A 108,519-nucleotide genomic window follows, 5' to 3' on the forward strand; every position below is an offset into this window, starting at 1 on the left:
CCACCACATCACCACAACAACTACATCACCACAACATCGCCACTACATCATCACCACATCATCACCACATCACCACCACCACATCACCACCACCACATCACCACCACCACATCATCACCACCACATCATCACCACCACATCATCACCACCACATCATCACCACCACATCATCACCACAACAACCACATCACCGCTACATCACCACAACATCGCCACTACATCATCACCACCACATCATCACCACCACATCATCACCACCACATCATCACCACATCATCACCACTACATCATCACCACCACATCATCACCACCACATCATCACCACCACATCATCACCACCACATCATCACCACAACAACCACATCACCGCTACATCACCACAACATCGCCACTACATCATCACCACCACATCATCACTACATCATCACCACCACATCACCACCACATCATCACCACCACATCATCACCACCACATCATCACCACCACATCATCACCACAACAACCACATCATCACCACAACAACCACATCACCGCTACATCACCACAACATCGCCACTACATCATCACCACCACATCATCACTACATCATCACCACCACATCACCACCACATCACCACCACATCATCACCACCACATCATCACCACAACAACCACATCATCACCACAACAACCACATCATCACCACAACAACCACATCACCGCTACATCACCACAACATCGCCACTACATCATCACCACCACATCATCACTACATCATCACCACCACATCACCACCACATCATCACCACCACATCACCACCACATCACCACCACATCACCACCACTACATAAGACAAGACCATTACATTACTATTCTTAAAGCACTGCAGTTGTTCGTATTGATCCAGTTACTTTCTCTGATGTCTGAAGAGTCTAAGCTTGCAGAATTGACCTCACACACACACACACACACACACACACACGTACACACACACGTACACACACACGTACACACACACGTACACACACACGTACACACACACGTACACACACACGTACACACACACGTACACACACGTACGTACACACACGTACGTACACACACACACGTACACTTACCTATAGATGCTTATATGGGGAGACATAGGTCTGTTGAGTCGAGTATTTTTGGCCCAGAATTTGTTCATTTCCTCTTGCGCTGAAGTTCCCATGGGAACAGCACTGTGTGCACACACACACACACACACACACACAAAACAAACACACACACAAAACAAACACACACACACAAAACAAACACACACACACAAAACAAACACACACACACGAGTTAAAAGGGCAAATATAGCACAATATAGATATATCTTATAGATAAAACTGTAATACAGAAAAGAAACAAACACAAAACCTGAAGCATTTTAACTCCTTCTTTACTGCAAACATTAAAAGGAAATAAAATTTGATAAAAGTACAAAATTAGACATAAAACTAACTATTGCCCGTGCTAAACTTTAGACAGGGAGGGAATATTTACACCCACTTCCTGTCTAGAACTGTCTTCTGGATTTATTTTTTTTTTGTCAGCAGCATGTTAAAGTCTGCCTACACGCAGTCTGACGGGGCTTCGGCTCTGTTAGACTAGAAATTCAACAGTCTGAGGAAAAGACTCTCCATCTTCATCAACATCAATTGTCTAAAAAAGTTCAAACCATTTACGTGTTTAATAAAACAGCTTCTGAAGTGGAGGCACAGCAACCAATAAAAACAGGGACGGGGGGAGGCACCAGGCCTGTCATGATAACTGTTTTTGTTTGGATGAGATATTGTCCCAAATAAAATTGCGATGAACAATCTTATTAAGACTTTATTTTAAGACCATGCATTGTCACTTAAACTATTATATAACAGCATAAAATAGCAATGACATCCAGCTGAAATGCAATTCATTTTAGTTTACCGTATTTTTGGCACTATAACACGCACTTGAAATCCTTTAATTTTCCCAAAAATTGGCAGTGTGTCTTATAATCCGGTGCTCCTTATGTATGAATTCTATCAGTCAGGCATTAAAGAGCAGAGTTTCAGTTTAGTTCTCTAGCACTGAGACTGGAGCAGCATTAGCATTAGCTGCTAACCCTGCTAAGCATTAGCTATTTTGTCGTTCAGAGGTGCGTATAACAGACTGTAGTGTGTGTTTACTGTGTTAAAGCAAGCTACGTGGGACAAACCACCAGCTGATAGCACCCTGGCTTACTGGAACACTCAGCTGTTATTGGGATTAGCCGCAAATGCTAACGCTAATGATCCAGCCTTAGTGCTGGAGAAATTTGGGAATCTAAATTTACTGTAAATAAACAGGTTTCAGGAGAGAAATCTGTGTAGATTAACATCTTGTGCTTGTTTAACTTTAAAGAAAAAAAAAAAAAAAGAATTACAGTTTTGTTTACTTAGTTTAGCTTAACTTAACTTAGTTAACTGAACTGAATTTGGATTTGACCTTAAGTTTTAGTTATCATTTTGTGGACAATAGTTGTGATAGTTTTTCGGACATCCTTATAACATATTATGGCATAGCATAGATTTTGGTTGTCCTGGTTCTGCACTGACTTCCACAGTTCCCCTTAATAATCCCCTTAAATTCTGAGATGGAAGCACGTTATCTTTTTGCAGAGCACCAATCTTTTCATGGTAAAAGTTAAGACTTCATGCATGACATGACGCACTTAATCACAGAATGAGGATTCACACACTTAATATTTACACTTCCTCAGTCTCTAATGTGTTTGTTTGATTGTTTACCACTCTTTCAGGTAACAGTCAGGCTTAGCTTAGTTATGTCATGTAGCTAACTAAGTTATCCTGCTACCAGCAACAGGGTCCAGCAGTTTAAACTCAAAAACACACAGCAATCTACAATACAAAGATTCAGAGAATACTTACTGCCTGTAGAACACGCTGAACTGCGTCCGTGAGGAACACAGCCCCTGCCGGGCCAGTGACCTGGTGTAAAAAAAGAGAGAGAGAACAAATACTTTACTGCTTTTATTCAGTGAACCAGCCATCAAACAGATTGGTGCTGTACAGCGCCGGTCCCAGCAGACTGTTCAGAGATAGCTTTAATCTGCTATCTGAGAGAAATGTCCTTGTACCTCTTGTCTTACTGGACAGTACTGAACTTTGATTTACTACAGAGCTCCCGAGAAAACGTCATGTACTACCAACCACAGAGGAGAAAGCCGTGTACAGTGTAGTATCGTTCATGCTCTATTACTGCTGCTAAATTCTGCTGAATCAGAGAAATAATGAGCAGTTAAACCCAGAGCTGTCCTGCACTGTGCTCCTCCAAACGGTGTTAGGTTCAATGGAGCTTTTAAAACCATTCCTGTGCTGTACTTTACTGTAAAGACCAAGTAACACTTTTTCAGACAGAAAATACACAATAATGCCATTTTAGTTTAGTTTAGACCTTCTCTCATCATTTCCACTCTTTGTTTTTCTCTGCTCCCTGTCCACATCCTGCTCTCTTCTGTGTTCTGTTTGATCTGTAACCATAACAACTAAGCTCTAATTGACCAAAAATATGCAGAAACAAAACAAATCTCAAGCCTTAATAAAAAAAAACATCTGCCATCTGGGGTACAGTTGGGTTATTAGTGTACTGCGTGGTCTAATAAGGAAATAATGTTTGTCATCTCAGTTTAAATAAGATAAGAGTGATTAAAAGTGAGAAATCTGATGTAACATTTGTTTTCAGTCATTTAACATAAACAGAATAGTACAACGGGAAAAGACTAGGCCTCATTTCTCAAACCCCAAGTCAGAGCAGGGGGTCAACAACATAGTATAATCAAATCTAGCTAGGCCATATTTTAACACTGAATATCGTAGAATTGTTTTACGTTATATATCTATACGTGGCGTAAAATACCAATACATTTATTGAAAAGACTTTCTAAAAGTACTGCTTTATTACTCTACAAGGTGGCGCTACTTAAATCATTCGGAAATTAAGTCACGATAGGTCGACTGCCCGGAGAACTATCTGTACTGTGTGGAGTTTAATAATCTATCTGTGCACTTCTCACTGAACTTCTCAGTGCCTTGTTTTAAATGTTAGAACCCTCAGAATTCTACAAAGTCTATTCACACTGAATTTCTTCTTTACATTCTGTGAAACTCAAACCTATGAATTCATAATTCCTGGTATTTATGAGTATTTTATCTTCTTCAGTAACACAGATGGTGTGAAATATTGTACAGAAGATTGTGTTTTGTACTGTGTTTAATATTAATCTAATGGCTTTAATGGAGTAACGCACCTGGAAAGTGTAGCTGTAGCACACTTGCTATTAGCAACTCACAAATGACTTAGCCTTTAGCCTCCCTGAGAAGTTTAGCTCTGACTGGAAACAGAGAGAGCGCAGAAACCCAGTTCATTCATTCACTTGTACTGTCTTTCGCTCTCTCTCTCTCTCTCTCACACCCGCCTTCTGTTATGTTATTTATTTATTTTTAATATCGCCCCAGTAAAAGGGATATCGCTCGACACAATTCACAAGATTCCACAGATGCACTTAAAGATGCCCTGATTTTTGCTGTCTCCACCCTCAGCTCAAAAAAAGGCAAAAAGGAGAGCACTGTGTGATGTATGGGTTTAGAGACAGGGCAGGAGAGTGAGCTGATTGGCTGAACTGCAGTGAGACCCAGATGGTTGGACATCAGCGGGGTCTGTATATTGTGCTGTGTCTGTCGTACCAAAGTACATAGAAACACCATGCTCACCTTTAGCACAGTTGAACCTGAGAGGGCGCTGCAGAGGCAGAAATTACCACAATATTTTTTCTTTTTTTTAATTGTTAGGAAATGTTTATAAATATTTTAAGCAGGACGGGAATGTTCCATTACTTAAAAAGAAACATTTTGAGCCATTAATAAAAAAATATATATAGTTTAGAGATTAGTGCCTCTTTAAGGTTGTAGCTATCTATACAGGAAAGTTCTGTGAACCAACAAACTAACTAAAACAAGACTGCCCAATTTTGTGAGAGTATATCAGAGAGAATAGTGAGTGGATTAAATCTACAGGACTGAGAGTCTGGTTGGAATAAAGGAACCAAGGAGCTTCTAAACAGAAACAGAGCGGAGCTGAAAGTTCAGAGACTGTCAATGTCAAACTGAGGAACCAAAACTAGAGTTCAGACTGAATTATCTCTAAAAAATAATATATAAAGTTCTCTACAGGTCTCTATATGATGAAGGACAGACTGTAGATTAGGGTTCAGACCTGGAACAAGCTTTTATTTTGATTATTAACCTTTAGTAAGACAGAGCGAACAATCAGAGCTAACTTTAGACCACAGAGTTAGTTTTCTGAGGTAAAACTGAATCTTTATCTAATTGTTGTGATATTTCTCCAGCAGCAGAGGTTATCTAACACACAGCAGAGTTAATATAAGCCACAGAATCAGCTCCTCTAACCGTCAGTATTAGTGTTAATCAGCACTGTTTATATCAGTTACATAACTAATAGCGCAGACTGCCGGCCCAGCTAGCGGCTAGCGGCTAACGGCTAACAGCAGCTCCCAGTCTAACAGCGGACAGCGGATATAAGCGCCTCTCCCGCTTTAAGAGCCCGGTATCCGCGGATATCAGCGCCTCAGACCCCCTCCCTGACCCGCAGCAGGAGCTCCGCTGAGATAATAACACAGAGACACACAGAAAAACACAGAGAAACACAGGGTACAGGAGTCACTCAGCACTGACCTTAAAACCAACGCCATGTTTCCACTGAGGACAGGAAGTGACGCAGCGGATCCAGTAGACCATGGAGCGCTGATCTACAAACCATCCGGACCGGAAACACGTGAGGTGATCAGAGTCTCAGATTAACTCTAACAGTGTTTGTAAATCAAATAAATCATTATTATGTACAGACCGCTATATCACATGTATTCACCACCACACACCTGAACTCTTATAATGCATTTAATTAAAGATCTCCTGAATGATAAATAGTAAAACACTCACATCAATTAATCAATCAACCTTTATTTAAACTCAGAGTACACTTAGGGTGGCCCTCATTTACAGTGTAGCCAAGCCAATACACAGAGAAGGGATTGTCAAAGAAAAAGAATAAATAAATAAAAAGACATAAGATATTTAAAAATAAGAAATACAACAAATAAGATAAAAAAATAAGAATTTAGTAGGACAAAGCTAATAAAAACTACAGATGAATAAATAAAACTATGAACATACTAAAACAATAAAAAAAAAGAAAAAAAAAAAAGAAACTATTGCAGGAAGGTTAAAAGACAGCTAAAACAAACCAACATGTTAAAAAGTTAACTAAAAATAAATAAGACAAAAAGAAACTCAAAAACATACCAAAAATCCTTAAAACATTTAAATGAATAAATAAATGAATACATAAATAAAATGAACTATAACAATGGCAGACTGTCTATTTTTTTTTTTATTATTCTGTGGCACCAGTGAACTGAGCTTTAGAGTTTCCTGTAGTGAAGTCTGTCTGCTTCTTATGTCTGTGTTATTCTCAGGTCTGTGTTTCATTCCCAGTGTTTTTCCACTCACCTGTGTTCATTCGTAGCTCCGCCCCTTCGTCCCAGGTGTTTCCTGTTCCCTGTGTGTGTGCACCTCTATTTAAGGTCCGTGTTCCATTTCCCCGGTGTCGATCCTTGTACGTTTATCGTCTGTCAGTGCTCCATGTTTTCCCCAGTTTCCTCAGTCCAGTTTTCAGTAAATCCCTGTGTATTTTGTATTTGTTTTCGTTAATAAATCCCTTTTTGTTTGCATTTGCGTCCGCCTCCGCGTCCTCCCTGCACCCGCACCTGACATTCAGTAAAAACTCTCGGTCCCTAAAGGGTGATCCAGTCACTGGAGTAAGTCTGATATGAGTCTAAAACATTTGGAAAATATTTGTGTATATGTGCTGTCAATCCAAGTTTCCCACCACTTTCCTGCTATTTTAAAAATGTTTATAAATCTATGGCCTGATAATCACAATATAGCAAATTAACAAATCACACTGTGTAGTGATTCAGCCCCTTTTCTCTGAGTGCAACCAATTACACTCAGAAGTTGCCTGATGACTGCTAATGACTAAAAAGACTCCACCTGTGTGTTTAATCTAATCTCAGCACAAATACAGCTGCTCTGTGATGGCCTCAGAGGCTGGTTTAGAGAATATTGGGGAGTAAACAGCACCATGAAGTCCAAAGAACTCACCAAAAAGGTCAGAAATAAGGTTGTGGAGAAGTTGAGAAGTTTAAAGCATCTCACAGAGCACTGTTTAATCCATTAATCGAAATGGGAAAGAGTATGGCACAACTGAGACTAAATGTTCAGGCCGAACAAAGAGAGAACTGATCAGAGATGCAGCCAAGAGGACCATGGTGACTCTGGATGAAATGCAGAGATCCACAGCTCAGGTGGGGAAATCTGCCCACAGGACAACTATTAGTGGTGCACTGCACAAATGTGGTGTTTATGGAAGAGTGGCAAGAAGAAAACCATTGCTAAAAAAAACATAAAAAGTCCCATTTGCAGTTTACTAGAAACTATGTTGGGACACAGCTAACTTGTGAAAGAAGCTGCTGTGGTCAGATGAGACCAAAATCGAACTTTTTGGCCAAAATGCAAAACGCTATGTGTGGGGGAGAATTGACATATAGTTGACATTTAACATAATGGTGGCAGCATCATGCTGTGGGGCTGTTTCCCTCCTTCGGCAGGGATAGGGAAGCTGGTCAGAGTTCATGGGAAGATGGATGGAGATAAAAACAGTGCAATATTGAGACTGAGAAGGAGATTCACCTTCCAGCAAGACAATGACCCTAAACATAAAGCCAGAGCTACAGGGGAATGATTTAAAACAAAACATATTCATGTGTGAAAATGGCCCAGTCAAATTCTAGACCTAAACCCAATCCAGAATCTGTGGCAAGACCTGAAAATTGCTGAAAATTTACTAACGCTCTCCATCTAATCTGACTGAGCTTGAGCTGTTTTGCAAAGAAGAATGGGCATAAACTTCAGTCACTAGATGTGCAAAGCTGGTGGAGACATACCCCAAAAGAGTACTGACTTTTTACTTTTCAGTTTTTGTAAAAATGTCTTGTGTCATGCATAATTTTGTTTTCACTTCACAAATGTATACCACTTTATGTTGCTCTTTCACGTTAAATTCCAATGAAATCTATTTATTTTTGTGGTTGTAATGTAACAAAATTTGGAAAAGTTCCAAGGGGAATGAATACCTTTGCAGGCCACTGTAGCTTAATTGGGGTGAAAAGCAGGATAAATCTAAGAAAAATAATATGTTTAAAAAAAGAATTCTGCATTTTCCAGAATATTACAGCGCCGGTTGGCCTGTGTTTTTTTTGCTTGGACAGTCCGTGCCAACTCCAGCACAAATCAACCTCCATTAAATTCTGGAAGGATACCGAAAGTGCCAGTCTGCTCCAGTCTGTAGGCTCCTGGCAGCGGCGTTCAGCGAGGATTAGACCACCAAATAAGTGGAGGTGGAATTGCTCCAGCGTCCTGTCAGGTGTTAAACCTACAAGTTCTCACGCTCTATTAGCTCTCGGTCACAGAAACGATGGTGGAGGAATGCGGAGAGGACGGCCTCCAGCTGGAATTAATTCAAACATCCACTTTGCCAGCTCCTAAAGGCTTCTGTTCTCGTGGAAAAAGGGACAGTGGCCTCTGGCTCCGCATTAGCTTCAATGGACTTGATGAGATCATCAATAAATACTGGTACACCCTGTCTTCTGTACCACACTGGAGTGTGCTCTGAATACTGAGGCCTCAGTGTTCCTGACTCAGAGTCCCTTTGTTCACTTTGCTCTTTGTTTCTTGTGGTAACTTACAGCTGTCCAACATGTGTCATTTGGATCATGCACACCTGTGTACGTTGTTAGGTGATCTTTTGCGAGTCAAGGCCAGAGATGAAATCAACCATTATTTAGACAAAACCTGAGAAATTACCCACAATTCCCACAGTCCACAGCATTTATTAACTTGATGGCCAAAAATAGAGGCTTTTGAACACGGTGCAAGAGCAGGCAGAAACACAACTGAAACACAAGTGAGCTGGATGGAATATGCTAACGGTTCACTGCTAGCTGTTCCCACTTTAAAATAAGACTACCTTTATAAAGGGTTTATAAATGGTTAACAATTAGTTTATTATTGGTCACTAATTAGGTTGTAAATGCCTTACAAATCATTAATAACACAGTTATAACACATACGTAGAAAGAGCAAAAATGACCTGTTGTTTGTCAAATAGTGAACTATATCACACAGCCGTCTATATTGTTAACCTTTCTACGTATGTGTTATAACTGATTATTAATGATTCTTAAGGCATTTGCAACCTAATTATTAAGCATTAATAAACTAATTGTAAACCATTTATAAACCCTTTATAAAGGTAGTCTTATTTTAAAGTGGTACCAAACCCCTTAACAGGCCAGGATGTTTGTCTGCCTGATATTACACCACTAAATCTTGAGGATTTCTATTCAAGCATTACATACATAAAAAGCTTCCATGTTTAATAAGGAACTTTACTGAAAAGTATAATTGTATTTCTAATGGAAAATATTTTAAAAATATTTAAGTAAATCTGCTAATGTCAACATTTTATGAATAAAATCATAAAATTGTCTCTTTCCTGAACTTCATTTTAAAATAAATATCTTAAATCTTGAATATAAATCAAACAGTTAATGTCCTCCAAACCTTTACTTTCGTTATGGTTGTGTAGTCTATGTCTATTTTCAAACCTGCAGAATGTGGGTTGATTCTTGTTACAGTAAAAAGTGAACAGGCAGCTTCTCCAAATGACCTGTAGGAGATTTCAGAATGTAAATAAGTTATTTTACTGTTTTAATCACCTACACCTGTAGCCCGTACATGGTCCAAGGCATGTTAAGGGATTATTATATTCATTTAAAATGTCATGAACAATCCTTTATTGAGTTGATGAGCTGACGGGTCTTTTAAAGCAGGAGACACTCAGGCCAATAAGGAGGCCAGGGCTTTAACGATGCTGAGCTAAAACTAAAGCATTAGTAGCTAACTGCAGTTATCTAGTACTTTAGCTAAGGTTCTAGTGTTTGGTTAGCATCTTTCAGTGAAATAACTGAGACTTTTAAGAGTTTAGAGTTTTAAACATTGAATTGATCAAACATTAATTGTTCAATTCATATTGATTCATACATTGGGCCCTATCATACACCCTGCTCATCATACAAGGTGCGTCATGATGCTCGTTGCTATCTTACACCCCATCAACAGTCTATTTTCATGCCTTGTCTTCATGCTGGTAAAATAGTGTCAGAGTTGAGAAATAAATCTACACTGATGGGTGTGGTGGTCTGGAAGTGAGGTGTGATTATGTACACTTTTGGTGTACATTTCATGTGCTCCACTATAGGTGGCGCCCATGCTCATTACACACACACACACACACATTTCATGTTAGGCCCAAAACACACCCATGATTCATTTAAATAATTAATACATGCCTTATGCTGATTCTTCACTGCAGACAAGGTTTATAATAGAATATAATAAAGATGTGCAGGGTCACTGGTTATTGCAGGGCAAGACTTTATTACAGACTTTATAACAGTGAGGTTTGACAGAATTTGCATTATTACAGATGCTGAAGAAAATGAATATGACTAAAGCACACTGCGAGATATCATGTACATATCATGCATAAGCATTATTATTTAAAAGATTCAAATTACAGCACAAAAACAAGTGAAAACAGACATTTATCACATCAAGACATTGAGGATAATGCATTTCCAAGGGCATTGGAAAATATTCTGGGGAAGAAACAGGTTTGAACCTGTTTAACATCAGGATTTTAAGGGGTGTAAAGGGTTAAGGCACTTTCACTCTGATTGAGTGTTTTGAATCCTTGATCATGTTGCTTTTCCATCAGCAGCCGGAGTCTGAGAGAGAGCACAGTCGGCCATGCTCTGTTGGTCAGCACGGGCATCTGTTAGCTGTTGTATCAAAGCTGGGTTGCTGCGCTTTCCTCCGAGCACATTGCTGTTAGCTACCCAGTGATGCTACATCAATGACAGTTGGAAAAAAGGCGGAGTCTGACTCTCTCACGTGTATGGGAGGAGTTATGTGCTAGTGATCTTCACTCTCCTAGTGTTGGGGTATTATTAGTGATGAGCAGGAAGTTCATATGAATAGGGATTGGATAATTAGTCTTTCAAATTGGGTAGAAAATAGGGAAAATAGTTAAAATTCACACCACTGACCTTCAGGTGATTTGTGAGGCAGGCTTAACTCAGCACAGGGAGACTAAATGCAACCGAGGAATGTTAAATTTCACTTTTCTGCTAAACTACACGTTCAAATGTATTTTATTTATATACGTTTATTCATTAGATATAGTTTTAAAAAATATTTTTAAAAAAGTTAATCCTGTTTTAATTGGAGCTACTGTCTAAACTGTACAGAAAAAGCTTTCTACTAGATTTTGAAGCATTGCTGTGAGGATTTGATTGCATCGGAGCCTGGTTGCCGTTTCTGTTAGCATCATGGCTCAAGTTGTGCTGAGGCCGGCGTTTAGCATCATGCTAATCCATTCTAGCCTGGATGCTGTGTCTATTAGCATTGTGTCTCCAACTGTGCAAAGGCAAGCTGCTAGCATCATGCTAACCCATTCTAGCCTGGGTACTGTGTCTGTTAGCATCATGGCTCAAGTTGTGCTGAGGCCGGCTGTTAGCATAATGTTAACCCATTCTAGACTGGGAGCTATGTCTGTTAGCATTGTGGCTCCAACTGTGCCAAGGCAGGCTGTTAGCATAATGCTAACCCATTCTAGACTTGGAGCTATGTCTGTTAGAACTGTGGTTTCAACTATGCAAACTCAGGCTGTCAGTGTCATGATAACCCGCTCCAGCCTTAATGCTGTGTCTGTTAGCATTGTGTCTCTAACTGTGCAAAGGCAAGCTGTTAGCATCATGCCAACCCATTCTAGACTGGGAGCTATGTCTGTAAGCACTGTGGTTACAACTATGGCAATTCAGGCTGTTAGTATTATGATAACCCGCTTCAGCCTGGATGCTGTGTCTGTTAGCATTGTGGCTACAACTGTGCCAAGGCAAGCTGTTAGCATCATGCTAACCCATTCTAGACTGGGAGCTATGTCTGTTAGCACTGTGGTTACAACTATATCAATTCAGGCTGTTAGGAAAAACCCTAAAAAGTGCAGGGCATTGGGTCTCCAGGACCAGAGCTGAGAAATACTGCTCTTCCCAATATGTCTGAAGTCTGAAAACCACTCTGGATGATAAATGCATTAAAAAAATCAGTTTCATATTACCAGTAATCAGATCAGTGAGGTAAGTAGCAATATGCCGTAGTAACTGATCATCTGTCAGCCCTGCTAATGAGGTTTACAAACAGTTATAATCATCCTGCCCTTCAAAAACCAATGAGCTTAAAAGAGCATCTCTAAAGTAACGATGCATCAATAATCCAAATTCATATTGACACTTTTTCTTCTAATTGCTGCAGCCCAATAAATAATTCGCTGAATTAGCTCAGTATAGCAAAAATAGCTGAAGCAATGCTTTGGTATCACTGGATTTAAAAACCTGATACATCAAAAATTCTGTCCCATACCCAAAGAGGCAGTTTCCCAGACAGGGATTGGAAGTAGTCTAGAACTACACAGCATTTTACATGAATATTATTCATAGAAATGGCTTTATTCCTATTCCTTTCCAGGAAACTGACCCAAAAATTGTATCTGAGTTTTTGAGTATGGTACCGTATTTTTCGCACTATAAGGTGCAAAACTAGTGAGGAACAGTGGTGTCGCCATGGTTTCCTTCTAATTCACTGAGTGACAAGACATGTTAAGCTAAACTAAGTTAAGTAAACCTCTTTTAAAGTTAAATATGTGCTGGATGTTAATCTGCACAGATTTCTCTCTTAAAAAATGTTTATTTGGGTGAGTAAAGCGCTTCTGTTTATTTACAGTAAGCTTAGATTTCCAGTTTTCTACTAAGCTAGTGCTTAGTATTGTTAGCAGGCAATGCTAATGCTGCTCCAGCAGTGCTAGCCGGGGTTAGCAGCAGGCTACAGGCTGATAATACTCACCTCTAAACGGTGAAAGAGCTAGCACTTAGTGCGATTAGCGGCTAATGCTAATACTGCTCCAGCTGGAGAACTCGGAGTGGCTTTACTGCTTCTTTATACCTGACTGATAAAAATGTATACATAATGCGCACCGGATAATAAGGCACACTGACGATTTTTGGAAAATAAAGGATTTTAAGGGCGCCTTATAGTGCGAAAAATATGGACTATGAATAAATATGAATGTATAGTAAACAGTGCCCTGAGTCATTAATCCAATTCATCTAAATTCCTAAATTTGTGCACATTTTAAACACTGAATATTATTATTTCACCAGAGAAACACAACAGCTTATCCACCTGATGCTAAAATGTGATCGGCTAATGTTAGCCTTTAGCTGTTAGCCTTGCTCACTTCCCCCTGCTCACATCTTTAGCTATCTTACTCCCTGAGGTTGTGTTACCCTCCTGAGGATGCCGGCACAGACAAATATTCAATCATAAGGTCAGATTTTGGGGGAGTATAATATATAATCGAGACTGTGATGTAACAGTTTTGGGCTTTTGGAATTGGCTTGTTTTGTGTCCAGCCCAGAGATTAGTGTTTTAAGTTTAATGGTTTGCATCTATGTGCTCAGATTTTTGAAATGTTCCCATTTAAACATCGATTTCCAATAAAGAACACTTTAAATCTCCATGAGGTGGAACTAAAACTCAAAAAATGTCTTTTTAAAAATGCAGTTTATGCCCAAAAGGCTACAAACATCACTGAACCAAAACTACAATCTACAAGGACGAGTGGGTTAGGTTGCAGTTATTGTTGCTAAGGGGGTGCAACCAGTTATTATAAGGAAAGGGGGTAATTACTTTACCACAAGGGGGAAAAGGTTGTTGAATGTCTTTCCTTAATAAATAAATAAATAAATAAAATATCCATCACACTGCTCTGTTTTTTTTTGTTCCTGCAGAGTCCATTTTACGCATGATTAGGTTTTGCATTACTAGGTTTACAATAGTGAGGTGTGATGACATTCATTGTTTAAAATGTGCATAAATTATACACCTCAGACAGGAAGTAAACACTGCTTTACCACACTAGATATGCTGCTATCACACACTGCATAATGTGCACAAATACAGGCTTACACACACATTCTAAAGCACCGTTAATATCTAGCATTCATCATATGTTGGGCACTGAGGATGATTATCTTTCTAAATGCAATTTAAAATGTAATTTATACAATTCTACACACACAAACACACACATAGAACCACACACACATTCAGTACTAGTGTAGATTTAATGCAGATCAATAGTACGTCTCCTGTTCCACCCAACCTGCGAATAAAACAGAGGAGAAAAACAATAACATTATTACACATCCACATTATTCCACTACAGCAGGGGTGTCGACAACTTTTAGACTCTTTGGCCCGTTTTTTGCGCACTCTCTCCGCTTTTAGACTCTTTGGCCCGTTTTTCTGCGATAGAAATGGGCACTCTCTCCGCTTTTAGACTCTTTGCCCCGTTTTTCTGCACTAGAAATGCGCACTCTCTCCGCTTTTAGACTCTTTGCCCCGTTTTTCTGCGCTAGAAATGCGCACTCTCTCCACTTTTAGACTCTTTGGCCCGATTTTATGGCTAGAAATGCACACCCTCTCCGCTTTTAGACTCTTTGCCCCGTTTTTCTGCACTAGAAATGCGCACTCTCTCCGCTTTTAGACTCTTTGCTCCGTTTTTCTGTGCTAGAAATGCGCACTCTCTCCGCTTTTAGACTCTTTGCCCCGTTTTTCTGCACTCGAAATGCGCACTCTCTCCGCTTTTAGACTCTTTGCTCCGTTTTTCTGCACTCGAAATGCGCACTCTCTCCGCTTTTAGACTCTTTGCCCCGTTTTTCTGTGCTAGAAATGCGCACTCTCTCCGCTTTTAGACTCTTTGCTCCGTTTTTCTGACCTAGAAATGCGCACTCTCTCCGCTTTTAGACTCTTTGGCCCGTTTTTCTGTGCTAGAAATGCGCACTCTCTCCGCTTTTAGACTCTTTGCCCCGTTTTTCTGTGCTAGAAATGCGCACTCTCTCCGCTTTTAGACTCTTTGCTCCGTTTTTCTGACCTAGAAATGCGCACTCTCTCCGCTTTTAGACTCTTTGGCCCGTTTTTCTGTGCTAGAAATGCGCACTCTCTCCGCTTTTAGACTCTTTGCTCCGTTTTTATGACCTACAAATGCGCACTCTCTCCGCTTTTAGACTCTTTGGCCTGTTTTTCTGTGCTAGAAATGCGCACCCTCTCCACTTTTAGACTCTTTGGCCCGTTTTTCTGTGCTAGAAATGCGCACCCTCTCCGCTTTTAGACTCTTTGGCCCGTTTTTCTGTGCTAGAAATGCGCACCCTCTCCGCTTTTAGACTCTTTGCTCCGTTTTTCTGCGCTAGAAATGCGCACTCTCTCCGCTTTTAGACTCTTTGGTCTAAATTGAATTGGCCCCAAATGGCCCGCGGGCCGTAGTTTGGACACCCCTGCTCTACATTGTTTGTTTTTTCTGCATGCATGCATGTTAAGATTTCATTGAATTTTAGAATAGAGTTCATATTAAATGGTTCCCGCTTGTATCGTATTTTTAAAGTAAATGCAGTATAAAGTAGCTAGCTATGCTAAACCCAGCATTCACACAAACAATTTACACACAACAAACAAAGATCACAATGGGAGTTGATGGGAGTTCCATATAACATATACCCACTGCCTTCCAAAGAAGAGGAGCTGCGTCTGTGGTTGAAGTAGCTAAATGTAAACAATCCACCCAAATGTCCGCACATCCACTCTTAAGGGGTTCAAACATATTCATGTTCATATTCATATAAATGAAGGGACCAGGGAAAAACTGTAGTCCAAACACCTAAAAACATGGATGGGCGAACTAACTACATTTAGTTCCTACTGTCTGTCCTGACATGGTCAGCCTGCCTGCTCTAGACTCTGAACTTGTCACTCAAAGGTCCAGTTCCCAGTATTGATCCTCTGATCAAGTGACACTACAGCGTTCCCGCTCTCCGAGCTACTGATTGTTTCCACCTGTTCTCGCCTGTATAAATACCCCACAGTTTGTCATGACCTTTGCTGAGTACTGAATCTAGTTTCCTAGCTCTTCTATGAGGCGTTTTCTTTGTATTGGCCTTTTTGTTGCTGACCTGTTTTTTTGGATTACTGATTTTCGTATTTTGCCTTTACCAGTTTATTGATTCCCTGCCGACCTGTTTTTGTATATTTGACTCCACTCTTCCCTTTACCCCCTTGTCTTGTTGAATATCTCGTGCATGACCCAGGTTTGCCTGACTAATCTCTCGGGTAGGTTGTTTATTAGCTGTATTTGGTTACTGACCCTGCCTGTCCCTCACTATTCTTGTAAGCCTAGTCCCTCTGTTATTAAACGTTGCGATTCGTATCTGAAAGTGTGTGTCCTGTGATTGGCCTGTGTGACGCATTCAGCCACAGGTGCAGTTCCTCTTCACTCAAAAGTGGTGGATATAATTTGAATAGAGCCCCACAACACTCTGATCTCTTTAAATAAAAAAAAAAACAACTCACCTCCTGGTCTTCTCCTCAGAATGAACTTACGGACTTCATCATAGATGAAGATGAGGATGCTGTACGGCAGAGCACAGAACCACCAGTACACCCTGCAGAGAGAAAGAGAGAGAAAGAGAAAGAGAGATACAATGTCAAAAAGGAGCGAAGGAGGGAAAGAGAACGAAGAAGAGTCAGTGAGAGCAAGCGAAGGATGAGAGAGAGTAAGTGAGAGAGAGAAAGAAGAAAAGTGACAAGGAGGATGAGGATGAGGGTAAGAGATGGGAAAGAGTGTGAGAGGAGGACAGCAGAGGAGGAGAGTATGAGTGACAGGATGAGTGTAAAAGAAGAAAGCAAAAGAGAAGCACAAAAAGGAGAAAAAGGGGATGAGAAGGCAGAGGAAGAGAGTGAAAGACACAATAAAGTGAGAAATATAGAGAAAGAAATAGGGAGAAAAGGAGAAGTGAGAAAAGAAGAAAGGAGTGAGATGAAGGAAAGCAAAAGAGGGACAAGAAGAAGAGAAGAGAAGAGGAGAGAGAGACAAGATGGAGTAAGAGAGTCAGAGAAGAAGGGAAAGAATGAGGGAGGAAGCAGAAAGACAAAGATCAAAAAGAAAGGACAAAAAGAGAGCGAGGGAAAAGACATGTGTGAGAGGAAAAGAGAGAATATAACACATATAACACTATAAAACACTGTTTTCTATTTTAATCATATTAACATTTTATTTTAGATGCCTGAGAGCCAGTTTTAGCAAAAGGTTCCTTGTTGGAAAAGGGCTGTGTCCCAAACCACACACTTCCCTACAATGCTTACTTTAAGATAGAGCATGACACAGGTTATTGTGGTCAAAAGATTCAGTATCAGTATACCAGTATGGTTGGTGTGGTGCAGTGGATAACACCACTACCTGCTAGTGAGCTATCATATCATGTGGGGGACTGGGGTTCAATTCCCAGTCTGGGTAACTGAATGTTGTGCTATACCTATAAGAGTCCTTGGGCTAGACTCCTAACACTACACTGACCCAGCTCTGTAATAGGAACAACCTTGTTAGTCACTTTGGATAAGAAATGTCAGCTAAATGCTGTAAATGTGTTGCAGATCTTTTCTGAAAGAAATGGACTCTAAGCTCTGGAACAAATAAGAAAGGACCATCCAGACTGTTATCAGCAACAAGTCTACAAGCGAAGGTCCGTCATGGTCTGGGGGCGTGTCAGAACACTTCTGTGATGCAGCATTAATACAGAAATATACTGTACATTAAGGTCGAACAGCAACACACGCTGCCTTTCCATACTTTCCAAACTTGTTCTGATTTGGGATTGTACATTTATGACTTTAAAACTATATTATCGTACATTGCCATAATTAATTAGCAAATTAATAAAACAAATGTTTAGGTTTAGTTTCTAAAATAATGGAATTCTAAGAAAACATCTCTTTGTCCTTCACCTTAAACAGTAATTAAAATGAAAGATTATTTTAATAGAACTCATGGTAACACTTTCTTTGAATGCCATCTCTATAAGACTCTATGAACATACTCATAACACATTATAATATAATGCATTCATAAGGCATTATGAACATGGCTATACATATGTATAAAAATGTATAATTCATTATAGCCATGTTTATTATGCATCATGAACTGTGATTATAATACAGCATTAATAGCTGCGTTTATAACATGTTTAATAACACATCAATACCAAGAAACTCAGTCCCAGCTTGCAGACTTTATCATGACTAAGAAAGCCTCCAACCTATAAACACACCCTCAGTAATCCTATAAATATATATTTAACCACTTATAAATTATTCTTGTCTTGAATATAATATTAGTTATAGTCAATTATAATGTATTATAACAGGTCTTTGTGCGCTCTAAGTAAAGTGCCAGACTTTCATTGTAGGACTAGATTAATAATGATAGAGACTATATACTATTTTAATATATATATATATATTATAAGCACAGCATATAATGTATTGTGATCACAGGTCATAATGCTTAACAAGCATGGCTATAATGGGTTATGCATTTTTATAAATATTTATAGCCATGCTTATAATGCCTTATGAATGCATTATAAAATGTTATGAATGTGGTTATAGCGTCTAATAAAGATGGCATTCATAGAAAGTGTTATGTTTAAATAGTAGCACCTGTCTGTTTTTGCAAAGGAAGGCTAAATATTTCCCAAAATTTATAATTTTATTATTGTTTTTTTTTTTTTTTTTTTTTTTTAAGCCCGGATTAGTACACTAGAAGAATCTCAACTGTAAAAACAATAAAAAATTAATACCTTTATTATTAATATTATTTTTTAAATTATTATTATCCTTTTTTTTCCTGTATTAACAGCTTTGCTGTTCAGCAGCAGGATCATTTTAAACCGGCTCTATAAGGTCACATGAGGTTATTATTTTTTACTACTTCTTAACGATGATCACCATCGTTTCAGTGACGATAATCGTGTGTCTGAATTTACATGATCTCCCAAGTCTACTATTTAGTGTAGTAGTGTGTGATTTGGGACACAGCCCCTGTTTTTTTAGTAGGTACTGCTATCTTTGTAACATATCAGCCAGCATCTGGTTTAAATCCCTCCCAGACGACTCGAGGCTGTTACTCTATCAGAAACAGATTTCTTATTAATACCCTTCATTTCAGGTGACCTGTAGGATGAGCAGGTGTCTTTGAACATGTGTCTCTTATTTAACAGTGCTCTTACTTTAGAGCAGCTGATCTCAGATCTGCACTTATACCCTGAGACGCTTTAGAAATGCAGCAGGCCCATATGTCCAAACACCTGCTCATCCAGCATCTCCTCTTCTGAAGAGAATGTGTGCTTCTGAATGAATATATATATATATACATATATGTGTGTATGTGTGTGTGTGTGTGTGTGTGTAGGTCTCACTTGAGTGGGTACATGCGCAGGGCGATATCCATGCCGGGGCAGTAGGACAGGAAGGCAGCGAGAGCCGTCTCAGCAAACAGACCGAAGATCAGGATCTTGTTCCTGCAGGACAGAGCAGAGATAATAATAGGTGTGTGTGTGAGCAGGGAGTGTGTTTACATGCAGCTAAAATCCCTTTATAATCGGATTACTGCAGATATCAGATTATTCAAGTGCTCGTGTAAACAGCATACTTTGATTTCCCACAGTAATGCCTAAAACTCAGATAATCAGAAATATGATAAAGAGAGCTGGACTGTAGCTCAGAGAAAAGATACAGTTACCCAGCTAACAAATTAGTGCCAGTTCCACCAGTATAAAACGTGCTGCTACCTGCCTACTCTCCCTGTTTTTGTGTGTATTTATCTTGTGTATATATCCCCGTTTTTCTGCGCTAGAAATGCGCACCCTCTCCGCTTTTAGACTCTTTGCCCCGTTTTTCTGCGCTAGAAATGCGCACTCTCTCTGCTTTTAGACTCTTTGACCCGTTTTTCTGCGCTAGAAATGCGCACTCTCTCCGCTTTTAGACTCTTTGGCCCGTTTTTCTGTGCTAGAAATGCGCACTCTCTCCGCTTTTAGACTCTTTGCCCCGTTTTTCTGCGCTAGAAATGCGCACTCTCTCCGCTTTTAGACTCTTTGCCCCGTTTTTCTGTGCTAGAAATGCGCACTCTCTCCGCTTTTAGACTCTTTGCCCCGTTTTTCTGCGCTAGAAATGCGCACTCTCTCCGCTTTTAGACTCTTTGACCCGTTTTTCTGCGCTAGAAATGGGCACCCTCTCCGCTTTTAGACTCTTTGGCCCGTTTTTCTGTGCTAGAAATGCGCAGCCTCTCCGCTTTTAGACCCTTTGCCCTGTTTTTCTGTGCTAGAAATGCGCACTCTCTCTGCTTTTAGACTCTTTGACCCGTTTTTCTGTGCTAGAAATGCACAGCCTCTCCGCTTTTAGACTCTTTGCCCTGTTTTTCTGTGCTAGAAATGCACACTCTCTCTGCTTTTAGACTCTTTGGCCCGTTTCTGACACCTAGCGTCCAAACTTTGAATCTCACATTATAAAAACCTGCTTAACAGCGGGTCAACTTTCATTCTATTTCTAAAATACCTCGCGGGACGCTCCAAAAAAGGAAACGGGCCGCAAATGTCCCGCGGGCCGTAGTTTGGACACCCCTGGTCTACACCATTTAAAATCTGCATTTATCTCAAGCTTTCTGTCTCTTATATACTCTCTTATACACAGGGGCGGATTTGGAAGTCTTGGGGCCCCAAGCAATGTTTTTCTTACTGGGGCCCTAATCGAATGGATTCTTTTGTATAACAAAATGCAATATTGACTCTGACAACCTCGCTGTCTCAGGTACCTCATCCTCGTCAGATGTTCCATTTCTTGATGCTGCGTAAAACTAGGGTTTTATAGACAGACTGGTTTCTCTCACACATTAATTTGATAAGAAATAGAAATAAGAATAAAAAATAAAAATAAAACTTTTCTAGGTCTTATATACTTATATAGTGCAAACAATAAGTGCAAACCACCCCAAATTTTCCACTTCTCGCTGCTATCGCCACTGTGTTGCCAGATCCCTCTTAAAAAGTCCACGCTAAACTGTGCCATGAGATCTCGTCACACCCCTGCTCTTCGGTGTCAAACAAAAAAGAAATAAGCCTTTTTTTTGCCAACCTTTTGGCCAGCAGGGGGCCCCCTGATCCCTGGGGCCCCAAGCAATTGCGTGGTTTGTGTGGTGGTAAAATCCGCCCCTGCTTATACACATATATATATACGTCTACACACACACTCACCTCATGCCCTGCTGGAAGAGGGAGTTTCTGCGTGTTTTGCAGATGATGAGGTCAGCCCACTGCACCACCACTATGCTGGCGAAGAAGGAGGTGTGGCAGGTGAACTCCACGATCTTCCTCTGCTCATACGTCTGATAAACACACACAGATACAGTAATAATTCACACTGGAGCTTTCGATTTGTGTATCTAATGTGTATTTCATGGGGGAAGTGTCACCTCAGGGAATGGCTTGGGAATGTCCACACCTGTAGAAGTTGGTCAGCATGCTCATGGCAAGGCAACGTGAATTATAGAAGTTGGAGTGAGGTCTAATAATGGGTGCAGATGGATGGGATACTCCATTTCTGAAGTTGTGCCATTGTGGCCATGGTCCCATAACTTTTGCCATGTGAAAACTAAATGTATAGAACAGTATTTAGTACAGTATTTTTTGGACTATAAGGGGCACCGTATTACAAGACGCATTCTGCGACACTAGTAAAGATGCCTACATCGAAGTGAGCAAGGGTGTCGCCATGTTTCCCTTCTAATGGGGAAGCTGGGGGAGGAGTCTAAGTAAGTAAAACTGTAATTCTTAAAAAAAAATAAAAACAAGCACTGGATTTCCAGTATTTTGCCTAATGCTAAGTTTCAGTGAAGTTTCTCCAGCACTAAGGCTGGGTGCAGCAGCATTAGCATTATCTGCTAACCACAGACTGAGTGTTCTCGTAAGCCAGGGTGCTATTGGCTATCGGTTTGTCGCACGTAGCTTGTTTTAACACGGTAAACACATAGACAGTCTACAGTCTGATATACTCACCACTAAACGATGAAAAAAGCTTGCGCTGTGGTTAGCGGCTAATGCTAATGCTGCTGCACCCAGCCATAGTGCTGGAGAAACTACTAAAAAAAACTCACCCTTATAATGCTGTACTTTAGCAGAGTAACTGCTTCTTAATACCTGACTGGTTGAATTCATACATAAGGAGCACTGGATTAGAAGGCGCACTACTGATTTTTGGGCAAATTAAGGGATTTTAAGTGCGCTTCATAGTCTAAAAAATATGGAAATTACATTGTCTAGCCAAAATCTCCAGATTACAACCACATCCATGCATTAAACCTCTGGATAATCTGGAGATAGAGTAGAATGTGTGATCATGTTCGATTGTTTGAGTTTATTGTTAAAGTTATATAGCAGTTTGAGTTCTAGGGTACTTTTTGGCATTGTAGAATTTCGAATGAATGTTGTAGGCCATAGAAACAAATTACCATTTTCTTTAATAATGAATAACCAATGGACATCTGGCCTTGGTCCACAAAAGTATACACTAATTATGAGTAATGGGGTGGTGGATTGGGGGGATGGGGACATGGCATGACCATTATGCAAATAAATGAAGCCAGGAGCCAATAGGATAGATGTAATACATAAAGGAGATAAGTGATTTAATTTATTAAGTACATTTAATGCAGTGGTGTCCAAACTACGGCCCGCGGGCTATTTGCGGCCCGTTTCCTTTTTTGGAGCGAGGTATTTTAGAGATAGAATGAAAGTTGGCCCGCTGTTAAGCAGGTTTTTATAATGTGAGATTCAGAGTTGTGGTGTCAAAAACAGGCCAAAGAGTCTAAAAGCGGAGAGAGTGCGCAGATTTAGAGCAGAAAAACAGGCCAAAGAGTCTAAAAGCGGAGAGGGTGCGCATTTCTAGCACAGAAAAACGAGCCAAAGAGTCTAAAAGCGGAGAGAGTGCGCATTTCTAGCACAGAAAAAGGGGCCAAAGAGTCTAAAAGCGGAGAGAGTGAGCATTTCTAGCACAGAAAAACGGGCCAAAGAGTCTAAAAGCGGAGAGAGTGCGCATTTCTAGCACAGAAAAACGGGCCAAAGAGTCTAAAAGCGAAGAGAGTGTGCATTTCTAGCACAGAAAAACGGGCCAAAGAGTCTAAAAGCGGAGAGAGTGCGCATTTCTAGCACAGAAAAACGAGCCAAAGAGTGTAAAAGCGAAGAGAGTGCGCATTTCTAGCGCAGAAAAACGGGCCAAAGAGTCTAAAAGCGGAGAGGGTGCGCATTTCTAGCGCAGAAAAACGGGGCCAAAGAGTCTAAAAGCGGAGAGAGTGCGCATTTCTAGTGTAGAAAAACGGGCCAAAGAGTCTAAAAGCGGAGAGAGTGCGCATTTCTAGCACAGAAAAACGGGCCAAAGAGTGTAAAAGCGGAGAGAGTGCGCATTTCTAGCACAGAAAAACGGGCCAAAGAGTCTAAAAGTTGCCGTAATTAAGGAGTTTAATATTTAGAGACATCATGAAATGAAACATCAATTTGAAAAATCTTAGTTTACACAACACTGTCAAAGATAAAGATAGTAAGTGAAGTAAAATGGTGAGTAAATGAAATAATCAGGAAAATGTATTATTTAAAGTGGTATATTTCATTATTTGTTTTATTACAGAGTCTGTGGCCCGTGACTTCAAATATATTTCTCCTTCTGGCCCCCAACAAAAAAAGTTTGGACACCCCTGGTTTAATGTGTTTCTTTACATCGCTTTTAGCCATGTAGCAATCTTGCATATTACAGATTAAAAACTTTATCAGCTACGTTCATTTCCATTTATTTGGTCCCATGACTTTTGGCATGTCAGTCTAATTAAAGACAATGTCTATATCTGAGAGTGTGTGTTCACCCATTGCTGTCCGTAGCTGTCCTCCAGATCGTTGTTTGAGCGGTCGTCCCACTGCAGGCGCAGTCCCAGCAGTGTGTACGGCAGGAAACCGTTCTCAGCCAGAATCACAAAGTAGGTGAAGAACCCGGCCAGGGCCTGGATCATACCTGTGCACGAATATATAACACTGCAATATAAACACAACAATATAGAATATGATTATAGATGCTTCCCACACATTTTCATTCAGGGATAGGGGCCAGCGATGAGGCTGGACATGGTATTTCAGAAAAGGAAGGGTCACGGGAGATGAGTGCTCCAGTGCTCTAAAGCGCTGCCACTATGATTGGGAGATCGCTAGTTTGAATCCTGGTCATGCAGCTTGCCATCAGCTGTCGGAGCCCTGAGAGAGCCTCTGGGTGGGTACAGTAGATGACACTCTTTCCCCTCATCACTACAAAGGGTGATGTGGATCAGCACAAGGCTGCGTCTGTGAGCTGATGTATCAGAACCGAGTCTCTGGGCTTTCCTCTGAGTGTTAGCGCTGTGATGCCGCTCGGTAATGCTGCATCAGCAGAGGTGGAAAAAGTGCTGAAAACTTGTAATTACGTAAAAGTACCTTTACTTTGCTAAAATTCTACTCAAGTAAAAGTATCCATCTAAAAAACTACTCGGGTAAAAGTAAAAAGTACTCAATTTAAAATTTACTTTGAGTAAAAGTTACATAGTTACTTTTAATGATTTGATGTAAAAAAGTACAAATCATAAATAAATTATTTTTAATGAACTATTATTCCAAATAATAATTAGGATCTTTCAGGCAGTATTTGTTTAGATCACCCCATAAAACATTTTCAAGAACAAGTGGTATAGGTTTCTATGATCCATTTTTGTCTTTACTGTTAAAAGGTTATGGTCATTATAGGACTATAAACTGTATTTGTATAGTTTTACAGTTCGTTATTATTTTTACTTGCCACTGCTATGCTTTAACTGCTATTTACATGTTTTTTTTTTACATTTAACCAGATTTCAATGAAAAACTTAAGGAATTATCATTAAAAACATGAAATCATACAAAAAAAACTGTTGGTGGGCGCATGCGCAGTGCCGTAAAGAAGCACATATTGATGGGTAGCATAACTCGACAGAACACCGGTTCCCCCGAGCACAGCTGATTCACACAGCGTCTCTCCCGCTAACCGTTAACCGTAATAATAAACACTGCTGGGAAAAGTTCAGCTGCGCTGCCATGGAGAACAAAACTCTTTTTTTTAAAGTCAGACAATTATTTTTTTCCCAGCATTTACTTATTTACTCAGTAACGGGGAGTTTTACAATGTAGTGAAGTAAATTACTTGTGTCAAAATGTACTTGAGTAAAAGTAAAATGACCTATTTTAAAAACTACTTAAAAATTACAAATTACTCATAATATCTACTCAATTACAGTAATTTGAATAAATGTAATTAATTACTTTCCACCTCTGTGCATCAGCAGCAGTTCAAAAAAGAGGCGGAGTCTGACGTCACATGTATCAGAGGAGGCGTGTGCTAGACTTCACCCTCCTGGTGTTGAGGCATCACTAGTGACAACTGGCCTAGAAATAAACTGACTGATTCCTTCTATTATTTGGACGATGAATGTATGATCTATAACTGTGTGCCTTTCGGACATCAAGTAATCTTTTAGCTACTTCACCAATTCCAATAAATTCCACATAAAGGAAGCAAAGCGCTGAGAGTTCACTGAGTTCATGGAAACTGGAGCTCAGTCGGAGCTGTTCTTTGTATAGAGCTCCTCAGATTACTCAAGGTCACTGGTCTTCTTCACTCATTCCAATTCAATCAAAATATTACATTTAAAGAGTTATCAAAAAATAATATAAGCTAGTATCAAACATGCCCTGTGGTTTTGTGTAGGAGGTTTGATTTCATACACTTTAAAAAAAAACAGGACCTACACAGACTTTACACATGCAGCGCCTTTAATAAAAAAATCTGTTTGTGTAGTTTTTTAAAACTAACATAATTTCTTTCTTGAGTTTCTTTGATTTTACCCAATTCAAAAAATCACTGGAATATAATCAAGAGGAAGATGGATGATCACAAGCGAATTTCTGCACCAGGAGTAAAGCAGCATAAAGTTATCCAAAAGCAGTGTGTAAGACTGGTGGAGGAGGAGAACACGATGCCAAGATGCATGAAAAAAAAACTGTGATTAAAAACCAACCAGGGTTATTCCACCAAATATTGATTATTTCTGAACTCTTAATACTTTATGAATATGAACTTGCTTTTTGATTTCTGATTCTAGGAAAAATATACACTATATGTTTAAACATGGCTTCAGCTACAATGTTGGATGATAAGACCTGGCTCTTATCTCACGGTCCAGCTCATCCCAATGGTGTTGAACTGGGTGGAGGTGAGATCTTTAAGGACAGGTGAAGGACAGTCAAGTTCCTCCACATTCAGCACAGCAAGCCATTTATCTGTGTAGCTCACTTTGTATGTGTGTGTGTGTGTCGGGGGGTTACTAGGGGGTTACTATCATATAGTACATCTGCTAGGCAGTCGGCAGGCGGTGTGGATGACCCCTCTCATAGACGCTTTATCTTCCTGTCTAAGAGCAAAAGGTACAGAAGCACCGTATCACCGGCAGCTTCATTCCTTCCTGATTACTGAACACACTGCTGCCCTCCAGCGTCTACCTGCACTAATCAACACCCTTTCCAACAGTTTAACACTTAACAAAAATATAAATCTATTCTACAGTTTACGACTGATAACATATGGCCAAACCAAGGACGATGTTTTTGTTGCGATATTTTTCGCACTATACGGCGCAATAATTTATAATATGCATTGTGTGACACTAGTAAGGAACAGGGGTGTTGCCATGCTTCCCTTCTAATTCAGCAGGTCTCGCCTCTGGGTGGTTGGGGGGTAACTTAAAGTTAAGTAAAGCTAAGTTAAGTCAACAAAATTGTAATTCTTGAAACAAAACAAGTCAAACGAGTGCTGGATGTTAATCTACACAGATCTCTCTCCTAAAAACGGTTTATTTGGGTGAGTAAAGCGCTTCAGTTTATTTACAGTAAGCTTAGATTTACAGATTTCCACTAAGGCTAAGTGCAGCAGCATTAGCATTAGCATCTATCCTCTAGCAGTTGCCATGGTTGGTGAGCCTGGGCGATATTATCAGTTTATCAGTTTAACTAACAGATAATGTTAAAAAAAGGTGACAAAACTCAGAGATGTGCGTTAGGACGAGACTAAAATTACCGGAGGACCAGAGGACATCTGAGAAAAACACGTACATGGTCGCATCAGACAGGAATAAAAACACAGAGGACCAGGCTATAAAAAACCTCTCCAGGCCATTATTCCTCCAGTGCCAATTTTTACAATTGGACTTGGTGCATTCAAGCAGGTTCTGCTCATATCTGCTACACTCACAATTGTCTTCCTGCCAATTCACCAGGCATTTCTGCTGCTCAAAATCCAATAGCAGCATGTTTTACACCTCTCCACCAAACATAGCTGTCAAGTCTCCCTTTTTGGCCGGGAAACTACCGTATTTTCCTGCTCATTCCCGTCCACCTCCTGTATTAGTTTTCCCGTAAATTTCCCGTTTTCTATTAACATAAAAAACAAAAACATTACGAGACAGGCGTGTGAATGGGAAATCTCTTAACCAGTCATGGAGCCGGATCAAGGCGAAAGTCCCGCCTTTCAGGAGAAACAGCCAATCAAGCTTGCTGGTTTTGCAGCGCGAGGAGGAGGGTCAGTGTGGGAATTGTCAGTTGTTAGAATTTGTTCAAATCTCGAGTATTGTGGTGTAATTTATTATTTAGAAGGGGTAGAAGAGATGGTTAAACTGGAGAGAGTTTTTACTGAAATTTACTGAACTGATCAGGACTGGACTGATCAAAGAAAGAAGTATTAATTTAAGATTAATTCTTATTTTTAAATTCAAAACTTGACAGGTATGCCACCAAAAAGGTATTATAAACAGTGTATACTGTCAGCAATGCATTCATTAGAAAGAGAGTTCAGACACTCACGTGAAAGACAGTGCAATCTTAACCATACATTTACCTTAGCAGTGCAATCCTAATCATAAATTCACCTCAGCAATGCTATTCTAATCATACGCTAACATCAGCGGTCCAATTCTGATCATAAATATACTTCAGCAGTGCTATGCTAATCATACAGTAACCTCAGCAGTGCTGTTCAAATCATAATTTTAACCCAACAGTGCTATTCAAATCATAGTTTTAACTTAGCAGTGCTATTCTAATCATACAGTAACCTCAGCAGTGCTGTTCCAATCATTAATTTACCTCAGTGGAGCTATTCTAAACACACATTTACCTCAGAAGTGTTGTTCAAATAATACATTTACCTCAGCAGTGCTATCCTAGTCGCATTTACCTCAGTGGTGCTATTCCAATCATACATTTATCTCAGCAGTGCTATTCTAATCATAGATTTACCTCAGAATTGCTATTTAAATCATAAATTTACCTCAGCAGTGCTATACCAATCATACATTTACCTCAGAATCCTCAGTAGTGCTGTTCTAGTCACATTTACCTCAGTGGTGCTATTCCAATCATACATTTATCTCAGCAGTGCTATTCTAATCATAGATTTACCTCCGAATACTATCCCAATCTTACATTTACCTCAGCAGTGCTATTCCAATCAAACATTTAGTTCAGCACTGTTATTATAATCATACATGTACCTCAGAATTGCTATGCAAATCATAAATTTACCTCAGCAGTGCTATTCCAATCATAGATTTACCTCAGAAATGCTATCACAATCTTACATTTACCTCAGCAGTGCTTTTCCAATAAAAAAATTTAGTTCAGCACTGTTATTATAATCATACATGTACCTCAGAAGTGTTATTCAAATAACACAGTTACCTCAGCAGTGCTATTAAAATCCTTGATTTAGTTCAGCACTTTAGCTCAGCAGTGGTATTGTGATTATAATTTTACCTCAGCAGTGCTATTCTAATCATACATTTACTTCGGCAGTGCTATTCTTCTCGTGAATTTACCTCAGCAGTGCTATTCCAGTCATATGTTTCTGAAAGCTTCTACACAATGAATGAAAAGATCAAAAGATGCAGCTTTTAAGAGTTCTATAATCAATTGACTTAATCAATTAATCAATTCACGCATGGTCAGACATATGCAGACATATAAATATAGAGAGCTGCTCCCCCTGATTCTGGTGTATCAGCCCCCATCTACTTTTAACAAGAAGAATATTCACTAGATGTTGGAACATGGCTGCAGAGATTTGCTTTCAATTTGCCAGAAAAAAGCATTAGAAGACTTTAGCTGTCCTGACCCTGTAAAACCTTTTCAGCTGGAGAACAGATTTGAGTTTAAAAATGAACTTAAACCTGCCGTTTATCGGCTGTTCCTGCCGGCTCTCAGGGATTGCAGGGGTGCAAGAAGGGCTGCTGTTGCTTAAAAACTAAACAAAAAAAAAAGATACTTAAAGAGGAAACACTGCAATGTGGCTTCGAATAAATTAGTTGTTGTTTTATATAATGATTCAATCAGGAAATAAACAAAAAAACACATTTGTGGCCACCAAATTTTAGTTGCCAAATATTCGGTGCATCCCTGCTTTACACCTTTAGTCAATATCACATACAGTACAGGCCAGCTGTACAGCACTGAGTCTGAGCAGGTTTAACAGTGTGTGTGTGTCTCTTACCAATCTGCCCATATGCCATACTGATGAGCCTCTCATTGACCAGTTTATCAGTTTTGGGGTTTCGGGGTTGACGCTTCATAATGTCACTCTCTGCAGACTCATAAGCCAGAGAGATTGCAGGAACCTGAGAAGAGAAAGAGAGACAAAGAGAGAGAGAGAGAGAAAATGAAAGAATGATAGTGTGAAAGTGCTATGGGGCAGCAGACTGGCAGCGGTGATAAATTAAGTGTTTGTGTGTGTGGATGGTTGGCGGGTGGGGGCGGGTGTGTGCAGAATGAGTAAGTGGGTTTTCTTGATGTCCAGATGTCAGGTAAGAAAATGACTACGGATCCTGATGGACTGAAAATGATGGAGAGAAAGAGAGAGGCAGAGAAAGGGGCAAATGGAGAGAGTGCAATGTCACTCATTAAACACACACACACACACGTATCTATACACTCTACCCTTTTATATACAGCAGCCCTTTTCAGAGCACATGTGTATATACTTTTGTAGATACAAATTATACTGCTGCTCAAAAGATAGCTATTTTATTTTCAGTGGAAGTCAATGTAAATATATTTTATTCCAGGTCCAGCAGTATTAGCATTAGCCTCTAACCGCGTTAAGTATTATTAGGCTGTAGCCTGCTGATTAACCCTGGTTAGCACTGCTGGAGCAGCATTAGCATTAGCCGCTAACTGTGCAAAGTACTAGCTTTTACGCCTTTTGGCTTACTGGAACACTCAGGGTTCTTTAGTGTAGCGCCTAATGCTAATGCTCCAGCCTTAGTGGAAATCTGCGAATCTAAGCTTAGTCTGTGCAGACTAACATCAGGCACTGATTTGACTTTAATCATTTTTTTTTTTTTACTTACAGCTTTGTTTACTTAACTTAGCTTAGCTTTCCAGGTTTTGCCAGAGCTTTATTGAGAGTAGCACCACAAAGAACTCCAGTATTGTGAAAGAAACAGCTGACGGCAAAATGAGAGAATCAGTACGATTTCAGATTTCGATCAGGTTCAAGTTCGGAGGCCTTGTGATGAGTGTCCTCATCACCCACTGATTGTGTGATGATCTGGGGAGCATCATATATACGACAGTCAGTTACTTCTAGTAATCACGCGAGGGACACTAACAGCTCAGGACATCTTGCGCCTTCCAAATGTAATCTTTCAGCAGGATGATGCTCGTCCACACGCAGCAAGGGTTGCCCAGGAATGCCTCGGCCAGACTGCAATGCATTTATGGGACTGACTGGGGGGCCAGCTTCAGCAACTTGTAGAGTGAGTGTAGAGCAGAATCTACAGGCCAAGCTGCAACACCTCTGGGTGAATGTTCTGTATGATGCTATACGGTACCTGTATACCTGCACATATTCTAGAGGCACCCAACCGGGTACTAAAGCTTGCGTTCAATTGTACAATTTATCGAATAAACACATACTTTCACTTTAATATTGTAATTACTTACTTATATCATCAATACATTCAAAATTAAAAAAAAACTTAAATATTAAAGATTCATTCCTTTCCAACTATCAGCTTCTTGGTCCGTTATTTTGTCAGTGAGTCTGTTATTGTGTGTATACTGATTAAGGTTTAGTAGTGTTGGACTTCTGATAACAATTCCCGCACATCGCTATCTCCACCTACTGAGGCAGAGATAGGTGTGTGTGTGTGTGTGTGTGTGTGTGTGTGACTCTCACCATATCAGTTCCCAGGTCAATGCACAGGATGGTGACCGTGCCGAGAGGTAGAGGGACGCTGGCGATGATGAAGAGCAGGAAGGGGGAGATCTCGGGGATGTTGCTGGTGAGAGTGTAAGCTATCGACTTCTTCAGGTTATCAAAAATCAGCCGACCTTCAGGGGAAACACACACACACACGACACGTCTGTTAATCCCTGCAGGAAACACACTGCGGGTGTTATTCTATAGCTTTATATAAGCTCCTTTCATGGAAAACACAATGTATTTCACAGTCTCTCCATCACTCTCTCTCTCTCTCTGACAATCTGTATTTCATTCTTCTTTATACTCCTACACAGTGTAATTAACCGCTGCGGCTTTTATTAAGGGCACCTACTGTATCTAATGCCTACATTTGTCGGCCTTTTGATCAGAAACACCAGCCTTATCCCTAATCACTGTGGTTTTAGTGGTTAAATCAGGGTTTTTAATGTGGTATTACCTCTGTGATCAATGTGTGTCCAGTAGTTTTTAATGGTTTCATGCTTCCGCTGTTATTTAATTGCTAGAGGAGATTTGTTTCAGCTTTTGAGCTTTGAAAGAGACATTATTATTACTAAGTAGACCAACCACTGGTTAAAATAAGAGTGTGGGTTCTATTTTAGCGCACCAGTGCTTTGATATTGTTGAGCTGTGGCTCAAAATGCGCAAAAGACATGAATGGATGAATGGATGAATGGTGCTGTGCTTTTTGAGGATATGCTGTGAAGATACACCGGCAGCTCATTTAAGGGAACAGTAATGCTATTTTATTCTTTATTCAAGTTTATTGTTGATGTAAAAGTTGTGTGTGTGTGCGTTAAATAAGCAGGAGTGTTCAGAGCTCTGGGAGCACCTATAGGAATAGACGATTCTGATGATTGACTGTTGTCAGGGTTTAAATAAGTCAGTGGCGCACCTGCGTTTTATGCCGCCAAAACATTTTGGACTTCCTGATCAAATAAAGGTTTAATAAAATATAATAAAGATGTTTTTGTTGCATGTTTAGCCATAAATAATGCTAATTTTGTTTAATATTGTCTCCAAGCTTAAGCTGTCCACCCTGTCATGAATAAATATTACATGAATAAAATCATTTTAGAATATCACCAATTCAACAGTTGCAACTGAAACTCTAGCTCAACTACTTTTTTTAACAAATGCCAGTTTTCAGTAAAATGCCACAGTCAAAAAAAAACTAAAGGCACTTTTTTTGGCCAAAAAGTCACATAAAAGCCACAGTTTTCTCATTACTCCATTAAAACCCGATTAAAATCTCACCCTCCTCAACTCCTGTTACTATAGAGGCAAAGTTGTCATCCAGCAGGATCATGTCTGCTGCCTGTTTGGAGACGTCAGATCCGGATATTCCCATGGCAACACCGATATCCGCCCTCTTCAGAGCGGGGGAATCGTTCACGCCGTCACCCGTCACCGCTACTATAGCACCCTGCCGACACAATCAGCCAGTAAATATTACAGCAACACACGACTGAAGCACACTCTATCTATTTTACATATATATTTATATATATATATATACATATATATAAATATATAACACACACACACACACTCTCCTACCTGTCTCTGGCAGCCCTCCACGATGATGAGCTTCTGCTGTGGTGAGGTTCGGGCAAAGACGATCTCAGTGTGATTCTTTAAGAGATCATCCAGATACTCAGAGCTCATCTCCTTCAGATCAGTACCGTGGACCACACACGCCTTAGCGTCTCTACCACACACACACACATAAAATACATATTACACACACAAAGGATCAAAATGACAGGACAGATTTATATACCCCTCTGTTTTGCGTGTGCATGCCGAGGGGTAGGGTAGGGGTCTTCCGATTCTCGTTAGGCTGGAGGGGTAGGTTAGGGGAAGGCTAAGGGCTTGTTAACTCTTCATACAGAGATTTTTCAGAGGCACACTTCAAACCGAGGGTTATAAGAATCGCTGGTAAGATGGCAGAACAAGCGACCAAAAAAACCCCTACAAATTTAAATATTTTCCTTGTCAAAAGGGAAGATTATCACTATATTACCAGAGTTTAATGTGTAGCTTCAATGTTTTATGGGCGAATTCTTCATAACAAGCCTAAAAACGATCGATAGTAGTCTCAGTTAACTTTCCCATTCCACCTTAAATGGTGCGACAGACGGCAGGGGCTGCATCATTTAAGGCAGAACGGAAAAATAAACTAAAATAAAAGCTAATCAAAGCTAATTTCAACTCCCCATCACAGAGGAATTGACAATAAGAATAATTAATGAATTAATTTTCACACGATTTCCCTCTCTTCTGAAGAGATAAGAGAAAGTCCTAAAGTTAACTAGTTAAACAGCAGCTAGGTTATTGAACTTTAGCGCTCTTTAGGGGGGGATTTCACTCTGTTGCACTGGTAAATAAGTGGTAGGGCCAAGGGGTGAAATGGGATTGGGCCTTAGTATATTGCTTACTTCTTTTGCTTCTTTTACAGTTTGTAAAAATTTTTTTGAGAATTTTGCTCTCTAAGCCACCACTAAAGACATGCTTTACACATGCATTTCTAGACAAGCTGAGAAATAAGCTTATCGCTTCACCAGAGTTACACAGTGCAGTTAGCAGAGTGGGGAGCACATGATACAGAAATACAGAAGCTATTCTCATTTTAGCAAAAATGCAACATAATGCTGCTCTAATTTAATTTAACTGTATTTAATACTGAAATTAATGGAATGCATATAAAAAAACACAAAAAAAAACAGTTCTTACAGTAAATACAGAATATACACACCTTGGGTTCACTTGGCTGAGAGGGATGTTGAGCCTCTCTGCGATGTCCTCCACCGTCTCGTTGCCCTCAGAGATGATGCCGACGCCCTTAGCAATAGCCTTAGCTGTGATTGGATGGTCTCCAGTCACCATGATCACCTTTGCGAACAAGTTACACTCATCAGTATGAGGAATATTTTGTGTGTGTTTCTTTTTAAAACACAGCAAAATGTTTTTTTTTTTTTTTTTTAAAACAGCAATTATCATTTTCAAAAAGAGTTACATAACATTATAGCTATAGCTGTGCGTCGAGGAATCCTTTAATTCATTTTAAAATTCAAAGCACGGAATTTAGCGCGGACTTTTAATGTGAAAAGCGCTTAGCGTTACGCCACCCGCGCACAGGAAGCAGGAAGTGGAGAAGATGGAGGTTTTTGGAGCGGAGAGAGAGAGCAGGTCAATTTCATAACAACTCATAACAAATAAATAAGATTACCATCAGTGTAGCTTCAGAACATAACGACAGCGCTGTGGAGGATTAAAAAATACTGTTTAATGTGTTTGTGTGATTCGTTTATTACAACGGAGACAAGTTCTCGATGTAAACACAGCGCTGTGGAGTTTATAAACAAATACATATTAAAGTAAAGCTGAGATAAAGTTACTCTGGCTGGAAAACACGGCCATGAACTTACTGTATTATTGTCATTTAGTCTTAGTTATGTCAAATAATTAGATCTGAGTAGTGTAAAACGTAAATAAACGGAAAAAAAAAAATACTTTATTTGTCACAGTTATTCCACAGGTCTTTTCTTCAGTGTTTCTGAAAACATCCCCTGTCCACTGACTTTGTGGGAAAAGAATTTAGCGAGCTTATCCAATCCATGTTTATGCCTCTATTATTAACTTATTCCCTATATTTAATACTTACAAGAAAGGCAAGCAAATATATATATTTATCCGATTACTCGATTAATCGAAACGATTTTTCAGTAGAGTAATCGATTACTAAAATAATCGATAGCTGCAGCCCTAATAAAACGGTAAAAACCACGCTTCAGTATCAATTTACAGTGCATTCCTCTGTCCCATGACTTTTGGCATATCAGCGTTCAGCCAGGCCCGGTGGTACCTTGATCCCAGCAGAGCGGCACTTGCCCACAGCGTCGGGGACGGCGGCTCTGGGAGGGTCGATCATGGACATGAGACCCAGGAAGCACATCTGGCTCGTGGGGAAATTGACCTCTTCAGGGTCAAACGCAAAGCCTCGTGGGAAATGGGAGGCGGACATGGACAGGTGGCAGAATCCTGCGGCACAGAGAAATTGTGATTTATAATAACTAACACAGTGCAGAGTGAAGAAATCAGATTAAAATGAGAGTACATGCTCCTAGCCTGAGAGGATAATCAAAGATTTACTTTGATACCAGTGAATAAAGTGATTTTAGATGTGATAAGACTCCATTTACTAAAGCAGTGATGTGCTGAACACATTCGACACTCTCATTGTTTGGCTGAATGAGTGAAAAATACGTATTTTAACTTAAACTGTGAATCAGAAAGCTGCTGTGTTCATTTATTGAGCTGTATTCTATGAACGAAAGGCGCTAAATAAATAAAATGAACATAATTTCATTTATTTCTTACCCAACACTCTCTCGCCCAGACCCCCCAGGTCGATGTAGGCTCCCTGGAAGGCATCTTTCCACTCGTCGTTCAGAGGAAGCTCCTCTCCATTGATCATTATCGTACTGCACCTGCACGATCAATCACCGGTGACAACTATATAGTTATCGCTTACCAATAATCATTATTACCACTGGCTGCTCAGTGCTGAACACTGATCATTAGCAATAATCAGAGTTAATCAGATCAGGTTACAGAAGTGCTGTAATCACTGTTATTGATCAATACAGAAAGTGTTTATTGATTTACATCAGGATAGAAGTATATCAGGATATGATTGAAAACTAAAATTTCCTATCTAGCTGATCTGTTGGTGAACTTTTCTCAGTCCAGGGGTGAAAATGTGGTGTTTAAAAAAACTCCAGCAACTTTTATAGAGATGCGAATTTCATTTTCCAGCAGGATTTGGCGCAATGCCCACGCTGCTAAAAAAAAAAAGTACCAATTGATCTCATTATATGATATTCTAATTTTCTGAGACACTGATTTTTGGGTTTTCTTTTATTGTCTGTAAGCTTCATAATAATCGTCAACAATAAAAGAAATAAACGCTTAAATTAGATTAGCACTCTGTGTTTAATACATCTATATATAATATATGAGTTTCACACTTTGAACTGAATTACTGAAATAAAGTAACTTTTCAATGATATTCTATTTTTTTTAAATGCACAAGTGTAGTCTTTGTCATGTGTCCTTAGAAAAGGTTTATTATGTATCACTTTATCACAATATGAGTACCGTATTTTTCGGACTATAAGGCGCACCGTATTATAAGACGCACTATCAAAGAACGCCTATTTTCTGCTATTTTTCCATACATAGGGCGCATCGCATTATAAGGCGCGTTAAGTGACACTAGAAAGGGTGCCTATATCAAAGTGAACAGGGGTGGCGCCATGTTTCCCTTCCCCCACCGGGGGTGGTCGCTTGCCGGTGGAGCGTCTCAGTATACAAATCTAGCTTTTTCAAAGTCAAACGAGTGCTGGATATTAATCTACACAGATTCCTCTCCTGAAAACTGTTTATTTGGGTGAGTAACGTGCTTCAGTTTATTTACAGTAAGCTTAGATTTCCAGATGTCCACTAAGGCTTGCTGCACCAGCGTTAGCATAGCTATCCGCTAGCACGCTAGCTAGTCACCTAAACTAGTAAAGTTAACCCAAACTTAAACGACAGCGTTACACTGAGTAATCCTGCGTGTTCTGGTAAGACAGTGAGATATTAGCTAGCGATTCGTCCCCCGTAGCTTGTTTTAACACGGTAAACAAGCAGATTACAGGCTGATAAAACTCACCTCTGAGAGAGTTAGCGCTTAGCATCTAGCTAATGCTAGCCAGGCAAAGCAGCACAGACTTACAGGCTGATAACTCACCTCTGAACGGTGAACGCTTAGCGATTAGCATCTAACTCTAATAATACTGCTCCAGCAGTATTAAAAGTGCTAAATTTAGATAATACTGATCTCAGTGAATAAGCTAGCTAGCTTAGCGGTTAGCATCTAGCTAATGCTATTGCTGCTCCAGCCTCGGAGCTGCACGGCTCTGGACTCTGTATAGCACTGAAACTCTCTATAACGCTGCACGGAGTGTGTGTTTACTGCTCCTTACAACCTGACGAGTAAAATCCATACAAAAGGCGCACCGTATTATAAGACGCACTGTCAATTTTTGTGAAAATTAAAAGTTTTTAAGTGCGCCTTATAGTCCGAAAAATACGGTACTGCTATTGTTTAATGAGTATAAATCTGGAGCTTCAATCGCACAGTGATTTTTTTCAATGAGTTATTTTTTCGCACAGAATATTTTCTTACACAAAACTAAAAAACACTGTGAATTAATATATTTTGAAGGTTCGTTTCTTTCTTGTTTGCAATCCAGGTGATGCTGATGGCTCGCATGGGGGTTGAATACTCAGCACTGTAGCTACCGATTGACCAGTTGACCAGAGAGTGAAGGAAAACAGATATCAGTCCTGATCAGCTGTATTGATTACCTGTCCAAAATCCTCTCTGGAGCTCCTTTCATGACCAGCAGATGACCTGTGGGACTGTCTTCCATTTCGTGGATGGACAGCTAGAGGAAGGGGGAAGAGGAAAAGCTTGTTGCTGGAATTTGCGTGAGGAGACTCATAACTAGAGAAAAAAAAGCCCCTTATAACACCATCCTATAATAACATAAAACAAATTATATCAAATGTTCATTTTGTAGTGATTTATAAAAGCATATTCATTAGTCAGAAGTCAGACTCCGCCTCTGTTTGAACCTTTTTGCCGAGTAGCATCACAGCGCTAACACTCGGAGGAAAGCGCAGCGACTCGGTTCTTATACATCAGCACACAGTTGCCTCGTGCTGATCAACATCACCCTAGGAGTGATGAGGGGAAAGAGCGCCATCTACTGTACTGTACCCACCCAGAGAGAGAGAGCAAGGCCAATCGTGCTCTCTCAGGGTTCTGGCAGCTGATGACAAGCTGCATGACTGGGATTCGAACCAGCAATCTCCCAATCATAGTGGTTGTGGCTTTAAACTGCTGGACCATTCGTCACCCACCTAACTAGATTTTTGTGGTATAATAATGAAAAAAAAAAATGAACACACTTTTCAGATGAAGATGCATATTTAAAAAAATAAAACGAACATACTTTTATTTACTGATGTTTTTAGGAAACACAACGGATGCTCTTAAAGTTACAATGCCCCCAAAACCGCAATATAACATATACTGTTGCTATGACTAATACTAAAAGTACTGGGTATAGTGTTTTATGCCAATAAACATGATACAAAAATGTTTAGAATAATTATATGCAGTTTATTATTAGGTTTGGTTCCAATAAGGAAGACATAGAGCCCTGTTTTACACCCCTTGTGATGCTTACTGCTATGTTTCACCCAGCAAACAGTCTATTTTCATGTTTTACTCCTACATTGTTTAAATAGCAGTAGTGCTATATAGTAGTGAATATATCTACACTGATGTGTGAGGCAATCTGGAAGTGAGGTGTGTTCAGGTACATTTCTGGCATATTGCTTTAAAACACAGGTGCACCACTGACTGATTTGAACCCTGACAACAGTTAACCGCCAGACGTAAATGACCAGCTGGCACACCGTCACAGTGTGAATGAGCAGGACAGTTTCTTCCGCTGAGAAATGCAAAAGCGATGCACTGTTAAAAAAACAATCTGCCAACGTCAGAACACATCTGGCTCTTAAGGGAAATGGTAAATAACACACCAATGGTTTAAATTCACTTTATGCCTAAAACACACTCATGATTAATTATGAGAATTAGTACATGCCTTTTGCATGTTTCGAGCAGTGCAACGAGTACTTTTCCTGTCGTTACGATAGCAAAGACACACTGACACACCCCCTAAATCAAGCTGCGCATTGTGTGGTTGATTGCACGCCTATAGATTGCTAAAATAAGGCCCCTGGAGTACATAAAACATATTTATATATATATGACCCCGAATAAAGAAAAGGTATATATTAGTAGTGTATTGCTGTACCTGGTACTTGTTGGTGGAGTTGAATGGGATCTCACACACTTTGGGGTTGTTGTCTCGGAGTGCACGCACAGACCCACAGGACAGCTCAATACACTTCAGCAGAGCAGACTCTGACGCATCGCCTGCTGTGTCCCTCTACACACACACACACACACACACACACACCAAATTCATAGTTAACACACTTTCATTTTCATTTAATTTTCCTTAGAATCCGATCCGTCAGATATTAAGGAGCAATACAGCCCCTTTACTGAAGTACAGAGTTATACAGGAGTTTCAGTTTAGTTCTCCAACACGGAAGCTGGAGCAGTATTAGCATTAGCCGCTAAGTGCTAGCCCTTTCACCGTTTAGAGGTAAGTATATTAGACTGTAGTCTGTGTGTTTACCGTATTAAAACAAACAATGTGGGACTAACCTCTAGCTAACATCACCGTGGCTTACCAGAACACTCAGGGTTCCTCAGGGAAGTGCTGTCAGGCTAGCGCTAGCAGTTAGCTGCTAATGTTAATGCTGCCAGACTTAGCCTTAGTGGAAATCTGGAAATCTAAGCTTACTGTAAATAAATGGAAGCGCTTTACTCACCCAAATAAACAGATTTCAGGGGAGAATCTGTGAAGATTAACATCCAGCAATCATTTTTTTTTTTTAAGAATAACAGTTTTATTTACTTAGCTTAGCTTAGCTTAGCTTAACTTAACCCCCACCCAGTGGTGAGACCTGCTGAATTAGAAGGGAAACATGGCGACATCCCTGTTCCCTTCTAGTGTTGCTTAATGCACCTTATAACCTGGTGCATTTTTTGTATAAAATAGACCGGAAAATAGATGTTTATTGATAGTGCGCAACATATGGTAGGTGTTTTACATGACATCAAGTTAAGAGTCAAGTAAAGAGGCTTTTATTGTCATTCCATCTGAGTACAAGTCCCAACATGCAACATTCCCCTGTAATCAACACAGTGCTACATAGAAATATAATACTACAATAAATATAATAAATACAGCAGACATAAGACAATAGACAGGGCAGTACAGTCTAAATGTGTGTGGTGAGAATAAGGTGCAGAGATATGGAACATACTGTAACATACAGATCATACATGATCGCAGCAGAAACTGAGATAGAGAAAATACAACAATTTACAACCATTCTTATCTTATATAATTGGCTAGCTAGCTAGTTAGCGCTAACGCCACCTGAAGCACAGGAGTAGAACCTCTTCTCAGTGATGAGCTTAGCATAGCTTAAATACACAGCTAATAAATCAGAGCCCATTCCACCAGCAGAAAGCTTATCCCAATTTCAGCTTTCAATTGCGTTTGGTTTTAATCCCAAACCCTCGGTGTTTTGGGGGGAAGTGTGTATTGCAGGATGCTCTGCTTGTTTGGCTGAAATCTCTAGACAGTTAGCTTAGTGTGTGACAAATTAGCACCAGTTCCACCAGTATAAAACTTTAATCCATATCGAATTCCAGCTTTGACCAAGATTACAGCGTTAAATCTCAAATCCCCTTGTGTTTTGGGGACTGTGTGTGTTTTGCAGCATGCTCTGATAAAAAGCGTAAACACTGTAGCTATGGCAAATAACAGACAGTATGACGATGATGTTTTAATAAAATGCTGATAGGCTGTCGGTAAGTTTGATTTGGAATTTCTCTACTGTTGGAATGGGTGCTAATGTGTTAGCTAGGTTTCTAGGTAGCGTATTTTTTGAACTATAAGACACACTTAAAATTATTATATTTTCCCAAAAATCAACAGATATAGATAGATAGATAGATAGATAGATAGATAGATAGATAGATAGATAGATAGATAGATAGATAGATAGATAGATAGATAATGGAGAATGGAGTGCGCCTTATAATCCGGTGCTCCTTATGTATGAATTCTACCAGTCAGGTATTAAAGAGGAGTAAAGCTACTCTGCTGAAGTACAGAGTTATACAGGAGTTTCAGGGAAGTTTTCTTAACCGAGACTGGAGCAATATTAGCATTAGCTGCTAACCACGCTAGCCCTTTCGCCGTTCAGAGGTGAGTATATTGGACTGTAGCCTGCTGCTAACGCTGGCTAGCACTGCTGGAGCAGCATTAGAATTATCTGTTAACCACGGTAAGCGCTACCTCTTTTGCTGTTCAGAGGTGAGTATTGTCAGACTAGTAGTCTAGCTAATATCACCCTGACTTACCAGAACACTGAGGGTTCCTCAGTGTAGCGCTGTCGGGCAGCATTTACTAGCGATTTACCAGCAGCATTTAGCTAGCAGTTAGCCGCTATGCCGCTTTAAGAATTGCACTTTTGTTTACTTAGCATAGCTTTACTTTACTTAGTTGCCCACCACCACCACCCAGCGGTGAGACTTAGAATCAGAAGAAAAACATGGCGACACCCCTGTTCCTTACTAGTGTCACATAATGCACCTTATAATTCAGTGTGCCTTATGTATGAAAATAGACCAGACGGTAGACGTAATTTTAGCCATCTTTTATGTGAGTGGAACTCTATAATAACTGCATATTGTGGAGGCGTAGAAAATAAGAGTGTATAATAATAATATTCAAGCATTACTGTGTGTGTGTGTCAGAATGTGTGTTCACCTTGAGAATAGGGATTTCCTCCTGTCCGGGTTTGAAGACAGCGCGGTTGCAGAGGCCTGCCACCCGTGACAGAGCGGTCCAGGTGGGAGAGTTCTTATCAAAGCTCCCGTAGCCTGTGAAAGAGATGAATAACACACACACACACACACACATACACACACACACACACACACATAAAAATCAGGTGTGAAAGCTGCCGTGAAACATAGTTCAGACCAAATTACCTAAATTTGCTGCTCTTGGTCTGGATCGGCTGGCTTTCGAAGTGGTTTGGAATTTACAGGAAGTTACAGGAAGTTGAGGCAAGCTAACGTCACCCATTAAACAATAGAAGAAGAAAAAGAACTGGTGTTGTTTCGAAATCAGACCCCTCTTTGGCGTACAGGAGTTTTACGAAGCTGTGTGGGTACAACAGATTACGCTGGTGATTCTGTATCTACTGTAACTGTAGATGAACTGCTCTCACCTGATTGGTCCTCAGTGGTGTCGGCCTCGTGGATCTGGTTGTCGAACCACATGTGGGCCACGGTCATGCGGTTCTGTGTGAGAGTGCCGGTTTTATCAGAGCAGATTGTGGACGTGGAGCCCAGAGTCTCTACCGCCTCCAGATTCTTCACCAGACAGTTCTTACGAGCCATGCGCTTCGCCGTCAGCGTCAGACACACCTGAGAGAGAAGAGAGGGCGAGGGCGCGAGAGGGCGAGAGAGCAGGGAAACGGGGAATAGAGAGGGAAGGGAAGAGGGGGAGGGTGATTGTTATTGATTAAATGACTGGCACACACATAAATAAACCATTAAAGGGATAGATTGCTATTGGCCAAAGGGAGTGGACATAATATGGTTTCGACATGACGATCATGATGAATTCAAAACGGTCTGCTTCTGCAGTTTAGCTTCCCTATATGAACCGTCTGCTCTCTCAGAAACGGAGGTGTGAAACAGCCTCCAGGGTGGTACACGCCGGGCTGCTCGTCACAGGGCTGGTAACCCTCAAGGCTGCGTCTTCGGTCCCTTTAGTTATGGAATGTATTTCCTCTGCAGTTACGCTGCCTCTGTGCACTCTGTCTCGACTCCAGGCTTATAAATCATGTTTGCAATGTAAATGAGAACGAATACTCAGCTTAACCCCAGAGGTGGCCAATGTGTTCCAGTTTTAGAGCTGTAAAAAACACAACTGGAACTTGAGAATGATGAATATTTGACGGTACGTTTACTTTGTTTGTAGTGTGAGGAACTAAAATGTACCTGTACAGTATATTTTTCCTAGTTAGTTTAAAGTAAACCAACACAATTACAGTCATCTGCAAATTTTGGACACACTGATTCAATACATACAGCTTCACCCCTGCTGCCATTTGCCATTCTTTTTATAGGTCACTTGATGTCACCCTGCGGTTGCTGACTGACATTCAAATTAGTTGACGGTCAATCTCCAGACCTTAACTCAATTGAAAAACCTCTGAATGTAACCATGTAAAATGTAAGTTGGTCCCAAGCCATCAAACAAAGCTGAACTGCTTACATTTTTGTGCCAGGAGTGAAATAAGGCCACCCAAAAGCAGTGTGAAAGACTTGTGGAGAGCATGCCAAGATGCATGAAAACTGTGTATAAAAATCACTCTTAAAACATTAGCATTGTTGTTTCTAAATGAATATCAACTTGTTTTTTTTTTTTTTGCTTTATTCAAGGTTTTCTGTACATTTTCTGCAAATAAATGCTCTAAATGACAATGTTTGCTTGGGAGAAATGTTGTCAGTGGTTTACAGAAAAAAACACAATGTTTATTTAACTCAAACACATACCTAAACATAGCAAAATCAGAGAAACTGATTATTTTGAAGTGGTCTCTTATTTTTTCCAGAGCTGTATATTTGTTGACTTTAAAAAAGGTTGCACTACAGCAGGGGTCTCAAACTATCGCCCTGCAGAGCACATCTGGCTTCATGTTAAAAAATGAGACTTAAATCCAGCCTGCGAGTCAGTTGTATTATTAGCTGAAGCTAAACCTGGTGAGCTAAAGCTAAAGCTTAACCTGGTGAGCTAAAGCTAAAGCTAAACCTGGAGAGATAAAGGGGAAACTAAAGCTGGAGAGCTAAATCTAAATTTAAAGCTGGAAAACTGAAGCTACATCTAAACCTGGCAAGCTTAAGTTAACACTTATGCTGTTGAACTAAATGACTGTGATTTTAATGCCAACATCTTGCAAATGTCACATTAACAAAAGTAACAAAAAATACTAACCTAGCGGTGAGAATATGTGACCAAAACCCAACATCTGCTAAACAACTATTTTAGTAAGGTATGGGGGCCAAAACCCAACATCTGCTACAATTAATATTAATGTTCGCTAACATAAAAGTTCCAACATTGTCAGACGGTAAAATATATTTGGTTTTAAGTTATGGTGTCCATATACTAAAATTCCAAATTTGTCTAATGTTGGCTTTTGATGGATATATGACTTTGTTCTCCAACCTAAAGGTAATCTTACTTAACGCCAAGGTCGACAAAACCCAACATCTGCTAAATGTTGACATGTTGTTGGTTTGTAGTGTTTTTAACGGTGTTTATTTAGCATCTGTTTTCATTAAAACTTCTTCTGATGACTCATATTTGTGTCATATTTGTGTTATATTTGTGCAAGCAGCAACCACTTAGCAATTTCATTGCAAACATCTAGAATACTATAGTAACCATTCAACACTGTTTTAGACACTCAGCAACCACCTGATAACCAAAAGCCAACGTCTGCTAAATGGTGATGTTGGTTGTTGTTGGTTTGCAGTGTTTTAAATGGTGTTTATTTAACATCTGTTTAAAATTGGTGAAAGCGTTCAACCCAATGATGGTTTCCATCCGGTACTGAATTTCAGCTTTGGGTTTTGACGTCAACCAGGTTTTCCTTTTCAACTAAAATTCAACGTCTGAACATCAGAAGTCCAGCATCTTTCTGACGTTACTCTGGCGTCAGACGGCTGCTGGCGTTTTCCAGCAAACTTCTTTTATTTAGAAGGAAAGGGGAGGAAAATGGCGTTTTCCGTGATTCACAGCCTTTAAAATGTATTAGCGACGCGGTAATGGAGTAACGCTATGCCAGCAGAGCTGTTTCCAACTGCAGTGTGGATTGAATTGGGAGAGGGCGAGTGTGTGCGAAAGAGCAGGAGATGTGAATTAAATTTGGAAGGGTGACAGGATCCAAATTGAAACTGGAATTGCACGAGGCGAAAGAGAGGAGAGCAGTGTTTTTCTTTCGTTCACTGAAGCTCCGCCCGCCTGCGGGACTGAGGGACAAGAGACAGAAGTGGACATGCTGTAGTCCTCCGAGTACAATTTACACACCAGAGAGAGAGAGAGAGAGAGAGAGAGAGAGAGAGAGAGAGAGAGAGAAATGACAGGAGGCTGAAGAGGAATACAAAGAAAATATGAAAAGAGATAGAAAGAGAGAGAGAGACAGATGGAAAAAGATAGTACGAAATAGAGAGAGAGATAGAGAGACAGACTGAAGGAGAAAGACAGAAAAAGAAAGCGAGAAAGAGAGAGGGAGAAACAGAAGGAGGGAGATAGACAGAGCGAGAAAGAGAGTGAGGGAGCAACAGTGGGAGAGAAACTAAACAATATCAATTATTATAACTAATTTCTAAAATAATGATTTATTGCTTATTATTACACATTTATTAATTCTCCACACACTTATTTTTCTTCTATTTGAATTATAATTAATAATAATTATAAGTTTTAATCCTGTAAATAATAATAAGTTATTGTGTTGTAATTGTATTTACGTAATCTTTCTTTAATTCATTATTATTATTAATTATTATTATTATTTTTATTTGTTTTCTGTTTTTGCTTTGGCTATAGTGTTGATTGTTACATTCATGCCAATAAAGCACGGTTGAACTGAACTGAACTGAAGAGAGAGAGAGAGAGAGAGAGAGAGAGAGAGAGAGAGAGAGAGAGAGAAAAGAGAGAGAGAGAGAGAAAGAGAGAGAGAGAGAGAGAGAGAGAGAGAGAGAGAGAAAAAAAAGAGAGAGAGAGAGAGAGAGAGAGAGAGAGAGAGAGAGAAAGAGATAGAAAGATATAGAGAGAGAGAGACAAAAGAACCAAAGAGAGAGAGAGAGAGAGAGAGAGAGAGAGAGAAAGAGATAGAAAGATATAGAGAGAGAGAGACAAAAGAACCAAAGAGAGAGAGAGAGCTAAAGTAAGAGAGGGCGAAACAGAAGGAGAGAGGTAGAAAAAGAGAAAGAGTGAGAAAGAGAGAGAATGAGAGAGAAAGGGAGAGGGAGACAGATGGCAAAAGATAGAAAGGAAAAGAGCGAGCTAGAGAGACAGAAAAAGAAAGCGAGAAAGAGAGAGAGAGAGAGAGAGAGAGAGAGCAAGAGAGGGAGAGACAGAGGGAAAGCGCAAGGAGACAGAAAGAGAAAGAGACAGAAGGAGAGATAGAAAGAAAGTTCAGTTTTGGACATATGTGATTGTTTTGGCAACATTGTTTTCAAAACAGTCATGCTAATAAAGACAATTGAATTGAATTGAAATGAATTGATAGATAGAGAGACAGACAGAAAGACAGAGCAAGAGAGAGGGAGCAAGAGAGGGAAAAAGAAAAGGAGAGAGATAGATGGACCGAAAGAGAGAGAGAGAGAGAGAGAAAACAGAGAGGTAGACGTTCCACAGCCTGTAGACATCAGGGAGAGAAAATGAAAGAGAATTTCAAAGACTGTTGTTCTTCATGGTGACAGTGGCCAGCAGCCAGTGTGTGTGTGTGTGTGTGTGTGTGTGTGTGTGTCATGAAGTTAAAGATGATATATTTGAGTTTTTGTAATAACTAATAGATTGTTTTGTACAGTTTTGGAGTGAAAGGAAAAGGAGCTGCATGCTAAACGTTTGGGCAAGCAGACATATTTAAAAATATTTCTAATAATAACTTTTAGCAAGAAATAAAAAAGGGAGAGAAAAAGAAAGTGGTTGCAACTTATAGGCGGTAAAAGTTGTTATTCATATGTTTGTTTTTATGGGGTGGTTATTTATGATAAGCTTTGTGATGTATCGCATGTGTTGCTTTGGTGTTGTCAGGTGGTTGCTGAGTGTCTACAACAGTGTTGAATGGTTACTGCGGTATTCTAGGTGGTTGCTCTGATATTGCTCAGTGGTTGCTGGTTGCACAAACATGACTTTAACAGGAGAGTCATCAGAAGAAATTTAATAAAAAGAACACCTCTCCAACTGTTAAGCATGGGGGTGGAGGTGGATCATGGTTTGGGCTTGTGTTGCAGCCAGTGGCACAAGAAACATTTCACTGATAGTTCTCCCTTTTGGTTTGGTTTCACACAAAAAAAAACCCCACAATGCCTCAAAAATTTGCTTAGATATTTCAACTGTGTTAAGGCAGGACAATTAGCAGAATTAGCATTAGCTGCTAACCGTGCTAAGCGCTAGCTCTTTCACTGTTCAGAGGTGAGTATTATTATTAACCCCAGCAAGCACTGCTGGAGCAGCATTAGCATTACCTGCTAAGCACTAGACATTTCGCCAGTCAGAGGTGCGTATTATTGGCCTGTAGTCTGCTGCTAACCCCAGCTAGCACTGCTCGAGCAGTATTAGCTTTAGCCGCTAACCACACTAAGCACTAGCTAGTTCCTCAGTGTAGCGCTGTTGGGCGGCATAAGCCGCTAACCAGAAGTCTAAGCAGGAGAGAAATCTGTGTAGATTAACATCCAGCGGAAATTTGACTTGGCAAGACCTGCTAAATTAAAAGAAAACCGCGGCGACACCCCTGTTCCTTACTAGTGTCGCGTACACCGGTGCACCTTATAGTGTGAAAAATCCGGTATTTCTGTTTAATAATAAAATAAATACGCAACACTCACCGTGACCGTAGCCAGCAGTCCTTCTGGCACGTTGGCGACGATGATGCCGATGAGGAAGACGACGGCCTCGAGCCAGGTGTATCCGAGGATGATAGAGAGGATGAAGAAGGACACGCCCAGGAAGACGGCCACGCCCGTGATGATGTGGATGAAGTGCTCGATCTCGATGTTAATGGGCGTCTGACCGACTTCCAGCCCCGAGGCCAGAGTCGCTATACGCCCCATTACTGTATGATCACCTGTCGCAATCACGATACCACGGGCTGTACCTGCACACATGTCATGGTACAGGAGCTAGTATCGTGTCCCGTGACTTTTGTCATGTCCAAAAGAAGCTAAAGTACATTGTACTGAGCTGAGCTGTGGGATATATAGACGGAGTGTCCTCAAATAAATGTGTTTAATTAGATGGTTTTTTTTTTATGGGGTGTGTTTTATGATATTTATGTTGTATCGCATGTGTTGCTTTGTTGCTTTGGTGTTGTCAGGTGGTTGCTGAGTGTCTACAACAGTGTTGAATGGTTACTACGGTATTCTAGGTGGTTGCTCTGATATTGCTCAGTGGTTGCTGGTTGCACAAACATGATTTTAACAGGAGAGTCATCAGAAGAAATTTAATAAAAAAGAACACCTCTCCAACTGTTAAGCATGGGGGTGGGTGGATCATGGTTTTGGGCATCATGTGTTGCAGCCAGTGGCACAAGGAACATTTCACTGATAGTTCTCCCTTTTGGTTTGGTTTCACACAAGGAAAACCACAAGTGCAACAAGTGAATGAATGAATGAATGATGAAATCTTACCCTCCACACAGTTGGTGGAGAAGAAGCAGATGTTCCTGGTCTCCAGAGGGTTTTCGTGGGTGAAGTCTGGAGAGCGGGTCTGGGGTTCGGATTCTCCGGTCAGTGAGGAGTTGTCCACCTGAAAGGAAAGAGGTGAGGCTCAGTTTCACAATTATATAAGTTGTTTTAACTTCCAGTCAAATTCAAATGAATCCAAATAAGAGTTTTAAGGCAACATTTTGTGTTTTTTCACCTTTAAAAAAAGGTACAATTTCTATTTCAAACTATTAAATAATTTTAAGCGAAATCAAAAGTTGATATCACTTAAATTCACAATTAAGAGCAGATGCTCTTATTTAATACTGTTATTTATCAATTAAGCTTGTCTGTTCTTTTTATTCATTTTATTACTTATTACTTATTATTATTTATTTTATTTACAATTAAATATTCACTATTTGTCACAAACATTGAGAGGGGTAAGAGGGTGGATGTAAATGCAGGTGTATTTTTATTATAACGAAAAAAGATTAATAAAGCAAAAAGCAGAACACTATCTAATTAACAAAGACGAGAACAAAGACTACTCAAAACTATACACTAATAATAATGGGATCAAAAACAAACCTGATACGCATACACAGCATGGTAGCACATAAAAGACTTAACAAGGAACATCAAAGAAAGGGGCTTATATACAGAGTGAGGGTGAGGAACACCTGGGGAAGGAAACAAGGGGGCGGGGTTACAAACAAGACAGGAGGGATTACAGAAGACAGAGCAGGGCTAAGGGAGAGACAAGTCGAAAAACAAAAACAGAGAGCGGAAGCAAAACAAAACAAGAGAACAAAGGCAGGAGCAGGAAGGACCAAAACACAAGATAGACACGGGCTAAGGTGCGACACTATTAAATGATTAAGTCTTAAAAATAAAAAAGTTTGATTATTGCAGTGGGTGCACCAGCCTTTTTCGTTTTTTTTTTTTTAATAATTTTTTTCAGTTTGTTCAATCGGGGTCTATCAGTTTATATTGCTTAAAAATTCAATAAAAACTTTAATTACAAAAAAAGTGTGATTAATCATGATTAATCACAGAATGCTGCTGATGCCATTCAGTGTGGTATTAAAAAGGATAGATATATAATAGATATAATTTAGATATAATCTGCCTCTGGCAGGGAAACTGAGAACAGTGCAAATGTTTCTTTTGTATTAAACAAGTTGTATGATGTATTTAGTTTGCCCTATGATATAACATTTCCCATCCATTTGGCACCAGTTATCCAGCCTCACTTCATATCTTTTGGCACGCTGTGTATTTTTTATTGGTATTTATAAAACCAAGCGTCGGTTTGTGGTATCCGAGTAAAAGGTCAAGAGCAGAATACTAATTATATTAAATCAATTCTTCCTCTCCTTCATCTCTAACAATCCACAAACTCCAAAATACATAAATCTGAACATAACAAGAACACAGTCCACGTTTCACATCACAGGCCCTGGATGAAAGAGTCGTGACTGCTCCTGACAGAAGCTATTACAGCACCCGCACGGCATTAACGCCAGCAAAGCGCACTGCCCTGAATTAAATAAGGGTCAGGAAAATGACTTTGATGAGTTATGCTAATACACCAGACTATAAATCTAATCTGGCCACCAAGAAAAGCTCAGAAAAACGGGGCAAAGAGTCTAAAAGCGGAGAGAGTGCGCATTTCTAGCGGAGAAAAATGGGCCAAAGAGTCTAAAAGCGGAGAGAGTGCTCAGTTGTAGCGCAGAAAAACAGGCCAAAGAGTCTAAAAGCAGAGAGAGTGCTCAGTTGTAGCGCAGAAAAACAGGCCAAAGAGTCTAAAAGCGGAGAGAGTGCGCATTTCTAGCACAGAAAATCGGGGCAAAGAGTCTAAAAGCAGAGAGAGTGCGCATTTCTAGTGCAGAAAAACGGGGTAAAAGAGTCTAAAAGTGGAGAGAGTGCGCATTTCTAGCGCAGAAAAACGGGGCAAAGAGTCTAAAAGCGGAGAGAGTGCGCATTTCTAGCGGAGAAAAATGGGCTAAAGAGTCTAAAAGTGGAGAGAGTGCTCAGTTGTAGCGCAGAAAAACAGGCCAAAGAGTCTAAAAGCGGAGAGAGTGCGCATTTCTAGCACAGAAAATCGGGGCAAAGAGTCTAAAAGCGGAGAGAGTGCGCGTTTCTAGCGGAGAAAAACGGGCCAAAGGGTCTAAAAGCGGAGAGAGTGCGCATTTCTAGCGCAAAAAATCAGGCCAAAGAGTCTAAAAGCAGAGAGAGCGCGCATTTCTAGCGCAGAAAAACGGGCCAAAGTGTCTAAAAGCGGAGAGAGTGCGCATTTCTAGCGGAGAAAAACGGGCCAAAGAGTCTAAAAGTTGCCGTAATTAAGGAGTTTAATATGAAGAGACATCATGAAATGAAACATCAGTTTGAAAAATCTTAGTTTACACAACACTGTCAAAGATAAAGATAGTAAGTGAAGTAAAATGGTGTGTACCTTGCAGCCACTGGAGGAGATGATACGCAGGTCAGCTGGGGTGCGGTCTCCTCCCTTTATCTCCACCAGATCTCCCACAACCACTCCCTCCGCATTAATCTGCCTCTTCTCACCCTCACGGATCACCAGGGCTTGCTGTCGAGTGTTGAGGAAAGATAGAAAGAGAGAAACAGAGAGAGGAAGAGATATGAGTTAATAATAAATATTAGAATGTTAGAATAAAAATGAAAAACAAGGAAAAAATGCATTTGTAAGACTATTGGGATCATTAGCAACTCTCCTTAGCCTTTGCTGTGTATGTGCGCGAACATTATCCTGCTGAAAAATGCAAATTTTTGCAAATCACTTTTTTTAAATGATTAATTGATTTACTAAATCTAGTCCTGTGTGAAAAATGTATTTGCCCCTAAAATCTAACATGGTCTTGCCACTCTTGGCGACAACAACTGCAATCAAGCTTTACTGATAACTGGTAACGAGTCTTTCACATCTCTGTGGAAGCATTTTGTTCCTCTTTTCTTTACAGGATTGTTTTAATTCAGGCATTTTAAATGTTAAATGTTTTGGATTCTTTTGGGACCTCCTGGATGAGTTGTCCATGCCCTTTTGGAGTAATTTCGGTCAGCCAGCCACTCCTGGGAAGGTTCACCAGTGTTCCATTAGTGTTTTTTCTATTAGTGAATAATAGTGAATCACTGTGGTTCTCTGGAGTCTCAAAGCTTTGTAGTGTAATGGGATGGAGTGCTACAGTAGACTAGTAGCTCTCCAGCCCAGAGGGTTGTTGAACCCAATTACAAAACAGTTGATCTCAAAGCAGGTAAACCCAAGAAGAAAAGGGAAAAAAAAGCAGTGGATTAAGTGTGTTTTTGAGCAGCACTTTGTACACGGCTAGTGAATTGGGACACGACCGGGAAAAACGCCCTTATAAGGAGATAGGGAGCCCAAGAATGGGCGGAAACTAAGGTATAGTATAGTTCAAACCACTTAATGGGCCAGGTGTTTTATGCTTACGGGCCACGTCTATCAGCCAACAGAAAATAATGCTTGCTCTATAGCCTATAACGTAAAGGCCAGTCCAGTTCATCTACATGCTCTACCTGTTTGTCAAACGTAGACTGAAACGAATAGCTACACACTGATAAAGACTGTCAGACACTGAGGGGCATAACCTATATAGCCAATATTTAACAAAAAAAGCAGTTAATGGCAACATACTAAACTTGATTCAGTTTGATTCAAATGATAAATCTCCGTTTGAGGCTGTCACACGGCAACTCGGAGCTTCAGATCCCTCCATAAGGTCTGGAGACTGGCTACATGACCCACTACATGACCTTTATGTGCTTCTTTTTGAGGCATTTCCTTGTTGCCTTGGCTATGGTTTGGTCGTTGGTCATTGTCGTGCTGGAAGGCCCAGATCAAATAATTATTTCCTTCCCTGTATATGTGGCCACAAATTAGTGTTTCCCCCTAATTCAAAGTAGCCGAGTAATGTTTGAAAATGCGAAAATTTTTCGTTTTTCAAGTTCAAACTAATTTTGGAGTTATTCAGCCTCCTGGTGTTGGGTTGGATGGTAAATAAGGGAAATGATCTTAATTTCAGGTTTTTCTTCCTGTTAGAAATTACCGTCTATTTGTGATAAACAATTAAGAACATGCACTTTTTATTTAAAACAACAACACTCACTGGAACCCATGACTGAAATGTGTATCTCGTAGTCCAGGTGAGCTGCGTGAGATTGATAGTTTTAATAATTGATAATGTTGCTCTGAACGCTCACTCTCCGACTGAGTCCTGGGTTTTTGCCTGTGGCAATCTGTTGCATTTGTTAATAAAACGAATAAACCAACATAAAAAAAAACAGTCAGCCATGTTTACATGCAGCCAAATAACAATTAGTCCAACATTTATTTGACTAATTAGAATATATCCATGTGTCCTCCACAATCAGAACAGATTCATCTGATTGAGAGCGGTCTGAAGTCACAGAAAATCATAAATATTCTGTTTTCTCCATAGTTTAAATGTTTTTAAACCAGACTGACCAATCAGAGCTCTGTAACCAAGTAGATCAACAAATGAGCATGAAGACGGCAGTAGAACAGCTGAACAGTTGATTTTGATTTGATTAGAACACTAAAAAAAACTGGTACCACTTTAAAATAAGACTACCTTTATAAAGGGTTTATAAATGGTTTACAATTAGCTTATTAATGGTTACTAATTAGGTTGTAAATGCCTTAAAAATCATTAATAATCAGTTATAACACATACACAGAAAGGTCAACAATGACCTGTTGTTTGCCAAATAGTGAACGTATGTGTTACGTAAAAGTTTACGTATGGCATTAACAACCGAATTAGTAACCATTAATAAACTAATTGTAAACCATTTATAAACCCTTTATAAAGGTAGTCTTATTTTAAAGTGGTACCAAAAAACTACACTCTGATTAACAGTACAGTAAACACACAACCAGTCAAAAGTTTAGACTCATGCAGTAACTTAAACATGTTCTGATGAGTGCCAGTTTCATCATAACGTTTTTTAAGGTCTTTGCGGTGACTGCACATGAGGACACTTTCAAGTTCTTGACATTTTGACAGTATTTTTTTATTTATTTATTTAGTTGAGTAGTTCTTGCTTGTCATAATCTGGATTAGAACATTTTTCAAATAGAGCTACTGTTCACTGTATACCTGTAACTCTACCTCTTCACTACTTTACTTTAACTGATGCTCTCAAACTTTACATTAAGAGACAAGAAATTCAAGTAATTAACTCTTGATGAGTTCAGCACAGCTGTTAACTGAAAGCTTAACTGAATTCCAGGAGACTCTACCTCATAAAACTGACCGAGAAAATCCAGCAGAGATGTTCAAAAACTGTTTAATCTAAGTAAGAGGTGCCACTTTTATCTGATTTTAAAGGTGTCCTTCTAAAATCCACTTTTACTTTGTTCTTTGTGAAATACTATAGGTCTATTCCTTAATCTCACCAATCTATTCCCTGTGGTGGATTTTTACTTTCTGGACCTGGACTCTACCCACCTCTGTGTGTGAGTATCTACAGGTTTAAATAGGATCTCCGGTGGATTTGGTGTTTTACAGAGACTCTAAGACTAGGTCAGTGTCTGAACTGCACTTAGCAGAACATTATTACACATGTTCTAAAGTAACATATCACATTGCAAAGACTGTTATTAGTGTAAAAATGTCTTTATTTTAAAACATTTCTAACTGTTGTCCGTCTCGCTGCCTCCTGGTGACTTGTTTGCATGTTTGTATGAATATTCATGAGCCGCAAACCACACTAAGCGCTAGTGAGTCTTTCGCCTGTCAGAGGTGAGCAAACCACTAGCTATTATCACCATGTCTTACTGGCTAATAATACTAGTGGTTAGCTGCTATTGCTAATGCTAATGCTGCTGCACCCAGCTTTAGTGGAAATCTGGAAATCTAAGCTTACTGTAAATAAACCAAAGCACTTTACTCACCCGAAAAGAGCAGAACTCCTATCATTACTAAAACCCCCCTCCTCCGTCGGTGGACTAAAGCACAGTTATACCGGATCACCGGAGTACTTTACCACTTCTGTATGATAAGAATGGAAAATGTTGTGAAACTGCTGCAGATAAATCCAAATTCTGCTTTAATTTCTATTCTCAGCATGTCACAGTGTGGAGTGTATACATTTGCCACTTTTCAATTACTCTCCACTGAGAGGAAATATACAGACAGTTCTATACGGGAAATAGCTGTTGTCAGACCAATTACTCCTACAGAGTCACGGTCCAGTTTGTTTTATGAATTCTCCTGCCGTGTACAAAGTGCTGCTCAAAAACACATTTAATCCACTGCTTTTTTTCCTCCTTCAGACGTTTGAATTTAATCCGACAAGCAATCACCTCACTTTTCAAACGCTTCTAATCCTATTACTCTTCTCTCTTCGCCTGTACCCACAGTATATATATATACACAAATTCACAACACATCTATTCCATTAGCAGACTGTGTTCCTGATCTGAGTTGTGTAATACGTTACTCACAGTCTATCTCCTCCAGCTATGGTGGTCACGTGTCCGTGACCCTCAACGACTGGCTTGCATTTATCACCAATCATTTTTACGAGTGTAGAGCTTTTAACAGCTCCGTCCGAAAGCAGGTCTGAACTCTTAGTTTTATAAACAAGCGTCCAAAAAAAAGAACTCCACCAAGCCAAACCAGTAACACTGAAGCGACACCATTTATCCAAACCCATCCAGACACCCACTGTGGGCGAGACTACACACTGATGGTGGCAAATACTGTAAATGATGCTAAGAGCCAATATAAAAAGGTATACTGTATTTTTTTGGCATCTTATGAATGGATTTTAGAAGGCAGGTATTAAGAAGCAGTAAATCCACTCTGCTGAAGTACACACTCTGCTGAGTTATACAGAAGTTTCGGTTTAGTTCTCCAGCACTGAGGCTGTAGCAGCATTAGCATTAGCCGCTAACCGTGCTAAGCGCTAAGCTCTTTCGCCATTCAGAGGTGAGGTATATTGGACTGTAGCCTTTTTTAGCTTGCTAACCCTGGCTAGCACTGCTGGAGCAGCATTAATCGCTAAATGTGCTAAGCGCTAGCTCTTTCGGCATTTGGAGGTGAGTATTATCGGCCATTGTAGTATTACGCCTGGTGCTGAAAGTGTTCTTATCTCTCCCACAATCAACTCTGCCTGCGATCTGCAGCCTCTGGACTACATTGTCCAGGATGCACCACACACTGTGATTACGCCCAACACACAGCACATGAAACTTCCAGGAAGTAGATCACCTGAGTTCTAGCCACATGGTTTAGCCCTGTATAAAAGGCACATTTGCTCTCATTCGGTGCTGAGTATTGACGGTTCTATCCTCGTACACCTACTCTGGTATGTTAGCTCCTTGTTGCTGCTGTTTACCGGTATTGACCCTGCTTTGTCTGACCACCCCTTTTGTCTTATACTTTATTTAATTAAGTGTTATGAGACCTGCTCAGTTATAACATGTAGTAATTTGTAAGAAACCAAAACAGGTTTAATCATCTTTTTTTCTATGCGTTTTTAAAGAATATTACTGAATATACAGTATCATTTAAATGGCATGTTTTGATGTGTCTGGGTTTAGCATCATAGCACTCATACAGTCGGCTGCAGCTGAGATGACCTTGACCTTCCTGAGGAGAGGTTCACAGTGTAATATTATACAGTGTGCACATTCAGTCCTGACACTCTGGAACAGAGATCACCAGTGGATAGATCACAGTCCAAGTCACAGTCCATTTACTAACAGTACCTACAAAAGAATGTCTCAACTATCTATTATTTGTCACTATTTAAGACATTATTAATCATTACACTGGTAACATTTTGAATCCTTAATTAATTAACATTATTTACAGTATAAAGCATTATTATTTTGTAAGGTTTCATAATGTTATCTGACCACAGCACCTTGACTTGTGGCTCCAAATGCAAACGGCATTTCTTACATCTTTGTTTTAACAGTGGCTTTCTTCTTGCCACTCTTCCATAAAGGATCTTTGTGTGGAGTACACAACTTCTAGTTGTCCTGTGGACAGATTCTCCCGCCTGAGCTGAGTGGATTTCTGCAGCTCCTCCAGAGTGACCATGGGCCTGTTGGCTCTTTGACCAGTACTCTCCTTTTTTGATCTGTCAGTTTGGGTTTGTAGAAATACTGTATGTGTAGAATATTTTTTTTTCCATTTTTGGATGATGGATTGTGGAACAGTGCTTCTTGGGATTCTCAAAGCTTGGGATGTGTTTTTTATAATCTAACCCTGCTTTAAACTTCTTAAATCTCCACAGCTTTATCTCTGGCCTGTCTAGTGAGTTCCTTGGTCTTTTCATGATGCTGTTTGTTCACTAGTAATCTCTAAAAAAAAACACTGAGCTCTTCACAGAACAGCTGTATTTATTTATACGGAGACTAAATTATTACACACGGCTATTAACTTATTAAAGTGACTTCTGAAGGCCATTGATTGCACTGGATTTTATTTAGGGGTTTCAGAGTAAAAGGGTGTTAAATACACTTAAAAATCTCAATAAAATTCATTTAAGTTTGTGTACTTTCGCCAGTCAGAAAGGCATCATGGCTGCCGCACTTACCTGAGGAACCATGTTCTTGAAGGAGTCCATGATTCGAGAGCTCTTGGCCTCTTGGTAATAGGAGAAGCAGCCGGTGATGATCACCACAGCGGCCAGAACCACTCCCAGATACAACTGCAGCCCAGACAGATGAAGAAAAAAATACGAGAAAAGAGAGAGACAGAGGTGGGTATTAATATTTCGATAGAGGCAGATTTACTCTGTAATAATTGGTTGGTTGTGATGGAGGTTTCTTGGATCAGATGAGGGTCTAAATTTTAGTGTATTGGACAATACTGTGAACTATTTGGCTGCATATCTGTAGTTGTACTCTAGAGGCACTAAAGGATTATGGGTAATGTAGTTTTTCTAGTTCCGTAAATAAACTAAATGTTCTTCTGTCTCTGTGTGAGTTCATATATGTTGTGGATGAAAATACTTTTAATAGACTAAAGTCTGACACCCTCTCACATCTAAAGACAAGTCACAGACTTTTTCAGTCTCCACCCTAGCCCCGCCCTAGCCCTGCCCTAGTCATCAGTGTTCTCACCTTGTGTCTCATTTGTAACTCCGCCCCCTCATTACCTCCAAAGTTGTCCCTAGTGTGTGCCTGTGTATAAATAATAAATACCCCATGTGCTCCTTTGTTCTCTGTCGTGCTTTTTGTTTGATCTCGTCCTGTTACTCTGTCCGGATCTTGTTTATCTGTTTTGTTAAGCCTTAGACCTGCTGTGTTCCATGTTTGCTTTATGGAGTTTGTTTCTTTATTTGTAATTTTTTCTTGTTTGTTTCAGTTTCCTTTTCTTTATATTATCTCAGTGTTTTGTTTTTTTGTTTAGTTTTGTTAAATAGAAAATAAAACTGACTTGTGTTTGCATCCTGCCTCCTCTCCATTACATTTACAATGGTACTGTTATTCCCCTTTTTAATTCTCCTCATCACTATTTGCACTATTGTCTTGTGTCTGTTGTCTCTTGTAGGCATATGTCTGTGACCTTGTTGTATTGTACATTTAGTGTTTCTCATTCTTTTTATATTCATATTTGTATCGTGTTGTAATTGCTGTAACTTTGGGAAGGAAAATAATGTAAGACAGGGGATCTTGCAGGGTCACTATTTGTACGACTTAAACTAGATTCGTTCTGAGATGATTTAACTTTTTATTATGTATACTTTTATTGTCACTGAGACAGTGAAATCGCTCGAAAAGGTGGTAGGTAAAATAAGTGAGCAGTGTTTAACACAGCACTCGTGAGATGGAGATAAAACACTTTGAACTCCTTTGCTAAAACTGAAGGAGTTTAATAATGTTCATCTTATTCTGCAACAGCTTCATCCACCAGGCGGTCAGACTCCTCAACGCACAGAGACAGAGCTGAACCCCAGCCCAACCAACACACACCCAACAAACTCACACAAACTGAACTGAGCTTTTGATTTTTTTAAAGAGTCAAAAATAACCCAAAAGCAAGAGCAAGAAAAAAGAGGGAAACCTTTTGGATTTTTTATCTTAAAAGTTTATTTTCTGAGGGTTTGAATGAGGATTTTACGATAAAATAATTTCTTTAGGGAATTTGGGGAAATGGGAGTCTGGATGGTCAGTTTGGTTGTTTTACCTCTGTGTGTATTCTTGCACAAAAATCTTTTCTTAATAAAATTGATAAGTAACTGTGTTTGTAAATTTCAGATGAGGAAGTGGTTCCCTTGTGGAATTGAGCTGTCAGCCTCTCATTGGCTGATTATGTGTCCGATGATGTGACCTTTATTACTTGGAGTATTCTCATTGGTTGTTTTTTGTGTCTTTAATAAATCGAAAATTCTCCAGGCCAGTGAAATTGTAATTCTGTGATACACAGTACATCACCAAATTTCAACAACTCTCTACGATACTTTACAGCATCTGTGTTACTGAAAAGAATAAAATACAAAATTAATTTACTAAATAAGTAAATACCAGGAATTATGGATTTATTAGAGTCAGTTTTATACAATTTCACTACCAATGTTTTACACCGCCTGCAGGTTTACCATGTTCATTTGGTTATAGCGCCACCACATGGTGATCTTAGGGATCTTAGAGAGCCTATGTTTCAATACAAAAAATCCACATTTGACGCCACATATTGATACAAACCAATACAATATATCGCAATATTGATCGTGTGAAATCCGCCTCACAGTAGCTCTGGAGAAGCTCTGTCTTATATAGAATATATTCAGTAGTATCAGGGTGATGATGTCTCACTAGCAATATGATCAATATGATGATCTATGAATTCTCCTCACAGTAAAACATGCAGATTTAGAACAGAACTCACATTGTCATTGGCCGGTTCGTCCTCGGTTGCAGCCTGGAGGCTGTAAGCAAAGAAGCAGAGGATGGCTCCAATCCACAGCAGGATGGAGAAACCTCCAAACAGCTGCTTACAGAACTTCACCCATTCTGGAGTGGTGGGGGGCGGAGTCAGAGCATTCGGGCCATCCCGAGCCAGGATCTCAGCTGCTCTCTGAATGGTCAAACCCTAAGAGAGGAGCAGAAGATCAGCGAGGGAGACCAGGAGGAAAAGAAATCATTGGTAATGAATAAAAAAGAGCTGAGTTAAAAGTACATATATTCTTAGGTACGATTTTATGTTGAAATAAGGGCCAAGGACATTCAATCTTAAAGCACTTAGATCAGGGGTGTCCAAACTTTTTATGTTGGGGGCCAGAAGGAGAAATATATTTGAAGTCAGGGACCACAAACTCTGTAATAAAACAAATAATGAAATATACCACTTTAAATAATACATTTTTCCTGATTATTTCATTTACACACCATTTTACTTCACTTACTGTCTTTATCTTTGACAGTGTTGTGTAAACTAAGATTTTTCAAATTGATGTTTATTTTCATGATGCCTCTCTAATATAAAACTCCTTAATTACGGCAACTTTTAGACTCTTTGGCCCGTTTTTCTGCGCTAGAAATGCGCACTCTCTCCGCTTTTAGACTCTTTGGCCCCTTTTCTGCGCTAGAAATGCGCACTCTCTCCGCTTTTAGACTCTTTTGCCCCGTTTTTATGCGCTAGAAATGCGCACTCTCTCCGCTTTTAGACTCTTTGCCCCGTTTTTCTGCGCTAGAAATGCGCACTCTCTCCGCTTTTAGACTCTTTTGCCCCATTTTTATGCGCTAGAAAGGCACACTCTCTCTGCTTTTAGACTCTTTGGCCCGTTTTTCTGCGCTAGAAATGCGCACTCTCTCCGCTTTTAGACTCTTTGCCCCGTTTTTTTGTGCTAGAAATGCGCACTCTCTCCGCTTTTAGACTCTTTGGCCCGTTTTTCTGCACTAGAAATGCGCACTCTCTCCGCTTTTAGACTCTTTTGCCCCGTTTTTATGCGCTAGAAAGGCACACTCTCTCCGCTTTTAGACTCTTTGGCCTGTTTTTCTGCGCTAGAAATGCGCACTCTCTCCGCTTTTAGACTCTTTGGCCTGTTTTTCTGCGCTAGAAATGCGCACCCACTCCGCTTTTAGACTCTCTTGCCCTGTTTTTCTGTGCTAGAAATGCGCACCCTCTCCGCTTTTAGACTCTTTGGCCCGTTTTTCTGCACTAGAAATGCGCACTCTCTCCGCTTTTAGACTCTTTGGCCCGTTTTTCTGCACTAGAAATGCGCACTCTCTCCGCTTTTAGACTCTTTTGCCCTGTTTTTCTGTGCTAGAAATGCGCACTTTCTCCACTTTTAGACTCTTTTGCCCCGTTTTTATTCGCTAGAAATGCGCACCCTCTCCGCTATTAGACTCTTTGGCCCGTTTTTCAGCGCTAGAAAGACTCTTTGGCCTGTTTTTCTGCGCTAGAAATGCGCACCCTCTCCGCTTTTAGACTCTTTTGCCCCGTTTTTCTGCGCTAGAAAGGCGCACTTTCTCCGCTTTTAGACTCTTTGTCCCGTTTTTCTGCGCTAGAAATGCGCACTCTCTCCGCTTTTAGACTCTTTGGCCCTGTTTTTCTGTGCTAGAAATGCGCACTCTCTCCGCTTTTAGACTCTTTGGCCTGTTTTCTGCGCTAGAAATGCGCACTCTCTCCGCTTTTAGACTCTTTTGCCCTGTTTTTCTGTGCTAGAAATGCGCACTCTCTCCGCTTTTAGACTCTTTGGCCTGTTTTTCTGTGCTAGAAATGCGCACTCTCTCTGCTTTTAGACTCTTTGGCTCGTTTCTGACACCTAGCGTTCAAACTTTGAATCTCTCATTATAAAAACCTGTTTAACAGCGGGACAACTTTCATTCTATTTTTAAAATACCTCGCAGGACGCTCCAAAAAAGGAAACGGGCCGCAAATGTCCCGCGGACCGTAGTTTGGACACCCCTGTCTTAAAGGAACTAATAGCGCTTATAACAGCCAATGGGGAGGTGTTTTGGCTTGAATATGTATTAGTGAGTTCTCCAGCCCTCCAAATTTTAAAATAAGTTAAGGTGTACTACAAATAGAGAAATGTACTGTAAGAAACTTTTTTTATTTTTAGTTATTTAGGCTTATTAACCAATCATAGTTTGCAGTCTTTGTTTTTTTTATGTAAGGTAGAATTAACCTCTTTACACATTGAACACTGTAGGGCTTTCAACTGTCATTTTTCAGCAGGATGATTCTCACCCACACACAGCTACTGGAGGCCGTTTTCTCCAATAAACTTTAGGTTTGGAACCTTCACTCTAATTTTGTCATTATTATAAACCTATTTTAATTTTGGTTTAATCCATATTATGGCAAGAAAACATTTTTGTTTCTTTTCTTTACTTAATTGTGTAGTTCTTGCCATAAAAGCAGTGTGAAAGACTGGTGCAAAGCTGATAAAATTTTTTTTCCTCTATCTATCTATCTATCTATCTATCTATCTATCTATCTATCTATCTATCTATCTATCTATCTATCTATCTATCTACGCTCTAAATAGCAGTATTTTTTATTTGGAATCTTGGAGGAAATACAAGTTTATAGAATAAAACAACAATGTTCATTTTCTTCAAACATATATCTTACAACTACAGAGCCAGGGAGGGGCCGTGGTTAAAAAAAAATAAATTTTATCTAACAAACGATAGAGCAGCTTATGCTCAAGTTTTCTTTAAAGCGTGTCAACGATTTGCCATTCGTACTCACGATTTTTTTCATTCGAAAAATAAAACAGTAAAAAATAAATCCAGTTCACTTTGAAAATAAAGTCGTAAAATTACGAGAATAAATTTGTATTATCTTGAGGAAAAAATAGATTTAACTGCTTGGGTAGCAATTTAAGAGCAAATAAGAAAGGGAAAGGAGCATTTCTGCTCATGATCTGTTACAGGGCTGCTGTGATTACCGTCAGTTATCTACATTTCTAACCTGCTGATTATTAATTTTCTGTTGTTACAGTTAGATTTTACAGTGTCCAGATTTGGACTGGTGGCTCCCCCACTGTGAGACGCCTCCCGTGCCAGTAGAGCTCACACTTTCATTAAATGAAAGGCTGCTTCTGAAGTACGGTGGCACTATCTGGCAGGAGCTGGTGAAGGTAGGTGTGAGAGAGAATAAAGAAGAAGGAGGAGCTGTTACAGCGAGACGCTGGGGGTCGGGGATGGGGTGCGTCTTACTTGATACAGGTCCACTCCATAGCGAACTGACAGCTCTTCCAGAGCCAGCTTATGATCATCCTGCAGAAACACACAAACACAGAGCGCTCTGAAGCAGCCGCCACACTTTACTCTCCAATTAGCGCCGCAGTCGCACAGATCACATGTCTGAGAGAGAACGAGAGAGAGAGAGCAGAGGAAAGAACACAAGCTGAGTTCCCTTACCAGAGACACCTCTTTCTTCAGCTCATCCAGGTCTTTATTCTTCTTCTTCTTCTTCCCATTGTTCTGAGCTGCCTCAGGGCTGTACTGTCTTCCATACTGAGAGAGAGAGAGAGAGAGAGAGAGAGAGAGAGAAAGGTTATGAGAGAGAGCGCGTGCAGTGAAATCACTGTAAATTAAAACGCTGATTTTATCACATGAGAATGAGATCATATCTCACTACAGCACAATGGCGTCCCGAAATTCAGGAAATTAAACCCCCTCGCTCGAGACCTAATTCAAAGCATGTCGAAGCCTAATCTAACGGCGGATTGCCCAGCGGGGCCTTACGTAATAAATTACGCTTTTGTGGCGTAAGTAGTTCTGCGCATATCTGGCTCTGAGCACCGAGTGCCAGCTCCCTAGCTGTGGATTATGAACTATGTTATTTATAAGTGTGTTAGGCCTATTAATAACAGTGTCGAATAAAAAAAACAAAACAAAAAAAAACCAACAGCACAAACAAATCATCAAGTGGAGTGTGACGACAGTGCTGGAGGTTTCACACAGCGTTGATAACAGTTTTAATAATATGATCGCCCGGAAAAACATCCTGATCCAGAGGATGGCACCGCCTTATCAATTGAAACCAATGAAGGTGATAAATCGCACATTTAAACATTAAAACAGCAGCCGGCAACCTCAATTTTCTACGTGAAGGTAAGCCACGCCCCCTCTGCAGACATCCCAAGTTGCAAAAATTTATTTCCGACTTTCAGACGAATCCAACATGGCTTCGCGATCATTTAGTCCTCTTTGGGCAATGCTAAAATCACTATTACAAACTTTGACTTTTACCAGACATGGATATACTTTAGAGTAGTGTGAGGTGAAATGAGTTTTGATGGGAGTCACGATGCTCCTTACTGAACGCATCCCATCCAGGAGAGAGAAAAACACTGCCCACCCAAACAAAAAGATAACTATACAAATAAAGTTAATCACAAAAATATCTCTCCTGAAATCTGTTTATTTGAAAGAATAAAGCTCTCCTGTTTATTTACAGTGAAGGGAGTAACGACGTTAAAATAAACGGCTGTTCGTTTTTTTTGTAAGTAGTAATCTAACTAATTACTCTGACTGTAACTATAACGCCGTTACCATTTCCCCATTACACCCTGTTACTGCACATTACTTAAGCCGCTCAATTAGACAGACAAAGACGCGAGTGTGTGTGCGTTGTGTGTGTGAGTCACAAGGGAGGGGAGGATAAGTTAGTAACTCAGTTACTCTTTGGAGAAGTAACTAGTAACTATAATTAATTACTTTTATTGGTCCATATCCAGTATCTACTGTATTTCTTCAAGACAAGCTCTTAACAGGGCAGCAGTATGTGGACGAGTATTGTCTCGTTGTAATAATGCACCAGAGTGTGCACTCAGAAACCGTCAGGCTACTGATTTCAGGACCTCGTTAATGTAAGAGTAGGTGTCTGTAATAAAAGCCAGGGTTGATCTGGGATTGTGCACCATCACACCAGGCCGTCTGGACATGTGTTTTGAGAGAAAGAGAGAGTGTAAGAGAAAATGTGAGAGTTTGAGAGAGAGATAGAGAGAGAGTGTAAGAGAGAATGTAAGAGTTTGAGAGAGAGAGAGAGTGTAAGAGAGAATGTGAGAGTTTGAGAGAGAGAGAGAGAATGTAAGAGAGAATGTGAGAGTTTGAGAGAGAGTGAGAGAGAATGTGAGAGTTTGAGAGAGAGAGAGAGAGAGAGAGAGAGAGAGAGTGTGAGAGAGAATGTGAGAGTTTGAGAGAGAGAGTGTAAGAGAGAATGTGAGAGTTTGAGAGAGAGAGTGTAAGAGAGAATGTAAGAGTTTGAGAGAGAGAGAGAGAGAGAGAGAGAGAGAGAGAGAGAGAATGTAAGAGAGAATGTGAGAGTTTGAGAGAGTGAGAGAGAGTGTAAGAGAGAATGTAAGAGTTTGAGAGAGAGAGAGAGAATGTAAGAGAGAATGTAAGAGTTTGAGAGAGTGAGAGAGAGTGTAAGAGAGAATGTAAGAGTTTGAGAGAGAGAGAGAGAGAGAGAGAGAATGTAAGAGAGAATGTAAGAGTTTGAGAGAGTGAGAGAGAGTGTAAGAGAGAATGTAAGAGTTTGAGAGAGAGAGAGAGAATGTAAGAGAGAATGTGAGAGTTTGAGAGAGAGTGAGAGAGAGTGTAAGAGAGAATGTAAGAGTTTGAGAGAGAGAGAGAGAGAGTGAGAGAGAATGTAAGAGAGAATGTGAGAGTTTGAGAGAGAGATAGAGAGAGAGTGTAAGAGAGAATGTGAGAGTTTGAGAGAGAGAATGTAAGAGAGAATGTAAGAGTTTGAGAGAGTGAGAGAGAGTGTAAGAGAGAATGTGAGAGTTTGAGAGAGAGAGAGAGAGAGTGTAAGAGAGAATGTAAGAGTTTGAGAGAGTGAGAGAGAGTGTAAGAGAGAATGTGAGAGTTTGAGAGAGAGAGAGAGAGAGAATGTAAGAGAGAATGTAAGAGTTTGAGAGAGTGAGAGAGAGTGTAAGAGAGAATGTGAGAGTTTGAGAGAGTGAGAGAGAGAGAGTGTAAGAGAGAATGTGAGAGTTTGAGAGAGAGAGACAGAGAGTGTAAGAGAGAATGTAAGAGTTTGAGAGAGAGAGAGAGAGAGAGTGAGAGAATGTAAGAGTTTGAGAGAGAGAGAGAGAGAGAGAGAGAGAGTGAGAGAATGTAAGAGTAGGTGTCTGTAATAAAAGCCAGTGTTGATCTGGGATTGTGCATCATCACACCAGGCCGTCTGGTCATGTGACGTGTGATAGAAAACTGTTTTTCTAATATTTTATAAATCATCCTTGTTTTTCTGTTTATTTCTACGCTAGATCGTCTCATGCGTTCACACCCCGGTTTGCTTTGAGTTATAGAGTTAAATATAGTGGCGGATGTTCACGGGGAGGAAAGAGAAGAAGAAAATGTACTCATAGGAACTGGCAGGAAGAACAGGAAAAGAAAATACAATAAACAAACAACAAACAGCCCCTAATGGCTGCATTCACTCGCCGTGCACTTCCCTCAGCCCCGCTGTTACTCACGGTGACGGTGAGAGGGTGAAACAGCACATAACCACCGTAATGAGTGAGTGCGTCTGCGGGGGTCAGCCGTAATGGATTTATATCTGCAGTACGTTCTGTCCTGTAGTGCAGTGTGAGGAATACAAGACATTCAGAAGAGAGAGAGAGAGAGAAGGATACGTACACAAGAGAAACAAAGAGAGAGAGAGAGAGAGAGGGTGTGTGTGTGTGTGGCTGAGAAATAAATAGAGAGTGTGAGAGAGCGAGAGCATGAGAAAGAGTTTAATTGATTTAAGTGAAAGAGAGATTTTAAGAGAGAGCGAGAGTTTTGAGAGAGTGTAAGAGAGAGATTTTAAAAGAGCGCGAGAGCACGAGAGTTCGAAAGAGAAAGAGTTGGAGTGAGAAAAGGTGTGTGTGTTAGAGAGTGTGAGAGGTTTTGAGAGAGCGTGAGAGAAAGAAAGTTTGAAAGAGAGTTTTTGAGATTTAAATGACACATTATCATATATTATATGGCATCTTTCCGCATCTCCCTTTGGAATATTCAAGGTTTAAAATCCTCTTTATTTGATATGAAAAGTAGAAATCCCGATTTTGTAAATGAAATAAGAGATGTTGATATATTGATTCTACAGGAGACTTGGTATAGAGGAGATGGATCCACTGGTTGTCCCCCCGGATACAGAGAGTTAGTGGTCCCCTCCACCAAGTCTAAAGGAGTGGTTCAGGGTAGGGACTCAGGAGGGATGCTGATATGGTTTAAATCTGAACTCATCCACTCCATTCAAACTATGAAAAAAGGAACTAATCATTTATGGTTAAAGATTGATAAACAAATAATTTCAACCCCTCAAAATGTATTCCTCTGTGCTGTATACATCCCCCCAATAGAGTCACCATATTTTAATGAAGAAATATTTTCTATTCTAGAGGAAGAAATCAGTTCTTTTCAAGCACTGGGTCATGTGATGATCTGTGGGGATCTAAACGCAAGAACAGGACACAAATTAGACTTCATTAATCCACAAGGTGATCACTTCCTTACAGGAAATAACCTTCCTATTCCCACACATTCCCCCAGAGAGAACTGTGACAGCTCTGTAAACTCTCATGGGAAGAATCTAGTGCAGCTCTGTCGAAGCCTGGGTTTGTACATGATAAACGGACGACTGAGAGGGGACTCTTTTGGTCATTTTACCCACAGTTCAGCTCTAGGCAGCAGTACGGTGGATTATTTTATAACAGATCTAGACATGACGTTTCTGAGAGCCTTCACAGTCAAGCCCTTAACACCCTTATCAGACCACAGCCAAATTACCATTTATCTCAACCCATCAATAATCAAACGTTATCAACCGCAACCAAACATGTACAATCTCAAACAATACCTCAAGTGGACTCAGGACAGCACTGACCGATACACACAGACAATCAACAACCAATATATCAAATCAGTCTTAGATACCTTCCTATCAGACTCATCCTATACTCCCAATCAAGAAGGAATTGATAAAGCTGTAGAAGACCTGAACTCCATCTTTAGTCATGCAGTCCAACTATCAAACATCCCAATCAAGAAAAACAGAGCTAATAAATTTCAGATAAATAAATGGTTTGATCTGGACTGCAGGAATAAAAGAAAAGAATTAAGACACCTATCCAATCTTAAACACAGAGAACCATTTAATGAAGAATTACGAGTGAAATACTGGGACACACTAAAAGAATATAAACACACGATCAAATCAAAGAAATACAAACACATACAAAATCAAATCAATCATTTAGAGGAATCTATAAACTCCAATTCATTTTGGGAAACCTGGAAATCACTCAACAAATCACATCATGACCAATTATTAATTTCAAATGGAGACACATGGAAAACACATTTCCAAACTCTTTACAGAAACCCAGTAATAAAGGAAAAGCAACAAATCATTGTAGATAAATTAGAACATCTAGAAAAGATCATTAAAGAGAACCAGAATCCACTGGACTCTCCAATCTCACTAGAGGAATTAGAGGAAACACTCAAAGACCTGAAACCTAGAAAAGCCTGTGGAACAGACGGCATCCTAAATGAAATGTTGAAATGTACCAATCATAAATTCAAATTGGCTATTCTAAAACTTTTTAACTGTGTTTTAAATTATGGCAATTTCCCATCAATCTGGAACGAAGGACTCATAACCCCGATCTATAAATCCGGCGACAAATTTGAACCAAACAATTACAGAGGGATCTGTGTTAATAGCAATCTAGGGAAGGTCTTCTGTAGCATTATCAACAAAAGAATTATAAACTTTATAACTGAACACAACATCCTAAACAAAGCTCAGATTGGATTCCTACCTAATTATAGAACATCAGACCATGTTTTTACCCTCCACACCCTCATTAATAAATATGTCACCCAAAACAAACAAAAGATTTTTGCTTGTTTTGTTGATTTACAAAAAGCATTTGACTCAATCTGGCACAAAGGATTACTATTTAAACTTCTAAACAATGGAGTGGGAGGGAAAGTCTATGATCTAATCAAATCTATGTACACAACTAGTAGATGTGCAGTGAAAGTGGGATCTCAGAGGACTGATTTCATCACCCAATCACGAGGTGTACGACAGGGCTGTAGTCTGAGTCCTACAATGTTTAATTTATATATAAATGAACTGGCTGAATCATTAGACAGATGTGAGGATATCCCTGGTCTATCTCTTGATGATTCAGTGATAAAATGTCTTCTTTATGCAGATGACTTGGTACTGCTATCTCCCACAAAAGAGGGTCTTCAACAAAGTTTAGACCTTCTACACAAATACTGTGATACATGGGCTCTGAAAATAAACCATCACAAAACCAAAATCGTAATATTTCAGTACAAATCACAACGCAGTAACCATGTTTTCACAATTAATAAAACTAATATTGAACAATCAAATAAATACACATATTTAGGCCTAACAATCACCTCTACGGGAAGTTTTGGCTTGGCTGTGAAGGAACTCAAAGAGAAAGCAAGACGTGCACTTTTCGCCATTAATAAATCTATTAAATTTGATTTACCAATCAAAATTAGACTCAAAATATTTAAATCTGTTATAGAACCCATTGCACTCTACGGCAGTGAGGTTTGGGGGCCCCTAACAAAAAATGACTTCCCAAACTGGGACAAACACCCTATAGAGGTTCTGCACACCGAATTCTGCAGGAGTATCCTACGTGTGCAGAGGAAAACCCCTAATAATGCATGCAGAGCTGAACTGGGCCAATACCCCCTAATATTAACCATCCAAAAACGAGCCGTGAACTTCTATAAACACATTAAATCCAGCCACCCCCAATCACTCCATTACAAAGCTCTGACCAATCAGGAACAGAACCTCCAGAAGAGCCCCCTTACCCAATTAATCCTAAACATCACCCACCTTAACCCCGCCGACATTACACACTCTACACACCCCCACCACACACTCACCCAAACACTACGACCCAACCCGATCCTCACCAGACTAAAAGAACAGTACCACCACTACTGGACCCAGAGTATCCAACACCAACCCAAACTGCAGTGTTACTCAGCCCTGAACCGAGAGTACACCCTCGCAGAGTACCTCACACTGATCCCAGATCAGAACCTCAGGAAAGTCCTGACCATGTACCGACTCAGTGATCACAGCCTGGCCGTGGAGACGGGTCGGCACAGACGGACCTGGTTACCCAGAGAGTCCAGGCTGTGCTCTCACTGTGATTGGTCCGTGGTGGAGACAGAGTTGCACTTTCTGACCGAGTGTCCCAGGTACGCCCAGATCAGAGAGAGATATTATGGACAAATGATCGACATCTCTCCTGAGTTCCTGCACTACAGTAACAATGAGAAACTCTCCTGTTTATTAGGAGAGAAGAGTAAACTCCTCCCACTCTCAGCTCTCTATATCACAGCCTGTCACAACCTGAGAGACAACCACTCTAAACAATAATCAATATCCATTATTAATCAATATTACCCCCTACTGTTCACTTATTTATATTTAGATTATATATCTATATCTCTTTTCATTGATATGTCATTATTATTGTTAACATTGTTATTTCATATTTAATATTTTTCATATCAATATTATTTAATCTCTTCTTGTTTAAGTTGTTTAATTAGATTTTCTTTTTTCATTGTGTTTATATTTGTGTATTGTTTGTCTGCTTTGGCAACAGTGTACCTTGTGACAGTCATGCCAATAAAGCTTTATTGAACTTGAACTTGAACTTGAGTAAGAGAGAATGTGAGAGTTTAAAGGAGCGAGAGACAGAGTTTGAGAGAGTGAGAGAGAATGTAAAAGTTTGAGAGAGAGAGTGAGAGACTTTGAGAGAGAGAAAGTGTGAGAGAGAATGTATGATCTTGAGAGATAGAGAGAGAGAGAGAGAGAGAGAGAGAGAGAATGTAATTTTGAGAGAGAGAGAAATTGAGAGAGAGAATGTGAGAGTTTCAGAAAGAGAGGGAAAGAGAATGTTAGTGTTTGAGAGTGACAGAGCGAGAGAGTGTATGTGTGTGCACAACAGAGAAACAGCTTGAGAGTGTGTGTGTGTGAGTGTATGCGAGAGAGTGAGAGAAAGAGAGAGAGCGAGAAAATGTGTGCGAGAGAGAGAGAGAGTTATGTGTTCACACTGTAGAGCACATGCTGACGGAGCGTCTGATGGAAATCATCTGTGCCTGCCACTCTTCCTCTGCACTGTGTGTGTGTGTGAGTGTGTGTGTGTGTGTGAGTGTGTGTGTGTGTGTGTGTGTGTGTGTGTGTGTGTGTGTGTGTGTGTGTGTGTGTGTGTGTGTGTGAGAGAGAGACAGTTGCATGAGGAAAGCACGTGGAATATGGGATCAAAACTACAGAATAAAAGTTGCCCTTCTCTTAAACTAATGAAATATAGTATATATTTTACAAGTATTTTACATTTAGAGAATCTAGTACTGATGTATACATCAATACATTAAAAATACATTTCCAGTAACACTAAGAGTACAGGTCGCACTTAACTACATGTCTGTGTTTTCAGTAACTGAACACAGTATGAGATATAACAGGAATACAGGGCATTTAAACCTGGACAGGACAGTGTGCCAAGTCCTGCTGGAAAATGAAATCTGCATATCTATAAAAGTTATCAGCAGAGAGAAACAGGAAGTGCTGCTTAAGGTCTATTTTGAAGTTTCCACCAATCAGTGATGGTTTGGAGAGACATGCTGATCATCTGCTGGTGTTGGAGATGGGGATTTCATTTTCCAGCAGGATTTTGCACACTGCCCACACTGCTAAAAGTACCAATTGCACTTATATAATATTCTAATGTTCTGGGACACAAATAAATCACTCTGTGTGTAATACTCTAATAATAACAGAAACAGGACACATTACACACTTTCATCATTTTATATTACTGTATTATACTATTTAAAACTACATTTCCCACAATCCATTCACAGGCAAACACAGTAACACTGTAAAGGCAAAGATAAGTGTAAATCTAAAGGTAACACTAAATTAAAACATATTCATGTTTATTTTTTCCATAACTGTACAAATCTTTACATATGATATCAAATTAATACAGGGTAAAAAGTTGCATACTATTAAAATCGTATTTTTGTTCACACAGATTCCCCAAACAGTAGGGAAATAAATGCCCTGTAACCCTTACAATACATAATTATACTAAAAAAAAACAACGTAATTTGAAGCGCAATCCTCCCCAAGAAACAAAAAATCAATAACGCGCCAATAAACCACTATAATAATACCACTGATGGAAAATGTTGTACTTATTAAAAATTAGCAAATATTAGAAATACTTCACAGTCCTATATTGTGCTATCTTTCTATCACTATCTGACAAAATTTCTCCCAAATTCAAAAAATAAATATTGTCGTTTAGAGCATTTATTTACAGAAAATGAGAAATGACTGAAATAACAAAAAAAAAAATGCAGAGCTTTCAGATAATCTCAAATGATGCAACGAAAACAAAAAGTTCATATTCATAAAGTTTTAAGAGTTCAGAAATAAACAATATTTGGTGGAATAATCCTGGTTTTAATTTCATGCATCTTGGCATCATGTTCTCCTCCACCAGTCTTACACACTGCTTTTGGATAACTTTATGCTGCTTTACTCCTGGTGTAAAAATTCAAGCAGTTCAGTTTGGTGGTTTGATGGTTTGTGATCATCCATCTTCCTCTTGATTATATTCCAGAGGTTTTTAATGTTTTAATTTTTTTAAGTGAGCTGTAATATGATAATTTATTAATTCATTACCACCGATCATTCTGAAATGAGTAATGTAAAGTAATGTACACTTAACCTCTGATCCTCTATTAGCACTCTAGTAGAGGAAGGTAAAGCACAGCTGCTTTAACAACTGCTACCAGGTTTTATTACTGATTTAAGTCCAGAAAATACATCAAAACTACTGTTTACACCAATCAGCTGTATACTGAACACCAGATTAACACAGATTAGCCTGAAACACACTAAATGAAACTCCTTTAACACGGTGCGGGATCAGATTTATATTAGTTTTATGGGCGATTATTGAGTGTGTAATTTAGATTAAAGCCGCAGTATGTGTGTGTGTGTGTGTGAATGAGTGCAGTAATCAGGAGGTATGATGATTATAGAGTTATAATACAGTAATAATCATTCAGACTCACCCCTCTCCCCATGCTGCCGGATGGTGAAGTGAAGGACAGAGTTTCAGCACACGTGTGGAAGACAGTGGTGGCTTTTTTTAGGGACCTCCTCATTCCTCCCTTTGACCCCCTTTTCACACACACACACACACTACCCCCCCTCTTCTAGCAGAGGGTAACCTGAAGCCACCCTACAGTTCAACACTCACATACACTCATGTCCTCAACTTCTTCTCTTAGTGTGTGCTGATTTTAAGTTTATTTGATGAAGTAAATGTAAGTAAAGTTGAAGTAAGTATATTTCTTAAGTATACTTTATATAGTAGTATATACTCTAATATCACTGTACTAGTAGTATACTTATATGTATATATATATAGTTTATTTGAACTAAATTGGCCCACTTTTTAGTATGTATGTAATTATATATGTATTATATCCTTCAATATTTATTATATATTTATATATTTATGTTAAAAATAATAAAAAATAATAATTAAGGTAGCACCTAAGGTAGCCTTCAGTATATCATTCCCACATGAAGATTTTAGACTGTTTGTATTTACCATTCCACCTTAAATATTGATAATGTGAGCTCAGAGTGGTCCAGCGGGCTAAGTGCTGCCACTATGATCGGGAGATTGCTGGTTCGAATCCCACTTATGCAGCTTGCAATCAGCTGCCAGAGTCCTGAGAGAGCACGATTGGTCTTGCTCTCTCTGGTTGGGTAGATGGCGCTCTCTCTCTTTCCCCTCATCACTCTAAGGGGTGATGTGGATCAGCACAAGGAGTCTGTGAGCTGATGTATCAGAACCGAGTCGCTGCTACGAAAATGTAACGTTGAAATGTTTTTGTTTTTTTTTATAAATTGAAGTGTTGTATTGGACAAAACATAAATTATACATCATAAATCAACATCCCAGTTCAAATAAAACACCACAAATACACAGTCTGTAGAGTTTAAGAGTTAGGAACTCTTTAAATCACTCAAACTACAACTACATCCCACGACAAGCCAAAAACACCAAAACTCTATGTACTAGTGCATCTCAAAAATTAAAATATCATTCAAAAGTTACTTTATTTCAGTAATTCGGATGAAAATGTGAAACTCATATATTATATAGATGTATTAAACACACAGAGTGATCTATTTTAAGCCTTTATTTATTTTATTGATGATTAAGGTTTACAACCAACGAAAACCCCAAAAATCAGTGTCTGAGAAACTTTAAATATTATATAAGACCAGTTGGTACTTTTGGCAGTGTGGGCAGTGTGCCAAATCCTGCTGGAAAATGAAATCCTCATCTTCATAAACGTTGTTATCAGCAGAGGGAAGCATGAAGTGCTGTAAGATTTTCCGGACTTGATAATAAAACACAGTGGATCAACACCCGCAGATGACAGACATGACTCTCCATTAAACCATCACTGATCATCAGTAAATTTTACTTTATTTCATTTAAAGTAAATCAAGGGATCAGAGTCTGGAGGAAGAGTGGAGAGACACACAGTCCAAACTGCTCGAGGTCTAGTGTGAAGTTTCCACCAATCAGTGATGGTTTGTATATCTCATGTATCTATATAATACACGAGTGAAATAAAGTAATACAATTTTACACAGTATATAGACTTGGAACGGTGTTCTTTGCTGTGATGGAGTGCTGTCCCGTACCTCAGTGATGATTGAAAGTGGTTTTTATGATCTAAAACTGAACCTAAACTAAGGCGTGAAGCGTGAATCAGGTCAGTCTCATGTTTGATCAAAGAGTGCTGATGAAGAAAGCAGGGCATTGTAGCTCAGATAATCCAATCACCACAGATTACAGAACACAGATCACTCAACGCTGAGTCCTCAGCTGACCTGGAGAGCAAAGTTCCAACTTAACCCAGCAAACAAAACCTAATAATAACATACAGAGGAAAAGCGCAAGATGCAGATGACAGGTAATTGTGAAAAAAACTGTAATGTATGCTGGATTATTTAGTAGGGATGATGCAATTTTTTGGCAACCAAAAATATTCGTAAGAAAAATACAGCAAGAAAAAAGACCTAAAAGTTTACAATGAATAATGATTCATTTCTGTAACATTTGAAGAAAAAACAAAACGGAGCCAAAAAGACATCAGAATTAGCTTAAAACAGAAAGAGGAGAGTTAGCATCACGGCTAAACTGCTCCAACAAAGCCACGACCCGCAGCACTAGATCACTGCAGTCGTGTCCTCCTGTTGTAGTCAGTGTCATGTTGTTTATACCCATATTTGGAGTTTCCTCTGTCACATTCTGTGGTAAATAAATATGTTCAGAACTCAATATATTTCATTTTTGAATACATTTTACTCCTAAACATCACTGGATTCTTTAATCATCTAACTTCCTGCCCTCGCTGAGGCGAGCCGAGTGTGTTACAGCAGGAAAACAGGAAGCAGTTTTAACTCCAGAACCACAGAGCAATCCCAGCTGACTGAAGAACCAATAAGAGTCTAAATCACTCAACGAAAAAAGGTTTAATGTGGGTTTTCGTTTTAACTGAAATGTATTAAAAGGAAAAATCTTTTTTTTTTGTGATCAACTTTTTATACTTTTTATTTGTTATACAAACATTATCAATAACAAGGGCGGGGAAAAGGTGGCAGACAACCACATACAGTAAATTCAACACAGACACTATAAAAATCCAAGATGAAAGTACTACTAAAGAGCCATCAAATAAGAAACTGTGAAACAAATAACTCAAAGAGCTACACAGTCCTGGATAGACTCATAGAAATTCTCCCAGTTACTAACTGTAGAAAACTTTGCTTTGTTGATTTTAGCTGTTAAATATTCCATTCTAACTATATTTTGTAAGCTAGAGATCCAGAAATTCATAACTAAAAGCTGAGGAGAAATCCAACGTTGCAGGATCGTTTTCTTTTTGGTGGCTGTAAAACCTGCAAATAGCATTTTTCTTTTTATTTAAGATAGCTGAAGGTCTGAACCATCATTTAGGAGACATAACTGTGGCGTAAGTGGTATGCTTAAATCACGTTAAATTTAGATCGTACACCTACCGTAAGAATCCATACATTCGCTACATTTGGACATTCCCAAAACATGTGAATGAATGTTACAAGCATAGCTGGAAATAAGTTTATATGGTATCTCCAATATGGTGTTGCATGAGCTCTGTGCACAATTTTGTAATGAATAAGCCGATGAGCCAAGTTTTTAGAAGTTTGGTTTAAGTTAAACCCAACCGTATCCCAATCTAGAGAAGAGCCAGTAGAGGAAATCTCTCGATCCCAAAGTAGCTCCACACTCAATGGTTTATTGCAATATTCTACCAAAGCATTACATATAAACGATACTCTACCCCGAAGATTATCCATGGGCCTTATCCAATCAACCAGGGGATGAGATTTAGGAGTACTAAAAGAAAGAATCTTAACCTGATTTAATGCACTTGCCTCAGAGCCTGGAAGGATTGCCATCATCAACGGAAAAATGAATTCCCGTGTTACCAAGATATTTTACAGAAAAACTTAGGACCATCTGTCTACCAACTGAAGCTCAACATGGGATGGATGAGGCAACAGGACAACAACCCAAAACATAGAAGTAAATCGACAACCGTATGGCTTCAACAGAAAATACTGGGCATTCTGGAGTGGTCTAGACCCTACACCTCAACCCAACTGATCACGTTTGTGGAGAGGAATGGTCCAAAAATTCTGTTGTGCAGGTCGAGTTTGAGGTTTTTTGCTGCCAAAGGAGGATCAACCAGTTATTAAATCCAAAGAATTCCATACTTTTTCTACCCCTTACTGTGAATATTAACATGTTGTGTTCAATAAAACCAATTGCAAACATATATTTGTTTGTGTGGTTTTAGTTTAAGCAGACTGTGTTTGTCTATTGTTGGGACGTAGATGCAGATCAGAACACATTTAATGACCAATTTATTCATGCAGAAATACAAGTATAATCCCAAAGTGTTCACATACTGTTTCTTGCAACTGTGTTAGCATGTGTTAGCAAACAAGCAAACTGTGCTAATTCTGTAACCTCCCCCTTAAATCTCTTTATAACAGAGCCCCCAGTGCTAGCTGCTTTTCCATGTTGTATTATGGTAGGAATTAGCACATCCAGCTGCATATGGATTATTTCAGTGTAGCAGTGCATAATCCCGGGCTGGGAGTTCCTGCTGGTGGCGTACAGCGTTCTGCTTATCAGCACACAGGCGGAGTGTGTGTAGGCTACTTCAAACACAGCTTATTGAACAACTGCAGCCATTTCTCAAGCTCTCGTAAACAGGTTAAGATTTCCCTCCAGAAACCGCAGGGAAACGGAAGCTCATACACATCCCGTACTAAACACGAAGGGTGTTCTGAAGAAGGAAGAGAGGAAAACCAATATTGATCTGTTTTTTTTCCTTTAAAGGCAGAAGCGTTCACAGATATTATATCTGTAGAGCCGTTTTCTTTACAGCTCTGATGCAATTTTCTACCAAAAATGACCAATAAACCTGCATCTCGTTTTTCCTTATATTTATGTTCTTTGGGCACGTACACTGTGTGTACATATCGTATTTTTCGCACTGGATTATGAGGTGCACTATCAATAAAATCTATTTGAAGTCAGGTCTATTTTCATACATAATTTTATATGACATAAGTAACTAGTAGTAGGAGCAGGGGAGTCACGACTGGACCTGTAAAGCTAAGATAAGTTAAGTAAACAAAATTGTAATTCTTAAAAAAAAAAAACATTTTAGAGTCAGACAAGTCAAATGAGAGCTGGATGTTAATCTACACAGATTTCTCTCCATTTATCCCTTCCATTTATTCACAGTAACCCTAGATTTCCAGATTTCCAGATTTCCACTAAAGCCTGAGCATTAGCGTTAGCACTACACTACCCTGAGTGTTCTGTTAAACCAGGGTGATATTAGATAGCAGTTTGAACAGCAAAAGAGCTAGTGCTGTTGTTAGCAGCTAATGCTAATGTTGCTCAAGCAGTGCTAGCCGGGGTTAAGAGCATGCTAAAAGCTGATAATACTCACCTCTGTACAGCAAGAGCTAGCGCTTAGCGCGGTTAGCAGCTAATGCTAAAATTGCTGGAGAACTAAACTGAAGCTCCTGTATAACTCTGTACTTCAGTGGAGTGACTTTACCGCTCCTTAATACTCGACTGGTGAAATTCATATATAATGAGCACCAGATTATTAGGCACACTGATGATTTTGCGGGAAAATAAAAAGATTTTAAGTGCACCTTATACTGTGAGAAAAAACATTTTTGAAGGAAAACACTCACACAGATCTTCCACAAGGGGGCGCTATTAGATGTCATGGGACAGGAGCTAGTTATGTGTCCCATGACTTTTGCCACATCCCATGGAGGCTAAAGCTACACTGCACTGAGCTGTGGCTGTAGGATCTGATTGATTTCCGCCAGAATCAATTTGTCTGTTCACACTGTCAATTCTAGCCAGATCCCACCGGTCACCATCATTACCACCCACTGCACTGTCCTCAACGTGGGTGGTAAAATTACTCTTCTATAACATAGTCCCGGTACAGACTTAAACACCGTTGATGCAGGATTGTTAAATTAATGCACAACATTAGGGTGTGGCTAATTTTTGAGCATTGGAACCCTGATAAGGAAAACACCTTTACCACTCAGGTTTAATAGATTTAGAGCAGAGTTTAGGGTTTAGTGTTTAGGGTCGTTGTCTTGTTGAAGTATCCAGCCCCGGTGCTTTAACTTTAACTTTCTCACTGATTCTTCAACATTGTTCTCAAGAATCTGCTGATTTTGACTGGAATCCATGAGATTCTCAACCTTAACAAGATTCCCAGTACCTGCACTGAACACACCAAACCCCCCCAGCATGATGGAACTGGCACTAATTTTACTGTGGGGAGCAGTAAAGTGTTTATCTTGGAATTTCTTTTGTTCTTTTTTCACTATGCATAAATAACCCTCCTCCAAATAACTTTTTAAACGTTTTAGTTTCATCAGTCCACCTTAATCAGAACCTTATTTTAAAATAAAGCTGAATAGTGAATAGTGAACGATGCACAGTGACTCCATCTGCAGCAGTAAGATGATGATGTAGGTCTTTGGAGCTCTGGAGGTCTGTGGATTCACTATGACTGATCTCACCATCCTTCTCCTCTGATTATCTGAGATTTTTCTTGTTCTGCAGCTTCAGGTCTTAACTAGAACTGTTCCTGTGGTCTTTCGTTACCTCACTCCGTTCCTCACAGTGGAAACTGCAGCTGAAATCTCTGAGATTATTGAGATTTTTATATCCTTCCTCTAAACCATGATGTTGAATAATCTTTGTTTTACGGTTATTTGAGAGTTTAAGTGTTTTGAGGCTCCCATGTTGCCGCTCTTTAGATAAAATGCAAAGAGGAATTCACACCCCAGTCTTGCAATTGGCTCATTAACCCTTTCTCATAATTTGAGTGACCTGTGTTTGTAGGTCAAGGGTCAATCGTCTTAAGTGTTAAGCGTTTAAGAAGTGCTAAATGTGTTCAAATCAATAAAACGACAAGGGTACGCAAATTTATACACCTGTCTAATTTAGTTGAAAGAATGATTGCGCACTTTCTGTAAATCCTATAAACTTCCTTTCACTTCTCAAATATCACTGTGTTCATCTGCTATATGATATGTTTAACTGAAATCGCTGATCCAAACAACCAATGATTTATAAAGGAAAATCATAAAACATGATCAGGGGTGCCCAAACTTTTTCACACCACTCTATAGCAGCTTACTTAAATATGAAGTAAGGAATGGCTAAAGGAAATGAAAGAGAGACAGGTCACTTCTGATTTTATTGATGTTTCTCCTTAAATGACTACAATTTTTAACTTTGAGATTTATTTTACTTTTTACAACAGATTTTACAGAACAGGAAACAACCTTAATAGCCTAGTTCAGTTAACATCAAAAATAATCCTTAAAAAAAAGGTCATTAGAAACTGTCAATGACGTATATGGGAAAAGGAGTGTTATCAGAAAATCCATAGCCATACATACAAAGGGACACGATACATACAACATGGAAACTGTCCCCAATTTTAATGGATGGAAGCATGTGGCTGTTCTTTATCTAATCTGAGATGCAGAAAAAGCATCTAACTTTCTGAACCTTTTTTAAACTTCCTAAACCATCTACAACTCCCAGAAGAACCTTACGAAGCCCGTCTACGACTAGACTCTGGAGACGCTGGAATCATATCATATCTAGAGCGAGTGCTGAGTGATGTTTAATGGACTTTGGACTTTGGCTTGACTATACACTCAGATATGAGTTCACTCCGAGTCTACGCATTCCCCACTTTAGCCATTACTTCCTCTCCCTGTGGGAGGACTTCCTGTAGCCTAGCATGCTAACACCCAGCTGACGAATAGGGGACGTGTAGAAAAACAGCCATATGAGTCCAACCATGTCAGTCAAATCAAATTGCAGATATAAATACATTTAAATCATTAAATACATTTCTGCTTCACACACAAGGTCCGGTGTGCTATTGCAGCACGGCTTGTCTTAACTAGCATTAGCTAAATATATACCATGAGGTTTATCACTTTTTGTCACTTTTTGTTTTTCACCGTAGTTTCTATGTGTTGTTGTTGTGTCGTCTTGACGATCTCGTAGGGTTACAGACGTGTTGTCGGACAAGGGACGTATGTACACGAACACGTGAGAGGAAAAAAAAAACAAAACAATATCTTTCACGGTCAGCAGAGAGCTAGATGTATGTCGATGTATTAGCGCTTTGGCTTTGCCGTCGTCGGAACGATGAGGCCGAACGAGAGTCGTTCCCTGTCGAAGGGCGGACGGCGGCAGGATGAGCAGTGCTTCTTTCAAACCGGCAGGATGGAGGGATGAAAAAGGGGGACGAGAAGAGTGGAGGCGGGGTTTACTGGGTTTTTTATGGATTTATGGGAGGAGGAAGAGATGGAGAACCACGATGGTTTGGAGTGGAGTGGATGGAGTGAATGAGTTTCTCAGAGTTACTAAGAAATGTGTGGAGATTAAAAAAATAAAAAAACTCACCTTAGGACAAAAAAATTAAAAAGCTGAGAGCTGGGAGAGCGAATGAAAGTGAAGGATTTAGAGAGAGAGGAGGGACTAAAAAGTCACAAGAAGAAAGTAATGGGTTGCAATGCTTTTTGGAAATAAATTAAATTAGATAAATAAGAAATATTACCAGGAAAAATAAATAAATAAATACATTTCATATTCAGCCTGATATAACCAATATTTATTGACCTTATCATGCGATAATGTGGGGCTAGGGCTTTATCTACCCCTTCTGCAAAATCTGCACATGCATAGCACACAGTTCCTGTATGTGCTCTGTATTTATGCATGTATTTATGTGTTTTAAATAATTTATTGTTCCTGGAAACCCTAATTCCTGGAAACCTTCCAAATATCATATAAATCTGACTGCAACTCCTTTTTTTGGTGTATTATATATATAATATTGACTACAGTTGAATACTGTAGCAGTCCCCACTCTCTGCCAGTGTGAATCTCTGTGAGTGTGTGTGCTTGTGTGTGTGTGTGTGTGTGTGTGTGTGTGTGTGTGTGTGTGTGTGTGTACACACATTTGTATGCCCACACACTCTGCCAGCAGTATCAACGTCATTCATTTGGGGTCAGTCACTGCAGTCAGAGCGACACACACACACATGGTAACACACACACACACACACACACACACACACACACACAGACACACACTCCTTCCTGGCAATGGCTGCAGCTGTGAGTGCCGCATTACACATTACACCCCGACTAAACCAAAAATACACTCATCCCCACAGCTAGAGAGAGCGAGAGAGAGCGAGAGCGAGCGAGAGAGAGTGTGTGAAAGCATGCATGCGAAAGAGAGAGAGAGAGAGAGAGAGAGAGAGATGGTCTTTTTTAGTGGTGCACATGGATTTAGAATTCGTTCTGCAGATGGGATCGAGGGGCTGCTATAGACTGGGGCGTGAACTAAAACAATCAATCAGTCACATGGCGTTTAGAGGGGTGTGTGTGTGTGTTTGAGTGTGTGTTTGAGTGTGTGTGTGTGTGTAAGAGCTTTTAAAGGTTGTTGGTACTTTCTCATATTTGTTGTGGGTGTGGCTTTCACTGCAAATAGTGTGTCTCACTTTGCATGTGTTATTGTATGTGTGTGTGTGTGTGTGTGTGTGTGTGTATGCAGGTTGTGTATTATTTTGCCCTTAATGAATGAATGGGATGATGAAGGGCGGGGTTACTTTGAAGGGCCGGCCTACAGCGGACCAATTATGAGAGATGATTCGTGAGAAATGAGAACGTTTTAAAGAATATTAGGAGCAAATGGAGACAAAGAATAAAGAGAAGGACAGAAAGAGAAAGAGAAAGAGAGGGAGGGGAGGAGATAAAGAAAAAGAGAAGAAAGAGACCGTTAATATAGAACTCATAGACACAGAGCTGTCCGAATAAATATGGAGGGAAGAGTTTCCCTTCAAAGACCAGCAGAGAAATATGAAGAAACTGAGAAGAAAGTGGGAAGAGAAGTGTGTGTGTAATGAATGTGTGTGTGTGTGTGTGTGTGTAGTGTTTATAGATGTATCTGTGGGCATGATGGGCCGTGCGCTACTGATTATCCAGAGAAAGAAAACAGAGAGAGAGTAAAAAGGGATGATTGAGGGAGTCGTTGAAAGAAAGCAGAGAGAGAGAGAGAGAGAGAGAGAGAGAGAAAAATAGCAAAATAATAATGCGTAAATTTTTGTGCTCTTTTTCATGTTTATAGCATCAATCTCTTTAACATCTGAGAAATGTTACCACACATCTGGCCAGAAACATACCTCAACCAAGTAGTTAAACACATAGATCATCACAAATACTGCAAATTGGTATTGTTTTATATATATATATATTTATAACAATACCAATTTGCAGCTCGGTTCTGATACATCAGCTCACAGATGCAGCCTTGTGCTGATCAACATCACCCCCTAGGAGTGATGCAGGGAAAAAGCGCCATCTACTGTACCCACCCAGAGAGAGCAAGGCCAATTGTGCTCTCTCAGGGCTCCAGCAGCTGATGGACCACTTGGAGCCCTGCAAGTTGGTATTGGTATAGCTACTATTATTCCAAATAGTGAAACAACACTACTTTGCGAACATCTTTGTGGTAATACAGTTGAGTGTGTCTGTCTATAGGGCTATATGAGCAGTGCGCTAATGCTAATGCTAATGCTAATGCTAACATGAAACTCATTTAAATTGGTCAAGTTTTTTTTCTTTCCAGTTTAATTTAACAGATATTTTTGAAGCGTTTTCTAGTACGACGAATTTTTAGGATTTCAGGTGTGTTCTTTATGTTAATGATTTTAACTGGTTGTGGTTGTAAGTACTAACTACTTCTTTTCTTCTTTTGGGTTTTTTAGCTTTGAGTTTTAACCCTTCGAGGCCATGGGCTCGTAACTCTGGATGGGAGTCGATCGTATGACCTTACGATAAGATAAAAGTCATTTCGAGAGAATTAACTACTTTTTGAACTCGTGCTACTTGAAATTTAAAGTTGCATTTATTTATTTTACTTATGTACTTTCTGTGTGTAGTAGTATGTTTCTGACCATAGATATGAAGTAAGGTTTCTCTCATCCTCCACCTCCACCTTTAATATCTATCCTCCTCCTCCACCTCCTCCACCTCCTTATCCCCCCTTCCGTCCCCTGGCCGCTCAGCGGAGAGTGATCTTACGGCCGAGGGTGGAGAGGGCGGAGAGAAGAGCCGGAGGGCTGACTCTGGTCTTCTCTCCTCCGTCCTCTTCTCCTCCACTGAGAGTGATCTTACGGCCGAGGGTGGAGAGGGCGGGGAGAAGGGCTGCAGGTCTGACCCTGGCCTTCTCTCCTCCGTCTCCTCCTCCGACCTGCTCCTGTTTTAGGAGCTCCAGCTCGATGGTCATAAGGACCCTGTCCTCCCCGGCCTGCTTGCCCTGGGCCGGGGACAGGAGCTTGGACGCCCTGCCCTGCCGCTCGCCCTGCCGCTCGCCCTGCCGCTCTAGCTCTCTGCTCCCCGACCCCTATTTCTTTTCCCTGCGAGACTCCTGCTTCTTCTTCTCAGACGCTGCAGCCGCCTTCTGCTTGGACGGGTCCACCAGAACAGAAGCCTGGGGAGAGAGAGGGAGCGAGGGGGAGGGGAGGATAGAGTCACTATGGCAGGAGTGAGAGGGAGAGAGAGAGACAAGAGAGAGAGAGCTGAGAATAAGATAGGACAAGATAGATAGAGAGTCAGAGGGGAAGGTACAAGAGAAAGAGAGAAATAGAGAGCGAGAGAGAGAGAGAATAGAGAAAAGAAGAGAAGGTGTCTGGTTAAGCATCTTAAGGCAGTGATTAACAGAAATGGAGAAGAAGGAGAACGAGGTATTTTTCGTTACGGAAGCCGGAGAAGAAAGAGAGAGAGGTGGAGAAGAGGGAGGAAAAAGCAGAACGAGCTGTTAGAAGGAGAGGTAAACGAGGGGAACTTTCGGTTTCTGGAGGGGAGGACAAAACAGGAAGCCGTCAGTCAGTCAGAGCGAGAGTGACAGCATGACAATCACAGCACCTACACACACACACACACACACACACGAACCCTCCGCACACACCTGCTGACTCCACAGCCTAACACTCTCTCTATATATATTTATATATATATATATATATATATATACATATATTTATATAAACCGAAGGGTGTTTGTCTGTAAGGATTACATAATATTACATAATAATTATTAACAATGCAGTAGATCCTACAAGAGTGGGTCTAACTGACGTATTCGTGCTCCATCTTTTTTTTTTTTTAGCTGATGTAAGTTTAGAGAGGATTAAGAAATGTTCTCAAAAAATCCCATTTACCCAACAAGTCTAAATACTCAAATATTTCCCAAAAGTACTTTCTAAAAGTCAGGGAATAGCAGTTTTTAAACTGTCCATGACTATCTTTTCAAATAGTTTGTATTTGTAAGTTGTGAGGTGCTATCTTGTAAGTAAGGCTGTCAGAGTGCTCATGGCAAGGCCTGATTGAGTGAGTGCAGATGGATGGGCAATGGAGGTCTGTGGGTTCACTATCACTGTTCTCACCATCCTTTTCCTCTGATTATCTGAGATTTATCTTGTTCTGACACTTCAGCTCTTAACTAGAAATGAGCCTGTGGTTCTTCCGTTTCCTCACCATGTTCCCATAATTAGTAAATGTATTCAAATGAATAAAATGACAATTACTTTCTGTAAATGCTATAAACTTCATTTCACTTCTCAAATATCACCGTGTTCATCTGATAGATGATATATTTAACTGAAATCGCTGATCTGAACAACCAATGATTTAAAAAGGAAAATAATAGTAATAACTAAGGAATAACTGAGGCTAATCCTTTGATATGCTAAAGCTAATCGTTAGTCAGACTAAATGGGATTTCGTCTAGTCCTCGCATTCATAAGCGGAGCACGGATACGCCATTTATGACCACTTCCATGCAGTCAGACGGACTGTATCTGTTATTTTAAATCTCTAAGCCTCCACCTCTGCCTGATCCTAAGTTCAAAACTGATCCTAAAACCTCAGCAAATAAACCTTTTACTGGGAAACTGGGAAAGTGGACAGAGAGCGGAACTCGGCGGAGAGAGAGGGAGAAAAAGAAAGAAAAGAAAGAAGGGGAAAAGAAAGAAATGAAGACCGAAGCTGACAGGAGGCAATATACACATAAATAAATGGGGTGAATGAGAAGAGTAGATAGATAGATAGATAGATAGATAGATAGATAGATAGATAGATAGATAGATAGATAGATAGATAGATTGTTTCCCCCTAAAGAACAGTATATCAGTAAATATAAGAGAGGTAGTGTGTTGCCTGTGGATGATTACACTGTTAGTATTTATATCCAGTAATAAATGTCAATCATACAATCCAACAGCATCATAATGTGCACCTGCACAGAGAGGAGAGAGAGAGAGAGCGAGAGAAGAAATGAAGAAAAAATGAAAAACACCCAAAAGAGACAAAATAATGAGGAAACGAGGAGAGAGAAGCACAAGTGAGAAACACAGACAGACAGAGAGGGTGTGTATATGTGTTTATGTGTGTGTGTGAGAGACATAGACAGAAAGACAGAGAGAGACACAGAGAGAGAGAGAGAAAGTGAACGAGTGAGATGCATGTTGAACTCTCTCTCTCATTTGAATGCCAGCACATGACACTACAGTATAATTGGATATTTACACCACAAATCTCAGCCTGTTTTCTCCACCAGAACTCAACGTCCAGGAGCTGCGGTGGGCTATCTACAGTATCTACAGTATCTAGGGCTGAACCAGTCAGTCAGACCATCATTACTGCCCATAACAGACTTAACTCAGGAACAACGGCATAAAATAAAACTACTAACTGCTGCTAGAACCACTGTGGAATTCTAGTATTATGTTAATTCTAGACTGCAGCTGGATGTTTTGAACTGGAGAAATATATTTGAAGTCACGGCCACAGACTATGTAATAAAAAAAATAATGAAATATACCACTTTAAATAATACATTTTTCCTGATTATTTCATTTACACACCATTTTACTTGATTTACTATCTTTATCTTTGACAGTGTTGTGTAAACTAAGATTTTTCAAATTGATGTTTCATTTCATGATGTCTCTTAATATTAAACTCCTTAATTACGGCAACTTTTAGACTCTTTGGCCCGTTTTTCTGCGCTAGAAGTGCGCACTCTCTCCGCTTTTAGACTCTTTGGCCCGTTTTTCTGTGCTAGAAATGCGCACTCTCTCCGCTTTTAGACTCTTTGGCCCGTTTTTCTGCGCTAGAAATGCACACTCTCTCCACTTTTAGACTTTTTGGCCCGTTTTTCTGCGCTAGAATTGCGCACCCTCTCCGCCTTTAGACTCTTTGGCCCGTTTTTCTGCGCTAGAAATGCGCACCCTCTCCGCTTTTAGACTCTTTGGCCCGTTTTTCAGTGCTAGAAATGCGCACTCTCTCCGCTTTTAGACTCTTTGGCCCGTTTTTCTGTGCTAGAAATGCGCACTCTCTCCGCTTTTAGACTCTTTGGCCCGTTTTTCAGTGCTAGAAATGCGCACTCTCTCCGCTTTTAGACTCTTTGGCCTGTTTTTCTGTGCTAGAAATGTGCACTCTCTCCGCTTTTAGACTCTTTGGCCCGTTTTTCAGTGCTAGAAATGCGCACTCTCTCCGCTTTTAGACTCTTTGGCCCGTTTTTCTGTGCTAGAAATGCGCACTCTCTCCGCTTTTAGACTCTTTGGCCCGTTTTTCAGTGCTAGAAATGCGCACTCTCTCCGCTTTTAGACTCTTTGGCCTGTTTTTCTGTGCTAGAAATGTGCACTCTCTCCGCTTTTAGACTCTTTGGCCCGTTTTTCAGTGCTAGAAATGCGCACTCTCTCCGCTTTTAGACTCTTTGGCCCGTTTTTCTGTGCTAGAAATGCGCACTCTCTCCGCTTTTAGACTCTTTGGCCCGTTTTTCAGTGCTAGAAATGCGCACTCTCTCCGCTTTTAGACTCTTTGGCCTGTTTTTCTGTGCTAGAAATGTGCACTCTCTCCGCTTTTAGACTCTTTGGCCCGTTTTTCAGTGCTAGAAATGCGCACTCTCTACGCTTTTAGACTCTTTGGCCCGTTTTTCTGCGCTAGAAATGCGCACCCTCTCCGCTTTTAGATTCTTTGGCCCGTTTTTCTGCGCGTGAAATGCGCACCCTCTCCGCTTTTAGACTCTTTGGCCCGTTTTTCTGCGCGTGAAATGCGCACCCTCTCCGCTTTTAGTTTTGCATGTCTTGTACAAATGAACCCATCGTTGATTATTTCCCCTGTCATTATTTTTTTTATTTTTTTTTTTATGGTATGGTAGACAAGCTTTTCAAATCTAAATAGGGCCCACCTATTGCTAACCCCTGACTTAGTACAATATTAATCTGAGCTAAAGGCTAAAGCTGTTGCCACATGGGTCAGCCAGACGTGACGTCTTGCTGTAGCAGTTTTTTTTTTCTCCAGTTCTTAAGAGTCTTTATTTTGAAGGTGTAGGAAACAGTACTCACTGCTCTCTGACTTTATTTGTAATTTCTCTAAAGAAAAGACTTTTAACTTAAAGCTTTCTGAAAAGCTATAAAGCACTTCAATTGGAATCAGTAACTCGTTTTCATTTCTTTAACGCAAATTAATTACGCCACCAAATTTGACTCCAAATTACCCTTTATACATACAAGTATATAATAGTATTTTAAATAACAATAATACTATAAATACAATTGTATTTTACATTTCTTACATTTATTATTTTATTTACATTTAAATATCCATTATATAAAATCTTAAGAAGAACAAATGCCATTAATCGTGGTTAATAGTTAATCACAGAATAGTGTTGTGATTAATCCGATTGAATTCTTTTATCAATTGACACCACTAGTTTAATTTTTTTATTTAAAAAAAAAAAACTGCCCTGGCAGTTTACTGCTAAATTTCATACTATTAAAATTTAAAAGCTTAAATTGGAAAAGTTAACAAGAAAAAAATGGGGGTGTTCTAAAAACTTTTAACCATACTTACAAATGTAAGTTTGCTAAAACTACATTCAACCCTGTTAATCTTTTAAGGCAATGTCTTTTTTTATCTAAAAATGGCGAATACAAAAAATTGTATTAAAATTAAAAACTAAACCCCTGATTTTTGCTGACTCCACCCTCAGCTCAAATTTAAAAAAGGCTAAAAAAATTAGGAGGGGTAGTTTGGGAGGGGTACTGGATGATGTATGGGTTTAGGGGCGGGGCAGGAGGGGGAGAGCTGATTGGCTGAGCTGCAGCTGCAGGAGGTGGTATTATTGACTGGCTGATCTACATATTGTGATGATATTGTCTGTGTACCAAAGTACACAAAAACACCATCCTCCTCGCCTATGGCACAGTTGAACCTGAGAGGGCGCTGCAGAGGCAGAAATCACCACAATAAAAACGCTTTTTTTTTACGGTTAGAAAATGTTTATAATAATTTTAAAAATGACTGTTTTATTTCATTATTTTAAAGAAACACATTTCAGCTATTAATGAAAAAAATATTGTTTAGGGTTTAGTGGCTCGTTCCGCACATTTTGATAGACTTAAAAATATAAATATATATATATATATTACAGAATTAGGATTTAAATTGTATTATTAAATGATGTTGTAATTGGCTGTTTGAGTGAGTGAGGGTGCGCTGAGGAGGAGAGGAGGGCTCTATAGGAGGAGCTGAAGCAGACCTGGTTGTTTGAAGGTGTGTGTGTGTGTGTGTGTGTGTGTGTGTGTGTGTGTGTGTGTGGTGTGTGTGTGAGCACTTGCCTGTCTTTGCTGTGATCCCTCTTTTCCTTTGCCTTTCTTGCCATGTTTGCTGAGGGAACAGAAAGATAAAGTTGGCGTGAGTGCCGTGGCCCTCTGGTGGCGGGCTGGATGAACTGCTAGTTAACTCTTGGGTTTAAGGCTGGAGCCGAGGCCCAGCCTTCCCCTTGGCCTGGGTGTGTGTGGGTGACCGGTGTCCCGGGACAGGGTGGGCCCTGGCCTTGCTGAAGGTGGGTATGTGAACGTGTTTAGGTTTATCTGAAGGCTGAGGGGAGCTGGGTAAGATCTTGGCGAGGGTGTGTGTGTGTACGTGTGTGTGGGCGTCTACGCCAGGCAGAGGTTCTGGACGTGCCTGAGGCAGCAGACGCTCCCAGACTGACCTCACGCTCAGGTTGAAGACGCGTCTGGCCACCAGGAAACGCATCAGATAGTAAATAGCCACCACCAGAATCAGCAAGCCCAAAACCACCCCGATGATGGCTCCCGTTATCACTCCGGCCTGGATCGGGACTGTGGAAATGGAGAGAAAATTTATATTAGTCCAATATTTTAGTTATATAGTGATAATTACATTCACATTACCTTGACCATGCAATATATCAGATTATATTTTAAACATGTTCTATTGGAATTGTTATGAAGACAAAAAAAAGAAAAAAACTTCGATAAAGTTTATAATCTAGTATTTGATTAAAGTGTTACTAATCCACCCTCAGCTCAAAATATAAAAAGGATGAAAAATTGGATGAGGAGTGTGGGAGGGGCATTGTGTGATGTATGGGTTTAGAGGCAGAGCGGGAATAGAGCAATAGAGCCCAGTTTTAATCCCCCTTTAGTCAGGAACAATAATAACAGCTAATAAAATGGATATTATAGTGGATAACACCCCTGTTACGCACACTGGAGACACCAGCTTCAATTATTGTCAGTTCAACAAAACCAATGAGAATTCTTGGGCAAAGTGGAAGTCTGTTTCTTGTAAGTGGATTGGAAGGAGATTATGGGATTATTTGACAACTTTAATGTTCAGGCAATAGAGTTGCATTACACACTGTATTATTAGTATTAAATTATTACACTACATAATGAGACAGATTTTACATTAAGCTAAACCTTTAGAGTAACTAGAATAACAGTCTTTAATTGATGTTATCATTATATAACAGTTAATGTAAATATTTAGCATTTATTAATGGTATTATTAGTTAATATGTAGACTTAATTGTCGTTTTCGTCCCACAGATTACATTTTTTTTTTAATGCATCTCTACTAAATAGCCTATTATTTTTTAGCTAAATCAAACTTCGTACTTTTCTCAACCACCAGGAGTCGTACACTGGAAGGACGGCCCACTATGTCGGGAGGGTTCTTGGCGTCACAGGTGAAAGTCCCGTTGTCGTTGAAGTCCAGGTTTCGGATTAGAATTGATCCGTCGCGGCGAGCAGGATTCCCGACAAACTCCAGGCGCTCCCGGAACGGCCCCTTATTGTCCACGTAGGGAGCTCCGCCAGTGTAATGGAAAATCTGACCAATCACAAAGACGTCAGTAGACAATACAGACAAAATCCACATTTTACCAACATTAAAATAAGAAAACAACTCAACTGTACCATATAAAATCATCAGATTTTGTGAAAAAGCTTGCTGGTATATTCTTCAAAAATAACTGTTTAAATCATGGAATCATCAGAAATAGAATAATTCCAAACATGAATGACCCCACTCATCCCTCACACGAACTGTTCTCCCTCCTGCCTTCGGGAAGAAGGTACCGCAGCATCCGGTCCAGCACGACCAGATTCTGCAACAGCTTCTACCCCCAAGCCATCAGACTCCTCAACTGCAGAGACTGAACTGATGGTTTTTCTGTACATGCACACACACTCTTACCCCACTTACCCCAGAAAATGGAAAGCACTAAAAACCCTACTACCTCACTGGACTCTATTGCACACTGTGTAATAGAGTAATTACTACCTCACCTGGTCCTTTTTGCACACTGCAAAATTTGCACACTGTCTTGTTATTTATTATTCTTTGTCTGTATTGTGTTGTATTGTCTGTCTGCACTTTTGTACTGTTGCACTATTGTTCTGTCTACACTGTGTTTATGTGCACCATGGTCCCTGGAGGAACGTTGTTTCGTTTCACTGTGTACTCTGTATATAGCTGAAATGACAATAAAAACCACTTTGACTTTGACTTGACTTTGACATATTCAGATGTTTCAGACTTATTATACATTTATAAAATCATTTGTAAAATGATTTTAAGCTGCAGTCATACTGTAAAAGCCTGGTCACTGAAAAGTTCTCTTTGGTTTTGGTGCTGTTAGAATATGATCTTTAGCTATCAAAGCTAACTAACCAACCATTAATAGTGACAATTGTTGTTATAGATAGACTCTAAAACATGAATGGGAGTTCTCAAGGTGACATGGTGGCTTAGCGGTCGCCTCCCATTGCTGGGGTCCTGGGTTCAAGTCCCTATCTGGGTGGAGTTTCTGTGTTCTCCTCGAGTCGCTGTAACTTTCCTCCGGGGACTCTGGTTTCCTCCCACAGTCCAAAAACATGAAGCCAAGAAACATGGGTAACCTTGTTATACTTTCTTTAGTAATTGAATCAGATAGAGCAGAGCTTTAGCCAGTATTTTCTCACTGGAACTCTGGAAGGACTGTTGTACGTCAGGAAAATCTTTGTGGGTTTTAGCCTCCAAACTTGCCTGCCGCCATTCCCCCAGTCCCATTTCCACATCCTGGTTTGCCAGGGTTAGAACACAACAGAATATGTATTTTTAGAGCATCAAGCTAATAAAGTTATGTAAAATCCACATGTTTGGATGTGTTGGGTATAATATGTTTTTTTGGTAACACTTTATAATACAGCCCGTGTTTTAGAGGGCAAGTTTCCTTTACTTACGGTGTAACTTCTCTGAAACTGACCTTCTACTTTCCCAACAGGTATGGTGTAATTGTTCACTATAAATCAGTAAATACAAAATACTTATTGGGTCCTACTCGTACTTAAATCTTAAATATAAGTACAAATAAAGAAATCATGGAATCAGGGAATTCTTATTCTAATAATTTTATAAGTTTGAAAAAGAATTTTGATTCATGCTTTTAAAACTGTCAAGAGTGGAGCAGGAGGAAAACGTATAGTTTGAATATATATATATATATATATATATATATTCTCAATAACACAATCAGGAATTATGAGATTTTAAAGAAAATGTATTAATTAATACACAAAAACTACAAGGTTTTATATTAATGGTTAATAAACCCATAGCCACACCTGATTTTTACTGTTTTTACTCTATAAGTACTCAGTACATACTCAGTAAATACTCAGAAACAACAGGGAGCGTTGGGCTGTATTATGTAGTGTACGAATTAAACGAATTTCCACCAATTGTGTGTGTGTGTGTGTGTGTGTGTGTGTGTGTGTGTGATTGTGTTGGTGCAGGTGAACAGGGGGTAAGGTACTAAGCTGCCGGTTTTTATGGTGCATATGGTTGGAGGGTTGAAGTAAAGCCTGTGCTGAAATTCTGCTCAATATGAAAAACTGCTGCTGGAATAAGAAGTAAGAAGATCTCGGTCTCGGTCGGTCTGATCTACAGCTCTAGGAGAATTGGTGATGAGAGTGAGCGAGAGAGTGCGTTTTACTGTACGTGTGTGTGTGTGTGTGTGTGTGTTACATACTGAGATGCTGTCTCTGGCCCCATCTGGTCTGTAGCTCCAGGAGAAGGTGACATCTTCAGAAGTCCATCGCCAGGAGAAGAAAGAGCAGGACAGCCGGACATCTGAGCCTACGAGGGCATGCCTCTCCCAGCCTGTATAGATCACTATAGCATCGGACCGGGGTGCTGAAACACACACACACACACACACATATATGATGTCAATGTTTGTTTACACATTAAAATTTTACATATCTCAAAAAAATAGAATATCATTGAAAAGTTACTTTATTTTAGTAATTCAGTTCAAAATGTGACAATCATATATATTATATAGATGTATTAAACACAGAGTGATCTATTTTAAGCGTTTATTTCTTTTATTGTTCATGATTATGAAGCTTACAGCCAATGAAAACCCAAAAATCAGTGTCTCAGAAAATTAGAATATTATATAATAAGACCAATTGGTCTTATTACTTTAGGCTGTAGTGTGGGCAGTGTGCCAAGTCCTGCTGGAAAATGAAATCCTCATCTCCATAAAAGTTGTTTTCAGCAGAGGGAAGCTGTAAGATATGAAGTGCTGTAAGATTTTGTGGGAAAACAAAACTGCACTGACTTTAGACTTGATAATAAAACACAGTGGATCAACACCAGCAGATGACAGACATGACTCTCCAAACCATCACTGATCATCAGTACATTTTACTTTATTTCATTTAAAGTAAATGAAGGGATCAGAGTCTGGAGGAAGAGTGGAGAGACACACAGTCCAAACTGCTCGAGGTCTAGTGTGAAGTTTCCACCAATCAGTGATGGTTTGGAGAGTCATGTCTGTCATCTGCTGGTGTTGATCCACTGTGTTTTATTATCAAGTCCAAAGTCAAAGTTTTACAGCACTTCATGCTTCTTCCCTCTGCTCTTTTATAGAGATGCGGATTTCATTTTCATTTTCATTTTAAAATATTTTAAGACACTGATGTTTGGGTTTTGATTGGCTGTAAACCATAATCATCATCAACGATAAAAGAAATAAACGCTTAAAATAGATCACTCTGTGTTTAATACATCTATATAATATATTATATATAGAGTTTCACATTCTAAACTGAATTCCTGAACTAAAGTAATTTTTCAATTATATTATTATTTTTTTTAAATGCACTAGTTAGTACATACACTCTAACAAATTGGTGTAATTTTACTGGGAATAGTAGTTTTAATTTTAATTTTAAATGTCTACTGATGGATTTTTTTCCTGGCATCATTTATTTGCATTATGGGCGTGTCCATCCCAACCTCTTACTCACCATCAGTATGTAGTCTTGCCCACCAGTGATACCTTGCCTTGCATATTTACTTATAATTGATATAATGATTGACAGCATGCTTGTAGTGTTGTAGGTCATGAGAGCAAGTTACCCCTTTTCTTTACAACAAATCGTAAATCGTCAAATGTTGGCTAAAATCTGTACTGCAGTAATTTAAACTGTTAATATTTCCATGAAAAATATTAATTTCATGGAAAAATAGGTTGGCAAAAAAGAAAAGGAAAAATAAATTTTTTAGTTCTATTAAAGGGTTAATAAATATGATGTAAAAGAATAATTTCCTACTGAATTTCCTGAATTTTCCTAATAATTAGCTGAACATCAAAGAAACAACAACCCTGGTCCACAGGGCTACACACTAATGGTGAGATATGGGGTTATGGGGTGGAGGGACACGCCCATCACTAAAATAAATAATGTCAGGAGCCAATAATAATAGCAGCCTGCTGGAATTCAGTAAAATACTGTTAAAAATGTATTACAGTAGGGCTCCAAATTTGGTCCAGCAGACTAATGATTGGGAGATCGCTGGTTTGAATCCCGGTCATGCAGCTTGCCATCAGCTACTGGAGCCCTGAGAGAGCACAGTTGGCCTTGCCCTCTTTTGGTGGGTAGATGGCGCTCTTTCCCCTCATTACGCCTAAGATTGAAAAGAGGCTGTGTCTGACTTCACGTGTATCATGTTGTTGGGGCATCACTGTTAATTACTGTAATTTTACAGTGTACTTTTTACAGTGTATATCGTCGGTGTCCAATGAAAAACAAGTATCTCCAAAATAAAAACTTGACAGGAGAGAGAGAAAAAAAAAGTTTATTTAAGGTTTATTTAAGATCTGATTATCGCCTGATTCATGTTTAATAAACTCATGTAAATAGGATGATCAGATTATTATAGTACAGTAATCAGATTATGAATTATCTCATTATTTTGGTCCTGTAATTCAGAGGATCAGATATAAATGATTAGATTGATCAGATTAATTGCAAAATAAAAGTAACTTTTGATGCTTTTAAAGACATTAAAACATAACTAACACAAATTCAGATATTCAGTTACCTTTCGTTATAATTATGATTTTTTTTTTTATTTTTATATATTTATCGTCTATGTAATATTGCACGTACGAAACATTAGAAAAAAGCTTATATAATCATTTTCTGCAATCATGTTTTATGAAATATGTTTATTTATTTTACAGAGCTTATATACACAAAATTACATTCTAATTTAATACAGTTTGGTGTATTTTTTGTGTCGTTATATCTTGTATGTTATATTTTATGTTCAGTTTTTTTTAGAATATTGTGACGCTATATCTGCATTATTTATTATATTATTTACTAATTAACTATTTAACTGCACACATTTCATTCGCAAGACGACTGTCCTTATAAAAATAATAAAAGGCATAACACATTAAAATATTAAGCTGAATTTGTCTCTTTATAAAACACAGTATAATTTAATTATTTCTTGCAAATTCACACAGTGGTAACACCTAACAATAAGAGAACACAGTGTCTCAACTAATTATTAAATTATTAAATGTAATAGTTTAAGACATTATTAGGCATCATTATATTCAGTATTATTTACAACACTGAAGCATTAAAATAAATTAATGTATAATAATACGTTATTATGACAAGAGATATTATTTAACCATTTAATAATGTTTATTACTGTTTTATAATTACTGTTATTTGATGATGGATTATTAAAGATAATGGAGGCCTGTTGCTCACAATCCTGGAGCATTATATACTCTACCAGCTCTTTACTCCAGTATACTTTCAGAAAACTGGACTCCAATAAGACAAGATAATTAAAAAAAAAAAAAAAAAAAAAAAATTATAGAAATGTCCTGACCCAATTCTTACTGAACAATAATTTTTAAAATAATTTTCAATACAAATATACAGTCATAAGATATTTAGGAGTGACACTGTAAGTGTTTTACAGGTGAAATCTAATGGGTAAAAGTTTTAGGTTTAAAAAATGAATTAATTACATAATAAAACTTAAATAATCAAACATTAACTTTTACTTTTACAGGAGTTTTGTAATAAGTCATAAACTATATGTATATTATGGAAATAAAATAGTAAATTATGTTAGAAACTGAAGTGTGGATCAATACCAGGTTTAATATGATTTAGTATAAATATAATAAGTATAAATAAAAAACAAACAAATAAATATTCACGTGTTTTGTTAAAGCCTTAAAACTTTTATGATACGTATATTATACAGATAATAGGCTGTTGTGAATTTTACTTACAAATAAAAAATATTAGAAATGAACATACATTGTATATCAGCTGTTTCCTTTTTAAATGCAGATTATAGCATTTTGGAGCAGGACTTTTAATTTGTAAATTAGTGATAAAGTTTTACCCAGAGTCTCTTTACTAACTTTTTTTGTGCATAATTTCAGACAAAAACGTAGCACAGCAACAGGTTTCTAAATGCTAATGCTAAACTAGGAGCGGGACTTTTCATTTGTAAAGTACAAAATAAAAGTTCTTTTTTCATTATTACTTATTTATTTGTATTTTACCTGCGCCGAGCAGCACTGCGGCCGTGAGCACCAGTAGAGTCAGCATGGCTTCCGTCTGACGTCCCCGCCGGGCGGCTAGTGCAGGAGCTGAGACCAGGAGGATGAGGGAGGAGAGGAGAGCAGGAGAAACGGAGGAATGGAGGGAGAGAGGTCGAGGGGCACGAGGAGCAGGGTACCCGTTTATACCCAACCACACCCCTGAACCAGGCCCTGCCCCGGGACCACCCTTATTGTTCCATTCTTCCTCCTCCATCCATCACTCAGTCTCTCTCTCTCTCTCTTCATCTCTATAGGCCACTCCCTGATCCAGTACCACTCTCTCTCTCTCTCTCTTTGTTTGCACACCCCTCTCTCATCCCTAGGACAGTTGATTCTCTCTCTTTCCCTCGTTCCATCTTCTCCTTTACAAGAAATAAACCCATCCAATAACACAGCAACCACCAGAAATTAAAGAGATCAACCTTCTGAAGGCTCTTTACTCTCGCTCGCCCACTCACTCACTCTCTCTCTCTCTCAGTCTGGCTTCTCTTCCCTTTTTAATAAAAGAATTATGTCCTTTTGACAAGACAAGACCGTAATTTAAAAAGGCTAAAGTGAGACAGATAAAAAGGCTTAGTTTAATGAGTGTGGGCCAGTTATATATATATATATATATATATATATTTATATATATGAATGTGTGTGTGTCAGAAAGAGAAAGAGAGAGAGAGAGAGAGAGAGTGGGAGAGGATATGTATGGCTCGGTTTTTAATTGACACATCATTATATCTCTTCTCTTGATGTCAGCGCCAGCGGAGCGGGACTCGTCTTTAATCCATGGCGTTTCATGTCACAAAAGCCATTATAGAGCCGAGCCTTTCAAATAATACAATCCCAGCCCAAACGCCTCGGACTAAAAAAAGGCACATTCCATACACCCATTCAAATATTAAGTATTTACTGGAAATGTGAGTTTATATAGTAGCACCGAGGTAGGATTCACACTGCAGAGCACACTGCACATCAAAACCAAAAACTGTGAAGCATGGTGGTGGGAGCATCATTGTTTTTAGCAGTGGAGTAACTAGGATCTTATGGGCCCTAGTGCACAAAGCAAAATAATGCCTTCATTTTTTATTTTTTTTAATTAAAAAATATAAAGTCCAGCAACCAATAGTCCTCCCTTTCCTGAACGCACACTCAAGAGCTTGCCTGTTTGAAAATGTGTGAATTTTTTTATATATAATGACTACATAACTATTGCATTTTTCATTTTCATATGAAATTGTTCACCATGGATAAGCTGTGTTAAAAAAAAAAAACCTACACCTACACACCTAGCAGTTTGGAGCTACTTTGAGCTGCCTCAAGGCCTGAATGGAACAAAAAACTTAAACATTTTGCAGGAGAATGTTATGGCAGCAGTCCATGACCTTAAGCTGAAGGTAATGCAACAAGACAATGACCCAAAGAAATCAAATATGTCAGGAAAAAAAAGATGGTGAAAAAATCTTTACCAATGGGATGGAAAAGCTAATGATACCAAACCCACACATGAGCTCATCCCTGTGAAACACAGTGGAGATCATTTAAATAAAATCCGTCTCTGACAACATGAAGCAGATAAAAGATCCAGCGAACCCCAGTGAGAGCTATTATTCACAGTTATCATCTCACAGTGACTGAGCTCATCAGTAAAATGTGCAGGACGTTCAAGCTGCATGGAGGAAATATTGCAGGACACCATTAAAAACCACGAAAAACCATCATCTTTCTTCCAAATAGAAACCCCACACTTATTTGTGCATGCAACTGTTTGTACAACTATTGCTAAAAACATATACTATATATTTTATATATCTCTGCTTTAATTATGTAACATAGAACCAAGATTCTGTTTTTCTTTCCATCTCTGCCAGCAGAAAACTAATAAAAAAAATAATGTATATGTTGGATGATAGCTTTGATATAAGAGGTTAGTTGTCTGGTAGTCAGTTCCTCTTCTTGACTGGAACACACACACCTACACACACACACACATACTCAAGGGCCTTTCCAGGTCAGGGTGAACAGAAGTCCTGCTGACCAAGAACAATGCCCACAGGACACTGCCCACAGGAAACTGTCCATAGGATGGTCCCCACAGGAAACTGCCCACAGGACACTGCCCACAGAACAATGCGCACAGGACACTGCTCACAGGATGCTGCCCACAGGACACTGCCCACAGGACAACATCCACAGAACCCAGCCCACAGAACCCAGCCCACAGAACCCAGCCCACAGGAAACTGCCCATAGGATGGTCCCCACAGGGCGCTGCCCACAGGAAACTGCCCATAGGATGGTCCCCACAGGGCGCTGCCCACAGGACAACACCCGCGGGATAACGCCCTCAAGACATCTCCTACAGGACACAGCCAACAGGACCTAAGCCACAGGACAACGCCCACAGGACACTGCCCTCAGGATGCGGCCAACAGGATGCCGCCCACAGGACACAGCCCAAAGGACACTGCCCAATGGAAACCGCCCAAAGAACAATGCCCACAGGATGCTGCCAACAAGACGCCGCCCACAGGACAACATCCACAGAACCCACAGGATACTGCCCACAGGAAAATGCCGACAGGAAACTGCCCATAGGATGGTCCCCACAGGGCGCTGCCCACAGGACAACACCCGCGGGATAACGCCCTCAAGACATCACCTACAGGACCTCAGCCACAGGACAACGCCCACAGGACACTGCCCTCAGGATGCGGCCAACAGGATGCCGCCCACAGGACACAGCCCAAAGGACACTGCCCAATGGAAACCGCCCAAAGAACAATGCCCACAGGATACTGCCAACAAGACGCCGCCCACAGGACAACATCCACAGAACCCACAGGATACTGCCCACAGAAAAATGCCGACAGGAAACTGCCCATAGGATGGTCCCCACAGGACACAGCCCAAAGGACACTGCCCAAAGGATACTGCCCACAAGACGCAGCGCACAGGACAACATCCAAAGAACCCAGCCCACAGGATACAGCCCACAGGAAAATGGCGACAGGAAACTGTCCATAGGACACTGCCCACAGGATGCGGCTCACAGGATGGACAAAGGACACAGCCCAAAAGAAACCGCCCAAAGAACATAGCCCACAGGACACTGCCCACAGGACACTGTTGGCGGGATATTTCTAAATGGCAGACAATTCTCTGTCCTGCAGTGACACTGCGGTGTTTAAAAACTCCAGCAGCACTGCTGTATCTGATCCGCTCACACTAACACCTCTTACACCATCACCATGCTAATCACTGCTAATCACTGCTGTATCTGATCCACTCACTGTACCACCAGCTCAACACTCACTAACACCTCATACACCACCACCATGCTAATCACTGCTGTATCTGATCCACTCACTGTACCACCAGCTCAACACTCACTAACACCTCATACACCACCACCATGCTAATCACTGCTGTATCTGATCCACTCACTGTACCACCAGCTCAACACTCACTAACACCTCTTACACCATCACCATGCTAATCACTGCTAATCACAGCGCTGAGCCAAATAATAGTTGCTAAAATAAATGGGTGATTAATTATAATTAATGTTATGTGGATGGTTCTTCCTGTTGTTTACAGAAATATATATGTTTATAATCGTTTAATTCATTTCCTCTACAATTACTATTATACATTTGCATGATTTCTAACAAATCTGCACAGCAACAGGTTTCCTGAAGCAGAAAAGTGATAATGAATTCTGATCTTATCAGACCATCCCACCAGGAGAGAGAGAGAGAGAGAGAGAGCGAGAGAGAGAGAGAGAGAGAGTCACCTCCTCACCCCACCCTGTTTCTCCTCTGTTTGCCCTTTCACCAGGACACGAACAAAGGACGAGACAAAGCCTCTCCTTTCTTCATCCCTCCATCTCTCTCCTCTCTCCAGATTCCTCTCCTCCGCTGACGTCTGCCAGTCAAAACAATACAAAGAGCGAGAGAGGCAGAGACAGACAGAGAGAGAGCGGGAGAGAGAGAGACGTATCCCCACTCGCTCGCTCTCCTTCCAGACAAAGCGGCGCATTTATTCCTCCCCCAGTCGCTCTCCCACTCCTCTTTTCCAGTAAAAACAGGCAAGCCCAAGAAAAGGGGCAGAGAGAGAGAGAGAGAGGGGGGCTATAAATAGAGGAGTTGATATAAGGACACAGTCAGAGAGACAGAGAGAGAGAGAGAGACAGGTGTACTGGTGCCTCTTATCACAATCATAATCCCTCACAGGCTCACAGACAACCCTTCAGAAAACACTGAGAGGATCCAATTAAACACAAACTAATGATAAAAGACACATTTATTCAGAATAAAGTTTATATAAAACAGAAAAGGAGAAAACATAAAAGACAGTGGTTCCCTCTTAGAAGAACAGCTCTCCGGTGGAGGCTCTTATTCACCCTCCAGCCCAACACCAAGACAGTGTTAAATAACACTCCAACAGTGGAACCACCACAACTGTGTCCTATTAATCTAAACAAACACACACACATAACCCCACAAACAACACACACCCCATAATAACCTCAAACCAAAAGGAAGTGTGGCTACACAGAGTGAAATCTGCCCATGTCCAGGTCAAAAGTTCTTAATGAACTTGATGAATTGCTATTTTGGAGGTTCAGTTTGATGGTAATCATTCTTGCCCACACACAGAGATCTTTGATAGTTTGTTTTTAGTTGTAAAGCCAATGTGTACAGTTGCAAATGTTGGGAACATTCACATTCACTGCAAGGCAGACTGCACACCAACACCAAAACGTCATCCTAACTGTGAAGCATGGTGGAGGGAGCATCATTAGGATTAGGGCAGAGGGGTAACTCGGATCTTATGGGCCCTATTTCGATTTTTTTTAAATCAGTTATTTGAAGAACTGCTGTAACTGATGAAATGTGTTTCTGTGCTTTTTTGAAACCAAATTGAAAAGCTCTGGAATATAATCAAGAGGAAGATGGATGATCACAAGCTGATCATCAAACCACCAAGCGGAGCTGCTAAAGTTATCCAAAAGCAGTGTGTAAGACTGGTGGAGGAGGAGAACATGATGCCAAGATGCATGAAATTAAAACTGTGATTTAAAACCAACCAGGGTTATTCCACCAAATATTGATTTCTGAACTCTTTTTGCATTATTTGAGGTCTGAAAGCTCTGCACATTTTTTTGTTATTTCAGCCATTTCTCATTTTCTGCAAATACATTTTCTAAATTAAAATATTAGGAAAATTCATTTCTATCCTCCACCGCAAGATATTTTGATGGGTCCCACAAGTCCAGAGCGAGTGCGCACCCACACATCTAGTAGTTACACCACTGGTTTGGAGCCACTTTGCTGCATCAAGGCCTGAACGGAACAGTAGTGTAGAATCAAAGGTGTCGAATGTAAGAACAGCAGTCCATGACCTGAAAATTGCATGACACAGTGTGCTGGGTAATGCAACAAGACAATGACCTAAAGAACAGAAACGTCTGTGAGGACTGATGAGACAAAGATTACTCTTCTCCATTATGGTGGAAACGCTCAAGTTTGGAGAAAGTAAGAATCTTTCTGCTCATGAACTCAAACATATCAGCTCAACTGTGAAACACAGTGGAGGTAGTGTCATGGATTGGGTTTACATTATGAACAATAGAGATACTATGAGAGGATGATAACATGTTCCATGGTCTCCTGTACTGAATGTGGGTGGGATTTCTGATGGAAGTCCCTTATCACAGTTTTAGGACAATTCTAGCCAGACACCACCGGTCATGATCATTACCACTGTGGGTGTAATGACATATTCCCAAACACTCACCAGATAACACCTCACAACTTATAAAGGTGTAGATGTGGACGGGGAGGATTATGTGGGCCTGCAGAGCTTCAGTGAGATTCATTCACACACACACACACACACACACACACACACACACACACACACACACACACACACACACAAAGAGAGAGATATACACACACACACACTCATTTCAGGAAACTAAGGAACATACACATTCTATGATAACAGAAAGAGAGAAAGAGAGAGAGATAAATACACACATCAACACAATTAACAAAATAAATAAAACACACACACACACACATCAGATCACTTCCACGTTATTAGTGCGGTTGAGCAGAGCTGACATCATCAAACTGCAAAAAGTCAGGGGTCGCTGCAAAACGCCGACGTGTGTGTGTGTGTGTGTGTGTGTGTGTGTGTGTTTTTGTGTGTGCGCCTAACGACAGCGCTGACATTCAGCAGGGTCGTTCGAGGACAAAGAAGCGATCTGTCTCTCCCTCTCCTCATCACTCTCTCCCTCACAGGGCAGGGATGTCACAGGGAGCACGGAGCGAGGGATGGCGAGAGAGAGAGAGAGAGAGAGATGAAGGGATGGGGAGAGAGAAGGCGAGAGAGGAGAGAGGCATTGTTCTGCTTTCAAAGACAAGCTATTGTGCTCAGCAAACCCTGCACCGCTGTAGGAGTGAGAGAGAGAGAGAGAGAGAGAGAGAGAGAGAAACAGAAAGAAGGTAGAGATAATAAGAAAGAAAAAAGAACAAGAGAAGAGAAAATGAGGAAAAATTAAAGAAAGAGTGTAAACTCTTTATACACTGTAAAACCATTCAGGCCTGGCAGGGTGGGGGGAATGACTACACACTGAAACTCAGATCACTACAGTCAGAATAACTCAATTCACCTGAATCAATTCACCTTAACTTAGTGTATACTTCAGCTAGTGCTGGACGATATGGCCAAAATTTATATCACGATATATTCCTTCATTTCGGTCGGTGCGATATCATTTCGATATCGATATAAATACTTTGAAGGCCTCAGAAAAACTGCTAAAAATCCCTGCAAAATTTAAATTGAAGTCTTTAAAGCCTCCTCTCACAAAAACTGTATGATACTTTAGAAATAAAAATGATATCATCGTTAAAAAACGATATCGAAATATTGTCCAGGCCTAACTTCAACAATTATTTTTAGTTGCTTGACTTAACCCTTTCAGACCTGAATGATGTTCCAGTGATGAAAAAAAATGCTGTTTTTGTTTGTAATGCGCTCACAAACAAGATTCCGAAAAAAATATATGAATAAAATATTTAATAAATAAATTATTTTTATCCTATGTAACTTTTATATAACTTTTTTTTATTTTATTTCACAAATCATCTCTATGCAGTGGAACATCAATCATCACTACACGATAGAAATATAGGAATATAGGAATAAAATATTTAATTTGCCTTTTTAGCTCTAATGCTGCCATGTTTTTTTATATTCAGTGTGCAGATTTAAATTGGTCCAGGCTAATATGCCATTTGATTGGTCGATAAATGTCTATAGATGGACAGCAGGACCTGATCTGCATTAAGTACAAGAATATACAGGAAAAAAGAAAACACATGACGTCCATATCAATAGACGCAGGGTCTGAAAGGGTTAATCAGCTTAAGCGATTAATAAAAAAAAAAAGGGTAATATGTGTAATTAAGTTAATTAACTCAAATCATTTAATAAGCATAGCAGATAGATTTTACAAAGCACGAAGAAGGGAGAGAGAGAGAGAGAGAGAGAGAGAGAACAGAATAAATGAGAAACAAAAATTTAAATAAAGAAAGAGAGAACAGGAGAGAACAATTGAGAATTAAATAGGAAAAACTATATTATATAAAATATATTATTTTGCCAAAAATATTTCTGTTATAAGCAACATATTTTTGAACGAAACATACAGTACTGTGCAAACGTTTCAGGCACCTGTGGGAATTTCAGTAAAGAACAAGCTTCTTATATTCTTATCTGTGAAGTAAGTTTTTAATAGCTCAGTACAACTATAAAAAAATATACAATAAATACAAACAGCAAATTTACATAAAGCAGAGCTTTTACAGCACCGTCTGCCTTAAAACAGCTAATCTCTCCTCTTAATCTGAGTTTAATAGAGCTATTTCTCAGCATGTCAACACCTGGTTTGGTAAATTACTGGTAAATGTGATAAATCAGGTGAGCTGCTGACGGAACTGAACATAATAATATACACATGCTGGCTGAGGAGGAGCATCCAGGAGAAATAGCTTCAGGCTCACAGGATATATCATACTTAGTTAAAATGAGAATTCCTTGTTATGTTTTACTTTTTTGCATTTATGTTTATTGCATCTGTTTAAATCATATGTGGTCCTTTTTCCATACATATATATATATATATATATATATATATATATATATAAAATCATAACTTGTTTATCTCATCTAAATTGTTTTAAGATTTACAGTTTTATTTACTTAGCTTAGCTTTACCTAACTTAGTTAGCCGCTCTCCCAGAGCCAGCAGTAAGATCTGAAGAGCTGAATTAGAAGGAAAACATGGCGACACCCCTGTTCCTTACTAGTGTCACATAATGCACCTCATAATCCGGTGCGCCTTATGTATGAAAATAGACCAGAAAATACACTTTCATTGAGAGAAAGAGTAAAACAGAATAAAGGGAAAAAATGATCAAATAAAAATAAGAGAGAAGAGAACCTAGGAAGGAAAATAAAGAGAAAAGAATGAGAGAATGTGCCGGTAAGAGAGAGAGAGAGGGGGTGAGAAACAGGAGAGAAAAGAAAATAGGCATTTTAGTTTATGTTATTTATTTTTTTGTTCTGTGTTTTTGCACACAGTGTTGGAGAGCAGGGAACAGAGCTGTAATTTTACTGTTTCAGTACTAACAGCTACACTCAGCCCAAATATTCAGCCTGTCACTCACTCACTAACACACTCACACACACACACGTACACACACACTCACACTCCGTCTCTACACGCAACACACACGACCTTGGACTACACCGTTATTACATACCCTTGGAGAAAAACTATTCTTTCAGCCACCCACACACACACACACACACACACACACACATTTACAGAGCCTCAGTGAAAACATCCTGCAACAAAATCTCACACCTTACTACTAAATTGTTCCCAATGATAATTATCTTGTTCCCACACCTTACTAAGTATAGGCTTCAACTTTGATCATCTTGTTTTTCAGGGATTTAATGATTAAGAATACTTTATTGTCATTTGCATCACATGTGGTCGATGAGGTGGAACAAAATACCCAATAGCTGTTATTAAAATAGATAATATATAGATAAAATAAGATCAAATAAAATAAAAATAGAATAGAACAAAATAGATGGAAAAAAATACAAAATAAATAAAAAAGGGAGAGCAGGCAGGTTTTTTATACCTTACCACTAACTCATGACCACAAATTAATAATCACATTCCCACATCCTACTCAATTAGCACCATTACTAAATAGTGCTCCCACCAATTAATATCAATCAATTAACTTTTATTTTCACTCGGGAAAATAACGCCTTTATAACATCAAAGGGATTGAACACATTTAATAATAATTTAGAAATAATAAGAAATAAAATAGTAAAAAAATATGAAAAAAAAATAAAATAAAAGAAGTACTCATTTTAAATCAACATTTAATAAAAAAATATATATATGTAAAAAAAATATCTAAAATACCATAAAAACAAAACCATATAAATTTAATATAAATTTGACACATCTGATATATGATATATTTAAATGAAATGACTGATATGAACAAACAATGATTTATAAAGGAAAATAAAAAAAAATAATAATCAGGGGTGCACCAGACTTTTTCATTCCCAAATTGTCATTTGGGTCACCACTTATTTTATTCCCATGCCTTGCTAAATTGTGGCCACAACTTAATTCTCTCATTCCCACACCTTAGGTAATTTTCCATAGCCATGACTTATATTTATCCGGTTCACATGATTAACTAGAATCCTACCTCTGGAACTGAGGGACAACCTTAATGTAGCTTTGAGTCAAGACGTTTGATTGATTAATTGATTAATAAATCATGGCCACGGCTTAATTATCTCACAACTTTATTTAAATCATGGCCATGATTTAATTACTAACTTGCCACCAATAAGATCATTTTTGAAAAGCTTAACATATATTTTTATTTATTTATTTATTTATTTTTATTATAAATATCCAGATACGTGTGGGTGGGGGTAAAAGTCTTAATGGCTCATGATAAGAGCCGATTCTAAACCAATGACATTAATTAGTCAATCGCACTCGTCAGCCAATCAGAGGCCGCCTAACTAACATTCACAGAAGGGTCGAGAGGAAGAGGAAGAGGAAGAGGGCACATCAGAGGAGCTCAGCTTATATCAAACACATCTTACGAGTCCATTAACCTCAATTACAGTTAATTAATTTACACTCCACTAAACTCATCTCAAGTCAAATAAAGTCTAATTAGTTCAGTTTAATTAATTTTTCAAAGCCTTTCACACACTAACTTAAAAGGTTCCTCATTACCGGGAGGCGCTTTGATGTTTTTTGTCTTTTTTTTATTATTCGTGAACGGCGACGGTGCGCGGTGCGGACACTCTTTCACTCCTCTGCTCTTCCTGCTCCACTTTTAACACCGGAGCATGCAGAGAGGGAAAGAAAGAGAAGAGCTGTTTGAAGGAGAAAAGATGGAATGAGAGAGAACAAAAGAGAAAGAGAGAGAGAGAGAGAGAGGGCGAAGGAAAGGGTGGATAATTTGATTTTCCATCCTCAGACTTGCACAATGCAGCTTCTCTCTCTTTTTCATCACATTCACACAGACAGGCCCTGAGGGGAGGCCTACACACTTCCTTATTCAACACACACACACACACACAAATACAGACTACAGTATACACACACACACACACACACACAAATACAGACTACAGTATACACACACACACACACACACGGGTGAGTGCTGAGGCTGGAGACACAGAATAACTGCTGAAATAAGTGCACTTGCTCTCATTTCATTATTCAAACGAGAGCAAGGCGATGATGTCCTTCCTCTCATTTCGCTTCATTTCAGGCCTCGTATCACAGATTCATCTGGGCACTTGTGCTATTTGAAGTTGAGTCAGAAACATTTGACCCAAGGCTGAATACTGAACACAGTTTGCACAGGTTTTTCACCAGTGAAAGAATTAAATTAAGCATTAACACACTCGAGGTTCGTGCTATAACATGTAATATTGGCACTGTAGACTGAGTTCCAATATTATACGTTATAGCACGAACCTCGAGCGTGTTATTGTGATTATACCACAGTTCTAGTATCACTGTTTACTGAACGATTTTGAGTTAAAGAGGAGGAGAAAATTCAATCTGTTTGGTTATGAAAACTACACAAGTTAAAATAGTTCCATAGCTGATCTGTTTGGCTTGTAAGCGCTGCATCAATGCTAGGTTACCTGCATGTGGCAGAGTAACACGTGGAGAGCTTTGGTTACAGTGCATTACCTGCTTATAACGGCACTCACAGAATGTCTCTCAGCCAATCACATTGTCCATCATGTTCACAAGTTTCTGCAATGTCACAACATTCACTCTGTGGTGAACTCTCTCTCAATCCATGTGTGAAAATGATAAATGATGATCTCATGCTCCCTGAACTCTGAACTCTTTCACAATTCCAGCACCATCAATCCTGATATTGTCATCTTGGAATATGTTTGTGATCATCAGGGAACAATAAATCCATTCATGGAATAACCTGGTCTATATTCAGGTAGAGTCAGCTGACCTCATTCTTTC

General features: G+C 39.6%; 3 protein-coding genes across 6 annotated transcripts in view; all 3 read right to left on the reverse strand.

Moving 5' to 3' along the window:
- sdhc (succinate dehydrogenase complex, subunit C, integral membrane protein) overlaps positions 1-5,871 on the reverse strand; it is a 17,392-nt gene extending 11,521 nt beyond the window's left edge. The window contains exons 1-3 of the mRNA XM_022665555.2: positions 5,744-5,871; positions 2,921-2,980; positions 1,100-1,201 (exon numbers count right to left, since the gene is read on the reverse strand). Of these exons, the coding sequence (XP_022521276.2) occupies positions 1,100-1,201; positions 2,921-2,980; positions 5,744-5,760 (179 nt within the window). The 5' untranslated portion in view covers positions 5,761-5,871. The remainder of the gene's footprint in view (positions 1-1,099; positions 1,202-2,920; positions 2,981-5,743) is intronic.
- Positions 5,872-10,607: 4,736 nt separating this feature from the next.
- On the reverse strand, positions 10,608-73,024 carry atp1a2a (ATPase Na+/K+ transporting subunit alpha 2a). Of its 2 annotated transcripts, XM_049476516.1 has the most exons (24): positions 72,931-73,024; positions 63,190-63,285; positions 62,986-63,045; positions 59,702-59,905; positions 57,405-57,518; positions 51,250-51,384; positions 48,777-48,894; positions 47,976-48,244; positions 42,575-42,773; positions 42,109-42,221; positions 39,508-39,642; positions 37,985-38,064; positions 35,951-36,060; positions 35,436-35,611; positions 34,326-34,462; positions 33,128-33,278; positions 32,825-32,993; positions 31,523-31,677; positions 29,837-29,960; positions 24,105-24,250; positions 21,448-21,578; positions 19,618-19,719; positions 16,712-16,803; positions 10,608-14,471 (listed from the first exon to the last, which is right to left on the reverse strand). In XM_049476516.1, exons 1-24 carry the CDS (start codon positions 73,021-73,023, stop codon positions 14,443-14,445), a joined length of 3,138 nt encoding a protein of 1,045 aa, XP_049332473.1. In that variant the 5' UTR covers position 73,024; the 3' UTR covers positions 10,608-14,442. The 2 variants fall into 2 exon arrangements, with proteins under 2 accessions (XP_049332473.1, XP_049332474.1); XM_049476517.1 differs by lacking the exons at positions 10,608-14,471; positions 16,712-16,803; positions 19,618-19,719; ... (1 more) ...; positions 24,105-24,250; positions 29,837-29,960 and adding an exon at positions 29,995-30,175.
- Positions 73,025-81,403: 8,379 nt separating this feature from the next.
- Positions 81,404-97,114, reverse strand: mpz (myelin protein zero). 3 transcript variants are annotated; one of them, XM_007236631.4, is made up of 6 exons: positions 96,847-97,114; positions 92,977-93,140; positions 90,581-90,794; positions 89,650-89,779; positions 89,273-89,321; positions 81,404-82,206 (listed from the first exon to the last, which is right to left on the reverse strand). In XM_007236631.4, the coding sequence occupies exons 1-6, from the start codon at positions 97,097-97,099 to the stop codon at positions 82,189-82,191; spliced, it is 828 nt and encodes a 275-aa protein (XP_007236693.3). In that variant the 5' UTR covers positions 97,100-97,114; the 3' UTR covers positions 81,404-82,188. The 3 variants fall into 3 exon arrangements, with proteins under 3 accessions (XP_007236693.3, XP_007236691.3, XP_007236692.3); XM_007236629.4 differs by having other exon boundaries at positions 81,404-84,075; XM_007236630.4 differs by lacking the exon at positions 81,404-82,206 and adding an exon at positions 84,113-84,438.
- Between the last annotated feature and the right edge of the window lie 11,405 nt (positions 97,115-108,519).

This window comes from Astyanax mexicanus, chromosome 4 (assembly GCF_023375975.1).
Source record: "Astyanax mexicanus isolate ESR-SI-001 chromosome 4, AstMex3_surface, whole genome shotgun sequence".
Lineage (NCBI taxonomy): Eukaryota > Metazoa > Chordata > Actinopteri > Characiformes > Acestrorhamphidae > Astyanax > Astyanax mexicanus.

Coding starts and splice junctions, on each gene's coding strand:
- atp1a2a (XM_049476516.1), bottom strand. CDS start 73,023: ATGAGGAGGTCCCTAAAAAAAGCCACCACTGTCTTCCACACGTGTGCT. Junction 63,046..63,189: donor TGAAGAAAGAGGTGTCTCTG/GTAAGGGAACTC, acceptor GTGTTTCTGCAG/GATGATCATAAGCTGGCTCT. Junction 59,906..62,985: donor ATGGAGTGGACCTGTATCAA/GTAAGACGCACC, acceptor CTCCTCTCTTAG/GGTTTGACCATTCAGAGAGC.
- mpz (XM_007236629.4), bottom strand. CDS start 97,099: ATGGAGGAGGAAGAATGGAACAATAAGGGTGGTCCCGGGGCAGGGCCT. Junction 90,795..92,976: donor GGGCCAGAGACAGCATCTCA/GTATGTAACACA, acceptor GTGATTGGTCAG/ATTTTCCATTACACTGGCGG. Junction 89,322..89,649: donor GTCTTCAACCTGAGCGTGAG/GTCAGTCTGGGA, acceptor CTGTTCCCTCAG/CAAACATGGCAAGAAAGGCA.